General features: G+C 45.0%; 11 protein-coding genes and 2 long non-coding RNA genes across 17 annotated transcripts in view; 9 read left to right on the top strand and 4 right to left on the bottom strand.

The window, feature by feature from the left end:
- The window catches only part of cdyl (chromodomain protein, Y-like), a 3,844-nt gene extending 1,123 nt beyond the window's left edge, over positions 1-2,721 (top strand). Inside the window, exons 2-7 of the mRNA XM_014978105.2 lie at positions 1-409; positions 1,000-1,217; positions 1,306-1,478; positions 1,549-1,759; positions 1,896-2,039; positions 2,115-2,721. The exon at positions 1-409 is cut by the window's left edge and continues 165 nt beyond it. Coding sequence (XP_014833591.1) covers positions 1-409; positions 1,000-1,217; positions 1,306-1,478; positions 1,549-1,759; positions 1,896-2,039; positions 2,115-2,273 — 1,314 coding nt within the window. The 3' untranslated portion in view covers positions 2,274-2,721. The remainder of the gene's footprint in view (positions 410-999; positions 1,218-1,305; positions 1,479-1,548; positions 1,760-1,895; positions 2,040-2,114) is intronic.
- A 4,736-nt stretch (positions 2,722-7,457) lies between these two features.
- Positions 7,458-10,331, bottom strand: rpp40 (ribonuclease P/MRP 40 subunit). Its single transcript, XM_014978101.2, has 8 exons — positions 9,985-10,331; positions 9,042-9,186; positions 8,905-8,973; positions 8,738-8,830; positions 8,542-8,664; positions 8,304-8,469; positions 8,100-8,234; positions 7,458-8,026 (listed from the first exon to the last, which is right to left on the bottom strand). The coding sequence occupies exons 1-8, from the start codon at positions 10,099-10,101 to the stop codon at positions 7,828-7,830; spliced, it is 1,047 nt and encodes a 348-aa protein (XP_014833587.2). The 5' UTR covers positions 10,102-10,331; the 3' UTR covers positions 7,458-7,827.
- A 2-nt stretch (positions 10,332-10,333) lies between these two features.
- Positions 10,334-16,504, top strand: riok1 (RIO kinase 1 (yeast)). 2 transcript variants are annotated; one of them, XM_088014455.1, is made up of 18 exons: positions 10,385-10,523; positions 10,615-10,809; positions 13,149-13,314; positions 13,457-13,547; positions 14,074-14,143; positions 14,224-14,266; positions 14,344-14,436; positions 14,551-14,663; positions 14,746-14,826; positions 14,892-14,978; positions 15,056-15,193; positions 15,264-15,367; positions 15,447-15,553; positions 15,666-15,731; positions 15,804-15,917; positions 15,998-16,051; positions 16,122-16,226; positions 16,304-16,504. In XM_088014455.1, the coding sequence occupies exons 4-18, from the start codon at positions 13,484-13,486 to the stop codon at positions 16,412-16,414; spliced, it is 1,350 nt and encodes a 449-aa protein (XP_087870581.1). In that variant the 5' UTR covers positions 10,385-10,523; positions 10,615-10,809; positions 13,149-13,314; positions 13,457-13,483; the 3' UTR covers positions 16,415-16,504. The 2 variants fall into 2 exon arrangements, with proteins under 2 accessions (XP_014833590.1, XP_087870581.1); XM_014978104.2 differs by lacking the exon at positions 10,615-10,809 and having other exon boundaries at positions 10,334-10,523.
- LOC148154461 (uncharacterized) lies at positions 10,818-12,531 on the top strand. Its single transcript, XR_015765780.1, has 2 exons — positions 10,818-12,170; positions 12,438-12,531. It is a non-coding gene; the product is annotated as an uncharacterized LOC148154461 (long non-coding RNA).
- Positions 16,505-17,727: 1,223 nt separating the features above from the next.
- Positions 17,728-30,926, top strand: LOC106921414 (inositol monophosphatase 1-like). The gene is made up of 9 exons (XM_088014618.1): positions 17,728-17,822; positions 18,618-18,696; positions 18,880-19,013; positions 19,118-19,222; positions 27,864-27,909; positions 28,813-28,921; positions 28,987-29,095; positions 30,557-30,708; positions 30,781-30,926. The coding sequence occupies exons 2-9, from the start codon at positions 18,634-18,636 to the stop codon at positions 30,909-30,911; spliced, it is 849 nt and encodes a 282-aa protein (XP_087870744.1). The 5' UTR covers positions 17,728-17,822; positions 18,618-18,633; the 3' UTR covers positions 30,912-30,926.
- A 3,386-nt stretch (positions 30,927-34,312) lies between these two features.
- Positions 34,313-47,352, top strand: LOC106933350 (cadherin-7-like). Its single transcript, XM_088014871.1, has 11 exons — positions 34,313-34,708; positions 43,640-43,934; positions 44,185-44,304; positions 44,502-44,669; positions 44,745-44,932; positions 44,999-45,252; positions 45,330-45,466; positions 45,536-45,657; positions 45,724-45,841; positions 45,923-46,162; positions 46,234-47,352. Exons 1-11 carry the CDS (start codon positions 34,478-34,480, stop codon positions 46,671-46,673), a joined length of 2,313 nt encoding a protein of 770 aa, XP_087870997.1. The 5' UTR covers positions 34,313-34,477; the 3' UTR covers positions 46,674-47,352.
- LOC148154460 (uncharacterized) lies at positions 40,527-41,070 on the bottom strand. The gene is made up of 2 exons (XR_015765942.1): positions 40,872-41,070; positions 40,527-40,763 (listed from the first exon to the last, which is right to left on the bottom strand). It is a non-coding gene; the product is annotated as an uncharacterized LOC148154460 (long non-coding RNA).
- A 544-nt stretch (positions 47,353-47,896) lies between the features above and the next one.
- Positions 47,897-54,218, top strand: dnajc1 (DnaJ (Hsp40) homolog, subfamily C, member 1). Its single transcript, XM_015012558.2, has 12 exons — positions 47,897-48,194; positions 50,664-50,765; positions 50,883-50,929; positions 50,995-51,160; positions 51,293-51,390; positions 51,462-51,555; positions 51,684-51,756; positions 51,983-52,137; positions 52,627-52,746; positions 52,905-52,953; positions 53,125-53,504; positions 53,576-54,218. Exons 1-12 carry the CDS (start codon positions 48,051-48,053, stop codon positions 53,642-53,644), a joined length of 1,497 nt encoding a protein of 498 aa, XP_014868044.2. The 5' UTR covers positions 47,897-48,050; the 3' UTR covers positions 53,645-54,218.
- A 530-nt stretch (positions 54,219-54,748) lies between these two features.
- Positions 54,749-60,101, top strand: cunh7orf25 (chromosome unknown C7orf25 homolog). The gene is made up of 2 exons (XM_015012559.2): positions 54,749-54,907; positions 58,684-60,101. The coding sequence occupies exon 2, from the start codon at positions 58,700-58,702 to the stop codon at positions 59,969-59,971; it is 1,272 nt and encodes a 423-aa protein (XP_014868045.2). The 5' UTR covers positions 54,749-54,907; positions 58,684-58,699; the 3' UTR covers positions 59,972-60,101.
- A 6,308-nt stretch (positions 60,102-66,409) lies between these two features.
- Positions 66,410-79,191, top strand: LOC106933355 (E3 ubiquitin-protein ligase RNF31). The gene is made up of 20 exons (XM_088015062.1): positions 66,410-67,488; positions 67,569-67,659; positions 68,485-68,550; positions 68,628-68,794; positions 68,866-68,975; positions 69,298-69,359; positions 69,581-69,700; positions 69,813-69,985; positions 71,628-71,810; positions 71,893-72,075; positions 72,145-72,243; positions 75,159-75,248; positions 75,319-75,421; positions 76,771-76,889; positions 76,953-77,066; positions 77,139-77,205; positions 77,276-77,366; positions 77,437-77,608; positions 77,772-77,897; positions 79,056-79,191. Exons 1-20 carry the CDS (start codon positions 67,444-67,446, stop codon positions 79,089-79,091), a joined length of 2,217 nt encoding a protein of 738 aa, XP_087871188.1. The 5' UTR covers positions 66,410-67,443; the 3' UTR covers positions 79,092-79,191.
- Positions 78,897-80,844, bottom strand: mplkip (M-phase specific PLK1 interacting protein). Its single transcript, XM_015012557.2, has 2 exons — positions 80,485-80,844; positions 78,897-79,164 (listed from the first exon to the last, which is right to left on the bottom strand). The coding sequence occupies exons 1-2, from the start codon at positions 80,737-80,739 to the stop codon at positions 79,060-79,062; spliced, it is 360 nt and encodes a 119-aa protein (XP_014868043.2). The 5' UTR covers positions 80,740-80,844; the 3' UTR covers positions 78,897-79,059.
- A 22-nt stretch (positions 80,845-80,866) lies between these two features.
- Positions 80,867-136,945, top strand: amph (amphiphysin). 4 transcript variants are annotated; one of them, XM_088015063.1, is made up of 23 exons: positions 80,867-80,969; positions 83,351-83,555; positions 100,676-100,756; positions 102,728-102,782; positions 102,892-102,986; positions 104,665-104,760; positions 104,824-104,931; positions 105,305-105,390; positions 106,667-106,742; positions 106,811-106,893; positions 107,150-107,288; positions 112,449-112,568; positions 112,644-112,727; positions 116,476-116,502; positions 122,612-122,635; positions 124,174-124,410; positions 126,811-126,852; positions 127,205-127,471; positions 127,707-127,745; positions 135,326-135,376; positions 135,632-135,820; positions 135,904-136,005; positions 136,083-136,945. In XM_088015063.1, exons 4-23 carry the CDS (start codon positions 102,755-102,757, stop codon positions 136,185-136,187), a joined length of 1,998 nt encoding a protein of 665 aa, XP_087871189.1. In that variant the 5' UTR covers positions 80,867-80,969; positions 83,351-83,555; positions 100,676-100,756; positions 102,728-102,754; the 3' UTR covers positions 136,188-136,945. The 4 variants fall into 4 exon arrangements, with proteins under 4 accessions (XP_087871189.1, XP_087871191.1, XP_014868036.2 ...); XM_015012550.2 differs by lacking the exons at positions 80,867-80,969; positions 83,351-83,555 and adding an exon at positions 96,800-97,089; XM_088015064.1 differs by lacking the exons at positions 80,867-80,969; positions 83,351-83,555; positions 127,205-127,471 and adding an exon at positions 96,801-97,089.
- Positions 90,672-93,252, bottom strand: inhbab (inhibin subunit beta Ab). The gene is made up of 2 exons (XM_015012554.2): positions 92,776-93,252; positions 90,672-91,793 (listed from the first exon to the last, which is right to left on the bottom strand). The coding sequence occupies exons 1-2, from the start codon at positions 93,149-93,151 to the stop codon at positions 91,015-91,017; spliced, it is 1,155 nt and encodes a 384-aa protein (XP_014868040.2). The 5' UTR covers positions 93,152-93,252; the 3' UTR covers positions 90,672-91,014.
- Positions 136,946-138,475: the final 1,530 nt, after the last annotated feature.

Raw genomic sequence — 138,475 nt, 5'->3', positions numbered from 1 at the left:
GCCGCCCTGCTGCGCTCCACTCGTGGCCCCCCCTGCGGCGCCACCCAGCCCCGGCCCCCAACGGAGGCCCCACCCCCCAACTCCTTCGGCCCCACACGCCGCGGCGTGGACCTGGCCAAGAGCGGGATCAAGATCCTGGTTCCTCGGAGCCCCATGAACCCGCGGCCGGACTCAGAGGACTCGCCCAGTGAGGCGGCGCAGAGCCTGGAGGCAGGCGCTCAGGAGGCGCACCCTGTACCGCCTGAGGTCGCCCTGCTGGAGAAACCGGCCGCCATCCAGCTGGCGCCCGGTCAGGAGAGGGCCCGCATGGGGACCCGTCCCCGGAACCAGAACCCGCTGCCACTGCTACCGCCACCAACCCCTGTGACCCCCATGACCCCGGCGGCGGTCCACTCCCTCTGCAGCTCCGGTGAGTCTTACTAACACCAGCCAATCTGTAAACAGGTGAACAGGTAATCTCCCTCCCCTATCTTGCCTCTGATTCAGTTCAACACTTTGTTCGGTTTGCGGATGACGTCTAGATCTACCCGCCTAGAGATGCTAAATGATGAAATACAGAAATGATGGAGAATTTGAGCGTTCCTCATAGCAAAGCTCGGATTTCTAGTTTCTGTTAGGAGGAATAATCCGTGCCGTTGTGACATCACCACTGGATCCCTGCCAGTCGTTATGAAGCCTCGTTGAGTCGTTAACGAGGCGCCTTCCAGTGCTCCAGGAAGCTGCACTTCCTACAGGAAGCATGACCATATAAGGCTGCCTGGTTGCTATTGGATACGTTTTAAACGGGTCGGCCCCTTCTGGTTTTCTGGATCTTTGTGCCCAGAATAATGCGTTGCTATTAAATTTCCCTCAGACTTTGGAGCGCTGCTCCGTTTCCCTGCAGGAAGTTACCTGTCCAGGTGAGATCGTGTCACGTCGTTTCTTATTTTTATGCATTGGCTTTGATGTCCGAGATATAACACTTGGCGTCCAGGCCTGATGTCCTCTTTCTGTCTCCAGGGAACACGGCGCTGATGGAGGCCGTTACCGGGGCGACCGGAGCCGTGGGAAAGCGGCGCCTAGAGGAGCGCTCCACGTTCGACAAGAGGCTGAGGGTCAGCGTCCGCCAGACGGAGAGCGCCTACCGCTACCGCGACATCGTGGTGAAGAAACAAGATGGCTTCACCTACATCCTGCTGTCCACCAAGAGCTCCGAGAACAACGCGCTGAACCCGGAGGTGAGGCCACGCCCCATCGCTGCCATGTTCCCAGGCCACGCCCCCACCGCCGCCATGTTCTGCGTATTGACCCTCTGCTGTCCGACAGGTGATGAAGGAGATCCAGAGCGCCATGGCGACGGCTGCATCTGATGACAGCAAGCTGGTGTTGATTGGTGCTGTCGGCAGCGTCTTCTGCTGCGGCCTCGACTTCCTGTACTTCATCAGGCGACTGGCAGACGACAGGAAGAAGGAGAGCATCAAGATGGCTGAAACCATCAGGTATGGAGACGCAACGACTACAAGTCACCTCCTCCGTGTCCTCCATGTCACTTCCTCCGTGTCTCCTCAGGACCTTTGTCAACACCTTCATCCAGTTCAGGAAGCCCATCGTGGCAGCAGTGAACGGCCCGGCACTCGGACTCGGCGCCGCCCTCCTGCCTCTGTGCGACGTGGTGTGGGCCAATGAGAAGGCTTGGTTCCAGACGCCATACTCCACCTGCGGCCAGACGCCTGACGGCTGCAGCTCCTTCACCTTCCCTCGCATCATGGGCCCGGCCTCGGTGAGACGAGACTGGGGGCTGAGGACTGGGGATTGGGAACCGGACCTGGATCATGGTCCCGGCTTCAATTAGTCATGTTCAGTGAAGATGATTTCTCTCTGGTCCTCTGATCCGCCCCCTGACTCGTGTGTTGCAGGCTAACGAGTTGCTGCTGGGTGGCAGGAAGCTAACGGCCCAGGAGGCGTGTCTTAAGGGTCTGGTGTCGCAGGTGTTGTGGCCGGGAACATTCACGCAGGAAGTGATGCTGCGGGTCAAGGAGCTGGTGGCCGTTGACTCTCAGGTGAAGGATTTTCTCGCCGCGTTTTGCCGGCAGCTCAGTGGGTTCTGGTGGCTCAGTGTGTTCTGGTTCTGGCAGGTTCTGCAGGAGTCCAAAGCCCTGATGAGGAGCACCAGCCGCAGCGCACTGGAGCAAGCCAATGAACGCGAGTGCGAAGCCCTGAAGCGCGTCTGGGGATCCCTGCAGGGAACGGACTCCATCCTGCAGTTTTTGCAGAAGAGAACAGAACTCTGCTAGAACCAGAACCGGACCGGTTCTGCCTCTGTTTCAGGACCGAGATGTGGTGGTCCAGCCTTTGCCCGGTGGACCAGTCCTGGTGTCACCCATTGTATCTGAGGAAACCTGCTTGTCCTGGACCGACTCCTGGTTCCACCCGATTCTAGTTCCGTGTGGGCCGGATCTTGTTGTGTCTGGTCCTAAATTCATCTGGTTCTGGTTCTGTACGGGCTGGACCGGGTTCCCCTTTGGTTGCTGTTCTCACATCTGTCGGAGAGAATGAGATTTGACCAGAATTGAGATTCTAGACTAAACCAGGCCAGCAGTTCTGGTCCATAACGGCTGAGACTAAGTGCAGTGCCTCCCCCAGGTCTGGTCCAACTCCAGGGGACGCCAGGGAACACTCATAATGCATTCTGGGTAAATGGGACTGTTGGCGCTTGTGTCACATTAAAGTCACATGACTATCTTTGTGGTTCTGAAAATGTTCTGGTCAGGTTTGATGCTCAGAATCCTCCCATCAGAACCGGTCTAACACCAAACGCATAAGCGTTAGCAGAAGCTAAGGCTACTTGTGTAAAAGTTAGCAGAAGCTAACATTAAATGCACAAGTTAGCAGTAGCTAATGCTAACCATTCAGTCAACCGTTTCTCATCATGTTCTCCTTCCAGTTGACGATTGGTCTGAGACTAACAGCAAAGTTATCTGTTTCTGATTTTGCTTAGTTTTCCACTTCCTGTTTGCACAGGAAGTGGAAAACGTGACAAAGTTCATCCAAGTTATGAAAATGACAAACGTTTTACAGTAATAAATAATCCAAAGTGACAGCCTTCTCGAAAAATGGCCGTCATCCTGAAATACTAGTGGTTGATGGAAAATATGAAAAACATGCGACATGTAGTTGTAGTTAGCTAACCCTAGTTAGCTAACTAACTAGGGTTAGTTAGTTAGCTAACTAACTAGTTAGTTAGTTGGTTAAATAACTAACTAACTAACTAGTTAGTTAGTTAGTTAGTTAGTTAGTTAGTTAGCAACACAACGAGATTTGCGCAACACAACGCGAATCGTTGTGTTGCGTCAACACAACGATTATCACAATAACATGCTGCAATATAAAGGGTCTCCCACCCCCGGTCAGCCCACTGATCCAGTGGAGGAAGTGATGGACATCCAGGCTCCTCAGCCTCCAGGAGCTTCGAGAAGAACCTTGCTGAAGCAAACAGGAAGGGGCGGGACAGACCACCGTCAGTCTCATACCTTATTTGGAAATGGGACCATTGCACTCCGAAAGTGAAGGGGGCGCTATTTATTCGCCGCCTCCCGATTTTATTTTATTTTGAAATCTGTGCTATATCTTCACCTTTAGGAAGGAGTTTCACTCTCGGCTTGTATTTCAACTTCAATCTTTTATTTACTTAAGCGCAGCTCACAGTTTTTAACAAATTCTGTAGCTTTGTGTGTACTTCTAAATCTGCTTCTTAATTGCATCTTTTCGGGCCTGCTACTGCCTGTGGTGGCTGGAGGTGGTAACACAACTGACTTAACTACGTCACTACATGAGAATAGCACAAAGTCTTTATTTACTGTTAATCCGGCTTTACTGGCACTGTAAAAGATAAATTATAAAACACCGTATTTTTTAAGGATGTAGAGCTAATTAAATGACATAAACAAGACATTTATACATTATAAATAATATCTCAGTGATTCTTGAGAATAGGGACAAAATGGGTTTTAATTTTCCCCATTTTTTTATTTTTATTATTTCTCAACCTTATGTATGCAAATATGACAAATAATGTTTTGGAAATGTAAAGATGCTAAGGTCCAGGGTCCCAGTTGGAACATTTTTTAAAAATTACATTTTTAATGGACCTAAGCCCTTTGTCATCACCATCTGACAAAAATAAATATAAAATTATTTTTTAATTACCCTATTCGTGATATTTTACTTATTTTTACAGACAAATGCTTCTCAAGAAACAACAAAAAAATATTTAAAACAAAAAACAACAAAAAGTCCATCTGACGGAGTTGACCCAGAACTGAAGGTGGTGACAAACTGAGTAAAATGAAAAACTTGATACATGTGAAGTAATGCAATTTATGTAAAATACATTAAAATGAATTAATTGCACATTTAAGTGAGATTTGACAACAATTTCACTGAAAGAGTCAAAAAAACTGATGGAGTTGACAAAAAGCCAAACTACCTCAATTTATATGATGTTATTCTGAAGGAGGCCATATTGTAGCTCGTCAGGTCCATGAAATCTTTACAGTTTACTAGAATGAAGCTTTTATTTCACAAAATGTCATCAAAGTTTTATAAATTGTCAGTTATGGAGTTGAGACATCCTGGTTGTGACGAGCAACTTAGGAATAAAACAGAAGAAAAAACTAAAGAATAACTTAAGCCAGTGGTTTCCAAACATTTTCTGCGCCCCCCTATGGATTACAAATGGCTGTCTGGTTGAAACGACGCGTGTGAGGGGGAGAGGGCATCGACTTTTTTGGGGGCAAAATGAATGTACGTAGCTGAAAATAGACACCAACATCGGTAGCCTACAAGCTACTTGTTAAGCTTAAGGCTCTGTATTGATGTTAGCTAGTCATCCTTTAGCTAACATTACCTGCATCCAGCAGTTTGGAGGAAAAACTGTGAAAAGTTCTTTGCGTTTTGCTGGTTTGCTGCCGTGATTCTAACACAAACCTACGTAGCTCCGCCCAGCAGCAGCAGGTCTCCTTCACAGGTGGAAACCCAGCGCGAGCGTCGTAGCGCTCATGTTGCGTTTAAAGGCGGCTCGGAAAAACAGGTTACAACATGTTAACAACGGATTAAACAGTTTTAACTGCTGATAAAAGTGACAGAGGACACAGATATGGGAAGTGTGGAAGCCTCTACTGTATCAAACTGACAGGAATAACAGAGAGTTGGTCATTCTAAGGTAAAAACCCAGCGCATACAGTGTTCATGTTTCGTTTTGTTTTTTTCATCCAGACGGCTTCCCGCGCCCCCCCTGCAATGACACGGCGCCCCCCCTAGGGGGCGCGCCCCACAGTTTGGGAACCTCTGACTTAACCTAACCGGAGCTAACTAGCCTCTTAGCAAAGGAAGAGAAAGGAAGAGGTCATGGGGTCCTCAGAAGGACCCCATGACCCCCAGTGCCCCCCAATAATGCCTGATTTTTTTACATTCTTTTCATGTCTGACGGTGTTGACAAAAACTAGGGACAATTTTCAATAGAGTTGGAAAATATATAAAAATGATTTTTAATTCAATTTATTGATACTTTTATAATTATTTATATGAATACTTATACTTGTCATAATATATTATCTTAGTATTCCTTTAATTGTTTTAAACTATTATAATGTGTTGAGTTCTGCTCCTGGACGAGGGATTTTACAGGCATCATCCACCGACTACAATGTTTAAAAAAAATATTCAGCAAACACCAGGAAAATATACATTGTTGTGCTCACATGACTCAGGTTAGTTTAGTCAGATATTTGAAAAAAGTATATTTTGTGTATATTTTATTCAAATTTTGTGCTTTATCCATTTGACCTGTTTTGTCCCTATTCTCAAGAATCACTGATCTATATATGTCCATCAATTATAGGAGGAACAAAAGAAATAAGGACACATAAAAAACATGAACTATAATAAAAAATACCATTTGCAATGTATACATAAGAAATTTAATTGAGCAAAAGTCAATAACAAACTAATTAATTAGGTTACAAGCAGGGTTGTTATAAAGATACAAGCACAAATTCATATTTTTGTTTTTAATGGTGCCTTGTATTATTCCGGCATTACTGGCACTGAGACTTTTTGTTGGTAGAGTCATATATAGGAAAAAATAAGATGAAACTATTTAGTCTATCAACGTTGAAATTTTCCTTAGACTCTAAATCGATAAATCATATTCATGAATCACATTATCAACAATGTGTGAATAGAGCAAAACACTTAGCACGCTAAATGTTATTTAGTTTGGTTAAGAATAATTATTGCACCATCAATAAATGTCTAATAAATGTTCTTATTGCCAGAAGAACACAGTAACACCTTCATCAGCTCAGAGTTCAAACTGATGAATAATAATGATGGACGCTCCTTGCTGAAATATTCCTGCCATCTTCCATGTTCTTTCATGCAAACAGACAGAGATGTTTTTGGTTTCACCACCATTTACCTGCTGTTATACCTGCCATTCAAAGTATTCTTAAAGTTAGTCTGTTAGTCTGCAGCTCATGTGACCAAACCAGTCGAGGAGATGAAAAGTTAAAACTTGAGTTAAAATGTTGTTTTAACTTGATGAGTTAAAACTTAATTTAGAATATTAAGTTTTAACATTTTAACTCAACAACCTCTACCTAACTAGAAGTTATACACAACCTCAAGTTGGGTAACCCCAAGATCACTGGGTCTTCTTAAAAGGTAGAGTCTGAGAACAGTTCTTAAAGATGTAGTCAGTGTTTTCAGCAAAGTTGAGCTGACTGTCCAGGAATGACACAAGGAATTAAAAATTTGCCACAGTTTCAACAGGTTGGCCATCGAGTGAAACTGGAATCACTTTCAGTTCTTATCACATTTAATTAGCTCTACTTCCTTAAGAAAATGAAAAGGTATGCTCTTTTGTGAGGGACTTTATATTTTACTGTTCCAGTAATGCAAGAATTAATAATAAATAATAAAGACTATGTGGCGTTCTGATTTAGTCATTAGATTAGTTGTGCTACCACCCCCACGCCACTAGAGGCAGCAGCAGGCCCGAAAATATGCGACTATGGAGCAGATTTAGAAGTAAACTGAAATCTACAGAATTTTTAAAAACAGTGAGCTGCGCTGAAGTAAATGAGAGAGAGAGAAGTTCCTTTCGAAGGTGTACATATATCACAGACTTTAAAAGAAAATGAAAACAGGAGTCGGATAATATAGGAAATAGTGCCCCCTTCACTTCCGCGGTCACGCACGTGGTAGCTGCGCTGTGACGTGAAATGGGCATTAGCCAATGAAACGCAGCCCCTGTGGTGAGGTTCATGGTCCCCTTTCCACATGAGGTATGAGACTGACAGCGGTCCGTCCCGCCCCTTTCTGTGGACTTGGGAGCTTCAACAGAAGGGAACCGCCAGGACAGAGCCCCTGAGGACCAGGTTGGGAGACCCCTTTCCATGATGATAGACACAAAGCACCAGAACTTAGATACATTTTATTTAAAGAGCTGCAGATGACACAAACACTGATGTCCTAAGGGAACCCAACAGTTCAGAACACAAGTCCACTGTTCTTTTCCCAGTAAATTGTAGCCAACCTCAGATCCTGAACCAGTTGGTTCCAGTACAGATCAGAACCAACCCATCAGAATCTGGGAGGTTAGGGACCTGCCCCATCTGACGCCCTGGTAGACGTTGGAGGAGGCAGGGAAGTCCATCAGGGCAGGCAGGGAAGTCCATCAGGGCGGGCAGGGAAGTCCATCAGGGCGGGCAGGGAAGTCCATCAGGGCGGGCAGGGAAGTCCATCAGGGCGGGCAGGGAAGTCCATCAGGGCGGGCAGGGAAGTCCATCAGGGTGGGCAGGTCTTCTGTGCCCCAGTGGCCAGGTGTAGGCGGTATGTGTGGTCGGGGAACATCAGCAAGTTGTAGAGGTCGTGACCTCCGGTCAGGATGTTGCGCTCGCCGTCGCCCCAGGACACCGGACTGTCGGTGAAGCCATGAACTGTCACAGAAGCCCAGGAGTCCGTCTGGGCCTGCTGCAGGTAACACCTGGAGGACAGGTGAGTCACAGGGTGCTCAGGTGAGGTGAGGTGAGGTGAGTTGTGTGTGTCTGTGGGCTGACCTCAGCTCCTCCACTAGGTGCTGCAAGTCCTGTGGCAGCAACAGGCCACAGGCCGACATGCTCATTGCCTGGCTGACAGTCGCCTCTGGTTCCAGACAGGTGAGCGTAGACAGGAAGTCACTGGATGAATTCTCACTGTAAACACAGAAGAAGAGTGACTCCCGGTCATGACCCCTCAGAGCCTCAAATGGCAGCGAGCCTCACAGGCTGACAGCGGCGTCCACGGCGCCGATCCACTCCAGGAGGTCGTGGGGGTCACACGACCGCAGGGCAGGGCGGACCAGGCGGCTCAGGCCGCGCCGGCTGACCTCCGGTCTGCGTTCCAACCAATCGCAGCGAGATAGGAGGGGCCGCAGCGAGGCCCCGCCCCCTGCCAGACAGAGGGCGATCAGCCGAGATGGGACCCGAGGGGCCAGAGGTCGATGGCGATTGCGTCACTCACCCGGATGATGCGAGATCAGGAAGTCCATCTGCAGCTTCAGGTGTGACATCAGAGCTCGGCGGAGCCTCAGGTAGCCCCGCCCACCAGGGGCCATGCTGCCATCCCTCAGGTCCACCGTGACCTCTGCACAGGTACACACAGGTAAACAACCCGTTCTGGACTGAGAACGACCCAGAATCAGAACCATAACCGATACCATATCTGCTGCTGGTTCTGTTGGATCTGGAAGGTCGGCCCTCAAGGCCCAGCGTCTCGAAGGCGTCCTTATCCAGAGAAAACACCAGGTGACCTGAACACACACACACACACACCTGGCTCTGGACAGGTAACCAGGAAGTGATGTCACCTGAACTCACTGCTTACCGTTTGGCATCAGAGCGACACAGTTGTCCTCGTCGATTCGAGTTCTGAAGGACAGACCGTACACGCTGCCTAGAGACAGATATAGGTGATGTACGACAGGTGAGTGTGAGGTATGACAGGTGAGACAGGTGCGTTACCTTGGTACACGGCGCTCTGCAGGAAGTCTTTGTCCAGCAGCTCATATAATGGCAGCTGCTTGATCAGGTAGAAGCTGCTGAAGCTGTTCAGGATGGACTCCAGGTGAGAGGGGGCGGAGTCATACTCAGGTAGCAGCACGGATACCTGTACAGGTGAGAGCAGGTAGCAAAAGGTGTTCCTGCAGAACTGGATCTGTTCTGGTGACCAGGTCAGGATCTGGCCCCGTTTGTCCCACAAGTTAGCAGGTACCTGGTCGTCATGGTAACAGTGTGTTTGGTCACGGTACGACCTGGGTCAGAGGAAGCTAACCAGTGGTTCTGGTTCTGTTAGAGGTCCAGCACAACCAGAACTAGGCTGCAGCCTACAGCCGCTGGTCTCACTTGGGCAGGTAACGCTTCAGGACGACAGACGATCAGAACCAAAGTTCTGGTCCAATAAACCAGACCTGACTGGCTCAGAAAGGTTGTGATAGACCCAATTTAAGAACCTGGTTCTGCTGGGTTCTGACCCGGTCCAGCTGCTGCTGGTTCTGCCATGATGTTCCGTTTAGATCCCATATCTATCTGAGTCAATTAGATCTGGGTCACATCAGAGTCCGGTCCCGGTACGGTCTAGAACACCGGTCCCCGTCCCTCCTGCTCCTCAGCAGAGGAACCAGAAGGTTCTGTTGGGTTCGGATGATGATAATGTTTACATTTATTACTGGGAAGGCGTGAATACTTTTCCTAGCATCTGAGCTCGATCTGACCGCAGGTGGATCTGCAGACCCGGTTCGGTCCGGTGTTGAAACGGAAGTAACGGATCTTTATTTAACGTTCTGGACTCCGGGGGTTCTGATGAACTCATTGTTCGATTCGGGTTCTTGCGCTGTCTGATGTTGCTCTCAGATGGTTCCGACCCAAACAACCTCAGCACGTGTTTAGGCGCATGCGCATGTCTTACCTTGTAGTTGAAGCGCAGCTGCTCCATCTGGGAACTCACGCGGTTCTTTTCGTCCAGGAAACTGGACCGCTCACAGACCAGCAGGTTTCGCTGGGTTCGGCTCAGGTCCACGCACATCTTTATGAAACCGGATCCTCCTGGTTCGGATCAGCAGCTATAGAAGTTCCGTTTATTCAGTTGTTGTCAGTGAGTCAGCGCCCCCTGCCGGCCGGAGTGGAGACCTGCAAGTTGTTTCTGGTTCCAGAAGAACTCAGATCTGGATCGGAACCAGAACCACCTGCACTCTGACAAACACGAGAATCGGCCAGTTTCTTCCGAAACTTAGGATCTGATCCGCGTTTGGAAATACGTCACAACCGTGTTGCCGTAGTGACGCACGCTAACCCGGAAGTAAATGAGGCACGCGGTGGTGCGTGCTTCAAGAGTTGGTTCTGGTCAGGATCGGTGAGATCGAACCTGGTTTGAGTTTCTGTCCGCTGTGACGTCATGGAACAGGTCGCGAACGTCCCTGGTCAGTTTGATGACGCAGAGGAGGACAGGTGAGGCAGACAAACACTTAAACCAGTTCCGAAGAGCAGAACCGTTCGGTTCTCTCAGAAGGTTCCGGTTCTTTTCTTTCCCTTTGTTTAGGCCGTTGAGACGCCGTCAGATCAGAACCTCATTCCGGATCTGGCCGCATGATTTGCAGCAAACCAGAGCAAAATAAGAAAGAACATCCGGTGTGTTCGGTCTGGAGACGATTCCATGGTGTTAGAGGTTCTTGTGTCCAAACGGGTCGAATCACGGAGCAGAGGAGCTAACAACGAACAGAACCGAACCTGAGCTGTGAGTCATTGAACTCTTGGCAGTGAATCTCCGTTCACCAGTGTTGTTGTGGCAGCTGTTTGCGTTTCACCCTCAGCTGATCAGAGGCCTTGTTTACTCCGAGTGCCGCTTAATGAGGTTTGATTTTTCCACTGACAGTGATGGTTAAATACTGGGAACATAAATGGGAACATAAATATGCTGTTACGGGTCAACATGGAGGATAAATACAGCAGCAACGTTTTCTCGGGTGGGAGTGGGCCCATCGTGGGCCCTGATGACGTCAGGTCTGATGTTGCTAGGATACAGACACAACACCCAATGCATTTGTGGCAATATCTGGTGATTTTAATCATCATGCCAACTTTTCACCAGTTTGTCTGCTGCTTCACCTGGGAAAACAAGATTCTGAATTTGTTTTATGATAATGTCAAGGATGCAAACGTCTCCAAACCAAAACCTCCTCTGGGGAGATCAGACTGTGAACTGGTTCCTCTCTGTTCTGAATACACACCTCTGGTGAAGAGACGACCTGTTGGGAAATGGTGACAGGGAGCAGAAGAGGCCCTCCAGGCTGGTTTGAAGCAACTGATCGGATCGCTCTGTGCCAGCCTCATGGAGACGACATCAGAGCAGAGAGACGCTTCCTGAATGACAAACCCTGGATCAGCAGGGACCTGAAGGAACCAAAGAGCCTTTAGGGACGAGACGGGGCGTCGCTGAGGAGGAAACGAGCAGCTGCAGTCCAGATTAGAGACAGAAGAACAGCAAGAATCTGGAGGAGAAACTGCAGAGGAACCAAATCAGAGAATCAGGAAGGAAGAAGATCTCAGGCTGTGAGCAAAAGGAGGATGGAAGGAAGCCTGGAAGGAGCAAAAGAGCTGAAGACATTCAGACAGGTTCAGGATCATCATCATCATCATCCCTATCCCTCCTTCCTCTGACCCTCAGCTTCCTGTCAAACCTCTCATCTCCTAACTTCCTCCTCAGTTGTGGATCTTCTGCTTCCACTAGTTTGACTCTGACCAGATCAGGAGCTGCTGCTCCGTTTGCCTCCTGATCTGGTTCTGGACCTGAAGAGGCAGTTGGAGAGATGGAACCAGAACTAGAATCAGAACCAGAACCAGGTGTCGGTCCTGAAGACCTGAAGCTGCAGAGCGGTTCTGTGGGATTCTGCAGCATCTCTTCAGCTCGACACAACAGAAGGTTCTGTTGCTATGGACGACATCCTGCCTGGTTCTGGTACCAGAGAAAACTCACCATCAGTCATCAATGACCCATTTAACACGATTCAGCCTGATCTGCTCTGTGAGGAACAGCAGGAGACTCAGGTGGAGCCTCAACCCTCACCTGGATCCATGACACCTGATGACAGACCACAGGTAGAGACTGGAGGACCGAGCTGTGGCTCTGTTCTCTCTCCGTTCCTTTTCTCTCTCTACACTTCAGGACTCCAGAATAAGTCTGACTCCTGTCATCTACAGAAACACTCAGATTACAGAAACACTCAGATTACTCTGCAGCTGTTGGTTCATCAGAGACGACCAGAGGCTGAGTACAGAGAGCTGGTGGACCGCTTTGGGTCATGGAGGGAACAGTCAAATCATCTGAAATGTGAACAAAACTAAGGAGATGCTTGTTGGTTTCAGGAGGAACAGGGTCAAAGGTCAAACCCTATTTCCATCATTGGAGAAGAAGTGGAGGTGATGAGGAACATAAAAACCTGGATGTTCATCTGGACAAGAGGAAGGAACAGAGACGGAGGAAGAGAAGATCCTTCAGGGTTTGGATCTGCTGTCAGAACCACCGGAACCATCAGAACCACTAGAACCATCAGAACCATCAGAACCACCAGAACCATCAGAACCACCAGCATCTTCAATAACTGAAGAATCTAAATTAATGAGTTATAGCAGGGGTCCACAAAGTGGGTTCTGGAGGCATCCTGGAAGTTTTATTCTCTCCCTGCTGGTAGAAACAACCTCCTCAGCAGGTCAATGTTCCTCTGAGGCCTCCAACGATCCATCATTTGATCCAGGTGCATTAAACCAGGGAGAGACTAAAACATGCAGCATGCCGGGCCTCCAGGACCCACTTTGGACCCCCCTGATTTACAACATTTAATTTACATCAGAACCATTAGAATTGTCAGAACCAGTGACGGAAACAGATGGTAAACGTGGGCTGGACTGACAGAATTTTGGCTCACTGTTACTTAAAAATGTTTTCAGGTTTCTGACTCGTTTAACCAATCAGGGCTCTCCCTGTGCCTGTTCTGACCAATCAGGGCTCTCCCTTGTCTACCTGTCCTCCAGCTGCTCTCTGATTGGCTGTTTCTGTCTCTAATGTTGTTCATGTAGCAGCCAATCAGTGCATGTCATTAGTGACATCACGGCCCAGCTGACATCAGAGTGGCTGGAGGATGAAGATGAGGATGAAGATGGTGAGGATGAAGATGAGGAGTGGGAGTGGACTTCTCCAGCTGATTGGACCAAGAGAATCAACCAGACTGGCACCAGCTGTCAGGTCAGACTCTGCTTGCTGTTACCATAGTTACAGTTTTCTCTGTGTGGAGGGTTACCATGGTTACCAGCTTAGGTTTCCTTTGATCAGGAAGGTTCTAATGGGCCCGGTTTAAGGTTCTGAAGGCGTATGTGTTCCTCCTCAGGCCAACCGGCAGAACCCGTCCAGCAAGATGGCGTCATCATCAACTCCGACCGACAAGGTTCTGAGGAAATATGAGCAGAAAATCAACCTCGGTACCACTCAGCACCAAAGAACCCGCTTAGTTCCATTACACTGCATTCATCATCACAGTGAACCAGTTACCAGAACCGGATCAGTAGGAAGGTTCTGCTGGGTTCTAATGGGGAACCCAGACGTTCTCTCCTTCATGGGTCACGAGCACTGGCTGAGATATGCTAGCTGCTAGTGTAGCTGCTAGCTGCTAGTGGAGCTGCTAGCTGCTAGTGGAGCTGCTAGTGTATAGTGGAGCTGCTAGTGTATAGTGGAGATGCTAGTGGAGCTGCTAGCTGCTAGTGGAGCTGCTAGTGTATAGTGGAGCTGCTAGTGTATAGTGGAGCTGCTAGCTGCTAGTGGAGCTGCTAGCTGATAGTGGAGCTGCTAGCTGCTAGTGGAGCTGCTAGTGTATAGTGGAGATGCTAGTGGAGCTGCTAGCTGCTAGTGGAGCTGCTAGCTGCTAATGTAGTGTACAAGTGTCACCTGCCTGGTGGCTCCGCCCCCACAGGTGTCTCCTGTACCTGAGCTGCTGTGTTGTTCCTGCAGACCAGCTGAACTTGGAGGACAGTGTGACCAACAAGGTGACGGCCATGCAGAAGCAGAAGGAGGCCGGAACGTATGTCTGCCCTCACCTGCAGCTGCTCACCTGCTGGTCATGTGACTCCTCTCTAACCTTGTGATTGGTTCCCTTCACAGGTACAGAGTGAAGGACAAATCAGACCGAGCTACCGTAGAGCAGGTCAGGATTGTTGATGGGCTGAAGGGAAGTGACCCTGTACCAGCTGACAGGAAGTGACCTGTTGCGTTCCTCTGCAGGTGTTGGACCCTCGGACTCGGATGATTCTGTTCAAGATGCTGAGTCGGGGAATCATCAGCGAGATCAACGGCTGCATCAGCACCGGGAAGGAGGTCAGGTGACCTGGGTTCTGGAGCCGAGTGGCTCGGACCAGTTCGGGGCGGGTGAGCTGGGCGGGTTGGGGGATTGGTTGCCGTGGTAACCAGTGGGTTCCTGCGGTCCCTCAGGCCAACGTTTACCACGCCAGCACAGCGGCTGGAGAAAGCAGAGCCATCAAGATCTACAAGACGTCCATCCTGCAGTTCAAGGACCGGGACAAGTACGTTAGCGGAGAGTTCAGGTCAGTCCGCTTCCTGTGCCTTTCAAAATAAGAGCAGCCTCTCTGGATCTGAGGCCACGTTGGCTCCGGTTCTGTTCTGCAGGTTCCGCCACGGCTACTGTAAAGGAAACCCCAGGAAGATGGTCAGAACCTGGGCTGAGAAAGAGATGAGGAACCTGATCAGGTCAGAACCTCGGCCCGACATGCAGAACCCGGTAGAACCCATCAGAACCAGTTCTTGTGTTCCAGGTTGCAGGCGGCTGGCATTCCCAGTCCAGAACCGGTTCTGCTCCGGAGTCACGTTCTGCTAATGGGTTTCATCGGGAAAGACAACAGGTAAGAATCGGAGCCGGTTCCAACCCAGTGTGCGGCCAGCCGGATGCTGACGAAGGTTCTGGTTCTGTTTGGGTCAGGCCGGCTCCTCTGCTGAAGCACGCGGTTCTGAGCGGGTCCAAGGCCCGGCAGCTGTACCTGCAGGTGGTCCGGGACATGCAGCGGATGTTCCAGCGGGCCCGGCTTGTCCACGCCGACCTCAGCGAGTTTAACATGCTGTGAGTGGAACCGACCCGATCCATTCGGTTCCAGTCGGGCTCCTCTGACCCAGTTCTGATCCGGTTGCAGGTACCATGGCGGAGACGCTTACATCATCGATGTGTCGCAGGCGGTGGAGCACGACCATCCGCACGCCCTGGACTTTCTGCGCAAGGACTGCAGCAACGTCAACGGTGGGCCCGGTTCCAGTTCTGATCCGCAGGTCGGCCCGGTTCTGACCCTTAATGGTTCTGACCTGTCTGTGGTTCCCAGAGTTCTTTGCGCGGCGCGGTGTGGCGGCCATGACGGTGCGGGAGCTGTTTGACTTCATTACAGACCCGGCTGTCTCCAGCGGCAATATAGAGGCATACCTGGACAAGGTGAGAAGTATCCGGCGGTACCTCTGGACCCGTCTGGAACCAGAACCTGTTCTGGTTCCGGACGGGTCCGGGACGCCCCCTGACACCCGGCTGTCTGTGATTGGTGGAGCAGGCCATGGCGACTGCGGCCCAGCGGACAGCGGAGCAGCGATCGGACCGGGACCGGGTCGATGAGGAGGTAATGGCTCCGAGGCTCCGCCCTCCTCTCCGATTGGCTCCCTGAGTTCACTGAGGCTCCGCCCCCCCACAGGTGTTTAAGCAGGCCTACATCCCGCGCACGCTGACCCAGGTGAGAGGCTATGAGCGCCACGTGGAGCTGATGAAGTCCGAGGAGGCGGCAGCCATTAGCGGTCACCATGACGACGTAAGAGCAGCAGCGCCCCCTGTCTTCTTCTGTGGTTTTTAACTGAATCGATGATGATGAAGGCTCCCTGTTCTCCTCAGGTTCTGTACCAGACGCTGACGGGCCTGAAGAAGGACCTCTCTGGAGTTCAGACGGTTTGTACAGGTTCTGGGTCCGGTTCTGGTTCCGGTCCCGGTTCCTGCTAATGTTCTGATCCGCTGCTAGATTCCGGCGCTGCTGGAGGAGGACCAGCCTTCATCAGAGGAGGAAGAGGAGGGTGAGGAAGAGGAGGAAGAGGAGGACCAAGAGGGAAGTCCAATGGATAAGAAGGTGCTCAGTCTGTGGAATCGGAACCAGAACCACAACTGGAACCAGAACCTCGTGATATTAACTGCTTGTTGTTCCAGGAGAGGAAGAGGATGGTGAAGGAGGCCCAGAGGGAGAGGAGGAAGAGCAAAGTCCCCAAACACGTGAAGAAGAGGAAGGAGAAGGTGGCCAAGATGAAGAAGGGACGATGACCCGCCGAAGAACCGACCCGGTTCTGACTGGGAAGCAGAGGCTCTCGCTCTGTGGTTCTGTTCTGATTAAAGCTTTGATGTCAAACCAAACTTCTGTCAGAATTTCTTGACCCGATCCAAATGTGGATACACTGTGGCTCTGCTGAGAGGTCAAAGGTCAATTTGAGACATCACTGCAAGTGAAATGCGGCAGTGCTGCTAATGAAGCTAGTAATAAAGCTAAGCTAGTTAGCATAGCCTCTGATGACAGATAAATGGTAAGTTGTTTCTCTGCCATTTGCACATTTAGCAGCAAGTATACTAGGTTAATTGACAGCTCTAAGCCCCTCCCCTTGCCTCATTGTTTACATCTGAAGTAAATGCAGTCACCTTATGACTGATCACACAGTTTACTAAACATAATTTTAATCTGATTAACAGGCAATTTCCAACAAGTATGACATGTTTTCAAAAAAACTGGCATTCACTTCAAAAACACCTTCATTCCAATTACATAACATCATGTGACCATCTCATGTAAATACAGGTAAAATATTCAAGATCTAATATAGTTAAATAACCAGTATCATTACTTTAAACCAGGGGTCCCCAAACTTTTTCCTGCGAGGGCCACATAGCTGTTCCTTTCTCTGGTCGGGGGCCGGTCTCAGGTTTTTGGAGAAAGAAACCTTCGAAAATTCTTATCGGGGGCGGGGGGGGGGGGTGCACTGTTCTGTCTTTAAAACTGTCGATGGGGGGGGGGGGATGGGGGTGCGACGACACATTCGTGCTTTTAGATAGATTTTTACCCAGAATGCAAATGGAAAAAACCGTGAGTGAAACGGTGACTGGGACTGACTAGTATATTTTCCATTGAGGGAAAGTTAGTTTCACATCTGCTCAAGAGCCCCCCTGGTGGTTGAAGAAAAATCCACATATAAACCGGAAAATACAATATATGAAAAAAAAAAAAACACTGAATGCTCTCTGGTATGAGGAGGCGGGCCGGATCCGGCATTGTTCAGGGGGCCGGACCAAACGACGTGGCGGGCCGGATCCGGCCCGCGGGCCGTAGCTTGGGGACCCCTGCTTTAAAGTATTGATAATAAATCTAACCCATGGCGGCTCTGACACTGATTCTGCCCACTTAGTGGCATCTACCACTGAATCAGTGGTGGCTGTTTGACTAAGTGCATGTATTCTGTTTTTTCTTTTATTATTATTTTATTCATTTGTTCAAATTAAAATTATTTATACACTGTTAAAGCTGCTGCTTTTACGCCGTGGCAGGTGCCACAGTTTGAGCTCTATGGCCGCCTGCCGTTCCCCGGACCACCGCTCTCCACCAGAGGGCAGCATGGAGGCGGGACGCAGTGGAACAAAAGCAGAAGAAGAACCAGGAAGTACAATCAAAGCAGATCAATAGCAGGTGAGTTCGATTGTTTTCTCGGTACCGTTTGTTGCTCCCGGTTCTGGGTCTGATTCCGGTCAGAAAGCCGCTGTTTTTATTGAAGTAGAGCTTCAGTTTTTTTAGCATCTGAACTGAAACTGATGACCGGACTGAGGTTGAGCTTCATGGCTGCAGCTGATTGGTCCCGATCAACAAACACGGAGGCTCCAGAACAAACAACCGATTGACAACCTGCGTGTTTCACATGTTCCCTTTATAAATCTGCAAGCATTAAGTGAAAGCCGAGCATTAAAATCACACTGTTTAATGAACTTTCTGATCAGATCTGATCATTTTAAAAGCTTGAAGGAAAGGAGGAAATCTTAAGACATTGATAAATAATAAAAAAAAAGTAAGGCCAAATTATTTTTTATTTTCCAAGTGAAAACCGTATCTGATTGTCTGAAAAAGTTTTTAAAAAAATTTTCCTGCTGGACATGGGTCCAGAAATGTTCATATTTACTGCATGATTTAAAGAGAAGTTTAACCGTTCCTGAATGACAGAAGGATCATTTTTTATTAAAACCTCTATAAACTGTTGCTGATAGTCTGGAGTTGGAAGGAATCAGTATAACTTGGAAAACTGCTCTTTTTTTTCAACTGAGATGAAGAAGATTAATAATTCATCGTTTGTGTGGTTGACACCGACGGCTCTGAGTTTACCACCTGAAGCTCTTGGTTCCACTGATGTTAAATGTTTGTAAACATTTTAACCCTTTTTGAGGAGTAAGAGCAAGCAACCGGATCTGACCTTTAACCTCCACGACTCTGCAGGAGCTGCTCCCTCAGCATGGCTGACATCCTCCAAAATGTTATGGATCACGCAGTCGCTGTCGCACGGAAAGCTGGACAGGTGAGACATCCTTACAAAGATCCTCGCTGGTCTAGCGGGTCGGGTTGCAGTGAGGAAACCGATCCACTAGAACCCACTGAGGCTGAAGCTGAAACCCAGTTTTGGAATGATTTTTGCACCAAATGTTGTACTGATGTGTTAGATCATATATTGATCAGGTGAACTGGATCTTGTTTTGACCAGGTGGTGCGTGAGGCTCTGAGTGATGACAGGAAGGTGATGACGAAGAGCTCAGCCGTTGATTTAGTCACTCAAACTGACCAGAAGGTGGAGCATCTCATCATCCAATCAGTGAAAGAGAAATTCCCTCAGCACAGGTATGAAGCTCCGCCTCCCAGCATGTTGAATCAGCTCCATGGACCTTCTGGTGTCGGCACCTTTGCTTCATCTTTAGAAAACCTTTTGTGTCTTTCATTGGCAGGTTCATAGGGGAGGAGTCTGTAGCGGCAGGTGAGCCGAGCATCCTGACTGATGATCCCACCTGGATCATCGATCCCATCGACGGAACGACCAACTTCGTTCACGCGTGCGTTTATTTCATCCCACTCATCTGTCCAGGGACAGCAGTCTGATCAATGATGTGATAGTGAGGCGGTAAGGTCACCAGTAAAGGCTTACTGGTGACCAGTAAGTGCCCTGACTCCACGTGTTGAATCTGCCACTGTAAGGTAAAATGGCCGACATCGGTTTCCTCTAAATTCTGAACCATAGGGCCCGACCCACATTTGGACCTCCAGCGCCACCTAGAGGTCTTCAAGAACCCCCAGGTTTTTGCCTGTGTGCTGGTGTAGCACAGTTTACAGAATACGAGTTTCCACCACTTGGTGCAGTGATGTGCCAGTCAGTTGTTTAATTAGCTGTAATGAGCAGAAGAAGAAACCAGCCGCTAGGCTACAGCTAACGGTACTGCAGACCATAGACATAAATACATAGACGGCTCGTGGAGCGGGTCAGAGGTCATGGAGCGGGTCATAGGTCATGGGGCGGGTCATAGGTCATGGGGCGGGTCATAGGTCATGGGGCGGGTCATAGGTCGTGGAGCGGGTCGGCCCGTTGCTGCGATACGTCACAGCGTCCGCCATATTGAATGTGGAATATGTCCCAGTAAGCTAATACAGGTAAATGGACCGAACTTCACAAAGTGCCGTTCTACAAAGTATTTTAAGTTAATTCCTGTCATTGACACATTTTCTCACACATTAATATATTTGGTAATCAGAGAAATGACTAAAGAGAGTTTCTAACTTCTGATGTGATTATTTAATGTTTTGGGGCATTTCTGAATAAAGAGCTCAATGTTTTATTTGGTAGAAATGATTCTGATCATTTTTATATTAACATTGATGAACAGACATTTTTACAGTGTTTAAAGAACATATTTACATAATTCCATAGTTTAATCTACATTTAACGTTTCAAGGCAACAAATTATTTTCTTGTATTTATTTTTTATACATTATTGAGAAATGACTTGATTTATAAATCAGTCATTGTCAAACATTAAACTACATATTTTTCTTACTTTTTTCCAGAGAAAAATATTTATTACAGGACGTCAACTAGCAAAGAGTGAAAATAATTCTAACAGAGTAAATTATTTTTATTTCATTACATAAGCTGCATTAATACACTGATACTTCAGATTGAGATATTTACACAAAAAGTGAAAGTGACAGGCTGAAGCCAAGGATAAAAGAGAAATTATCCAAAAGTGAAACTACATATATGTTTCCTTGACATTCATAAAAAGCCATTTTCAGCATGTTGGGCTCTGACTCGTAGCATCTTTATAGCTAAATACCGACATGGAGAAGCTGAGCTGGAAACAGACTGAAGAGCAGCAGCTCCAGCTCTGATCCTGACTGATCTTTCCTCACTAAATCCTCTGGTTTCTAATGAACTTCTCCTCTAACAGCGGTTTCCCATCAGCTCTCATTAGAAAACAGTATGAAAACGTTAGCTGCTAAGCTAACAATCAGCGGCTACTTTGGGCCAATTTAGCTACATAGGAAATATTTCTCGGTTGTTTAGAAGTGAATTTCTGGCTGCAAAGTAATTCTGATCTTTCATCCTTACCTGGGGAAGGTAAAGCCAATGAATCCAGTTTGTTTCACAAAACAGTTGAAACACAGAACAGGACTGAAGGAGCTCCGATCCTCTGCTGCCACATAGAAAATGGCGGACGCCATAACGTACCACTCAGCGCTCCATGAGGGGTCTATGTATTGATGTCGATGCTGCAGACATATTTAGTGTCTGAATACTTCCGTCTCCGGCGCTCAGGGCTGAAGCTCCTCTTCCCGTTAACAACCAGTGAACCCAGTGGATCAGGATTCTCCTTTATGGTTTCAACAAAACCCGAAACACTCCGAGCTGCTGGAGGCTCTGCCAGCGAGCCTTCACCCACCGGACCCAGACTGGATCTGCTGCGTCCGGAGGAACAAGAATAAAAGCAGAGCGCTAGTTCGTCCAAAGATAAACGGCTATGATTGTTGTTTGTTTGCCAGCAGCTTCTGGTTCCGTCAGTTGAAGCAGTTTTCAATTTAATTAGCAGATTATAAAGCTGTATTTTCATTTGTACTTTAATTGTTTCAAAAAGGTTGAGAATCCCTGCTGTAAACGTTGGAGAGACAGCAGGCGCAAATCGTGACACCGCACCTACTAATGGCACTTCCGGTGGCAGGTGTGACACCTGTCACAAGTGCCACTGCTTTCGGGACTAGCTGCCAGTGCTGCCACTGCGTTCGGCTGACTTCGGCTGACCTCGGCACCTCGTACTGGCACTTCCGCTGCCACCTGTCACAAGTGCCACTGCTTTCGGGTCTAGCTGTCAGTGTTGCCACTGACTTCGGCACCTTCCAAGGGTTTCCACGACCTCATACTGGCACCTCCCACGCCTCACGAACCGCTCTCGCCTATTTTTGCTGACGAGATTTAGGGCGGCCATCTTATAGCGTTCGACCGCTCCACTCAGCGTTATATGTTTAACAGGCACAATGATGTATTCGAACATTTAATCTTTCATAACACGCTGTTTTGTTACTGGAAACCTTATACATGCAGCCATATTTATAAACAGTTGTATTTTTAAAGTATTTTTAATTGTATTATACATACTTCAGCATATTTAAATATGCTTAGTGGGGAAAACAATAGAATAGGAATAGAATATTCTTTGGTGACAGCTTCTGTGTCAGATTTAATATGAATGAATTTATAATTAATGAAAATAATGGTGGATCTGGCACAACGTATTGCATTTCCTCTTAAGTATTCTGTTCCCTTAAAAAAGCAAATATGCCCTGGTCTATTTTTTATACAGTCTCAAATTTCAGTTTCCAATAAACAGCCTCAGTGAAAACATGTTGACAGTTGCCATAAGGTGTCACTTGTGCCATGGGCTTCTGGGTAAGGTGTGTTCGTTGTTCTGCAATAGCCAGCCACGCCCTAACCTCACCACTGACTGACTATTGACCAGTTCTCTGTCTAACAGGTCCGGAAAATCCCTGAAACCTGGGTCTTACCCTTTCATAGGTTTACTAGAGAAATTCTATTTAAACTGGCGGCGGAGAAAACTCGTCTAGCTCTAACTACCTTCAGATCCAGAAGTTACGGCCCTTTTCAGTTGAGAAACAGTCGGCAGAGTAGCTCTCACTGCCGCATAGCTTCAACAACCACTCCTGTTAACGGTAGCTTTTCTCCTGAAAATAACGTGCACTTGTTATTGGCTAGATTGGATTTAGTGACTTAGATATAAGTCCCAGGGCCATTATTTATTACTCACCAAAGGAAAGTACGAAGCCATCAAATTTCTAGAATCATGCATGTAGATTTTACTTAAAACCAGGAGAACTCTCAATAATCGGTGACTTAATTAATTTCAATGTCCACAACTTCTATTATTATTTTTTATTATATATTTTTATTAAGCAAGCTTTAGCAGGGGTAAATGACAAGCAAATTTAGTAAAAGAAATTATAAAATAGTAACAAGTAATAATCTCAAATCATAAAATTAATCATACCCTATCTTCTTTCTAATCCCTAACCTGTGTCACTATTCTTACTGAGCGAGGCTTTGGGGGCAGGGCAACTCACACCCGTTGTTGGTCGATCTTGGCAGCCGAAACCTTTAGTCGTCCTTGGTCAGAGTCTCTGTCCTGGTGGGGCAAAGTCCTCTTTCGGAAAAGCAGCAAAGCCAATCTGTCCAATTTCTTTTAGACGAACAGAATCTTCATCACTTAGTGACCTTTGTCTTTTCCCCAAGTCTGCTGCTGTTGAATAGGGATCGTAGGGTGGAGGCAGAGGAGACGGTCGGATTCAGGGGCCAAGGCTGGGGCTGACGGATCTTGTCCTTCTTTGCGGCGAGAAGTCTCAACTTTTCCCTTGGTCCCAGGGTGTGGTCCTCTGCTGATCTTTTCGCCTGCGTCCTCTTGTTGACTCTCCTTCAGCGCCGCGGATTAAGAACAGTTTCCTCCCCAGCTCGCTGGCTTTTAAACCCTCTTGGCCCACAGTTGTGTATGGGAGAGGTCTTATGACTCATCCTTCCCAAATATCTCATCGGGAAGTACCGTCCTGCCCAAACCTCGTTCCACCCTGAATTTGGTAATACACAAACCTCCCTCTATTGCGTCTGACTGCTGCAACTCCTTTGCAACACTTCTCTCTTTTCTGTTGGCCATCTGGTAGTTATTACCTTTTTTGGCAATTTGTTCTGAGGCCCCCGCCCAGCCAGCTCAGTGCTTGTGACCTGATTCATTCTTTTATTTTCCTGTGCTCAACTCTGCAATCTTATAATGTACCATGAAACACAGTTAACTCAAAACATAATCAATTTGTTTTACCATTATCTGAAATCGTACATAACAACTAAGTTGTTACTGTTACCGCAGATCATGAATACAGATTATATATTTCAGTCATACATTGTGATTACAATACATCAATCATTTCAACTATTACACAACTTATGTATTTTGTATTTCATTTCTTTAATCATTCTTAAATCAATACAAGATTACTGTTACTCCCCAGGCCCTTACCCTGCTTTCTGCGTGTACCTAGAGAGATCTCACAAGTCCATGCCAGTTTTCTTGACAGGTGCCACTTGTGCCACCTTACCCTTAGATAAGGTGGCACAAGTAAGGTGGCCATGGGTGCCACAGGCTGCTAACCTCATTCTATCTGTTTCAGACAGAATGTAGCATATGAATAACTTTAGATCAAACAAATAGAAATAAAATATATCTTAATTACAACATAATTCTCATACATATTTAAATATACAGCCGGTGTTCAGACTTAAACAGAGAAAGACAACTCCTGCACTGTCAGATGGGACCTCTTCTGCAACAGCTGATAATAGCTACCATAGGTACCTACCACTACAACTGACACTCGGTTGCCATGGTATGTCAGTGCTGACAAGCTCCTGTCAGTTCCGGATTATAATTATTTTCATACAGGGACCTTAATATAATGCTATTGATTATTAAACCGGGTAAGTTCACTAATATTGACTTATTAGTTAATATTTGTGACAGTGGCAACATGAGATATTGACAATTCCAGAGTGACATTATGTTCAGCATGGTTCCATGACAGTTCACAGGATGTCATAAGTTATAGTGGCTGCCTGGTCTATTACCTAATAGACCAGGCAGCCACTATAACTTTCAGTGTTTTATTTAAGATAATGCAATTTTTAAAAAAAACATGTTATCATAATTTTCCAAAAATGCCTGTTAACCAGTTTTAAAGAGTTATTACTTATTATTTAATAAATTTAATCTGCTATTTTTCATTACTTGTCAAGTTTATTCCAGATTTGTGTGGCATACATGAAGGTTGCTTCTCTGTGTTTGTTTCTGGTTCTGTTCATTGTCTTCAAAGTTTCTTATTCAAAGATGAGAAAATGACTAAAATCTGAGCTACAAAATGCATTTCAACAGCATTTTCAAGGCAGCAGGACTTTCACTTTCAAGTTAAACCACCTTCAATTTTTTACACTAATATTGAATATTGATAAGTCAAAACACAAAGTATGTACATCTCAGAAACTTTGACAATGTGTGAATCTTAAGCAGCATTAAGAACAAGATTGTTACATATTTTTGGAAATAAAAATTACTTTGGGTTTTACTTAAGATGAAAAGGATTTTTCAAAGAAAATTGTGCTGCTTACATATTATTTTATTTGGCAGATATGTTTCAACATGTTTTCAAGTTTATGTCACAAAGTATATGCATAGTAATTGATTTGTCAATATTTATTAGCCATTGTATGTAAATACTTTAAACAGCAATTTGAAGTCTGCTGTAAAATTCATGTTTAGTCAACGTGTGAATTTACTACATCAGGATCAAATAACTTATTATTCATCCATGAGAAATTATGATCATTAAGTTTAAGTTTATTTTTCAAACTTTATTAATTTCTACAATATACGTTAATTAGCATAGCTTACAGAGTCTGATTATTATTACTATTATCCAGTTGCAACATTTGGCTTCCTGTTGCACCATGTCAGCCACTGTTCTGCGATATAAACATGGGCAAGGGTTGAATGTCATTTTGATTAAGTAAAAAGTCCTATTAACTATCAGTGATGTGTGATTAACCAGATGTGTCCTTGAACATAGTGACAGGTTCCACTGTAATAGTGACACTTTATAGTATATTCAATTGGCCATCTTGCTTGAATTAAACTCAGTCAAAAATATTCAAAGTGTTAAATGGATAAATAACCAATTACCATTGAAATTTTATTTATAAACACGCATTATAAGTAACACGTTTTCCAAAAACTGTCATTGCCATCCCCCAAAACATCGGCACCAGTTGTGACAGCTCTGAAACATCCTGGACACCAACAGCAGCTCTAGTGGAAGCCAGACTCAGCTGTTACAAAGGTGCTGAAACCAATGGCATCCCTGATACCTGCTGTGTATTTGATTAATTCAAAGACGGAAGGAGTCGGCTGGATTATTCAGATGAACTTTAGTGAATAAATAGGATGAACGAATCATACAAAACGTGTAGGAATTCAGCTAACATAAGTATTTCTGCGAAAAAAAAACTCTTATTAAATTCTGTCTTCTTCGTCTGTCTTTAAGTTCTTCTTCTACTAGTAATAAAGCATCATGGGATATGTAGTCCATTTGCCTAAGTCAGTGGCAACACTGACAGCTAGACCCGAAAACAGTGGCACTAATGGCAGGTGTCAGAGGAAGTGCCAGTACGAGGTGCCGAGGTCAGCCGAACGCAGTGGCAACTCTGGCAGCTAGACCCGAAAACAGTGGCACTTGTGACAGGTGTCACACCTGCCACCGGAAGTGCCATTAGTAGGTGCGGTGTCACGATTTGCGCTCGGCCCTGCTGAAACGTTGATTACGCAGCCGGTCCCAAGTGGGCGGGGCTTATCGCTCCAACGCCTCCTTTGATTGGCTGATAGATGATGAGCGCCATGGCTGAATTATGAATATATCTCATGTTTACATCACATGCCGTCATGATTTTTAGACTTATTGCTTCAGCTTAGGGTTTGGTCATGTCCTTCTTCCTGATTGGCTGCAGCCACTCATGTCCCTCTTCCTGATTGGCTGCAGCCACTCATGTCCCTCTTCCTGATTGGCTGCAGCCACTCATGTCCCACCCCCGGCTGTTGAGAACAGAGCCTCAACATGAGCCTCTAGATCAGGGGGCCCAAAGTGGGTCCTGGAGGCCCGGCATCCTGCATGTTTCAGTCCCTCCCTGGTTTAACACACCTGCATCAAATAACGGCTCATTAGAGGCCTGAGAGGAACACCGACCTGCTGAGGAGGTTGTTTCTACCAGCAGGGAGAGAATAGAACATGCAGGATGCCGGGCCTCCAGGACCCACTTTGGGCCTCCAGGACCCACTTTGGGCCTCCAGGACCCACTTTGGACACCCCTGCTCTACATCAGTGTTTCTCCACCCTGGTCCTCACCGCCCCCCTGCTCTCCATGTTTTAGATGTGCCTCTGATTCAAATGATTGCATGACCATCAAGTGCTGCAGAAGCCTAATCACCCAGAGATACAATTCAGGTGTAGCAGAAGGGAAACACCTAAAACATGCAGGACGGGGGGCCTGAGGACCGGGGTGGAGAAACACTGCTCTCTACTGCAGGGGTGGCAGCTCCAGGCCTGGAGGGCCTCCTGCAACTTTTAGATGTGTCTCTACTTCAACACACCCGAGTCAAATAACGAGGTCGTCAGCAGAACCTGATGCACTGAGGAGGAGATTCAGCTGCTGGATCCAGGTGTGTTGGACCAGGGAGTCTAAGAGCTGCAGGACTCGGACCTCCAGGACCAGGATCGCCCAGCCCTGGTCTAGATCTATGCTGTCTATATCTACGCTGGCCTCAGGATGACCTTTGGAGAGCAGGAGACCCGGGAACTCCAGGCCTGATTTTAGTCCCTCCCAGTGGAGGCACTGGGGGGCGCTATAGCACCCTCAGGAAATATTAGTTAGTTGTTTTTTTTCCCATCTAATTTAAAATTTTTAATTTGTAGTTGTGGCATTTAACTCAAAAGACCAAATTTTCAATAAAATTTTTTTCTTCTAATTAAAAAACTCTTCATGCAACAGGAGTTGAACTTTGCAGATGCGTTTTATTTCTTCCGGGAAGCAAACTGGAGGAACCTGCAGTGCAACTATGGATCATTTTTTGCAACCAAAAATCCCACGGAGGAATGAGAGAGGAAGATTTTTTAGAAGCAGATTCTGACCAACAAAGAAATATTCATCTGGATGAAGGAGATCAGCTGTCCTTCCACTAACAGTGTTGGCACCAGACGGCTAGCAGATCTTAGCAGAAGTCCTGCAGACGCCTCCTGACTCTGTAACCCCTTCAGCATTATTGGGTTGGAAATTGGATGTGAATTTATTTTAACGGTTTATTTACTAAACTCTATACAGTAAATGTTTATTAATGCTTTAACTGAACGGCAGAACATCAGATTATTCACTCTGCTTTATTGGTCACTGCTGATGTCAGAGGTCAATGCATCCCTGTGTGTGTGTGTGTGTGTGTGTGTTGATCCTTCATTGCCCCCTCAGTAAAATGTGTAGCTCCCTGTTACCGCCTGCAGGAGCCGCTGCTGTCTCTCCACGCCTGAATCACATCTCGTGTTTGTCTGCAGGTTTCCTTTCATCGCCATCTCCATCGGCTTCACCATCAACAAAAGGGTAAGATTTGGTCACATGACTCTGTCCGTCCATCAGTCTGGTGGAGCCCCCTGGTGGCACAAACGGACAAAATATTTTCAAATTGAGCAAAGAATCTGATAACTAATCAGATAACTAGTAAAAGCTCAGCCAAGCTGTATCTAGAGACAGACAGGGCTAAGGACCAAGAGACGGGGTCAACTGGAGAAGCACAACCATTAGTTGATGGCAGCATTGTGTCGGCATCACAGCTAACAGACCCAGTGTATCTTCTATGTAGAGAAAAATAACAGAGAAAATTAATGCAAAGATGCAGATTGAAGAAAAGTAGGAGGAGGTGTGAAAAAGTGGACAGTTTGTCCTCCAGCAACCTGCAAATACTTCAGGAAAAGCTGATGGAGCTGATGAAGGTCCTGATAGAGAAAAGTTCCTGCCAAAAGATTCATGGATTCGATTCTAATGCTGCAAATATTCTAGAGATGAAGGAAGGAAACCCTAGAAACTAATATGGGATTTAAATAACATCCTGGTTAAAATAACTCAGAGCTTCTTTACTTCATCACTGGAGGATCATTTGACCCACATCTGTGATCCACTGATCAGGTTCTGTTCAGAGGTTCTGGTCCGGAAAGAACAACTTCAGTCGGGTCAGAATTTGAAGCAGGAAGTTTGGAGCCTTCCAGCTTTAATGATTCAGGTTGAAGCCTCAGTTCTGGAGAAACATCAGTGAGCGGCGGATCTACAGGAGCCTGGAGGGGAACCGAATGTCCAAACCGCGTCGCTGCTTACGTTTTCCTGTTCTGCAATTATTTTTCACAACTTTCTATTATTATTATAATGATGATAAAATTCTTATAGCTAAACTGCTTTAAGAGAAACCGAATGAATTGTCCTAATGAGGCAGTCTGCTGATGTCATCCTCAGGTGGAGGTGGGCGTGGTCTACAGCTGCCTGGAGGACAAGATGTTCACAGCCCGGCGGGGCAGGGGGGCGTTCTGCAATGGGGAGCCGCTGCAGGTTTCTGATCAGACGGGTCAGTCACCAATAATCACCAATAATCTCCTGAGAGCAGCATCAGACCCAACCTGTCGATTCCAGATGTTCATCGCTCCATCATCGCCACCGAGTTCGGATCCAACAGAGACCCAGAAGTCGTGGACAAGATCTTCAGCAGCCTGAGGAACATCCTGAGCCTCCCAGTGCACGGGTACTGTAGTACCTGAAGTACCTGAAGTACCTGAAGTACCTGTAGTACCTGAAGTACCTGAAGTACCTGTAGTACCTGTAGTACCTGAAGTACCTGTAGTACCTGAAGTACCTGTAGTACCTGAAGTACCTGTAGTACCTGAAGTACCTGTAGTACCTGTAGTACCTGAAGTACCTGAAGTACCTGAAGTACCTGTAGTACCTGAAGTACCTGTAGTACCTGTAGTACCTGTAGTACCTGAAGTACCTGTAGTACCTGTAGTACCTGTAGTACCTGAAGTACCTGTAGTACCTGAAGTACCTGTAGTACCTGTAGTACCTGAAGTACCTGTAGTACCTGAAGTACCTGTAGTACCTGTAGTACCTGAAGTACCTGTAGTACCTGAAGTACCTGTAGTACCTGAAGTACCTGAAGTACCTGTAGTACCTGTAGTACCTGAAGTACCTGTAGTACCTGAAGTACCTGAAGTACCTGAAGTACCTGTAGTACCTGAAGTACCTGTAGTACCTGTAGTACCTGAAGTACCTGTAGTACCTGAAGTACCTGAAGTACCTGTAGTACCTGAAGTACCTGTAGTACCTGAAGTACCTGTAGTACCTGTAGTACCTGAAGTACCTGTAGTACCTGAAGTACCTGTAGTACCTGTAGTACCTGTAGTACCTGTAGTACCTGAAGTACCTGAAGTACCTGAAGTACCTGTAGTACCTGAAGTACCTGTAGTACCTGAAGTACCTGAAGTACCTGTAGTACCTGTAGTACCTGAAGTACCTGTAGTACCTGAAGTACCTGAAGTACCTGTAGTACCTGTAGTACCTGAAGTACCTGAAGTACCTGTAGTACCTGTAGTACCTGAAGTACCTGTAGTACCTGTAGTACCTGTAGTACCTGAAGTACCTGTAGTACCTGTAGTACCTGAAGTACCTGAAGTACCTGTAGTACCTGAAGTACCTGTAGTACCTGTAGTACCTGAAGTACCTGAAGTACCTGAAGTACCTGTAGTACCTGTAGTACCTGTAGTACCTGTAGTACCTGTAGTACCTGAAGTACCTGTAGTACCTGAAGTACCTGAAGTACCTGTAGTACCTGAAGTACCTGAAGTACCTGAAGTACCTGTAGTACCTGTAGTACCTGAAGTACCTGAAGTACCTGAAGTACCTGTAGTACCTGTAGTACCTGTAGTACCTGAAGTACCTGTAGTACCTGTAGTACCTGTAGTACCTGAAGTACCTGTAGTACCTGTAGTACCTGAAGTACCTGAAGTACCTGTAGTACCTGTAGTACCTGTAGTACCTGAAGTACCTGTAGTACCTGTAGTACCTGAAGTACCTGTAGTACCTGAAGTACCTGTAGTACCTGTAGTACACATGGACTTGTCTTCATGCTGCTGGTACAACTGTGTGTTGTTTGTTGCCCCCTTCTTGCCCTTTGTTGCCCCCCGTTGCTGACCCTGCGTGTCTCCAGGGTGCGTGGCGCCGGCACCGCGGCCGTCAACCTGAGCCTGGTTGCGTCCGGCTGCGTGGAGGCCTACTATGAGATGGGGATGCACGTCTGGGACGTTGCTGCCGGATCCTTGCTGGTTCTGGAGGCTGGAGGAGTTGTGATGGATGTGGACGGTGAGGACGCCGCGGCACGCCATGTGCCCGCCACTGCCACCGCCGCCGCCTCACATGTCTGTATCTGTCCAGGTGGAGACGCGGACCTGATGTCCAGGAGGATCTTGGCGGCCAACAACCGCAGCGTGGCGCTTCAGCTGGTGGAGCATATCGCCCCCTACAGGCCGGACAGAGATGACATGCCGCCTGCTGCCTCTGATTAAACGGTCCAGCCAGAACACAGAGTCCGAGTCTTTATTCTGCCCAGCAGGTTCTCCCAGGTTCTACTCAACAGAACCACCTCTGACCCGTTCATCAGCTGCTTCCCACCTCCCAGCAACAGAACCGACAGACAATCGACTTGTGCGTACGCATAAGGGCTGAAACGATTCCTGGAGTGATTCGAGTCCCTCGAAGCTTCGTTAATTTATGTTTTATCATTTAGCGCGCCGTGTTCCGGCCGGAACATTATTTGCGTTGCGCGTCACTCTCACTTCCGCCTCTGAGTTGTTGATGAAAGCTAAGTGTTAGCTGCATAATGTCCAATCTTCCAGTTCGGCCCGCGGGGATTTTATTAATTAATGATAATTTCGGGTTTTCATCGTTTTCGGGAACCAACAAACATCCTTAAATGACCGGAGCGATCCGGGAGTCCGGCAGCCTTTCTGCTCCGGAGCTGCTGGTTCAGAGCTGAGGAGGATTTCTACAGGTAGAGACTGAACACGGCGGGCGGCTTTACTAAAATTACCGGAACATAAACTTCATATCATCCTGGTCGCAACAAATGGGTGGCGAAGCGCATCGTGACGTTACTGACCTGTAGATGTTTCTGTGTGGATGAATGCAGGAGTCAAATCCAACATGAACACAAACGATATAAATGTCTGGGCGACGTGAGAGTTCATCTATAAACTGACTGAAGATGAATCATAAACAGAAAGCTGGAGTTTAGACATTTCTTTATAATAGCCTGCCTCTTTATTATTAAATTGAATGTAATTTCAGATCTTCGTGTAATTTTTCTTCAGGTTAACTTAGAGAGTGAACTTTTATTGTTACAGGTTAATTTTCTAAACTACAGATAAACTTAAGGAAGCTCAAATGTGAAAAATTGGACCGATATTGATATTTGATAGTAACACTGGTGTTACGCCAGATTTATCAATATTTTATCTTTTTTTTTATCCAATTACCCGATTAATTGTAGGAATAATCGATAGATTACTCGATTACTAAAATATTTGTTTACAACAGCCCTAATATGCATACTTTGTGCCCCAGACCTCAAGCAGGTTGCAGCACATGCAGAGCTGCAGCGGAGCAGGAAGAGGTGGCGCCCCGCTGCGCGTCTAATGTAGCGGTGAAGCACACCTGAGTCCAGCCAGCGGCTCTGAGCCTCTCAGGGGAACCGACCCGGTTTGGAGCAGCCAGGTTCTGCTCCAAACCGGGTCGGAGACAGGCGCGGAGCTATTGGGGGGGCTGCTGCCCCCCAAACTGGGCCGGATGGGGGACCAGGCCTGGAGGTGCCAGGGAGGGAGGAGTGGTTTCAAGTCATTGAAATATGTGATTATAGACAGAGAAAGTGCGCCCTCACCTGTTGAGAATGGTGTATTTAATGTTAAATACACCCCCACCCCGAACAGTTTTAGTTTCACTCCACGTAAGGGGCCCGGTGATTCCTTAGGGGCCCGGTGATTGGTTAGGGGCCTGGTGATTGGGCCCGCCCCCCGGCCCGATGCTGACTTGTTCCGCTCGTGGTCGGAGACCAAGGTGCTGCTGGATTTATTTTCTTTTGAAATCTGTGATGCATCTTCATCTTTAGGAAGGAGTTTCACTCTCAGCATGCATTTGAACTTCTCTTTTGTTCTTCAGGTCAGCTCACAGTTTTGAACAGTTTTTACTTCTAAATCTGCTCCTTAGTCTCATCTATTCGGGTCTACTACGCCTCTGGTGGCGTGGGGTGGTAACACAACTAACATGACTACATCACTAAATAAGAATAGCACAACGTCCATCCATCCATTTTCTAACATCCTGGTCCCTAGTGGGGTCAGGAGGTGCTGCTGCCCCTCCAGCCAACATTCTGGGTGAGAGGTAGGTCACCTGGACAGGTCAACACAGAGACAGACAGGACACACAACCATGCACACACACACACACTCACACCTAGGGCCAATTTAGAGAGACCAATTAACCTGACAATCATGTTTCTGGCCAGTGGGTTGAAGCTGGAGTACCAGAGAGAACCCACCATGTACAGGGAGAACATGCAGACTCCATGCAGAAAGACCCGGGGCCGGGAATCGAACCCAGAACCTTCTTGCTGCAAGGCATCAGCTCTGCCAACTGCACCACTGTGCAGCCCTAGCACAAAGTGTTTATTATTTATTATGAATGTTTCATTTTCATAAGGAGGTGGAGTTAAACAAAACTTGAAAGTAAAGTGGTTCCAGTTTCTCCCGATGGCCGACCTGTTGAAACTTGGGCTAATTTTAAATCGTTTGGGTCGTTCCTGGACAGGCAGCTCAGCGCTGCTGAAAACACCGACTACATTTCTAAGAACTGTTTTCAGTGTCTCTATCTTAAGACCCAGTGACCCAACTAGAGCTTGTGTTCAAGACAGTGTTGAGTTTTAACTTTTCATCTCCTCGACTGGTTTGGTCACATGAGCTGCAGACTAACAGACTAACTTTAAGAATACTTTGAATGGCAGGTATAACAGCAGGTAAATGGTGGTGAAACCAAAAACATCTCTGTCTGTTTGCATGAAAGAACATGGAAGATGGCAGGAATATTTCAGCAAGGAGCGTCCATCATTATTATTCATCAGTTTGAACTCTGAGCTGATGAAGGTGTTACTGTGGTCAGTGTGTGTGTGTGTGTGTGTGTGTATTCAGTGTGTGTGTGTGTGTGTGTATGTGTTCAGTGTGTGTGTGTATTCAGAGTGTGTGTGTGTGTGTGTGTATGTGTTCAGTGTGTGTGTGTGTGTGTATGTGTTCAGTGTGTGTGTGTGTGGGTGTGTATTCAGTGTGTGTGTGTGTGTGTGTTCAGTGTGTGTGTGTATTCAGTGTGTGTGTGTGTGTGTGTGTGTGTGTGTGTGTGTGTGTTCAGTGTGTGTGTGTGTTCAGTGTATGTGTGTATTCAGTGTGTGTGTGTGTGTTCAGTGTATGTGTGTATTCAGTGTGTGTGTGTGTGTGTTCAGTGTATGTGTGTATTCAGTGTGTGTGTGTGTGTGTGTGTGTTCAGTGTGTGTGTGTTCAGTGTGTGTGTGTGTGTGTATGTGTTCAGTGTGTGTGGGTGTGTGTGTGTGTGTGTTCAGTGTGTGTGTGTATTCAGTGTGTGTGTGTGTGTTCAGTGTATGTGTGTATTCAGTGTGTGTGTGTGTGTGTGTGTGTGTGTGTGTTCAGTGTGTGTGGGGGTGTGTGTGTGTGTGTGTGTGTTCAGTGTGTGTGTGTATTCAGTGTGTGTGTGTGTGTTCAGTGTATGTGTGTATTCAGTGTGTGTGTGTGTGTGTGTGTGTGTGTGTGTGTGTTAACTGGAGCAGATTAACGGATGAGCTGCAGATTTTCCCTGTAATTCCAGCTGTGAACCTCAGATCTGCACAGACACTCGTTAACGGGTCGGTTCTGGTCGGAGCAGAATCAGAACTGACTGTGCTGAAGCGGATCCAGGATCAGTGGAATGTTCTGGTTATCTGTTTCCTATCTGAAATATTCGTGAGGTTCTGACCCACCTCTCTGGGTCAGAACCGGGTCATTCCTGCTGGATCTGCGTCCTGGACTACAGAAGGATGAAGAGGCTCCGCCTCCTCGCCATCTTCGTCCTGGCCCTGTGGGCAGAGCCAAGATACTTCATGATGCTGACCTCTGAGGTTCTCCGAGAGACAGCCGGACCCAGTGGACCGGGTGGAACCGGCGGGCCGGTTCTGTTCTACCTCAAGAGGACGAGGCGGAGCTGGGTCTGGAACCAGTTCTTTGTCCTGGAGGAGGATGCCGGACATGAGCCTCAGTATGTGGGGAAGGTAAGACCAGAACCTCCTGAACCGGTTCTGAACAGGTCCGGAAATTGGTTCTGCCATGTTCTATATTTCGAGTCTGGATTCATGTTTGGTTTGGAGCTTGAGGTTCTGTCAGGTTCTGTTTTCAGTTCAGCAGAACTTGATGGACAGAGTGAAACCATAATGGTGGCTCAGTGGTGCCACCCAGAGGCATGCTGGGAAACTCACTGATGGAAAGTATTAATTCAGATGGACGGCCAGTGGACAGAAACAGTGTATAACTATCATCAGTATGCATCCATCCATCCCTCCCTCTTACCTGGGGTCGGGTCATGGGGTCAACAGCCCAAGAAAGGAGGTGCAGACTTCCGTCTCCCCAGCCTCCAGGTCCAGGGGAATCCCAAGGCGTTCCCAGCAGAGGAACATCTTCCTTCAGGGGTGTCCTGGGTCTCCCTCTGGGCCTCCTTCTAGTGGGACCAGAACCAGGGAGGCGTCCATCCTGACCAGATGCCCGAGCCTCAACTGGCTCCTCCTGACATGAAGGAGCAGTGGCTCTACTCTGAGTCCCTCCTGGATATCTGATCTTCTCACCCCATCTCTAAGTGAGAGCCCAGCCACCCTGCGGAGAAAACTCATTTTGGCCACTTGTATCCGCGACCTTGTTGCGGGTAGGAATGTAGATCAACCGGTAAATCGAGAGCCAGGCCAATCTGCCTGTCCATTATCCCCCCATTTATGAACAGGATCCCGAGATACATAAATTCCTCCACTTGGGGCAGGACGACCTCCCTGACCCGGAGAAGGCTCTCTACCCTTTTCCGGCTCAAGACCAGGGCCTTGCATTTGGAGGCACTGATCCTCATCCCGGCCGCTTCGCACTCGGCTGCGAACCGCTCCAGCGAGAGCTGCAGATCACGATCTGATGAAGCCAACAGGACCACATCGTCTGCAAAAACCAGAGATGCGATCCTAAGGCCACCAAAACGGATCCCCTCAACACCTCGGCTGCGCCTAGAAATTCTGGGCATGAGAGTAATGAACAGAATCGGTGACAAAGGGCAGCCTTGGCGGAGTCCAACCCTCACCAGAAATGAGCCCGACTTACTGCTGGTGTTCTGTGTGAAAATCTGTTTCCCCTGTGTTGGGAGTGCACCGCACCGGAGCCAGAGAGGTGAATCTAGGGCTGATACGATTCCTGGAGCGATTCGAGTCCCTCGATTACTAAAATTGCTCCAGGAAAATTTACCTTCCTTGAAGCTTTGTTAATTTATGTTTAATCATTTAGCGCGCCGTGTTCCGGCCGGGACATTATTTGCGTTGCGCGGAGCTCCGACTTCCGCCTCTGAGTTGTTGATGAAAGCTAAGTGTTAGCGGCATAATGTCCAATCTTCCAGTTCGGCCCGCGGGGATTTTACTGATTGGTGGTAATTTCGGGTTTTCATCGTTTTTGGGGAACCAACAAACATCCTTAAAATGAGCGGAGCGATCCGGGAGTCCGGCAGCCTTTCTGCTCCGGAGCTGCTGGTTCAGAGCTGAGGAGGATTTCTACAGGCAGAGGCTGAACACGGCGGGCGGCTGATGCTGACCGTGGAAGAGCAGCTTTAGGACGAACCGACATTAAATTTACATCATCCCGGTCTGAACGAACTTTTAACTCTAATTAACTTTTTTGTTACTTAATATCTTTTATTATTATTCTTTGCCACTTTCTACATTCAAGGGCGTAGATCCCATCTCATTATTGGGGGGAACCATAAACAGGAACATTTCTTAAGACCAATTTTGGGGGGGTCGGCAAAGTTACAGTGAAATGTAACATAAAATGTGGTTTAAAGAGTTTTTAAACCACATTCAAGCTGCAGGACCAAAAATGGCTAGTAATGCACATCAAACGTGTTTTTCTCAGCAAGCAACCTATTGAGAAATAAAACTAACATTTAAATGTTGCTTCTATACGAGTTTTGTTCATTCTAAATAAAAAGGCTTTATTGAGTAACTGCTCTTAATAAAATTTATCATAAACATTGATTTATTGAAATAAATACATAATACAAGTTATGAGCTATTTAAATTATAACTTGCTAAGTTGCTTTATTTTTAAGCCTTTTTTAGTTTTACCATGTCCTGGGTGACTGAGAACAAACGGGTAGATAGAAATGAATATCTGGGGGGTATTGTACCTTAAACGTAACATTTAAAGCACCAGGGCTTATATAGAAAAATATTCAGATTTTATTTAGTGGTTTTAAAAGCTCTACATTGAAGACAGTGAGAAATAAAGGCATAGGTTTCTGCTTTTTCTATCCGTTTTCAACTCCCACTCTGAGCTGGTCCACTTGCTCAGCCGCTCCTCTGGTTTCAAACTCTTCTAATTAACTAAAAGTTAGACTTAAATATGAATGAGATGTTTGCTACCTTTGACAAAAAAGCTTAGTTTATGAAAGCAGTGTAGCAGTTTAGCTAATGAGGTAGCTCATCACGATTCAGCCAAAGTAAGAAGATAAACTGCAGTCTGATTTTTATTGTTAATGTTTTTCTTCTTATTGAGTAGTGAAAGGAAATAAAAGGTGTTGCATGTCTTAAGTATTTACTTACTGGAAGGGTTTTTATTTGTGCTGCAGAGCCACAGCTAACAGCTAGCTCCTCTCTTCAGCGGTTCTAACGGAGCCTGCGCCGTTCAGCGCTGCTGTTGCTCCTCCTACACTTTGGACTGAACCATTGTTCTAATAATGGTGGGGGGGACCTGAAAATTAATTTACTTTTTTTTCTGAGATAAATGGCAGATTTAGTTCGTTCTTTGTGTCTTTTGCCTTTTCATATTGAGATTATTTAAATGCAAACGTTTCTTCAATTAGTTTTTTGTGGGGGACAATGGGCTCTTTGCACCTAAGGCGTTGACGTCACATCTCCAGGAGCTAATGCGGCTCACTTTTTTCCGCTTTCAGTTACCATGACTGGTAGAAAAGACCAAGTAGTATTTCAGATGCAAAAAAACAATACTATTAACATTGTTGTCTTCCTAATATAATGGGCTTTTAAGTTTTCGTTAATTTCCAAGCGATCCTGAATTAAGAAGATGGCTTGTAAATATCTGTCGCTACCAGTTAACGCCGCACAGCAAAGTTTGCAGCCTTCACTCCGGATCAGCCTAAAACTACCGGGGATACGGATGGTAAATAAAGGAGCCTCCCTGAGTTATTTCCATGGAATCACTTCTATATTCAGCCTGAAAGAGTTTATGGGAACCAGAGAGCAGACCAGAGCCAGACAGCAACTGATCCGCCTGTACATCCTGCTGTAAACACCGTCCTATCTGAGCTCTTCACAAGAAACATGCTAAGGTAATAAAACGAAATAACACGGAGACATGAAGCAACACGGTCATATTTTTCTAAAAGCAGCAACTTTGAACCTGAACAGCTGAACCAGATCTCTGACACCAGAGCTGCGCTCCTGTTAAGCTATGAGGCTTGTTGAGCTCCGTCAGGCTTCGGAAGCTAAAAGCCCGAACCGGAACCTCCCCGTTAGTCTGTGACACTAACGACAATAAACACACATAATATACTTGAAAATAAGATAAATACATTGTCCGTTAGAATGTTTAGATACTTAAATAGCACATTTTACAAGAACAATGTCCGAGAATATTGCCTACTAGCATAAGCTAAGGTTAATGTTAGCCACAAATTTTAAGTAAAACTCACCTTCGTGTCAGTGAATGTATAACGAGGCGAACATCTTAAAACCTTTCTCCAGCTGACTTGTTGGGGCTTCGGATCGATGTACAAACCTTGGCCAAGCACTGCAGCACCTGATGTAAATGATATTTGTATTGGATCGGAAACAATCGAGCCGCTTTACCCCGAACGCGGAAGCTGAGGTGCAAAGAGTCCATTCTAGACTTTTACAAGATTGGGGGGTCCCCCCCGACCTCCCAGGCTTTATGTCTATGTCTACATTAATGCTTCATAGCACATCAGGTTACCAGAACACAGAAGGATGATCCATTACAACACACTTTACTGGTGAAACAAATTACATTGTGCTTTCAAGATATTACCATTTTGGTAACACTTTATTTGATGGGCATAATAAGACTGACATGACACTGTCATAAACATAAAACCTTTCATCCAATTTTTAAAGCAACTTCTCATTAAAATTGTCATTATTTACTGAATGACACTGTTGGTATGTTCCTAACAAGACTTGTGTCATGTTTGACAGTATCATGTCAGTCTACTGCACCACGTCAAATAAAGTCTTAGCTACATTTTTTCAAGAGTCAATATAACAGAATTATACAAATTGTCAATACATTCAAAATTTACAGCCAACAAGCTTATGAAAATAAGCACAATAAAACAATAGGTACATTGTAGAGCAGTGTTTCTCAACCTTTTTTGGGCCAGCGCCCCCTTAGCCTTTATCCAGGTCCATCACAGGCCCCACCAAAGAAGATGTAGGATTCTTGCACTGAATATTATTAATATTACTATCACTGTTGTTGATGTTTTGATTTTTATGGTTGTTTCTGTATTTATCGTCAAAAATAATTTCCCAGAGAACAAAAAAGCCATGGGAATAGAAATTATTTTCACAGCTGTCTACAAAAAATGCAATGAACATTCAAGTTAAAATCTGTAGGCCAACAGCAGCCAATCAGAGGAAAAATATTCTTGTTCTTTTCCATTTTCTAGTTGTTAAATATTCCAGAAAATGATAAAAGATGAACAACATGCCAGTTTAAACTTTGATCTATTTGCAAACCGACTGCAGCATTAAAACATGGATAGAACTGGAACTACATTAATCACAGCTCTTCTTCTCTTCAGTGTTTCTGGTGCTGCAGCTCTGTGCTGCCTTCAGGAGAATGGGACATCAGAGCATCATCCATAAAACTTCACCCACATGGCATTTAGTGTGCAAACCAGAGCTTTCAGTGGAAAAACTAAAGTTCCTTTTAATGCCATAGAAATATGAGACAGAAACATGGATTATATCTTTATATAGACCTGTCTATTGATTATAGATTAATAGCTCGATGATCCGTTCTGTCACGGTTCTCCTGTTTCTGAGTTTTACACAGCGCGCATCGTCTTTTTATTTCTTTACCCCCTGAGGTGCAGGGCGGTCGGGAAGCGTATCGATGGGGAAAGGCAGACTGACATAAACCTTTTAAAACAACGGAAACAATTTCTGATTCTGATTATTGAAATTTAAAAGTGCTGTGTTGTTCCATCAGCCCCGTTTCATACCGGACCTTACAGCTCCAGTGTTAAAATGAACGCTCTCTATCGTGGTGTCACCATGGAGGGATTTCTTTATTTAAATGGTTCATTTTTCAGAGGGGCACACAGTGAGGGTATCGTGATTTTAGGTCATTACATGTTTATAAGAGTGATTTTCTGTTGTCCTTCCATGGAAGCAGGCAGCTTTCAAATGAAAATAAAACACTTTTTAATATAAGTTGCTGCTTTGACATGATCACAGAACTGACAAAACATGTGTACAAAAATACCAAACAAAGTGAATCACAGCAACGTCATCAGCCGATGAGACGCTGAACTGATGCGGTGAAGCTACTAGTAGCAAGAGAGGAGCTACAAGCTACAAACACTGAAGAGAAGAAGAAGAAGAAGAAGAAGAAGAGCTGCCATCGATACAGGGGCGCAACTACATCTTATTCAGGTGGATGTGAAAACATAAATCGGTGACACCCCCCCACCTCCGAAGGAAGGTACGTAAAAGTGAAGGAGCGTAGAAAACATACACTCGCTCTAATCCCCCCACGGTACCACCCACGTTGAGAACCACTAGTATAAAGGAAATGTGAAAACTGTTTCACCAAGGTCAGAGTATTGTTTTAATTCAATGTCACAGTATTCCAATATTACAAACTGACATTTCTCCTTCCTAAGAACAGTGAGGATCAACGACAGGAAAAACGGCAAATAAGAAAAAAATACTTACAATTACAAGACGTTGTGGACTCGCCATGTATGTGACATCAGAACTGATGATGATGATTGGGACCGGATGCCTGGGGGGTAAAAACATTTCTAGGTGTCTTCATTGCCTGTTTATGTTAGAAGTAGAAAAAAATAGTCAGCAAAGTCATAGAATCAGTTGATGTTGGCATCAACTATGAAGCTGTTTTAAGTGTGGACTAAAGGAGACAAACTACCTTAAAATCTTTCCATCCATGATCTGAACAGGCTGATCCCTGCAGGGTGGTGAGGGGGGCTGGTGGTGCCCATCTCCAGCAGCCATCAGATGAGAGGCAGGGTTCACCATGGACAGGTCACCAGTCCATCACAGGGCCCTGAAAGCCAACAACAAATAAAATGTATGACAGAGAAATGTTAGATTAACAAGGAGAGAAAAAAAAATTCCAGTTACCTTCAAATCAAATCATGTTTATTAAGCACTTGGTGTTGGTAACAGCAGATTTTGTTGTTGAAAATGTAGCTAGCTGGCAGGCAGTTCATTTTTTCATTTGAAATGAAAAATGAGAAAACAAAAATAGACTTGTTTTTTCATTTATTAAACGAAAATCGGAAATGTAATTTGTGACTCGTTATCCTATTTCCCATTTAGTTCACAAAACGAACATGGAAAAAACAGGTAACCAGCGTTCAATTTCGATTTTCATGATTTCATTTTTGACAAGCGGTCTGACCCAGAAGTTCTCTCCCTGCTCACTTTGTTTGTCCAAATCTGGATGTAATTAATTTGATCATGACACCTTCACACAGAAAGCCTTATGCTATATGAAGCTAATGGCTGCTAAATGCAGCTTCCAATTCAGTAAATAGCTAAAGGGCTAGTACGCCCAATTTTTACCAACCTTTAATCTGCTCTGATTTAAAAAGACTCTTAAATCGCGACTAGAACATTCTGCCCGTCATTCAAACCCTTTAGTTTTTCCTTTCTGAATAGCATTAGCATACCGATTATAATCCGGTATGTCATGAACAAGCATGCAAAAAAGGTTATCCAAAATATAAAAATGTATCTATTTCTATTTCTACCAGGTAGGAAATGTTTGAAATAATGTGCCAAATATATTATTGAAAGCTTAACTAAATAAATGTTTGCCTACGGAAGAGGATTTGGGAAAGAAAACCGGTCATCATTCTAACTTTAATCTAAAAAAATATCTTGCACATCAGTTGGTGTTAGAGAAATGTTATAGGCCCTTCATCCTCTTCTGTGGTTTAGCACACAGTATTTTTTAAATATTTTTAAGTATGACTGTCCAATTAGAAATGAAAACCTTTGTCCTCTTCATGAGACTATTTACTTATAACTTATTGGTCTCAACTGACTAAACATTATGAACAACTTTTGAGTTGATTCTTTCCATTATTTCTTATCTTTGGATTTCTAAGCAAGAAACATTAAAATAATTTAATATTTAATTTGTATCAATCTATATGTAGCCAGAGCTTTAAACTCAAATCTTACAAAATAAACAGACAAAATGTTTTCATAAAAATTTATGGTAACAGTTTATTTTAAGGGGTGTGCATAAGACTGACTTGACACTGTCATAAACATGACATAACACCTGTCATGAACATAAAGAAGTCTTTATGAATGTTTATGACAATTGTCATGAAGTGTCATTCGGTAAATTATGACACTTTTAATGCAAAGTTGCTCTAAAAGTTGCATTAAAAGTCCATTAAAATGCCAACTTAGGATTAACTTATCATAATTTACAAAATCATGCAAAGTTGGCACTTTTAATGGACTTTCAATGCAACTTTTAGAGCAACTTTGCATTGGACGGGCGATGTTCCCCTATAATCAATACTGATGAATGACTGATATTAACGATACAGGGAAGAAGCTTTCAGTTATCTAGCTTCTAGCAGAGTCGTTAGCTAGCAGCTAGCTAATAGCACAACAACAGCAGCCTGATGTCTGTATGATAAAAATACTGAATGATAGATCAGAACAGTTTCTCCTCACCTGGCTGTCTCCTCCCCTCAGTAGTTCTTCAGAGAAAGGCAGACAGAGGCCTGTCAGTGTCTGTTGTATCTCATTACCTCTCTGCTTAAACCGCTGAAGCAGAAACGAGACTTCAACGTTTTCCGTCATCTGACAAGCAGCAGGTCTACTCCACTTTATTCACCAAAACGTTTTAATTCACCAAAAACTGATCTGTAATCTGAACGTTCACTACGTTCAGCTCCAGTTAGCCGCCTTATCTCACTGCGGAGAGGCAACTGGGTCACGGGCAAAAGGTCAAAGGTAACAAGGTGACCGGAGGGCTTATTATGTTGTACAAAAAATAAAATAAAAATAATAATAATAATTTTAGTACATGTTATGTGTCAGAAGAGGGCTTAGGAAATAATAATACCAAAAAAAAAATTATTAAAAAAAAAATTGACCGAAAGGGCACTTGGGGGCAAGGAGCAAAAGGGGCAGGTGCTCAATACCCCCCAGTCCCCCCCTCTCTCTCTGTCTGCACGTGCCTGTTGACATGATTATATGAGTTGTTTTACCGATAAATCGATCATAAGCCCCGTGAACATGAAAGGATCCTCTCTGGCTGCAGTGCACCCTCTCGACACAGGGGGCAGAATTTCCCATAAGATCGGTGTTCCAGTCAGAACTCTGGCAAAGCGGACCAGACTCTGGTACCGGTTATACAGGGAACCGAAAGACACAAAGATACCTCATACTCCCGAAGCGCCCCCCGCAGGGCTCCCCGAGGGACACGGTCCAAGTCCACAAAGCGCATGTTGACCAGTTGGGCAAACTCCCAGAATCCTCCAGGAGCCTGGATTAAAATATGTCATTAATAATCAGTAATAATAAATTCTTACTATTATAAATAATGCTATTATTATTAATAATAATGACAATAATATTGATCATTATTATCGTTGACAAGACATGCAGTGGCAGAACTGGGCCAACTGGTCTCTTCCCCTGCAGCTCCACTCTGACCTGGACAGAGGAGACGGTCAGGTGACGTACCACCTCAGTGGCGACGGAGCGATGTCCATCTTCACCATTGACGAACTTACCGGAAACATTCACGCCACCCGCAGGCTGGACCGGGAACAGCAGGCGTCCTATGTCCTGCGGGCCCAGGTCCGGGACCGGATCAGCCAACTGCTGCTGGAGCCCGAGTCCCAGTTCACCATCCGAGTCCAGGACATCAATGACAACGCTCCCAGGTTCCTGGACGGCCCCTACGCCGCCAGGGTTCCTGAGCGGGCCCCGGCAGGTGGGTCCGGACCGGTCCTGCTGGTTGCTCTGGTTACAGTTAGTGAGACAGTCTGCAGAACCAGAACCTAAACTGGACCTGACCTGAATTCAACCTGAACCTGAAGCTTAGCAGTCCGTCAGAGGCAGACAACCTCAGAAAGAGACATGCTTTTATTGTGAAAGGTTCTGTGACTACAGTGCAAGCTGTATGTATTGAGGCCGCAGTGCTCTGAGCGGCCTCTGGGTGTCAGTGCTGTGTCTGTGTGCAGGAACATCTGTGGTGACGGTGAAGGCGACCGACGCCGACGACCCAACCTACGGAACCGCGGCCCAGATCGTCTACAGCCTCCTGCAGGGCGGGCCTTACTTCACTGTAGACCCAAACACAGGTAGGGCCTGGTTCTGACCCAGAATCTGGCTCTGATTGGTCCAGATGTTGCTACCAGAACCCTTTGGTACCAGCCAGCTGGTTCTGTTGAGGAACAGAAGGGAGGCAGATCCTGTAGTTATCACGGTTCACTCATCTTTACAAGTCTCTGTCTTCCTGGTGGTTCTGCCTGTTGACCTTTGACCCCCGGTCCTCCAGGTGTGGTGCGGACCGCGCTCCCGGACTTGGACCGGGAGACTCGGGACCGGTACCAGCTGGTGGTCCAGGCCCGGGACTTGTTGGGTCGGAGGGGGGCTCTGTCCGGAACCACGGCGGTTACCGTGACGCTGACGGACGTCAACGACAACCCACCGCGCTTCCCCCGCAGTGAGTCTGACCTTTGACCTCTGTGACCTCTGACATGTGGACAGGCTCATTAAGACGCCCCCTCTGGTCCCACAGGGAACTACCGGTTCAGCATTCCGGAGTCGGTATCGGCACCAGCCGTGGTGGCCCGGATAAAAGCCGTGGACCCGGACTTGGGTCAGAACGCCGAAGTGGAGTACCGGGTTCTGGATGGAGATGGACCGGGAACCTTCCGGGTTCTGACGGATCCAAACACACAGGAGGGTTTGCTGATGCTGCTCAAGGTACTGGTTCTGGACCCTGGTTCTAGTTCTGACCCGGTCCTGGCTCTGACCTGGTTTGTCCCCCAGGGCCTGGACTTTGAGGTCCAGTCCAGCTACTTGCTGCGGGTCGAGGCGTCCAACCGACAGACGGACGCCCGCTTCCTGCTGGCCGGTCCGTTCAACGACGAGGTTCTGGTCCAGGTGCAGGTGGAGGACGAGGACGAGTCCCCTGTCTTCTCCGAGTCCATCCATCACCTGTCTGTGTCGGAGGACGCTCCGGTCGGAACCAGTGTGGGCGCCGTGTCGGCCCACGACCCGGACCGGTCCAACAGTTCCATTAGGTACCGGTGGAGTGGACAGCTTCAGGACCCGCTCCATCCCTCTGTCCACCTGTCCCTCTGTGTCCTTCTGTCTCCAGGTACTCCATAGACAGGAAGTCGGACATCGGGGGATTCTTTGACATCGACAGCAGTTCCGGTACCATCAGAACCAGCAGGTTACTGGACCGTGAAGTCAGAGTTCAGCACAACATCACGATCATCGCCATGGAGACATGTAGGTCACATGGTGCGCAGTGTGGAGCCCTGATTGGCTGCCGACTGATAGGTGTGATTGTGTTTGCAGCGGACCCGTCTCAGGCCGGCTCGGTTCTGGTTCTGGTCTCTGTGACGGACGTTAACGACAATCCGCCGAGTTTCGGTGCCGAGTCCCGGACGTTGATCTGCGAGGACGTCCGGCCTGGCCAGGTGAGCTTCACCCGGGTGAAGCCGAGGAGTCGGCTGACCTCTTGACCTCTGCGTCTCCTCCTGCAGGTCGTCAGGATTCTGAGCGCCATGGATCTGGACGACCCCGAGGACGGACATCACTTCCTGTTCTCACTGCCTGCAGGAAGTGATGCAAACCTCAGCTTCAGCCTGACTGACAACGGTGGTATGGGCCTGGGACTCTGGGCCGGAACCGGGCCGGGACTCTGGGCCGGAACCGGCTGCTGACTCGTTTCTCTGCTCGCAGACAACACCGCCTCAGTTCTGGCGCTGCAGCCCGGCCTGCGGCTGCGGGACCGACCCGTCCACCTGGTTGCCGTGGTGATCGCGGACAGCGGCCGTCCGTCCCTCAGTAGCACCAACACGCTGACCGTCTCCGTCTGTCGATGTGATCGCTATGGAAACCAGCGCCGCTGCAGCCGGGACGAGCCGCACCATGTTGCTGTGGCAACCGCCGCGGTCCTGACCGGGCTGCTCACATTCCTGGGTACGCAAAGTGAAGCGGTCCGGTCGGATCGAAACCAGACCGGACCGCTTCACTGTCTCCTTCCTCCTCAGGAGTTGCCATGGTAACGGCTGCAGTCAGGTCCAGGCGACAGGAGGAGGTGGAGGATGAAGAGCGTGACGCCCAGGAGAACTTCGCCTGTTACGATGACGAAGGTGGCGGTGAGGAAGACACCAAGGCCTTCAACATGGCCGCCCTCAGACACCTGGACCGGCCCGACCCGACTGGCGGTTCTGCTGACCTGGAGGCCCGGAAGCCCCAGCTGCTGAAGGCAAACCTGGACCACACGGCGCCCCCTGCTGACTTTCTGCCGATGTCCTGGAATGGTCGCGGCTCGGCGGCGTGCTCGATCTGCTCCATCAGCTCCATCAGCTCGCCGGGCCCAGCAGAACCCGACCAGAACTTCTCCTTCCTCATGACGTGGGCCTCGAGGTTCTGGAAGCTGGCCGACCTCTACGAACCCAGAAGGGTGGAGCCTGAAGAAGACAGCTGATTGGATGGAAGGCGAACTCAGAACCTCACTAGACCCATCAGGCAGAACCAACCTGACTGGAACCACCAGTACCTGACCATGATGTTACCATGATGTCACCGTGATGTCACCGTGACGGCTCCATTGTTGCCATGATGTCGCCATGACGACTCCTTTTTCCCAGCAGTCTGTGCTAAGTTAATTGGAGATGTGTGATGTCACGTTGTGTCCTGCTGTTCTTTAAATTGTTTACGGCTTTGCTAGTTAGCAAGGCTATAAATGTTCAGAACTGTTTCACTCTGTCCCCATTCAAATAAACAAAAAGTCCAGTTTCTCCAAGTCCTTCAGGTTCTCCAAGTCCTTGTGTTCGGATCCAGCTTGTCAGCCATGAGTGCTACCGAGTGTTTGAGGTGGTTGTATTTAACCTCCTGATGTTCTGGATCCAGCGATCCACCAAACCCTCCAACGTCCTCCGCTTGGCTTCCTGGCTAAGGCTGTTAGCCGCTTACTGGATCAGAACCGGATCAGAACCAGATCAGAGTGTTCTGTGGTGGCGTTAAGGACATCCCATGTAAACAGGCCTCAGTTCTCGACTCGGATGTCGCAGGTTCCTGTCTGAGCCTGATGACCTTTGCCCCCCTGGCCGGCCTCTCCCCAATAATAGACACTAGAGCCAACAAAGGCTTTTTAAAAAGGAACTGGATCAGAACCAGAACTGGATCAGAACTCACAAAGTGTGACTGATTTGGAGTCTGTTTTGTTTCGATCTTTAGCTTTTTTTCTAGATCATATTTTATATTATGGATAAAAAATGCAACTTGATGATTTAATGGAGTAAAAGTAAGTACACCCTGTAATTGGTTCTGGTGTTTCAGATTCATGTTGCTGGTCAAACTGGGTCCAGAACCCAGTGTCTGGGTCCACACTGACCAGATCCTGGCTGCTAACCCGCCTCACTCAGGTTCTGTTGGGTCGTCCTGTGATTCTGCTTACACTTGGATGCTGAGGTCTAATCCGGTCCGGTCCGGTCAGCCTTATTGGGTTTTCAGTGGCTCGACCCGTCAGTGGAACCATCAGAAGCTGATGTTCTGACCCGTTTTGACCCAGGATGGTGGTTCTGTTCCAAGACTAGAGCCGAACTCCTCCTGTTGTGGTTCTGAAACCAGAGGTCCGGGAGGTTCCGAATCCGTCGCAGCGGCTCCTCCAAGCCTGCAGGGGGCGGTACCGACCCAGTAACTCGATCAGCTCAGGAAGAAAAGCAGCAGAACCTTCGAGGACGTGTCGGAGTTTCCGGTTCTGTCTGAGCTGTTCCCCACACCGGTCCGTTACCTGGTCCTGGTTCCGATTCTGGTCCTGGTTCCGGGTCCGGTTCTCCTCCAGCGGCGTTTGGTCCCGGAGATGCGGGTGTGTGCGGGTCTGAGCGGGCCTCTGGTCCTGAGCATGGTTCTGGTTCTGGTTCGGGGCTGGGAAGCGGACCTGGAGCTCCTGGACCTTGTAGAGGAGGTTCCGCAGAATTTCTACGAATTCCTGCACCTGGACAAGGTGAGTTCGTCTCCATGGAAACCCGGGACCGGCACCACGTCACGGTACGCTCCGGGTTTTGCTGCCAGCTGTTTGGGAGAGCCGAACCCACACAGAACCCGTCCGGGGTCCTGGAGGTTCCGGAGGTTTTCCCTGGTCCTCCAGGCAGGAAGCCCAGGTTCGGGACTCGGTTCAGGAGAACAGATTCGGGTCCAGATGTTCTGGTCCGGTTCCAACAGCCGCGGAAGCCTAAAAACCCAGAAGTTCCGGAACATTTATTATTATTATTATTATTATTATTATTATTATTGTTATTATTATTATTAAGCTGGCTAATAGCTAAGAAAGCAGATATAATTTATTTCTATCGCTCATTTCCAACAAACATCACTAGTAGATTAATGATAAACTAGAAATCAAATTTAGTAAAAAATAAGACAAGTATAAATTGGCAGAGATTCCAAAAGCTAATAGTGTGAATAAAAACCAAACATTGAGTTTTAGCTGCAGCAGTTTTCCTCCATCTCTAGTTGAAGGTCAGAGAGAACAGATGAGTTCCAGTCTGACCCAAATCAGTCAATCTAATATTATCTGTACAGCTCATGTCAGCAGCAGGCTTTTCAAAGAGCTTTACATCATAAACACAGAAACAAAGTCATGCAGCAGAGAATCAACAATAAAACGAGACATTAAGTCGATAAATTGATCACGTTTCAAATAAAACTAACCAGGAGTCTGGATTTAAAGGAAGTCAGAGTTTCAGCTGTTTTACAGTTTTTTGGAAGTTTGTTCCAGATTTGTGGTGCATAGAAGCTGAATGCTGCATCTCGTTTGGCTCTGGTTCTGGATGCAGAGCAGAACCAGAACCTGAGGGTCTGGCAGGTTGATACAGCAGCAGATCTTTAATGGTTGTGGTGCTAAACCGTCCAGTGATTTATAAACTAACAGGATTTTACAGTCTGTTCTCTGAGCTACAGCTGTAGGACTGTAGATCTGGTGTTATGTCTCCGTCTTCCTGGTTCTAGTCAGAACAGCAGCAGCAGCTTCTGGATCAGCTGCAGCTGGAGGATCGATTTGGTGGTCAGACCTGTGAAGACGCTGCTGCAGGAAACAATGCGACTGAAGATAAACGCCTGGATGAGTTTCTCTGATCTGAGACATCAGTCCTCTGATCCTGGAGATTCTTCAGGTGGTAGAAGGCCGACTTTGTGACTGTCTTTATGTGGCTCTGAAGGTTCAGGTCAGAGGTCATCACTGCTCCCAGGTTTTGGGTTGATTGCTGGTTTTAGTTGTAATAACTGAAGCTGAGGATTGACTCTAGATCTGTAACTCTAGATCTATGACTCTAGATCTGTTGTTCTGAATTACAGCGCTGATGGCGCTGTACTCTGCAGCAGTACAGCGCCACCAGCTGGTCAGACATTGAAAAACAACTTTAATCTGTTCAGTCAGTGCAGGTAGGGGAAGATGAATTATAAAGAAACTCACAAAAATAATTGGTTGACTTTTTTGGTCAAATGTAAAAAATAAACCGTAACAAAGCTTCTGTCAAATGCTTCAGAAAGTTCAGTTAGTGATTCTAAAATTAATGTAAAATAAATAATAAATGGGGACAGAATTAATATTTGTTCAAATCAAGAAACAAAAATCCTCTTCTCCTGAAATATTAAAATTATTCACCCATTTCTGTCAGTTGTTTTTATCTGTTGTATTATTCCAAATTAAATAATTTTAAATTAAATGAAGCAGCAGCTGTGGATGTGAGGAGAGCTAAGTTTGAAAAACAGACTGGAGTCCAGCCGTTCAGAGAACCGTTCAAAAGAATCGAGTCACTACTGAACAGCTCATCTCTACCAAAAGGTCTGACTTGGGTAATCTACGTAGAAATATGTTTTTAGACGTTTTCAGCTTTGGTTCCGTCTTCCAACAAGGCGGTGAGTTTCTATCTTATTAGCTTTGTTAGCTGGCCGGAGAGCATCACAGAAGAAAACAATGGACCTAACATGTTAGCAACATTTCAACGTTAATAACTTTATTTTAGGTGTTAAGATGCAGTTGGTCAGCGCGGGGTGCAGTCAGTAGCACGCTACGTATCTTAATAATGTTCTAAAACAATAAAAGCTCAGCAACCCACTGAGAGAAACGGCAAAATATTCCTGCAGACATGAGTTCTTCCAAAGCTGGCGTCGTTTTCTTTCCACTGGTGTCTTTATGGTGAATGCTGTCATCGCGGAAGCATCTTTAACTGTCTTAGTTTCTTGACATCTAAATTAATCTCAAACTCTGATCATGGCTGGAATAAGTGTGGAAATATGGGCCAGTTATATCTCATATATTAAAACAAAAACCTTCATTTTGAATTTCTGGAGGCTTTTGTTTTGCCTCTGGCCACAGCGACTAGAGAAACCCTGATGGAGCACAACGTCAGCCAGAGCATAGAGCTACACCCAATAGATCAGGCCTCATTGTTCTTCACCTGTCCCCCTGCAGGACGCGGCGGCAGCAGACATAAAGAAGGCGTACCGTCGCCTGTCTCTGACTCTCCATCCTGACAAGAACAAAGATGAAAATGCTGAGACGCAGTTCAGACAGGTGAGACGCAGTTCAGACAGGTGAGACGCAGTTCAGACAGGTGAGACGCAGTTCAGACAGGTGGGTGGACCCGACCTCCAGAACCAGAACCTCATGGTCTTCCTTATCCGTCCTCAGCTGGTGGCCATCTATGAAGTTTTGAAGGACGAGGACAGACGGCGAAGGTGAGGCAGCCGAGGGATGCCCGTCCTCCCTGGAGGTCAGCGGGTCACCAGGTGTGTCTCTGCAGGTACGACGACATCCTGGAGAACGGCCTCCCCGACTGGCGGCAGCCCGTCTTCTACTACCGGCGCGTGAGGAAGATGAGCAACGCCGAACTGGGCTTCCTGCTCTTCCTCATCCTCACTGTGGGACACTACGCCGTCATCTGGTCCATCTACCTGGAAAAGCAGCTGGTGAGACAACCAATCAAAGCAGAGCAGCGCTCAGACAGCCAATCAGAGCAGAGCAGCGCTCAGACAGCCAATCAGAGCAGAGCAGCGCTCAGACAGCCAATCAGAGCAGAGCATGTCATGTGACATTTCCAGGATGAGCTGCTCAGTCGGAAAAAAAAGGAGAAGAAGAAGAAGCTGAGCTCCAGACCCCCCGAGGAGCTCAGGTGTATCGGTCAGGACCGCTCCGACAGGTACAGCTGTGACATCACCTGCGCCATAGTTTCCGTACTTCCCCTCTGATGTTGCTGCATTGTTGCTGCAGGAGCCATGAGCGACCGCAATGGCAGGACATCCTCCCTCTGAAGCTCAGCATCTGGCTCTACCTGGCTCTCAAGAACCTGCCACAGACTGTACAGGTAGGGGACTGGACCGGACCGGACCAGAACCTAGCTTGAGTCCAGGTCTTAGGATCATCATGGTCTTCATCAGACTTTCACTCTGGTTCTGGTCCAGGTTGTGGTCTCAGACCCGGTTTCTGTTCCAGGAGGTGAAGCAGTACTACGAGGACTACCGGCAGACGAAGCAGGAAGCTGAAGCTCAACAGGAAGCTGCTCCGAGTAAACACCTTTCTGTCCTTTCTGTCCTTTTCTGTCCTGTCACAAGGTGAAACCACTGAGATCCACATCTGACTTTCAAGAGGCAGAAATCTGCAGCACAGCAGCAGCTACCTGGTTGCACAAAGGAAAACACAATTGAAAATAACCACAAGATTAAAACAAATTGCAAGAGTCTAAAACCCATCCAGAACCTGATCCAGAACCCATTCTGCCTCTGTTCTGCCAGGAGAGAAACGGCCAAAGGTGAAGAAACCCAAAGTGGAGTTTCCAGTTTTTGTTCCTCCAGAGACACAGCAGAACTACGACCAGACGACGTCCATCGAGGACATTGAGGACCAGATGGACGACTGGCTACAGGACGCCAAGGCTCCCAAGAAAAAGGTGAGACGCGATTGATGAGACACTGAACACTACAGAGACAGTTGTCCTCAGCCTGTCCCTCCGTCTTTCTGAGGACCTATTCATTCCTCGAACTGCTGTTAAAAAAAATGGTGACTAGGAATTACTCCAGCATTTTGGTGCCCACATCTATAGAGCCGCCCCCTGTATCGAGCCCCCCCCGTATCGAGCCGCCCCCGTATCGTGCCGCCCCCGTATCGTGCCGCCCCCGTATCGTGCCGCCCCCATATCGAGCCGCCGCCCTGTATCGAGCCGCCGCCCTGTATCGAGCCCCCTCCCCCCCCGTATCGAGCCGCCCCCCCTTATCGAGCCGCCCCCCTGTATCGAGCCGCCCCCGTATCGTGCCGCCCCCGTATCGTGCCGCCCCCGTATCGAGCCGCCCCCGTATCGTGCCGCCCCCGTATCGTGCCGCCCCCGTATCGTGCCGCCCCCTGTGCCTGGCATACAGTGCATATCCTCTTTACTCTCCAGGAGTCCGGGTGGACAGAGGACGACCTGAGCCTCCTCAGCAGGTTGATGGTGAAATTCCCTGGAGGAACTCCGGGCCGATGGGAGAAGATTGCCCAGGAACTCGGACGATCTGTTCCCGCTGTGAGTCTGAAGCTGTTTCCAGAAGAAATCACTGGTCTCAGGGTCCAGGGAAACCCGGTCTCGGTTCCCCTGGACCGGTATGGGTTCTGGTCCAAGTCCATTTGTGGTGGATTCGATTCTGCATGTGTTGCTGACCTGAATCGTTTTTCCTACTGCAGGTGACGACCAAAGTCAAACAGATGAAAGACAATGTGAATCAAACCTCAGGTACCTCGGTTCTGTTCTTCAGCTCCTGGAATTTGGGTTTATTTTGGGTTCTGCTGTGACACTAAGGTCCAACTGAGACAGTTTCAGGTTCCCTCAATTTGAGGTTCTGTCCTTCACATCTGGTTCCACCCAGCAGAACTCTGATGGAACTTCTGTTCTCTCATGTTCCAGCTCTCGTCAAACTCTCAGATTTAAAGTCTCCTCCATTTCCTGTGAGGTCATTTCCTGTGGATGACATCATCACTCAGAGAGTGGGCGGGGTCAGTGAAGAGGAGGAAGAGGAGGACGAGGAAGCTGCTCCGGTGCTCCGAAGGAGGAACAAGAAGAGTTCCTGTGCGGATGGTTGGGAGGGGAAGGTCCGCGGCCGGCGGCAGAAGGACTTTGACCCAGCGGCAGCGGTGGAGGAACAGGAGGAGGCGGAGCTTCAGGAGAACATGGCCGTCTGGACGCAGAACCAGCAGAAGCTTCTAGAACTGGCCCTGCAGCAGTTCCCCCGCGGAACCGCAGAACGCTGGGACCGGATCGCCAAGGTGGTCCCCGGAAAGACCAAGGTGAGGCAACCCGGTTCTGGTTCCCTCTGTGGTCTGGTTTTGACCCGGTTCCGTCTGCGTTCTGGTTCCAGGAGGACTGCGTGACCCGGTGTAAGATGCTGGCTGAACTGGTGAAGAAGAGGAAGCAGCTGAAGAGCTGATGAGCTCTGACTCCGCCCCTTCCTGCTGCTGCTGCCAGATGATTGGCCTAATGGTTCTGGCTCACCTGCCCAGGTGTGCCAGCACCAGAAGGTCAGCTGACCTCATGTGCCTTACATGTTCAGCATGTTGCCAATCAATAATCAATACTCAGTATTTATTGTTCCCTTCAGTTTTTATTGTTTGTTTCCAAATAAACATTCAGTCATCGGCTTGCTGTCTGGATGTTCTAAACCCGGTTCTGTTCTGAACTTTAGGTCGTCAGAGAGGAGGGAAACATGTCAGTGCGGGATCAGGAATCTGTTACTGTTTGAAATGTGTTCATTAATTAAAAATAAACTTTACTATAAAAATGTAACCGGATATAAAACCACAGACAAGTAAAAGGACCGAACTTCACAAAGTGCCGTTCTACAAAGTATTTTAAGTTAATTCCTGTCATTGACACATTTTCTCACACATTAATATATTTGGTAATCAGAGAAATGACTAAAGAGAGTTTCTAACTTCTGATGTGATTATTTAATGTTTTGGGGCATTTCTGAATAAAGAGCTCAATGTTTTATTTGGTAGAAATGATTCTGATCATTTTTATATTAACATTGATGAACAGACATTTTTACAGTGTTTAAAGAACATATTTACATAATTCCATAGTTTAATCTACATTTAACGTTTCAAGACAACAAATTATTTTCTTGTATTTATTTTTTATACATTATTGAGAAATGAGTTGATTTATAAATCAGTCATTGTCAAACATTAAAATACATATTTTTCTTACTTTTTTCCAGAGAAAAATATTTATTACAGGACGTCAACTAGCAAAGAGTGAAAATAATTCTAACAGAGTAAATTATTTTTATTTCATTACATAAGCTGCATTAATACACTAAATATTGAGATATTTACACAAAAAGTGAAAGAATAAAACATTTATTTATTATACTGGGAACACTGGTCACAGGCTTCAGTCTGCTGGTCTCACTGGGAGAACTCAATGACTTCTGAGACGTCCTGGTTCACAGGCTGAAGCCAAGGATAAAAGAGAAATTATCCACAAGTTTGCTTTTATTTTGAAAATCCTACCGGTAGTGACGCAGTGTTTCCTGCCAGCTGAGTCGTGCAGTGTCATTAACATTAGCATCTAGCACCGGCGGTTCGGAAGGAACTTTTGACGTTATCAACTCTATCTGTTCGGCTTTAACTGACGAGCCAGAAACGGAACCGGCAGCGAACTTCCAACCCGCTGAGTCCAGAACCAGGTGAGTCCGCCAGCTTTACTTGGAGGGCTCAGTCGGGTCAGATCCCGGACAGTACCGGACAGGTTAATCTTGTGGTTTTTCAGTGGGTTCTGTTCATATCTTGGTCGGTTCTACAAGGAAGATGGGTTCTGTTCTGTTGGTTTTGGGCTCCAGCTCGTGAAAACCTGAGGTTCTCTTCAGACCAATAACCCCGGAACATCCAAGTTCAGTTCAGATTCGGCTCTTAGAACCTGGTCTGGGCTCCTTTTGCCTGAATCACTGCAGCTTGACGTTCTGCTGAGGTTCTGGAGGTTCAGGTTGATTTGGTTCTGGTGTCGCTACTGATAATACGGCACAGGTCCTGGCCGGCCCGTTTTTGCAAGTGTTACCATGGTGACTAGAACAGGTTTTGGTACAGGTGTTGCATCAAAATCTGCTAATTACGTGGTTAAATATTGTTACAAATACACTCAGATGGAGGTGAAGAGGTGGCAGAACTCTGAAAAATAGTTTTACACGCTGACATAATCTACAGGCCTGTACAGTAAGGTCACGGATTATTATGGCCATCAAAATCTGTGACCAGTGTCAATTTGACTATTTGAGAGTTAAATATGGTTATAAGTGTGATATGACTGTAATGAAGAGGTTGCAGAAACATTAAAAATAGTGTTAAAAACTACCAGCACACTTAGAATCATTTTTTAATCGTTTAACGATTTATTAAACGGTCACATTTGGTTTACATATTTTAATGACAGCACATAGGCATGGTCAGTCAGTTTACACAGTCAAATACGAAGTAATAAATTATATCTTCTCTGTCGATGCAATGGTAATAAAGGAGCCATGAAGTTTACAATCCCAGCTGTATCAGTATTTATGCAGTTTATGTGCTGATCTTCAAGACGTACCTGCGCTCTATCGCCCTCTGAGGTCACAGAAAACGATGGGTCACAGATTTTGATGCAACATTTGTCCGGAGCCAGACATGACAACAGTTCTGGTTGTCCTGGAAGGCATGTGGTCCACGCTGATGACTGGAGCGGAACCTCTCTGCAGCTTCTCGACCAGTGTTCTGACTATCAGTGCTACCTCGTCAGATTTTCCTACTGTAGCACGGATAGACAGTTAAGTCTATCTGTCCGTGCTACCCGTCTAAAACTGCCACCGTCATGTTTACAAACAGAAAACTACAGCAGGTTGTGTTAATATTAAATATATTGGATAGCATTATTGGAGTGACGAGACTGAAGTGGAAGGTTAGGAGTTATGCTTAGCTTAGCATTGGAACAATTTATATACAGGATGAAACCACAAGAAGATCACTTCCTTCATCTGAATGTCCTGCCCGTTTAAAATGAAAAGTTATAGATGTATGCACTAGAGGTGTGCCGATCGATCGGTCACCGATCATAATCGGGCCGATTTTCGTGAAAAAGTGCATGATCGGTGATCGGCGATCATTGTCTCTTTTACCGATACCGATCATCACCTGCATCTCATTTCCAGCCTGCCTGTGCAGCTGGTCTCTTCTTTCCTTCACTCTGCGCAAACGCGCAGCAACAAATCCGAAGCGATGTGGAACTATAACCACTGAGTGAATGGGGAAGTTTGCTGCGTGTTGCAGCGGAAAATTGAAGCAGGTCAAAACGCATCAACACAACGAAGCTAATACGACATAAAAACATTGAGATACTTGATGGAGTTTGGCTACATCGAGGCTCACTGCAGTAAAAAAGACATACGGAGGATCAGACAGCAGGTAAAGCAGCGCACAGCTACAAACACTCACCCGGATTAGCATGACGGTCAGAAAGCTAAACAAATAACCTGGAAAATTATTTAAGTCTTCGAGCTGCGATGTCAGACGCTGGTTCTGCTCTCCTGTTGAACCGCTGCTACGCTACAGGTAGTAATATTTGACAGACGGAGCTTCGCTTCTGCTCCACCTGGTAGTGACTCTCACACCGAACCTGCTTAAAGCTGCAGCATCTAACTTAAAAAATAAATTTTACATACGTATTAAAACTTTCCCTGTCCTAACAGGAGACGGATAATCTTTGAAAAAATAATCGATCTCCTCCCTGATCTGCATAATTACTCCGCTCAGTCAGAAACAGCCAATCAGAGCTAGCAGTAATCAGCTAGCCGCCATGCTAACAGGAAGTTTTCATTCAGTAAATCTGGATTGTTTATTGTAATGGATCCTGTTTTGGCCTTTGAATGTTAAGTTTTATACTTGAACTTCTTGGCAATGTTGAGAGGTTTTATTTTGGCTCTTTGCATTATTTAGCCTCTTCAGAGCCTTCATATGTTATCAGTCTGTTAAAGATAGTATTATCAATAGCAGTACAATTCGCACAATGTCTGTTTTGTTTTCTTCTTGGAAAAAGTTATTAAAAACAAGTTTTTGTCTAAATTAAGGTGAATTCAGGGTTCCTTTTTCCACATAATGTAACCGGTACTGTTTATGATTAAAATAATAATTATGTGATCAGTATCAGTGATCGGCCCTCATGGGTGATCAGTATCGGTGATCGGTATCGGGAGGAAAAAACCTGATCGGCACACCTCTAGTATGCACTAATCCTTTATTAGAATATCCTACCCTGTTAAAAGTATTTTAAATACAGAGGCGTTTGTAAGAATAAAACAGTATCAGACAGGGGAAACTGGTTTTTATTGGAATTAAGTTAAAGACAAATACAAATCACTGCAACTCTTTCTTTGGGCATTAATCGGTTGTATGACAGACTTTATCAGATGCCGCCACAATGTGTCCACCGAACTGCGCAGGTCACTGTGTTCCTGAAATGATGGGATATTAATATTACACAGTTTCAGTCCCACATAGTATCGCCACCAACATCTATTTCGTAAAGTTTAATAATAAAAAAGAGTGTAATTAAACTAAAATATAGGGACAGAAAGGCCCACAAAACAACATATTTGTCCTGATTAACTGCCAAACAATAACGTGTTTAACGACATTGCAGGCGGCAAACTGAAGCCATTTATAAATATATTTACAAGCTGCTGTCACGTAAACTAAAAGCATGACGTAATACAGCAGCTTAATGAAAGGCAGGAATAAAATAAATTAAATAAAGCTTATCGTAATCTGCATTGAAATAAAACATATGAAACGAAACTTTCACAGGTAGGACGTATTTATAAGAAATCTGCTGAGTCAGCAGTATGGGTGAATGAGTGTTTATTTTTTATTCAATGTCACATGCTGTTTTTGTTTTGTTTTTTAATTATGTAAAGCACCTTGAAATGCCTTGCTGCTGAAATAGGCTATTCAAATAAAATTTGATTGATTGATTTGTGAATAAGTGTCTAAGCTTTGGGTTCCTCTAGACTTGCTAAGGAGCTATAGAAAGCCATTTACCATAATGTGGTTCTGAGCAGTCCGGTACCAAGAGGTTCTGTGGATCAGTACCACCCTCATGATGTTTCCAGTCAGTAGCAGGTTCTGGACCGCCATCCAACCCAAATATTTCTCTGGTTCTGCTTCTGACCCATGGTTCTGGAAACCCAGTCCAACTTTGAAGGTTATGTTTTATTTCTGATTTCTGATATTTCATTATAATAAATTTTACCTGGAAATAAGTTCTGGTTTTGACTCGGAAGGTCCAACAGAATATTTCTAGAGAAGTGAAGGGTCCTGATAAGAACAGGCGATTCAACCGTTCATCAACCACCTCCGGGTCATCTGTGAACAGAACCCAGAAGATCGGGTCAGTGGTTCGGTTGCTTTGAGTTGATCCAAGGTCTGGTTCTGTCCCCAGGTGTGATGCAGCAGACATGTCCCTTCAGGCCACGCTGCGGGACCGGATCAGCTCGGCCCAGGCGCTGCTGCAGCGGGCGGAGCATCTCTGTCCGGGGGTTGAAGGTCACCAGAAGCTGTGTGGCAAGCTGCGGGCCGAGCTGCGCTTCCTGCGGCGGGTGGAGGCCGGAGAGCTGCAGGTGAAGCAGTCTCACCTGCATAGCACTAACCTCACCCACCTTACCGCCATCGTGGACTCAGCGCAGAACTTGGAGGACGTTGTGGCATTGTTGCACGTCTTCAGCTACCGGGACGCCGCTGGCCGCCGCCGCACACTTGTGGTAGACGTGGTGGCCGACGTGGGACTCACCTGGGTGAAGGCGGTGGGCCGCAAGGCGGAGGCGCTGCACAACATCTGGCAGGGACGGGGCCAGTATGGAGACAAGAGCGTGGTGCGGCAGGCGGAGGACTTCCTGTTGGCCAGCCGCCAGCTGCCCGTCAACTACCGCCACCCCCGCATCGTCTTCGCCTTCTACAACGGCGTGTCCAGCCCCATGGCCGACCGGCTGCGGCACCTGGGCGTGGCAGTGAGGGGTGACATTGTGGCGGTGAGAGGGGAAGAAGTGGAGGAAGAGGAGAAGGATGAAGAAGAAGAGGAGGAGAGGGATGAGGAGGAAGTGGAGGAAGAGGAAGAGGAGGCCAACCCAGATGACCCAGAGGGAGAGCTGGCGTCTTCCCTGACCCAGGTGCAGCGTGGCACGGTGCTGGCTCGCCTGGCATTCCCGCTGCCGCCGCTGCCAGAGGAGTGTGGGCGGGTTAACCTGGACATCACCACGCTCATCGCCTACGTGTCGGCGCTCAGCCACGGTCGCTGCCACTTCAGCTTCCGGGAGCCGGTTCTGACGGAGCAGGCTGCCCAGGAGCGCCGGTGGCCGGTTCTGCCCAGCCTCGATGCCTTCATGGCAGGCAAGCAGCTGTTCGCCTGCCACGCCGCCGTGACCGACTTCCGCGCCATCCTGGACACGCTGGGCGGGCCGGGCGAGAAGGAGCGCGCTCAGACTCTGCTGGCCCGCCTGCACCTGGTGGACGACCAGCCGTCGGAGCGCAGCCGCCGCCTCACGCCCAGCGCCAAGGTCAACCGCCGTTCTCTTGCCATCTTTGGCACCGGAGATTTCCTGAGAGCTGTCACCATGACAGCTAACAGCCGCTTCGTCAGGGCGGCCGCCAATCAGGGTGTCCGCTACAGCGTGTTCATCCACCAACCCAGAGCGCTGACTGAAGGCAAGGAGTGGAGGGCCACGCCCATCTGAGGAGCCCACGCCCACTTTCACCGGGGCTGATGGGGAATGTAGTTTCTAAACTGTTTGGAATGTGATTGGTCAGCTGGGATCTGCATGTTTCTGTTCAAATTAGAACAATAAAGATTTAGTTCACTTGTCACACGAAGTCACCTGGATTCAGTCCTTTCAGAATAAAAGTCCCTTTTAGAATCATGTATTGGAGTGAAAACAGGTTCTTGTTCTGTTTGTTTTCATCTCCATCCTGTAAACATGCCTTCAGGTGTGTCATTGGAGCGATGTGCAGGTCCCACCTGCTGTAGCTCACCATCATGAATGACCCTGGGTCCTCCCCACTTGATAAAATGCTACGCAACTACAGGACAGTTAGCTTTATTCAGGTGTTTTCTTCTTGGAACCGATTTATTGCTCTCCAGATCTGAGACCAGCTTTCAATAAAAAAAAGTTTAAATCATTATTTTGAAAGCTGTTGTCACTGCTTAGGGTTATATTCTCTTGAGATCTAGCGCCCTCACCAAGATGGCGCTGATCAGCAGCAGCCAGGAAGTAACTTCTGGCTTCTTGCAGTCTCTGTGTGGCCATAGACATAATATAAGGATAGACCCTCATGGACCGCTCTCGCCTATTGTCGCTGACGAGATTTAGGGCGGCCATCTTGGAGCGGTCCACCACTCCACTCAGCGTTATGTGTTTAGCAGCACAATGACGAATCAGTGCATTTAATCGATCATAACACGCTTTTTGTTAAAGAAGTACTTACAACATCCATACAAAGTCTGACGAACTTTACTTTTCTTTGAGCAGATGTTACAGATGACTCTTTAATCTTGCACAGCATTCCACATGAAAAGTAACGTAACGGTCAAAAAACTAGAGCTCAGTTGAATCACATTCAACTTCCTTTCTTAAACTAAGTGACAGCACTTTTCACATAATTTCAATTACGTCCATTAGGTGGCGCTTTTCTACAAAAATCATCATGAAATGGAATCTTATTAACAAAATATCTAATTAAGCAAACAGCATACACAATAATAAACAATGTTACAAACTGACATTTTTGGCTCTTCTATCTATATGTATACTATGTGACTACAACATCAGGAAAAAGGAGCACGAGAAACTGGAGAAATACCAGGGCCTCAGAGAGGAACTGGAGAAGGCCTGGAAGGTGAAGACCACAGTGGTGCCTGTGGTCATCGGGGCCCTCGGGGCAGTCACCCCCAAACTGGAGCAGTGGCTCAAACAGATCCCAGGAACAACATCAGACATCTCAGTCCAGAAATGTGCAGTTCTAGGCACAGCCAAGATACTGGAGGAGAACCTGAAGCTCCCAGGCCTCTGGTAGAGGGAGAGAGAGAGGGAGAGAGAGAGAGGGAGAGAGAGACCACCCGCGGAGGGTGAGAAAGCAATTATATATATATATATATATATATATATATATATATATATATATATATATATATATATAGCTGACTGTATAGCTCAGTGGGTAAGACACCAGTCTACCACCTGGGAGACCGGGGTTCGAATCCAGGTTGGGGCAAGTTACAACAGTGCAATTGAGCTATGCAGTGTGGGTCCCTAGGCAAGACCCTTGGAGCTATATAGCCTACCTCATACAATGAGAGACACTGATAAGCATGACATGCCGGCTCAGACGTCGCCCGGCCAAACAAGGTCTGCGTCAGGTGCTGGGGAACCAGAGCACCTTGATGAAAAATGGGCAACTGGAACAAGACGGAAATGGGCGAGAGACGAAAACATGGATCTGTTGGAATGCTACTACTCAAGTAACCCTAGTCAGAGGGGTTACATGCAAAGACTGAGGGTGGAATGGTTACTTCGACACCCACAGTCTACAATGACTGCCAAACAACTAGTAGCTCAGTGCTCCAACATCCGCAAACGGCAACTGCTATCACAACTTGAGATTGACGAGGTACAACACAAATGCTACGGCATAAGGGAGGAGCCCAAAGGTAAGGTCAGGGGGGAGTTAACTACTCCCCACCCCGAGACTGGGTATGCAGCCCCAGTAATGAACGAACTATCAAAGCTGAACGAGACAGCAACTGACCTGAGAGAGAGAATCGTGGCCCGAATGAACACCAGGCAACCCCGACGCCAATTACAACGGCTGAGTGAAGTACCATCAGAAAGTCTCATTGAAGATGTGAATGCAGCATTGAGAACAATCCCTACCAACACTGCCAAACAAAGGCTCCAAGCCTTGGCCAGCCGCCTAAAGAGATACACAAGAGAGAATGAAGCCAGGAGGATCAACCGGCTCTTCTCCACCCAACCAGCTAAAGTGTACTCTCAATGGCAGGGTACTAACAACAGAGCAGACCCACCAAGGCTGGAGACTGAACAATACTGGAAAGGCATATGGGAAAGGGAGGCGTCCCACAACAGCAAGGCACAGTGGCTAACCTCTCTACGAGAGGACCACAGCAACCTCCCTGAACAAGCCCCGGTAACCATCACTGTGGCAGATGTCCAAGAAAGAGTCTCGGGTATGAAAAACTGGACAGCACCAGGGCCTGACATGATCCATGCCTACTGGCTAAAGAAACTCACTGCCCTCCATGAGCGACTGGCAGCTCAACTGAACCAGCTGCTACAGAATGGGATTCACCCTGAATGGTTAACTGAAGGGCGCACAATCCTGATCCAGAAGGATCCCTCAAAGGGTTCAGTCCCATCCAACTATCGGCCAATAACCTGTCTCTCTACAACATGGAAGCTCATGTCAGGCATCATAGCGGCTAAGATAAGCGGACACATGGATAAATACATGAGCACGGCACAGAAGGGCATCGCCATAAATAGTAGAGGAGCCAAACACCAACTCCTTGTAGACCACACAGTCGCCCGAGACTGCAAAACCCGACACACCAACCTGTGCACCGCTTGGATTGATTACAAGAAAGCCTATGACTCAATGCCACACACCTGGATCATTGAATGCTTAGAGATGTACAACATCAATAGGACTCTAAGAGCCTTCATTGCAAACTCGATGGGGCTGTGGAAAACCACCCTTGAAGCCAACTGCAAACCGCTTGCACAAGTGTCCATCAAATGTGGCATATACCAAGGAGATGCTCTGTCCCCACTGCTGTTCTGCATAGGCCTGAACCCCCTCAGCCAAATCATCAACAAGACTGGCTACGGATACCGACTTAAGAATGGGGCCACAATCAGTCACCTCCTCTACATGGATGACATCAAGCTGTACGCCAAGAGCGAGCGAGACATCGACTCACTGATCCACACCACCAGGATCTACAGCACTGACATTGGGATGTCATTCGGACTAGAGAAGTGTGGCCAGATGGTTACAAAGAGAGGGAAGGTCGTCCGCACAGAAGGGGTCTCACTCCCAGAGGGAACGATATCGTTACAAGATAGATGTTACAAGTACCTGGGAATACCACAAGCAAATGGCAACCTCGATGAGGTCACAAGGAAAGGAGCCACAGCCAAATACCTCCAACGAATAAGGCAAGTCCTGAGAAGCCAGCTCAATGGCAAGAACAAGATCCGTGCAATAAACAGCTATGCCTTACCAGTAATCAGATACCCTGCCGGAATAATTAGCTGGCCAATGGAAGAGATGAAGGCCACGGATGTTAAGACTCGGAAGCTACTAACCATGCATGGAGGGTTCCACCCCAAATCCAGCACCCTGAGACTGTACACGAGCCGTAAGGAAGGAGGCAGAGGACTAGTGAGTGTGAGAGCCACTGTCCAGGATGAAACATCTAAGATCCATAAATACATCAAGGACAAAGCCTCAACGGACGATGTGCTCAGCGAATGTCTCAGGCAATGGGGAACAGAGGACGAGGTGCTGGAGGAACCATCATGGGAAGACAAGCCCCTACATGGGATGTACCACCGACAAATAACTGAAGTGGCTGATATCAGGAAATCCTACCAATGGCTGGAGAAAGCTGGACTCAAGGACAGCACGGAGGCCCTCATCCTGGCCGCCCAGGAACAGGCCCTAAACACCAGAGCAATAGAAGCTCAGATCTACCACACCAGACAAGACCCAAGGTGTAGGTTGTGCAAGGAGGCCTCTGAGACAGTCCAGCACATAACAGCAGGGTGCAAGATGCTGGCAGGGAAAGCGTACATGGAACGACATAACCAAGTGGCGGGCATAGTGTACAGGAACATCTGTGCAGAATATGGACTGGAAGCCCCGAGGTCAAAATGGGGGACACCCCCAAAGGTGGTGGAGAATGACCGAGCTAAGATCCTGTGGGACTTCCAGATCCAGACAGACAAGATGGTAATGTCGAACCAACCGGACATTGTGGTGGTGGATAAAGAGCAGAGGAAAGCCGTTGTGGTGGATGTAGCAATACCAAGTGACCACAACATCAGGAAAAAGGAGCATGAGAAACTGGAGAAATACCAGGGCCTCAGAGAGGAACTGGAGAAGGCCTGGAAGGTGAAGACCACAGTGGTGCCTGTGGTCATCGGGGCCCTCGGGGCAGTCACCCCCAAACTGGAGCAGTGGCTCAAACAGATCCCAGGAACAACATCAGACATCTCAGTCCAGAAATGTGCAGTTCTAGGCACAGCCAAGATACTGCGCAGAACCCTCAAGCTCCCAGGCCTCTGGTAGAGGACCCGAGCTCAGAGGATGAAAGAGACCACCCACGGAGGGTGAGAGGGGAATTTTATTTTTATATATATATATATATATATATATATATATATATATATATATATATATAATTCAGTATTAATCATTATTTATTTGTGCCATTATTAATCTTTATTTATTAGGGTTTGTATAGTTATATAAAATATGTATTGATATTACTAAATAATGTATTAAATAAATTATGAACGGCTGTGTGCTTTGTAATATGCTCTTCATACATCGATATCAGAATATTCCATTCCTATTCTATTGTTATAGCCACTAAGCATATTTAAATATGATGAACTATGTATTAAAAACATACTTAAAAAATACAATTGTTTATAAATGTAGCTTTGATAGATGTTTGAATATGGTTTACAGTAACAAAAAGCGTGTTATGATCGATTAAATCCGCTGATACGTCATGGGCTCTTTGCACCTCAGCTTCCGCGTTCGGGGTAAAGCGGCTCGATTGTTTCCGATCCAATACAAATATCATTTACATTAGGTGCTTTCAGGGCTTGGCCAAGGTCTGTACATCGATCCGAAGCCCCAACAAGTAAGCTGGAGAAAGGTATTAAGATGTTCGCCTCGTTATACATTCACTGACACGAAGGTGAGTTTTACTTAAACTTTGTGGCTAACATTAACGTTAGCTTATGCTAGTAGGCAATATTCTCGGACATTGTTCTTGTAAAATGTGCTATTTAAGTATCTAAACATTCTAACGGACAATGTTTTTATCTTATTTTCAAGTATATTATGTGTTTATTGTCGTTAGTGTCAGAGGGGAGGTTCCGGTTCGGGCTTTTTACTAACGAAGCCTGACGAAGCACAACAAGCCTCATAGCTTAACAGTAGCGCAGCTCTGGTGTCAGAGATCTGGTTCAGCTGTTCAGGTTCAAAGTTGCTGCTTTTAGAAAAATATGACCGTGTTGCTTCATGTCTCCATGTTATTTCGTTTTATTACCTTTGCATGTTTCTTGTGAAGAGCTCAGATAGGACGGTGTTTACAGCAGGATGTACAGGCGGATCAGTTGCTCGGCTGTCTGGCTCTGGTCTGCTCTCTCGTTCCCATAAACTCTTTCAGGCTGAATATAGAAGTGATTCCATGGAAATAACTCAGGGAGGCTCCTTTATTTACCATCCGTGTCCCCGGTAGTTTTAGGCTGATCCGGAGTGAAGTGAAGGCTGCAAACTTTGCTGTGCGGCGTTAGCTGGTAGCGACAGATATTTACAAGCCATCTTCTTAATTCAGGATCGCTTGGAAATTAATGAAAACTTAAAAGCCCATTATATTAGGAAGACAACAATGTTAATAGTATTGTTTTTTTTGCATCTGAAATACGACTTAGTCTTTTCTACCAGTCATGGTAACTCAAAGCGGAAAAAAGTGAACCGCATTAGCTCCTGGAGATGTGACGTCAACGCCTTAGGTGCAAAGAGCCCATTGTGCTGCTAAACACATAACGCTGAGTGGAGTGGTGGACCGCTCCAAGATGGCCGCCCTAAATCTCGTCAGCGACAATAGGCGAGAGCGGTCCATGAGGGTCTATCCTTATATTATGTCTATGGGATGGACGACCGCTCCAAGATGGCCGCCGTATTTCCTGCGCCGGAGCGGGGTCTACTCTTATATTATAGCTGTGTCCGAATTCAGGGTCTGCATCCTTCGAAGGACGGATTTGTAGGCCGATTACGTCATAGCGTGGCGACAAGGCCTGTCCGAATTCAAAGACTCCTTCAAATGCATCCTTCTTTTCCCCAGATTTGAAGGATGGGTCCGGTGTATCCTTCACGGCCCACGATATCCCATAATTCATTGCGGGTTCCAACTGGGCGTTCAGGCAGAGCGTCAATGGCGGTGAATAGCGACAAATTATTGAACTTTATTACACTTTAAATGACACAACGTGATTTGGTGCAACGTTTTTAGGCGAGAATGTAAGTGTGTAAATCTCAAATATCTGCTCGGTTCATCAATACATCATCTAATTACAATATTGCTCCGACATTTTCGGACCTGTCTGCTCCCGCTGCGTTAACAGCCAGCTCAGCTGTCAGCCGGCCGGGCGCTCCAGGTTCGGTACACCGAGAGAAAACGCCTAACTCCTGGCATATTGTTATAAAAACTCCCGCTAGCTTTCCCCAATGAGTGGGAGTTAAACACCGATATTATTCAGACAGGTCTGGTTGAAAATGTTTGGTTTATAAAGTATTTCAAAGCAGAGGCACATCGGTTTGATTGATTAATTAAAGTTAAGCCTTCAAACATGAATAGGTTTATTTAACCGTAATGTCCTATCTGCGATGTGGAGAGTATTTTAATGAATAATTTGTATTCCTTGTAGAAAAGTGCAGTACACATTTGAACATTTTAGAATCAAAGTAAGAGATTTCCTTTTTACTATGGAACATCCTTTACTATAAAAAAGTGAAGAATAATATAGAAATCAGTAATACATGACTGAAAAACAAACTTCGGCTCCGTTGTTTTTTCTCCTCTCTGCTTCGCGCTGTCACCGTTGCTTGGCAACATGAGTTACGCTGAGGTGGGGGCGGGGACAGTTGGTGAAGGCTACACCTGTCCGAATCCACAGGTATTTTTATTCCGGTCTCAGTTTATTCCCGGCCTTCGAAGGACCCGTCCTACTTAGACCGGTCCTTCGAAGGATGCAGACCCTGAATTCGGACACAGCCTATGTCTGAGTGTGGCGGTCTTGAAGCGGAAGTGACGTGTCCAGTTTGGCCACTGTTAGCTTGTTAGGCTGTAGTTCTGAATGTAAAATGGTTCTGGGCTCGGTTCTGCTGTAACATGCCTCTGGTTGGACCGGAAGCGGAGCAACAGACTCTGACGGAGGTGAGAGCAAACTTTATTGAACAAACCGAACCGATTCCAAGTTCAGGCTTATTGCTAACAGAACCTCCTCCTCCTGCCAGTGTCGGTACCGGTACCCCACAGAGACTCTGAAGGACCTGCAGTCGGTCCGGGCTCGGTTCCGAGACCTGCGGCTGTTTGTGGACTTTTACTGTGAGTAAAAGAAGTTAATTCAATTTAATGAGGGCAGCAGTTAATCACAGCGTACAGCAGGGGGCGCAGCAGAGCAGACTCGCTGAGCTTAATTCACAAGCTTTCAGACTATATCCGAGATTCTAAACCGTTTCTGTCCGGTTCCGGATCAGAACCTCATTACTGTAGAGGGGTTGAGCCTGAAGGAAACCGGCTCCGGTGCGGGTTGAGAGGTTCTTGATCCCGTTGGGCCAGACCTTCCAGTGAATAAGGCTGGATTGTCTGTCCTGAACCTTTAAACCAAAAAGTATTCACAAAATGCCTTTCCAGTTTGACCTTCACATTTCTTTGGAGCGGTTCTGGAGTGGACCGGCTGGAGCCTAGACCAGAACCTGGTACACTCAGAGCTCCAGATTAAGGTGATGGTGCAGCGGACCCCATCAGGGTGTGATTACTTTCAGGGAGATTTTCCAAGGATCAGATGTTTCTCTGGCTTATCTGCCAGGAACCTCTTCTAACTAAAAGGTGCGGCAGAAAAGCTTTTTCTGCCCGTCAGGTGTTAGGACTCATGTAACCATGGCAATCTCTGTGCAATGTTCTGATGTCTCTCCATGAGTTCATGACCTTTAGCAGGCTGGCCAGTTTCCATGACGACCAGGCTCCAAGTCAACCCGTTTCCAAGACCCTATCTCGGTTCTGACCCGACACGAGGAGAACTGCTGCTCTCTGGTTCTGTGATTCTGACCCACACAGTTTCTGGCCCAGCTGTGGTCCGTTGGGTGGATCAGCATGGTGTGGCCTGGTTCCGACGGTTTGGATCAGAACCGATGTTCTTGTGTTTCGCAGGTTTTCCAAACAAGGAGACGAGGAGGCTACTGCACCTGTCGGGAACGCTCCCTGTCTTCTACCAAGGTCAGGCTGTCGGCCATCTTGGCTCTGCGGGTTCCGGTCCGGACCTATTGTTCATCCCGGTTCTGGTGTCTCCACAGGAAGTGCCTACAACATCCCGGTGTGTGTCTGGCTGCACCAGACCCACCCGCTGTCACGCCCGCGCTGTGTCGTCTGTCCCTCCGTCGCCATGGTGATCAACCCATCCTGTCCTCACGTAGATTCCTCCGGTACCGTCAGTGTGGACGGGCTGCGGAACTGGACTCCTGTAAGCCTACTGTCTGACCTCTGACCCCTGACCCGCGAGGCTAAGCGCTCAGTGACGTCACTTCCTCCCAGGGTGTGTCCAACCTGACGCTGCTGCTGTCAGAGATGAGGCTGGCCTTCCAGAAGGACACGCCCCTTTACGCCAGGAGTGTGGCTCAAGCTCCGCCCCCTGCAGGAGTCAGGTGAGTTCCTTACAGGTCGGGGTGTAGGTAGAACCTAGCTGGTTCTGACCGGGTTTTATTAAGTGGTGTAAAGGTATCAGAACCAGGACCAGGTTCTGATAGTGGTTCTGACAAGCCCGTGCCCTTTAGATGTGGTTCTTGAGGTTCTGGTGGTTCTGTTGGAGGTTCTGATGGTTCTGGTTTAGGTTCTGGTCACCTTAATGTGCTTATTAAGGATTCTGGGTCAGAGGTCATATAGGGTCCTGGTTGGGGACAGTCATGGTGATGCGTCTCCATGGTGACGGTACCGGTTTTGATCTGGCTTTGTCTCCTCTTCCTGTAGCTCCTCCCCTTCCTCCCAGCAGCCCCAGAACCCCGCCCACGGCCCCGCCCATCTGGCTGAAGGTAAGCCACTCCATCTTAGAAGGAGGGTGTTGCCTAGCAACGGCAGGAGGTCTACCCCATAGGTGGCGCCACCCCCAGTGTGAAAACATAGAACAGCATGGCTGTGATTGCCTTCAGAGATCTTTTGAGTTACCATGGTGACGTAATTGGCCAATACCACAGTATCTCATGTGAGAGCTGATTGAGCGTTTCTAGACTAAGCCCCTCCCCTTCTGTTGCAGCCAGCCAATGGGAACAGGACAGCGTCAGGACATCGTACACCGAGGAGCTGAAAGGGATCGACTTCGGGGCTCCGCCCTCCTCTGGCGGCGCCAACCCTTTCCTGAGCTCCTCGCCTCCAGGTGAGATGGGAGTTATAAACCCCGCCCCGCAAAGATACGCCATCCCTTTTACGTAGCGTTGGTTCTGTTCAGGATGGGCTGCAGCTGAGCAGGTTCTGAACTCGTATCTCAGGTTCTGATTTGGACCCATCTGGTGCAGACCCGGCCCGCCCCGCAGCTGCGCCTCCCACTGAGCCCCTCAGCAGAATGATGGGAGCTTTGAGGCTGGATGGAGGCAGGTGGTCAGAACAGAACCAACGTGGTTCTGGAGATCAGAGTCCAGCAGCCGAAGCCGACCTGAGGAAGGTGAGGACGGGTTTTACCTCAGCAGTGTTTCCCTGGGGACTCGGCTTGGGGCGGGGGCCATTTTGGGGTATGCAGCTTGATCGGCCCTGCTTTGTTTAACAGGACCTGTGTGTGAAACCACAAGGCTGAGTCAGCCTGCTGCTGACAACTTTGCTACTTTTGTACTAAATTTAGTACAGAGACAAATCAGTAATGGTTAAAATCAGTCAGGCTTTTAAATATCTGTGATCGGCCAGAAAACTGAAATCAGTGCACCGCTACTTTAATGACAGCAATCAGTCTGTAGAGCAACAGAGTAATGACCATCAGTGCAAACAGAGTCTACACCGTGTTCCAAGTTATTATGCAGATTGGATTCAAGTGTCATAAAGATTTCATTTTTTGTTGTGCTATTAAATTCAGAGATGGTTTTGTGTCTCAGGGCTCTTTGAATCACTATAATTAATTTCAGAGATGTGCCGGTGTCCATTATGACGATTCTATTGGGCAGCCTAGAGCCCCACCTTTTGATTGACGCCTCATTCGACCAACAACGTTATGAAATGACTTTTTCGGGGCCAATAATATCCAGAGAGCGACTTGAGCTCATTCTGACATGCCTGTATTCTTTCTAGAACATTTCTCACTGGTCAACTGGGAAACTAAATCTAAAGCCACTGATGTGTAGCCAACACCTGTCCTGTCATAAGGATATAAGGCGTTTTGGGGTTTGTTTTGACATGAGTCCACCAGCTTCATGCGTCCTCATGCATGACTGGGTTTACAGGACTTTTTCTCACCAACGGAGAGACACGTTGGCAGAACGTGTCAAAACTGGATGAATTTCTTCAGCAGAACTTCACAACTCACGGGAGTGGATGACTATGGCCGTAGGAGCTGACAAGTTTTGGATCTGAGAATACCGGAAACATTTGGTTGTCCGCTGCTACAGGTAGAGCAGGTGGGCAAAGCGTACCGAAGAGCAAAAATGGGGGGCCGAGGGAATGGTGGCGCGGGGGTAGTTATCAAAAAGCAGTAGAAGTAGAAAACAGTTGCAGCCACCTGGCAGTTCCTCAGCCCTGCTTATGTTGTTTTCTTGCCTCTAAAGGATCATGTGTGAGTATTATAAGTTGGATTAATCACATATGAGAATAGTTATCGCAGTCACCTTCATTTGTAGAGAAATTACGTATTTTTCTGTTAGTAGTAAACTTGGCCTGTTGCTAAGCCAACTAAGACCACTAGTCTGTGTATAAATGGTGTAAGCAGTGATTTTGACCTTTTACTGCAACATCGATACTTGTATGTATTCCTTGTTTATCCTGTTACAGTTTCACAGAAAATTGATGTCAGTAAATTATTCAAGATGTCATCCCTGAGTCTGTGGAGCTTCTGCATTCGCTCTGTTTAGCTGTTGGATAGCGGCGAGGTCTATTCAAGAACACTGGAGCTGGTACAAAAATAAAATGCCTCCATAAAATAAACACATAAAATAAAAACTACATTCCAAGTCTGTATACTACATCGCCCTTCAATAATCATTAGATGTTGATGGAGAAGTCGGGCATATCCGACTACCTGATGAAATAGTTACACAATGTTTCCCTTACGACAATCTTAGAACGTTGGACGTTCAGCTCATCTCAGCTGATGTGTCCCCCAGGTATCGGCTCACCTGTCTCCAGATCGGGCCGCCGTCTTCATGGCTCTGATCACCATGACTGGGCGGAGCTTCAGCATTGATGATGTCATAGAGGCGGTTCAGCATAATCCAGATCTCCCTTCAGCGCTGAAGTTCCTGACGCACATCTGTCCGATCTGTCGTGATCAGGTGTCTTTCAGCAAGGTGACTGTCTCATCCAGCCAATCACAGGACAGACAGCGCTCTACTTCCTGTTAGCTCTTCATCTCTGCTTGTTTTCATGCAGATCATCACCATGACCCACTGCTCCTGCTTCTTGTGTCAGAGCTGCTTCACTTCCTGTTTCTCCGTCGCCATCAAGGAACGCGCCGTCCACCAGCTCACCTGTCCGCAGTGCGGCCAACCAGAGATCAGGGGCCAGGGGGCGCTAGAGGAGTCCATGGACTACTTTAACCTGCTGGACACACAGGTGAGTCTGTCAGGTGAGTCAGTCAGGTGAGTGAGAGCTGCTGGGAGTCCTGACGTGTTGTGCTTCCAGATCCGTCACTTCCTGCCTCCTGACATCCATGAACTCTTCCAGAGGAAACTCCGGGACCGAGCCCTGCAGGAAATGCCCCGGTTCTGCTGGTGCGCTCACGTAAGAACCTCACTGGGCCCGGTTCTGGTGAGACCATTAGGGTCAGAACCTTGGCAGGTTGTTTATTGTTTCAGCGTTGCTTTGGGGCGCTCCATGAATCGGGCCGGTTCTGGGTCCAGTTCTGGTCCAATCCAGGATCCATCAGCATGTTTGTTTTTACATTTCGTCCCTTCTGACTGCCAGACGCTTCAAACGCTAAATGATCATTGCAGGTTGAGTCAGAGTTAGAGATGCACCGACCCAATACTAATATCTGATACTGACAAAAGTTTAGATCTGAATTTGGTGAAAATGTGCCCCGTCCCTACGGGACGATCTATTCAGACTAATTCTATGCTTCGTGCTCTGAGCAAATGTACACATTACCACAATAAAAGCCAATTTGTGCAGCAAGCACCAGTTCAGAGAGAATGTTTAGCTGGAAACGTTGCTCCTCCTGAGAGATCCGGCCTTCAGCCACACCAACTCAACATGCTGGTATTTGTTGCTCAGAATCTGTCTTGACTAAAGTAGCTTCAGATCTGCTTGTTGAGACATCTGGTCTTATTTAGTGGCTTTTGTTACTTTGCACTTTTTGTTTATAAAAATGGGGGTTTTGCCCATCTTCTCAATATAAATATAATGATATGCAGACTCCATAATCTGTACTCTTTTGGTTGAATGTAGTTTTTATTTCCACTTTGGTTTTATGTTGTGTTCAGTTTTAGTTAACAGAGACTGAGAGTCCATTTTAGGTTGTTTTGTTTATTTTGTTTGCCAGTTCCGTGTTCTTTTGAAAATAAAGTGTATTTATCTTTGGTAGGATGTTCTTGTATTATTAAGTCATTAAAATTACATCGGTTCGATATCGGCCAATGCTAAATTGAAATTGAGAAAAGTGGATCATGTATCCAGTTATTCACAACAAAGTCACCTTTGACCTGCCAGTGACCTATGTGACTTTATAGTCACATGACACCCGGCATTCAATCCCTTTTGTTCTCACGCGCAGGTGTGCTTGAGTACAGGTGTGGTTATGCAAAGCTAGTAGCTTTTCTGTTTAACGCAGTTTTCTTCTTGTGCTTGCAGCCTTGTTTTTGGTGAGTCTTGTCTTCCAGGGGCAGCAAAAGCTACTTTCAGTTTCCACCAGATAAGTGCTTGTTTCTCCGATGACTGCTAAGTTTTGTTTTTCTTTTTTCTACAGCAGTAGTTTATTGTTCACTTTGATTTGTCACTTGCTTATTTGTGGCTTTTTTGACTCGCCTATGGCATTTTCTGCTCTCGCTCGAGTCCTTTAATTTGCCTGTATGGAGATTGTACTTGTGGTGGTGATATGATGCTGTATAATTTATGATGCTCCACCTAACTGGCTTCACTCCAGCCTGATGACAAGCGTGACTCGTAGCCCTCGTGTGCATCTCGCTGTCGGACAATGCGTGCCCCATCTGTAGCGTCGTGCTAGCTCAGGCTAAATCAGCTGACTGCGCTGGAGCAGCCTACTGACTGGGCGGGATCTGCACAGCAAGACCTGTTGCCATCGGGACGGATGGCGTGCCCAATGCAGCCTGGAGGCACCTTTGGTTTCGGCAAAGAGAGCCAGGTGCACCGATTCGGGTAGGTTGTCCACAAAGGTGGATCACCTGACTACTGAACTGGCCCAAATGAAGGCCATCTTCTGGTGTTTTCAGGACAATGCTGGTAGCTGCGTAGCACTTCCTTCTGAGTAGGATGGAGCATCAGTCCACGGTAACAATGCCATTTCAGTGGCAACCTTGAGTACCCAATTCCTCGATTACCTTCTGGAGCTGAGCTCCAGGGTCTCTGGTTTCTCCCTCAGAGGAGTATATATGGGAACTGCATGCCTGGTGGCCATGCAGGAGGCATCCAGGTTTGGCTTGGGGCAAATGCCAGTTGTGGAACCAGAGACTGCCAAAATCCTGTCCCCAATCAGGGGTCCAGACATCGTACTGCTTTCGTGTGGCACCGTCTGGCTGTGCCCTCCCAGGCATTCAAGAGGCAAATTGGCTGGCAGGTAATATTTAATGTCAGCAGTCAGTTATTTTACACCAGGACAAGTCGGTAGCTGGACTATCCACACCCGGACTTGTGGGCGCTGTACATTCTGTCCCACGGGTACCTTCTTCAATTCAGAAGCCAGCCTCTTGTCCCTAGCTGGGTGAGGAGGATGACTGTCATCTGCATCTTATACGGTTATCCCTCTTGGAGTTACCAGAGGTGCTGGTGCCCATCTCCAGTGGTCAATGGGCGAGAGGTGGGGTCACCCTGGGCAGGTCACCAGTCCATTGCAGGCCCAGATCCACTTTCCCAAAGTATATTGAGAAAGTTGTATGTATGATGGCTAATGCATGGGTGCCATATATGCGCTCACTAATACTTGCACCTTGCAAAGCCGACCTCTGCCTGCAGGAGTAAGATGTCACTGTACAAGGGGCCTGCCATGACTGCTTCTGGACACCATGCACAGAGCAGTCTCCTGGAAGTCACCAAGCACCTTTGCTCGATTTTACCGGGTGAATGTGGCTTTGCCTCATCCCCTTCAAGGCATCTTGGAGCAGCATCCTTCTACATCCCACAGAGGTAGGCAGTGTAGTGGTTGTTCTTTTAGATTTTGTTGACATAAGTCATCCAGTGCTTAAAAATCCACCCTCTGGTGGTCAGTACAACCAAATTTATGACTGTAACTATGGTTCTATCAATCCAGGATGACCAACAGAGTACTCTGTCTATTGGACTTCTTGCGGCACGTGAGAGTTTTGAGGGATTGAGCGCCAGGTATCATGTGACTAGAGTCACATGGGTTACTGGCAAGTCAGGTGACTTGAGCATGCACAAGAATGATCATTCAGTGCATGAAGCTCCACCTCTGGCGATCATCCGGGATTCATAGAACTACAGAGCTATAACTTTCATTTCAGTGTTCCTTTGGGATGCTCCATGAATCGGAGCGGTTGAGGATGGACTGTCCAAGCTGTAGGAAGAGCACCTGTTCCCAGTGCAGGTCACCTGTAAGACACACACACCTGCAGTCTGAGCGGAACTCCAACCAGAATCTGACCCGGTCTGTCTGCTCTGCAGTGGTCTCCTCACCATCAGGGACTTTCCTGTGCAGAGTTCAAGGCGTGGCAACAGCAGACCCAGCAGGACTGGGACAGCTCCATGTGGGTCTACAAAACCATCGGTAAAAACACGCCTTTAAGTAATCGAGGTCCGAGTTCATACCAAGGTTTGATCTGGACCTGGTTCTAGCGTCTGACTTGGGCTTGGATCCGTCAGGGTGGCTTCATCCAGTTGGTTCAATCTGCATTTGGACTGAAAGGAAACAAAGTTAATTGTCACAGTGCAGAGTTTCCCCCAGAAAACTAGCTGAGCCCGGTGGCCGAGGCAGTCCGCCATGTTTTTGAATTAAAAGATGCTCGTTAACAGGAATGTTTCTGGAATACATCGTTCACAACGCTTAAATCCACAGCTACAGTCTTAAAACACAAACCATAAAAATACAATTAAAATAAATAAACAAGGAGATTTAATTTATGAAGCACTAGTAGGGACCAAACTTTATGTTTCCTGAGTTTTTAATAAGCACAGAGAATATTTGTTTTGGTTGCCCAGGCTTTAAGGAACAAGTTTTTTCTGATCTCCATAGAGCAACTCTACCTGACCAGAGGTAGGGATGACATTTGATGTGGTGCTGAAAAAAACAAAAAGAAAGAAACAAAGCAAAACAACGTGGAGCGTGACTATGAGGCGAGCGCAACAGCTCAGGCTGAACCATGAGGAACACAACAGAGCCATGTGCTGGGCAGCAGGTTGAGAGGTAAACGCCACTCATAATTCTTTGTTCACAAAGATATAATTCTCTCTGCATGGCATGCTCAACGCACATCTCTGAAAGCGCATCTGTAGATTACATTTGCAGTTTCACAAATGTAATCTATATAATTGCCAATAAGGTGAAGCTTTTCTCCAACGACACTTTCCAAATCGTCCAGTCTGAGTGAAAGGTGAGACGTGATCCATGCCGAGGTAAACTGCAGCCGCAGCAGCGCATCAACTGTGAACCTTTCAGGAATGATTCTGCTCTGCCGGTGAGATGCTGAGCACCGCAGAGACGCATGCCCTACGGAGATTATTTTAAATAATTCTAAAAAATAATAACAAGCAACGCTTAGACTGGCAGGGGGGCAAGTAAAACCTGGCAACCCACCACAATAACGGCAGATGATCCCTGAATGGAGAATACGAGGAGAAACAAACTGACCATTATGCAGCCTGAAGTAGCATAACGATAGATAGCACAGGATAACCTAAACCAGTAGACGAGCGTCTGCCTCGGTAAACTGGGATCTGGTTTAGGAGCCGATTAACTAAAGAATCTGCCTCCTGTTCTACTGCTAGAACCTCTAGGAACCAGCAGGGAACCTGCAGTCTGGTACCTAAGGGCTCTGGTATGAACATCTGAACCGATCGTGTGTCTGGGGCTGGTAGCTAACCGCCTTTCTTCCTCCAGTAAAGTCTGTTTGTCCTCAGAGTGTCCTAGTTGTCAGTTCGTCTTCAGCCTGTCCAGAGGAGGGTGTCTTCACTTCACCTGCTCTCAGTGTCGCCATCAGTTCTGTGGCGGCTGCAGTCAGCGCTTTGCTCTGGGCCCGGTGAGTCCATGTTCTGCCAGATTCTACCGAGTTCTAGTCTCCTCATGACGTCTCTCTCCTCAGGCTTGCAGCTTCTCCGCTCAGTGTGCGTCCAGAGGTTTACATGCGCACCACCCCAGGGACTGCCTGTACCACCTGAGAGACTGGAGCGTGGCCCGGCTGCACCGGCTGCTGCAGGTTAGCTGGACCCGGGTCTGGGCCTCGACCAGACCCGGGTGAACTCGCTGGTGATGCTCTCCTCCCTCTCAGCACTATAGAGTGACTCCTTCCTGGTTGGAACCGTCCAGTGGCAGCTTGGCTCAGTGCGGTCAGACAGGTGAGGTCATTTCCTGTTCCGGGGAACCCGGCGCTTCGCGGTCTGTCTGACCGGTGTGTTTGTGTGGTAGTGGCGTGTTTCGTGCTGGAACTGCGAGATGACAGCGGTATGACGAAGGAGGAGCCTTGTGGACGGCCGGCGCCGTACGGAGGATACTGCCAGTAAGGTCCAGTCGGAGGCTGTGCGTCCTCCGCCTGCGTACCTGTTCAGGTGAGCTGCTGTCTGTCCCAGCAGGGCTCACTACAAGGAGCGTCTGGTGGAGCAGATCAACCGCTGCGGCGCCGACCCGGCTGTCCTCTTCAGTCCTGCAGAGGTGATCGCAGAGCTGCGGCGATGGAGCGTTGTTGTGCCAACCAGAATGCCTGAAGAGCCAGAGCCGCTGTACGCCCATCGCCTCCGCCTGGTCAGTGACATCATCATGACTGGCTTTTACCTGGAACCGGGGCAGCCTGCCGGTCCGGTAAACGTTTAGCTGCTGAATCGTCCGCAGGAACCACATCTGGTCGGTTAGGGTTAGACAGAGACACTTTCAGCCAGTCACAACCCTCGGTTCGGTCTCTCTACAGGTGCTGACCAATTGCCTTCCTCTCATGAAGCAGCGAAGCACTCCATCAGTGACATCAGCAGAAGCTCCGCCCACTCCACCTGTCCACAGCCCAACCAAACAGATGATGGCTGATAACTTGAAACAGGTGAAAGGGAACCAATGAGAGAAGCTTCCAGTCACAACTACCTGAGCTAATTGATGTTAGCATGGGTGTTAACAAGGTTAACGAGCTTCCATCCACTCATCAGCTTTCGGTTTATTTAAATTATTCTTTTTCTAGGATTGATTAAACAACAAACTGAAATGGTTTGAAACAAGATCTCTTGAAAATGAGATCTACATCTCAGCGGGGTTTACCTGGTTAAGTAAAGGGAAAAAAAACTCTGATCCTCACAGCTCAAAATTCATAGTTCTTTTAAAAAGGTGAAGCTTAACGAGCATCAGTGATTAACGAGGTCAAGGTTCGGGTTCCACTTGATCAGTTTTCTGCACTTTAATAAATTTGTCATCTTCTCACTGTGTAGTTTCTGTCTCTATGGCAACGGTGTGTTTCCAAACCCAGTAGAACCCGTCTGATATTGAACCCGACTGCTCTTCATCAGAATGTCCTGGTTCTGGTTCTGGTGGGGTTAACTCTGTCTGGTAGAGCCATGGAGGTTCTGGGAAACGATGAAGACATTGGTGATGAAGATTCTTAATGTTGCTCCATTTAATTCCCAGAAAGGTTCTGGAGAACCGTTGTTTGTGTCGGAAGGTGTAATAAGACCAGGCTGGAAGAACCGGATCAGAACCGCTCATCGGGGTTTAAAGCTGCAGTATGTAACTTTTACTTATCAGTTTAAACCGTCACCATGGTATCAATCTGTTAAAAAACTCCATCTACCGTCTGAAGAAACATCCAATCAGAGCCAGGAGGAGGGGCTTAGTGCTGTCAATCAACTTCATGTATTTGCTGCTCAATGTGCTAACGACCCACCCTTCCATGTCGCCATTGTGACCGACCCAGTACGGAAATTATGGGTCCATACTGGGTATTCTCTGACTTTGTGAAACTAAACCGGGTCAGAACCAGAACTGTTCTAGAACAGCTTTAAATGTGAAGAATGTCTTGATTCACCATGAAAATAAAACTCCAGGATTCAGGTTAAGTTTTTAGCTTTTATTAAAATATAAAAAGAAAAAATTTATCAGTAAAAACAAAAGTAACCAGAAGGTTAAAAATGATTGGACAGAAGTCAAACTTCGAGCAACACAGAGGTTGCTCGTCTGGGTTCTGATTGGTTCTGTGCTCTGATTGGCTCAGCTGCTCAGGTGGTCCTGGCAGCAGCTTCAGGTGTGACAGGCTGCAGCGTCCTCCAGGGATCCTGCAGCATGGAGGGACTGAAATACCTCTCCACCGGAACGTCTCTGGGCTGGAAGACAACAAGCCGAGTCACAATGTGGATTAAAGGAACTGCTTCACACTGGGGCAAACCGGATCAGAACCGCTCAGGTAACCTTCTGCTCACCTGGTTCCACTTATAGCATTGCTCTGACACTCAGCAGCAGGTTTAAACCTGAAATGAACGACGGTCAGTCTAAAAAGAACGTTCTGAACCAGCTGAAGTGGAACCTTGGTTCTGTTCAGAGTCATCTGCTCCAAACAATCAGAACCACAATAGAACTACGAAAACTGGAGAATTTTACAATTATTTACAGAACTCTTGAAAATACTGATCAAACAGGGTTGGTCAGCGTCGCTCCTTCACCCTAACCCTTCTCTGGGGGGGGGGGGCGCCGATTTATGTTTTTGCATCCACCAGAATGTGTAGGTGCGCCACTGAATGCGCATGAGCACATCGATGTACGTCACATACTGCTGACTCAGCAGATTTCTTATAAATACGTCCTACCTGTGAAAGTTTGTAAATATATTTATAAATGGCTTCAGTTTGCCGCCTGCAATGTCGTTAAACACGTTATTGTTTGGCAGTTAATCAGGACAAATATGTTGTTTTGTGGGCCTTTCTGTCCCTATATTTTAGTTTAATTACACTCTTGTTTATTACTAAACTTAACTAAATAGATGTTGGTGGCGATACTATGTGGGACTGAAACTGTGTAATATTAATATCCCATCATTTCAGGAACACAGTGACCTGCGCAGTTCGGTGGACACATTGTGGCGGCATCTGATAAAGTCTGTCATACAACCGATTAATGCCCAAAGAAAGAGTTGCAGTGATTTGTATTTGTCTTTAACTTAATTCCAATAAAAACCAGTTTCCCCTGTCTGATACTGTTTTATTCTTACAAACGCCTCTGTATTTAAAATACTTTAGGATATTCTAATAAAGGATTAGTGCATACATCTATAACTTTTCATTTTAAACGGGTAGGACATTCAGATGAAGGAAGTGATCTTGTGGTTTCGTCCTGTAAATAAATTGTTCCAATGCTAAGCTAAGCATAACTCCTAAGCTTCCACTTCAGTCCCGTCACTCAAATAATGCTATCCAATATATTTAACATTAATATATTTAACATTAACACAACCTGCTGTAGTTTTTCTGTTTGTAAACATGACGGTGGCAGTTTTAGACGGGTAGCACGGACAGATAGACTTAACTGTCTATCCGTGCTACAGTAGGAAAATCTGACGAGGTAGCACTGATGGAACACCTGAACCAAACAAGCCCCGCCCACTCCCTTTTGTCTGAAACAAATTTCTTGTTTAGAAACATCAGAACCACCTGCATGTTCGGAGCTCCTGAAGGACTGAAGGATTGGGGCCGCCGGAACCCGAACCCCCGGCTCTCGCCGCTGAAATGCGCCGGTGACCCGTCCGTAGTTCCTCTGCTGAACCCGGGGGAGAACCGGGGAGAGAAGCCTGCCCCTCTTCGCTGAGGAGAACCTCCGAACGGAGACCGAACTCCGGGGAAAGTCCAGTCTGAAGCCGACCGAGGGGCACCGGGGCTCCGCTGAGATCCAACCGGAGCACGGCGCATCTCAGCGTAGAGCAGAACCAGCAGGAACCTGGCTAAAACCGAACAGAATGTGGACCGGAACCGGAAACACACGGCTCCGTTGAAACTTGCAGCATGCAGCGCTAACTGGCGATGGAGCATTAACCTGCAGGGAGCAGCACTGCCAGTCTGAGCGCACAGAGACCGTCGACTGCGGCCGCCATGTTGGACAGGGAAAAGGCGCAGGCTTTTGTTGGGATCACACGCTTCAGGTCAGGAACTAAAATATTTAGACCCTTCAAACCTGGCCTTGATTATTCTACACTTAGAGCAGAATAATTTTAACCCTGTTTGTGTTAAAAAGAAACATTCGGGCTTTTAGGTAGATTTTTACCCAGAATGCAAATGGAAATAACCGTGAGTGAAACGGTGACTGGGACTGACGAGTATATATTCTATTGAGGGAAAGTTAGTTTCACATCTGCTCAAGAGGGAGCAGGTTTCAGGTGCAGGTTTCACTGAATGCTCTCTGGTATGAGGAGGCGGGCCGGATCCGGCATTGTTCAGGGGGCCGGACTAAATGACGTGGCGGGCCGGATCCGGCCCGCGGGCCGTAGTTTGGGGACCCCTGACCTAGTCCATACAATAAGATTTAAGTCTTTGTATTTTATTTAATGTTATGTATTGTATCATGTCATATCTTCAGTTAAATTTAAAATATTAAAATATATTTGATATACAGTCAATAAAAAATGTGAACATGAACCATAAAGTGAAAATTTAAGTGAATGTGTTTGAATGAGGATGCTTGGGGACTGATTTTTTTTTCCCCCACAGATTTTTATTTAAAAAAAAGAGAAAGTTTTACATTTTGAAATTTAGCCTGTTACGTTTTTTTGACAAAACTTCTGCTGTAGAAAAAAAATGAAGTAAACAATACATTCACAGGAAACCCTTGTTTTTCTTAGGGGTTGCGTTCCGACAATAACCCGCGATAAGCGAAATCCGTGAAGTAGTTACCTTTAGGTTTTACAGTTACTACAGAGCATAATTAGAGACTCACAGCTGGATCTACGGCAGAGCGACGGACCTGAGCCTCCGGTCGGGTTCTGCTGCCTCTGGCCAGTTTTTTTTCCAGCTGGCATTCAAAGTTTCAGTTTCCATCTCCTGAATGGCCAATCTGTATTAAATACCGTAACGTTATTGGCACTCAGGTAGAGAAGAACCGCGGAGACTGTTTTTACCAATCATACGGTCAATCAGGACGCAGAACACTGTGAGAAAAAAAAACTGCGCAAAAAAATCTGCGAAGCAGCGAAACCGTGAAAGGTGAACCGCGTTATAGCGAAGGATCACTGTATATGAAATAATTTCTAAAAAGCAACAGTAATTTGTGTATTGGCTGCATATCTGAGTCCATCTGGGACTCGATTCTCATGCCTGGCCTCATGATGGCTCAGCATTGAGGAGGTGGATTTATTTAAATAAGACAGTTTAGTCAAACATGTGCAACACTTAACCTGCAGAACATGATATGAAAGTAAAATAAGAGTTTCAGCTGAATTTGGATTCAGATCAAGTAGAAACTGACAAGAACCGGATGAACCAACGAAATGAAAACAAATTTATTTTCCAATATGAGATCAAAATGTTCCCACACTGAGGAAACCTTTCCTCTGAAGCTGCTCCATAGGTGATGCTGTAAAAGATCAAGAATCCGTTTGGCAGATGTTTCTGACAGATCCACAGATCGGCTTCCTTAGAAACACAGTTTGGTGTTTAATGTCATTTCGGTCAGGCGACTTGCTGAAACCGACACGTTTTGGTCTGTGGGCTGGACGCATGCGCCGACGCGTCGGTGTAGCCGGACCATCACTAGTGACTTATAAAAATGACCTTTACATTAAATACCACATGGTCTCTAATCTAGTTTGCTTGCTCTGTCTTCAGCACTGTAGCCCCAGATATTTATGAATTACCCCAATGTCGATACAGAATGTAAAATTCAGCTGAATGAAAATCATTCAAAGGCAGAAAGCTTTTTTTTTTTTTGTAAGTCAACTTCATCTTGTTGGTTTCATATTTCTCCAATGGCTCTGCCTTCTGTTAAACCATAAAACCATATTTGGCACGGACGGTTTTAACTTGAGCATCTTTAGGAGTTGGTGGGGTGTTGCTGGATGTCCGAAGTCAACCAGAAGTTCAACACTGGGCCGCTTGGCGGCACCTCTGGTTTGTTATTCTGAGCTTGGCAGCGCCCCCTGCTGTATGGGTATAGACATTGCCCACAAGACAAAACGTTTTGCGCAAAACCTCAGCGTGGTGTCGCTTGTAAAACATTGGTGACAAGCGGCAGCAGTTTCACGTGGTTCCAGTTGCTAACTTTTCCGTGTTAAGGTTATCAGTTTTATATTAATAAAAAAAGTTCTGTATGCAGATGTTAATACAGGCGTTTGAATTAGTTTTGCTCCAAATGTTTTGGACTCAATGGAGCAAAAATATTAGAGCAGGACTTTTATATTTTGATACTTGCAGAACAGAATCTGTGAGCCGTACCAAAGAACCTGTGAAGTGTAGGCAAACTTTAGTGTCTGAAAAAAATTACAAATACAAAACTACTGTAAGATTTTTCTCTTCAATGTCAATTTCCCAGGTACGAACCACAAATATACCTTTGTTTTCCTCTGGTTCCAACATAAACGAGCCAATCTACAGAAGGAGACCCTGCCATCAGCATCCGACTAAAGGAGCGTCCTGCAGATCCAGAGACTGGTGGCTCCTGGCAGTCAGTACCAGCGTGAGTCATCTGCCACCGAGGCGTGGGCGTCTGAACTACCAGAGTCACAGACGAAGCCAAAGTAAGTGAGAAATTAAGATGTTGGTGTGAACGCCTGCTCAGATCTGAAGAACGAGTGGGTCCAGGCTCCGATGGACGACATGTCCTCAGAAACCAGATGATGTGTTCAGGAAGCAAAGGGTTCCACCTCAAACACCTTCTGCTCCTCTGGAAGTTAATGATGGCGACATGAAGCTTCATGAAGCGCTGAGGTTTTCTGTCCAACTGACTCATGAGTCGATGCACCGTGTGCTTAATTTGCTCCACTGCGCCATCAAGTGGACAATATATGTAAAATAGGCAACATGAAAACTACATGAAGTCTTACAATAAATAAACCAGTAAATGATGTTTGATTCTGAAACATAAATTCTGATCATAGTTTTAATCTGTTAGCAAGAAACAACGGCTGGTAAAAAGACGATGGCAGAGAGTTGTGATTGGCTCGTTACTCTGATCTAACTCACTGGGGACAAAAGGACATTATTTATGATTTAAACATAAAAACTTTAACAGGTTCCTCTGAAGCCAGAAACGGATCAGCAGGTTTATTGTGTTAAAACATTTTGTCACAACTTCCCAATATTCCAGTGGATATTTTCTGTCTCATGTTTGTCTTAAAATGACTCGGCTGAACTTTGGCGACCGGTTAGCATCGTTTCCTTTCTGCAGAGCTCAAAATGCCTCGGCACATTTTTTTATGAACATCATTAAAGTTCATTGGACACTTTTAAAACAGGATCCACTGTGTTGGTTTTTTGGCATTGCAGGCGATGATTTATTATTACTGTGTGAAACTATTTATTGGGTCCATTGGAAAAAAGAGGCTCCAATGAACTGCAAAGGCAACAAAATCCTAAAACTACAAACTGAGGGTGAAACAGCGACGCTTCGCTGGCGCTTGTTTCAATCTGCAAACAAACCGACGAACCGGATCCTGAATCAGTCACGTGGTTCGGCCCGAATACGAGGCTTCAGACGTCACAACCTGCTGCATCAACACAAGCCTCGATACGCTTCATAAAAATCCTCCTGATTGGTCGACACGCTCCGAGGCCTCGGCACTGAAAACACGTCACTGATTAAATCTGTTAACGAACCTGGCTTCATCTCAGTAACGAGTCTGAGTTCCTGGATATCACTTCAGGTTAGATCTCATTAATGGGTCCAGTTTACCTAATTAATCAATCAGCAATCAGAGCTACCTGGCTAACAAACATCAACATGGAGTAGCTTAACTTGACCGAGTCTCTTTATCCCATGAACAGGGCAACTTTATTTGGTTTAAGATGATAAATGACTAACTTTACCTGTGCACTGAGATTTCCCAGTAACAAGTTTAATTTCACTTTAGCACAAGTATTGGCAACACTATCTGGCTTGAGTAATTATTAATTATTTTTAATAATAAAGGTAGATGATTACCTTATAGAAGAGGACCTGACCCTCCCTGAGCGCTTGGTGTTTCTTCTGCTCCTTTCCTCCGTTTCCATCATTTGGAAAGTCACATTCATCACTTCGTTCCTCTGCTGCTGACCAAGGGACACGGCGTCCGGTCGGTTGACTGATGCCTTTTTGGACCACAGGACCTTAGTTTGCTCATTCATCCAAATGAAGGGCTGTGGCTTTACTGATGAACAGGGAGGTTTAATGGGAGTAAAGCCCGAGTTTCACTGTAGGAGCTGTAGCACACACACACCAAAAGACGGTGTGAGCTACAAAACACACTCTTACACTGTAACGCATCAACTAAAAATGACATTCATTACTAAAAATATCAACTCTAATTCAAAACTATGCCCTAGTGTACATACAATGAAACAAATTTACAATTTCAACCAAACAATATTAGAAATTTTTTTATTTACAAAATAAACACACTTTGTGCCTCCATCAAGGGGGCGCTAACAACAAGATACATTTTTACATTGTTCCAACTAGTCTTCCATTTTTCCTGTTGGTAAGCTGCTGCTCTATAATATAAACAAAGGAAGCTGTCTTATCAAAATAAAAGCAGCAAATAAAACCAGAAGTCAGAGAGGGGTTATAATTTAAGAGGTGAAGGATATTTAAAAAACAACATATTAGAACAACCAGGAAGAGCTTTTACCTGTGTGGAGTAGATTTATGGAATGGATCGAATGATGAGTTAAAAAAAAGTACAAATGTAAACCAATTTAAAAAACTGATTAAAACAGAGCTTATTTCAAAATATGCTATACAAGATGACTGTTTAATAGTCTATTATGCAATTGATGATGTAATAATTGTACATAGTTAAACATATAAAATGGAAACGAGTTGCCTCTTTTTGATCTGAAAGTTAATTGATTATAAATTGATAAGTATGAAAGGGGCAGGACATTCTAAGATATTATATCTTCTACCTGCTCCTTTTCGAACAGAAAATATAAAATTTGCATTTCACATGAGCAAAATAATTTACATTTACATTTTATTTCTTAAGTTTGTTTCATTCTATTTTTTTTGTTTTTCTTTTTGTCTTGATTCTCTTTTCTGTCTGTTCGAAAGAAAGAAATAAAACCATGTATTGTACAAAAATAAAACAACGTAAATGCAATAAGTGCCAAAAAGGGAATACAACAAATAGGGAGCTTCATTTGGAGGTAATTACAACTTTATTTTAGTAAAACCAACTAGTCACCTAGTTAGCAGGAGTCATTGGTCAAACAACGTTCAGTCTCTGTTTGGTGAATTCCTGCCTGATGCAGTGAGTGAATCCAACCAAACTCTGCTCTCGTGCACTAACGAACACGACCAGCTTCTGTCCCAACCCTTCACCTTATAAACCAACCAATAAACGCAATGACAGGATCTTCAAATCCAGGCCTGGGGGGCCGGAGTCCTGCAGCTTCAGATGTTCCTGGTTCAACACGCCGCGATCCAAAGGCAGAGTCTCCTCCTCAGTCCAGATGGTAATCTGATAATCTGCTCTTTAACAAGGCTTCACCTTATTTATGGGTCGAACTTTACCTGGACGTCAAGTCTGCTCTGTTAACGGGTCTGACTTTTAATCTCGTTTTTGGGTTTAATTGCTTACCAATTCTGTCACTGGACCAGTTGGGGGTGGTTGGAGTGGTGATGCCCCGTAAGGAACTCCAGTCTTGTGAGTCGCTCCAGTCAGGCTGGACTGGGGAAGCTGCGGCTACTATCCAGCAGCTCGTGAATGATTGAATGTTGTATGAAGAGCTTTGGAGTCCTCTGGATTTGATCAAGCATTACTCCACTAAAGGCCATGTAATATGACGAGCTCAGGGCTGAGGCAGCGACCCTGGGTTACAGACAGCAGAGATACTGTCAACCTGGTGTCTTGTCCAGTTACGGATGGCGCTGCTATTGCCAGATCTGCCAGTCTTCCATTGCGCTTCACAGGCCTGATGGTGTTCAAGGTGAAGCTGTTTCCAGGTTTAGGAGTTGGGACTGAAGAAGTCAAGATTCCTGTTTGAAAATGACATTTTTGCCTATACAGAAGAAATAATTGATGTATCAGAGAGCGACAGGAAACCTTTTCCCCTGAAAGACTCGGAGGATGTGTTCCGCCGGCAGGTGAGGCCTGGTGCGATCTAAACATGCAGGTCTGATTTAGCAGCTCTCTGTGGGGGTGAATGTCTGTGAATAGCAGCAGCAGTTTGTGTTGGAGGTGGCGTCGAGGTTAGCAGGCCTTCTCTCGGCTAACAACGCTGACGTATCCTGCAGCCACCCACACACAAAAAATAGATCCTTGAATTTGACTCACATGACGGTTGTCCACCTCATCACGTTTCTCTGGATGTCTGCAAGTTCACACATCTCTGCCAGCTCAGATGTTTCCCACAGAGAAAACTGGACATTAAAATCAAATTCAAAGCAATGATCAGTGTTTGACCTCATCCAGCAGAGGGTGCTGTGACTCTCAGGAACTGACTTGTTGGATAACCAACAAACTCAGGATCTGAGCAGACCTGCTAAAACTTGCAGGTGGTGCTGTAAGAGATGGATCAGCCCATATTTAAACTTCCTCTAATAAACTGCAAAAATCATCATGTGCAAAACACACACCAAGATGTTCTCATACAGCAACGGTCTCCTCCAGTTCACGTCCAATTCTGATCCAGAACCAGAGATACTCGGTGGATCTGGTCCGCCCCAGGCTGGACCTCGGTCTACTCCACCAATCCGACATCAGAGGCCATTTCCACGCTGATCCAGTAGAGGGCGCTCACATAATATCTGTTTTTGAACCACAAAGTGACCCACCTGAACCCAGCTGTAGCTCCAGGTCACACCTGGACTCGCGGCCCCAAACATCTGCTGCGGGCCCCAGGAGGAGATCAGATGTTGGCACAGAAGATTTTCTGGTTGGAAACATCGGTGCCATAACCCGACCACGGATTTAATGGTCTTCAGGACCAGAATCTCTGATAGGTTAGCCTTCTGCTGATAGCCTTCTGCTGGCTCGACGAGAAGGCCAGCAGAAATCATGGAGCTGCTCCAGTCTGGTTTGTTCTGGGAACAGTTTCCAGAGGCTCATCTGGTCCAGTAGAGACACGATGGGAACCCAGGCTGGTGGTCACCTGCCTTTTCTCACCTTTTCTCTGATGTTCCCAACATTTGGAAGGTCACATTCATCACATCGTTCCTCTGCTGCTGACCAAGGGACACGGCGTCCGGTCGGTTGACTGATGCCTTTTTGGGCCACAGGACCTTAGCTCGGTCATTCTTGGGAGGTGGTTGCCACTCTGACCTTTTTGTCTCCAGGTCAAACTCCACACAGATGTTTCTGGTCACTGCACCAGCCACTGGGTTACAGGATTCCAGGTGTTCCTGCTAGTGTCCTCCACCCTGTTGTGAGATGTGGGATTGATTCTGGGTTCTCTTTGCACGGCCGGTCCCTGGGATGTTGCCTGGTCTGGTCAGTCTGGGTCTCTTTTCTCCAGCTGTTGGTTGTATTTGTTCACATCAGCCACTTCAGCTACCGGTGGTACATCCCACTCAGCGGTTTCTCCTCCCTCGATGGCTCCAGGTCCTTCTCTTCCAGTTCCAATGTGTGAAACATTCACTCATGGTTCATGTATTGTTAAAATGGTAAATGCTTCTCTGATGTCTGGATGGTTTCCTACCACTCTAAAACATGCTGTGGTTCATCCGGGTCGATATTAGCACCTGCTCTTTTTGCCTTGTATCTGCTACCTCTGGGTTGTATCTTTAAAAAGCACAAAGTTTCTTTTCATTGTTTTGCAGATGATATTCAAATTTGTCTACCTGTAACTACAAATGACAGCCGGTCTGCTGTGCCGATGTTACAGGATCATCGTCTTCAGGACGTTCAGACATTTTCTGACCCTGAATGAGGAAAAGCTGAGACTGTGTTTGGTCGCTGCTGTCCTCTCTTGGACGTGGCCCCCTGGTTGGTCCCCCGTCCTCCTTCTGTCGTCCATTTGTGAAAAATCTGGGTGTGATTGTTGATCCTGTGTTAAATTTGATTAGCATGTTAGCGCTGCTATCAAAGCCGGTTTCTTTCAGCTGAGGACCTTTGCTAAGGTAAAGTCTGATTTTGCCGTTTAGATGATTGTAACTGTTTGTTCTGAGGCTTTTAGCAGAGCAAACGAAATGCTGCAGCTCGTCTGCTGAGCAAAACTAGGAGGCGTGAATCTGTGACCCCAGCTCCCCTTCACTGGCTCCCTGCTGCCTTCGGATCACATTTAAGGTTTCATTGATGGTTTTTAAGAGTTTTTGGGTCGTTCGTACTGAAGTGAGCTCTAGCAGCCCTACAGCCACCCGGAGCCCTGAGGTCGGCTGCAGCTTTTCCCGTCCGTCCCAAAGCAGACGGAGCCTCTCTGTGGATCGCCCAGACTCTGGATCCGTTTCCTTCTGTCTGTTAAACTGACCTGCTGACTGAGAAAGCTTACGTCCAGACTGAAACTCATCTTTTCTCTCAGCCCTTCAACAACAGTTAGAGAAAAGGTAAAGGATGGAAGATGATTGTTGCAGCTAAATAAAAAAAGGTATCTCTGCCAATTTTATATTTGTCTAATCAGTTTTACTAAACTTAATTTCATTTCTCTTTTTCCATTTATCTTCCTGTGATGTTTTCAACAAACTTGATTCAGTTTGTTGAGTCAAGTTTCTGGGTGTTTCGACTGTAGATTCTGGATTTGTTAATTTTTGGGGGTTTTCTCCTGAAGAGTTGCAAGTTTAAATTATTTGCCAAAAAGAAAGTACACCCTCTGTCAGTCTGAGCAACCTCCATCGGTCTTCACCTGGTCATAAAATAATTTCAATCCAATATGAAGTGAAAACAAACTGTAGTGCTTTATTTTCACCAAGCAAAGATATGAACCACTTTCTTTTTACTACCCAGTGGAGTCCAGAGTCGGTCCTGGAGGCCGGCGTCAAATGATGGCTGTTTATATTTTGATTGGCCCAGTTAGACCAGTTAAGTTAACCCAGTTAACCCAGTGTGGAGGCGCCTGGTTCTGCTGGGCAAACATTGCGTGAGCTTCCGGCCTCCCAGTCAACAAACTGGGGCTGTTTGTCTGATTGATCCAACATCTGATCTGAGGTCAGAGGTCAGAGGATGACGCCATCGCTGCTCGTTTACTCGGGGCTTGGCTGCAGTTTTTGTTTGAACAACGAGCCAGGTAGTCTGCAGCCAGGTGGCGCTCTCACCTGGATGATCATGTGACAGGAAGTCAGCTGACTTGAGTTCCTGTTGTAAGATAATGAAGATCCGACAGCCAGCCAGTGAGAACAGAACCGGCAGCCATGTTTGTAGTTTTACTGCATGGTTCCCCCCCTGCTGGGCTCTCACTGAGTTTGGACCGGATAGAACCATCAGAAGCAGTTCAGGGCTCCAGCAGCCAATCAGAGAGCAGAGAAGGACCTGGCAGGAAGTAGACCAAGAGGAGTGGGTCGGGTTCTGGTAGAACCAGCTTGGGACGGATCAGCTGCAGAATCTGACACTTGAACTGGTTCAAACACTTTCCGCTGTCACATTTTATGTCAACTGTTGACTTTTGAGATTCTCTGATTCTGGTTCTGATTCAGAAGACGATCTAGGTCAGCAGAACCTTCAGAACCTTTTTTTTCCAGGGACAGCGTCCGTCTGAAAAGACTTAATGAAGAAACCAAGACAACATGTTGGATCACAGTTTAATGACAAAACGATGCAAATAAATTAGAGCAGACCCAGAAACAGTTCAGGTGTTTTTCAGATTTTTCTCATCTTGATTTTTTTAAAAACAAGACAAACTTTGATTGTTGGCTTGTTTTTGGTCTAAATGTGAGATCGTCCAGAAGGTTTCTGGGTCAAGTCTCCCTGCGCCTCACGCAGCTGTTAGAATATTCTACGATGATTGGCCTCCATCCTCGGAACTTCCGGTTCCTCTGGATCAGAACAATCGGCCGGTCCAGGGCAAATGTTCTGGCTCGCTCCAATGTGGAGCAGCAGCAAGAACCTGAGTGCTGATGGGAAGGATGCTCTAGGAGCAGCCGCACTCCTCCACGATCATGTTGTGGATGTCCTTCTTGACGATCTTCTGCTCCTCGTTGTAGTAGAGCATGGACATGGCGCGCAGCCGCGTCGGCACGCAGCACGACTTGCTGTTCTGGAACGGCGCGTAGCCGCGCAGACGGTAGTGGCTGATGACCGCTGAGTGAAAGGACAGTGCCGAGCCGCTCGTGTGGGCGGGGCACTCCCCCTCGCAGTAGTTGGCATGGTAACCCGATGGAGCTATAATCCAGTCACTCCAGCCGATGTCTTTGAAGTTGACGTAGAATTGCCGTTTGCAGCAACCGTGGGTCTTTCCGTTGCACTCTAGACCTCGCCTGACCCTGCGCTGAGGCTCCTCCTCCTCGGCCCGCAGCATCACCATGAGGAACGGCTGGTGTGACTGATCCTGGCCCGTCGCCTTCGCTCTGTCGCCGGATGTGAGGATGGGTGCCGCCCCAACTTCGGCGCAGCGCGGGCAGGAGACCCGCAAGCCGAGCGAGCTGCCGCCGCCATCCAGCAGCGCCTGAACGCCGCGCGTCACGGCGAGCGTGTGCCAGCCGCTGCGCCGACTGTCCACCATCTTCTCTGAAACAAACTCATCCTTGTAGGAGCCACCATTGCGGCGAGTCCACAGCAGCTGCAGCATCACTTTACTTCGGACCCGATTGACCTTTGACATTTTCAAGAATATCCAAACATTGGCCTGCTCCACCGTGGCAGCGCCGCCCTCCTTCGACACGTCAAAGGTCACGGTGTTCGGAGAGTCTCCTGCAGCAGAAAACAGCCGACATGTTAGTTCTGCTGAAACCATGCCTCCCCCCAACCCCGTATGTAAATGAAACAACAAGGCGAAGGTCTCCAATAATAACTGAATGAATGGATGTTTGCCTCTAAATATACTCCATATAAACAGTCTAAAAAAGACTGGGGACGCCGTCCACCCTGTCCTCTCTGTCCTCTTTGTCTCCTGCTGCAGAATAATTACCGAGGCCCAGATTTCTCTGAATAAAGGGATTATTTACGGGCTGAGACCACTCGGTATGCCCCCCACCCCGGCCTCGTTACTGCCCGTTAATTTGGGCCACCCTCTGAAGAACCTCAGAATGCAGATTTCTCAGCAGGGTAACTATTTATAGAACCTGGTTATTCTGCTTCACCTTCTCCTCTGCAAACAGAACCGGTCACTCGTTCTGCCAGGTACTGTTTGGTTCTGATTTGAGATGCTAGGAAAAACCGAGTTTGGCTGAAGAGACTGACCCGGTTCTGTGAACGTCTCCTCAGCCAACCATGGTGTATCTGCTGAGGTTTAAACCCGACTGGACTGGAGTTCTGGTAAATCGGATCTGAACCATGTGGACTCTGACAGAACCAGACCACAAGGTTCTCATTCCTGTCTGGATCCATTCACTCTGAACTGATTCCTGCAGGCATCAGATCTCCACATGGAGGAAAGTTCTTCTATCTGACTGAAATCTGTAAACAAACTTTGACCTTGTGGGATTTTTGTGAATGAAGCGATAAGGGAGGACAGAGAGGACGTGACGTCTCCCATGCAGCCAGCCTGGATCCGATCCAGCGCCGCAGGACCTGCCATGTCCTCACAGTCCCACAGGGACAGGAGTTCACATGTTTGGAGCCACACTTCATGCAACCTGCAGTTACCCAGGACTGATCCAGCGCAGGACCTTTGGCCCTGAGGTGGACCCGAGCCAAACCGTCTGACAGAACCCAAACTAAACTCCGGACTCACCTGGCTCTCCAAAGATGATCAGCTCTGATGGAGGTTCAGGAGCGAGTGAGGTTCCGGGACCTGAACTTTCCTCCGGTATCTCCACAGCGCCATCTTCAGTAACCCGCCCAACATGCAGCTTCTTGATGGCGTTGAGTAGCGCCGCACGAGGAACCGGGTGGGTCAGGTTGGGCCGGGCGCTCAGGTGCAGCATGGTCAGAATGTGACGCTTCACGGCCTCCACCATGTCGCCCTGAGCGTCGGGCGAAGACGAGTTCTTCCTCAGCTGAGCCAGAGAGCAAGAGGGGCAGGTGGAGGACGGCGCAACCTCCAGGGGCGAGGCGCCGATCAGAAGAAAGACGGGAACGGCGAAGAGCAGCGCAGCCGAAGAAGACATCCTGAACGGTTCTGATGCAGAGGACTAATCTGTCCAGTCAGACCAGAGGCTGTTGGTCCGGTCTGAGGGAAGAGTTGGCAGCAGGACCGACCGATCCAGACGGGATCTGGTTCTGACAGAAGTTAAGAACCCAAAGCCAGGGTTGGGTGAAGATGCAGATGAAGCAGTTAAGAGGCTGGAGCTGGGTCCGGAGGTTCTGGTCTGTCAGTCCGTCATGTTGGAGATTCTGGTGCTGGTTCCGGTCCTCTCTGGTTCTGAATCTGAGCAAACACTGAGCCGGGTCACTCTGCTCTCCCTCTCTGCTCTCTGACAGTAATTATACCTCCAGCAGATAAACTCCTCCCTCCGTCCACAGAGGTATTTCCCTCTGAGTCACTCACAACTCGGCAGGATCTCAGAATATCTCCGGACTGTTTGTGGTGTTTCCTCCTGATCCAACGTCACGACAGAAGAGGAGGAGGAAGGAGGGAAGAGGAGGAAGGCAGCATCCCTGATTCACTCATACCACACACACACACACACACACACACACCGATGAATCAGAGCATCGTCTTCGTCAGCTCACGTGGAGGAGAAACTCCGTCGGTGTGAACTAGATCTTCGGGCTGGAGATGACTTGTTATAATCGGAGAGGGGCAGATGGAGTGAGTCCACGTCGAATCAGATCTTCTGACATCAGCAGGCCCTCTGCTGCCGACAGCTGGTGCCACGGCATCACCTGAAGCCTGATTCACCTGTTCCTGTTGGCTCTGGCAGGACAGAGGAATCACCCAACATCTGGAACGCCTGTCAGCAGCTTTCCATCAAAGACCTGGAAGCAAAATGGGAGAAGAAAGTTCCTCCAACAGACCAGACGAGGTGCATGCAAACATCTGAGCTGAAAGTCCCTGATAGGTAAATTGAAGACCTTCTACTGTAACTTTTTTATTTAACCAGGATAAAATCCAATCAAGACTCGAGGGGTCCTGGCCAGGAGGCAACAAATAAAACACAAAAAAGGTAAAAGAAAATGGCAAGCTATGAAAATCAGGTTTACATCACTGAGCCTGAAGAACTTTGTTTGGAGATGGTCAGTTGGATTCAAAGTTTTCTGAATGCCAGGAGGAGGGAGCAGAGTGAACAAAAACCTTTTACCTAATTTAGTCGGAGCAAAAAGAGATGGAAAGAAGCAGCAAGTTGAGAGCGAGTCAACATTTCTCAGTGCAATTCCAGTTCAGCTAGACCAGCAGAAACATCCTGGTAAATAAAAGATAACCAAGGGGTTCACAGCCAGTCCAGGTCATTGAAACGCGGCGCTGTGTTGACATGTTGCAGCTTGTAATGAACCAGAGAGCAGATGCAGACTGTCCACACACCACCGGGTCTTAATGAAAACTAATATCTTCCACATCAATGAAATGAATAACATCCTACACACCGGCTCGGTTTCATCGTGGCGTTGCACTGCGCCGCGGTTAGAGGCGACAGATCCCAACGGGTCCCAAGTTCGACTCCCGTTCCTTTCCTTCTCTTTGCCCCCATCCTGTCAGATTGCTGTCAAATAAAGGCCATTGGTGCAAGAAAAGGTTTGCATCCACAAGAACCTGCAGCAATTCAACCCTGAGTGTCGTTTCAAACATGCCAACCCATAGGGGGCAGTGTAGCACTACACTAAAACCTATCAGCCAATCAAACTGCTTCAAAACAACCCTGACTTCCTGTTTGGATGTGGATATACTGGTGCATTATTTTCCCCAAATCCCCTGAACAATTTGAAGTTTTCCATCTTCTCCGTTTTGGCCAGAGGTTTTATAAATTATTGTTTAACATTCAACTGATTTTTAGGGTGAATTAAAGATCAAATGTCCTCGTTTTCCTAAAAATGTGAACTAAAAGGTAAAATCTACCTACAGGTAAAATCATCTACAAAACATCTCAAGACACTCAAACTGCTTTAGCGGAAAAAGGAAAAGAGAACGTGCATTTAGCTTTTAACTAGATTTTTTTTTTTCATAAAAATTGTTAAAAATTGAGGGAGTCGTTGCCCAGATATCGAGCCATCTCCATCTCACTTCCTCTGAGACCACTGAGAAAATCTTTTCTGATTCTGGATCTGAAATTCTGGTCAGCTTAGTTTAATCTGTATTAGTGGCATCCAGAAGCAGCGCCCTGACGCTCCAAACCGATTCTGCTTTACTGGATTCCCTCTTCATACCAGATGCTGAGACAACAATAAGTTATTTACTGATCCTCCAATAAAAAAGATCCTGCAGCAGTTGTTCAGCTGCACTGGACGCGCTCCAAAATCAACATGTTGCTTTAATTAAGCTTTTACTGCGTTTAGTAAACAGTGTAACATTTGTAGCTTTTGACAGCTGGGATGTGTGACTGATTGGAGCGGAGACATTCGTCTTGCTCTCTCCTTCCTGAACACGGAAACCTCCTCTAGTTACACCATCAGTAGATGAACTTTGTCTCTTTTTTCATCCGATCTGATCCGGGATATTTACAGATCTAAGCCAATAATGCATCTTTTAAAAAGTAATTTGATGAAGCATTTGAAGACTAAGCAATCTGTAAGCCATACTCTGAAAAACAGTCAGAGGGACCGAAGGCTTGAAAAGCAGCAGAGCCACCCTGTTTAAAATAAAATGTTTGTTTTCAGAAGTTACTGTGTGATGTATGAGTACAAATCGGTGAACTAAAGAACTCTGTCAAACTGGGTCTGGATGAATCTGGCATCAGGGAAGCTGACGAGTTTTAAACTGAATAAGAAGCAGTGGAGACTTTCTGTAGGACCGGATCAAACGACTGAGTCGTCTGCATAAAAATGAACATTTCCATCCATCATTCTGTCCCAGTTGATTTATATAAATGGTTAATAGAAGAGGGCCTAATATCTGTTAGGAACAGCTGCAGGAAACATCTTTAATTTATTTATGCCCTGTTTCTGAGATCATCAGCGAACCAAGCCCGCAGCATGACTATCAGAAGTTCCTGGTCTGTGCAGCTTGTAATGAACCAGTACAGTGATGTCATCACTGAGCGTCTCACCTGGCGGCCCACACCTGTCCTGGTCTGAGTCAAACCGAGTCTCTGTGACCCGTTTTACTGTTTGTGCTGCAGCTGCTGCCTCCAACGCTCCTGATCAAAGAGTAGGAAGTTCTTAGTTTCTGACATGGAGTTCTCCTGGATCAGCACTGCTTTTCATACTGAGCCTGGTTCTGGTTCTGGTTCTGGTGGAGGTGGCGGTCTGGCCATAATGTGAATCAAATCAGCAGATATTGGATGTGTTCAGTTTGAGGGTAACCCTGACCCCTGACCTTTGGAGCAGGATCCCCTTGACTGCAAATATTTTTTGAATATAAAATAATTTAGTTTTTCTGCTTCACTTTTCGAAATCGGTGACGAAATGATTTTCCTGCCGCGGCTCTCTGCTGCCCCCTGCTGTTTACATGAGGTCATTGACCTGACTGAAGTCAGAGCTGCAGCTGTTTCAGAACCAGAACCAGAACCAGCTGTGATTATTTTATTACGCAGAAACTTCCGGGATCTTTCCGAGCTCTGCAGCTTCTCCTTCCGGTTTCTGGAGCTCAGCAGGGAGCTTCATGCGTCAGGAAGACAGATTCTCATGTCTCCACTTCATTATTAATGCACGTGAGGGTGAAACTGCGCATGTCCGCTTTCTGTACGGACATGACGTCCCGCTGCTCCGGCCTCACCTGCGGCTTCTGGACCAGCATCTCCTCTGAGTGACCGCAGCGTGGGGAGCAACAGCCAATCAGCTTCTAGATAGCTTCTTAAACACGCCCCCTGCACGCACGCGCGCAGACACGCACGCCCCCCCACCTTCCTGCCTCCTCTGTAATCCTCCGTCCTCTCCAGGCATCATGGCGGAAATTAAAACGGGAATCTTTGCGAAGAACGTTCAGAAACGGCTGAACCGGGCCCAGGAGAAGGTAGGAGCCGCCTGGTTCTGGTGGGGGTTCGGGTGGGTTCGGGTGGGCGCAGGGTCGGGTCCTAGAGGAGGATGCAGGCCGCTGCTGATCTGTCACAATAAATCTCACATTTTATTTTCTGATTTTGTTTGATATCGTTTAATTTTCTAAAAGGCATGACGTCACCACGAAGCTCTTTAAAAGAAACGGATTAAAAATGTTTTTATTGAGGGGAAAAAAGCAAATTAGAGCCGCTGACGGAGAGCCTTCTGATTGGCTGATTAAAGCTGTTTGTACGTGACGCTTCAGCTGCGTGGAAAACGTGTTTTCACGTGAGGAATTAGATGACGTAAGCACGGAACGTGACGTGTTTTTTATGTCAAAAGCTTCAGAGCATCAGAGCCTGCCTCGTTCTGATTGGCTCACCTGCAGCTCACCTGTGTGCAGGTACGATCCAGTAATGGCTCGGTTCTGGTTCTGAATGTCTCAACATGAACCTACGTCATTCATTATGGAAATATAATTTATAAGAATTTAGGGTCCCCTTAATATTTCAGTCAGGTATTCATATGTTTCAATAATTTCAGAAATTTATTGTCATCGATATTAAAACAATTTATTAGCAGCTCTTTGGGGGTAAACATCTAACATTTTAGTTTTAAATGGGGTTCTTAACCTTTCCATTGATTTTTTTTTTTTTTTTTTTTTCAAATTTGCACAGAATGAAATCCTGGATTAAAAATGACAACCAGTTGATCTTCAGGTTCTGTTAAGACACTTTCAGACAGTATCTCTAATTTCTTTGACCTATGACCTTTCCATGGGTAGTGTGACCTGTTCCTCTAAATAAAGTTCATGTTCATTTGGTTGATAGTTTTAAACTATTTGGGACAGCAGAGCTGTAGGCTGAATAAATTCATCTTGATAAACTTTCCATTTTTGATAAGTAAATTCGTCCTAAAATAGAACGGTCTCGTTGGAGAACATAAAGAAGATTTATGTTCTTTAATCTTGTTTTCAATATTTAAGGTCGATTCTTGGTTTTTGGTTCTAGCAGTTCCCAAGTATTTAATTTCAGATTTAATTGCAATACTAGGTATCTTTTATGAAAGTGTCATGAATGGCTTTAAGCTCACATTTTTTAAAATTTAGCATAAGACCTGAAGCCTCTGAAAAAAGTTTAATTTTATCAATAACAACTGGAACCTGCTTGTTTTAAGGAAACGGTGATGTCATCAAAAGTGATGACATCACTAACTGGCTAATGAATAATTCTGTACCGAAAACGGCTAATTTCTCAATGTCTGCACATTTGTTTTAGATAGATGGCTAACATCTCTGCAACTAAATTAAAAAGATGTGTAAGTGGGAGACCCAGAGGAAAGAGGAATTCCAACATTAATGTTAAACTGAGCCGTGGAGCCCAGCGGGCCTGGGGGCCCGGCGTCCTGCAGGTTCTAGTTCCGTCCCTGCTGGTGGGAACTTCCTCCTCAACAATGGCTAACAGCTTTGCTGTTAGCCATTGTTGTTGTCGCTACTTGCCTGTCGCTACGCTTCCTACCCAGAGCTCTTCACAGTGCTGCCGCTCTCTCCACCATTCTACCAGAAGTCCCCAGTGGTCTCCGTGATGTGGCGTATACTTCCGCCATGTTTGAGTTTCTGTTACTCTTCATTTGTTTATGTTGTGACTAGGGCTGAAACGATTCCTCGAATGATTCGAGTACCTCGATTACTAAAATTCCTCGAGGAAAATTGACCTGCCTCGAAGCTTCACTAATTTATGTTTTATTAGTTAGCGCACCGTGTTCCGGCCGGGACTTCATTTGCGTTGCGCGGAGCTCTCACTTCCGCCTGAGTTGTTGACAAAAGCTAAGTCTCAGCGGCATAAAGTCCAATCTTCAAGATTGGCCCGTGGGGATTTTATTGATTGATGATAATGCCCGACTTTTTATCGTTTTTGGGGAACCAATAAGCATCCTTAAAATGACTGGGGGAATGCCTGGAGTACGGCAGCATTTTCCTCCGGGGCTGCTGGTTGAAAGCGAACGGCGGGAAGAGCGCTGAGGTGAGCGGATAGCCTGAACAGGGCGGGCGGCTGAGTAGCTGATGCTTACCGTGTAAATGTAGCTTTACCGACGAACCGCACAATAAATTTCATATCCCGGCCTGAAGAAACGGGTGGCGGAGCGCATCGTACATGGCTGGTAGATGAGTTTCTGAGTGTGACCAGTGAAGGTGTCGTAAATATCCCGTATTGCTTCCCCCGTGTTCGTCCCCCGGTCTAACGGTTCGTCAGTCCGCTGGTCTATTTCCTCCCCTCCACCCCATGTTCGTTCATTCGCCCTCTCCTCCCACTCCAGGCGGCATTTCCCGTATTTTCAAACCCAAAGCGTGACAGGTTAGGTGGCAAGGTGAGTTTAATTAATCTATTAAACTCACTGAAGATGAATACATAAACTAAAAGCTGGATTGTAGACATTTTTATAAGCATATTTATGAGCCTGCCTCTTTGTTATTAAATTCAATATAATTTCAGATTTTTCTATAACTTTTCTTCTGGTTAACTTAGAAAGTGAGCTATTATTGTTACAGGTTAGTTTTCTAAACTACAAAAAAGCAACTGTTAGGGATGCTCAAATATGAAAAATTGGACTGATATTGATATCTGATAGTAACACCGGTATTATGCCAGATTTACCAATATTTCATTTTATAATTTTTTTTAAATCCGATTACTCGATTAATCGTAAGAATAATCGATAGATTACTCGATTACTAAAATATTCGTTTACAACAGCCCTAGTTGTGACTCCACCTTGATGGGACGGTTTGTCCTGTTTTCACTCGTCTTTCTCTTGTAGTTTGTCTGTTTTAGTCTGGAGTTGCCAGTGGCTTTGTTGGTCCCTACTGGGTCGGTCCTTACCCAGTCAGTCTGGGGCTGCTTGGCCGGCTCACCAGCTCCACCTTTCTGTTTAAACTTCTGGGGTTTTTGCTCGGACACTTGAAGGCAAAGGCTCTCAACTTTTCAGAGAAAGAAACAAAACAGTTGAACAAACGAAAGTTTTAAGAAAATACAATGCTTGAATTTGTGTCCTCCCTAAAATTGTAGTGACCTTTTAGGCTGTTGCTCTCACCTCAAGTCAATTCTTAAAGGACATGTGGTTAGATTCCCCGAGTCCTCAGCCACTGGTAGAGTAACTGGTGCATTACTTGACCAGTGGAGCATCCAGTGGTGAGGCAAAGTCTCCTATACTGCCAGAAATAAAGCCGAACCCTGACTGATCAGTTCTGGATCAGAACGGAACAGCTTCCTTAGGAGGAGCCGCTTTGCATCCCTGAATGAATAGGTTTTCTGGCTCTAACTGATGATATTGAATAAATGTTTTATGTGCATTTACTGCATAATGTCCAAGCCTGCGTGGGTCACCTGAATCCTCGTCTGGTCCAGTTGACTACTGGGGAACTATGTGTCTAGTGTTGGTGGAGGAAGGAAGCCATGGTCGTACTAAGCGAATATCCACGTGTTTTCAGATGTTCCAGACCTAAAATTTTTTAAATAGCTTCAGCCATAAGAAAACAGTTAAACTTTCTTTCATTTTTTTCTCAGGTTTTGCAGAAACTGGGAAAAGCAGATGAGACCAAAGATGAGCAGTTTGAGCAAGTGGTGATAAACTTCAAGAGACAAGAGGTGAGAGACGTTTCTTCTTCTAATGTCTTTCCAAACTCTTCATCTTCTCCATGAATTACCAGGTCTACCAGAGAGACTGTATGGAGAGCCATTTCATCCAAAATTAAATAAATAAATGGGTGAAATAAATAAAGAGTAAAATAAATCAGTAAGTGAAGAAAATGAGTGAAATAAATAAAAAATTAGTTAAATAATTTAGCTTTTTCATTAACCCAATTTTTCATTTAGTTTTTATATTATCAATTTCTCAGTTTCCCTCTTTCATTTATCTATTTTTTATTTACCCATTTTTTATTGATCTATTTTTCATTTAACCATTTTTAATTTAGCTTTTTCATTAACCCAATTTTTCATTTATTTTTCATATCAATTTCTCAATTTCTCTTTTTCATTTATCTGTTTTTTATTTAGCCCTTTATCTATTTACCAATTTTTCATTAATCTATTTTTCATTTAACCACTTTCAAATGTCCCTTTTTTCATTAACCCAATTTTCATTTATTTATTTTTCAGATCATCAATTTCTCGATTCCCCTTTTTATTTATCTATTTTTCATTTGTCCATTTTTCATTTATCCCTTTATCTATTTACCCATTTTTCATTAATCTATATTTTAATCAGAGGACGTGCTGGTCTCAACATCCTGGCGGCGTTCAGTTTATCACCTAGTGCTGAGATCAACTCAAAATCTTCCGCTATTGTAATTGAGCACCTATTGATTAAATATGACTGTAGTTGGAAAACAAACATCAGCGTTAGCTTACCGTGCAACGTCTGGGCAACCGGAGGATCCTGGACGGACAGCAGCGGTGCATGTCTGAAAGATGGCCTCCGATGCAGATCTCCAAGACTTGGCACTCTCACTCTCTCAGCTCGATGCTCCATAGAGCTGCCTCTGGATATTGTACTTCACTTACGATGCACAGTAAAGTCTGCTCCTTATAGTTGGGTCACAGCTGGCAGCTATGAAGGCATCCCGAACCTCCAATCGTAAGCCAACTTCAGCGGCCGCTTCGTCCAAACTATAAAACCCCCGACGGTGAAGCTCTGAGTCCATCAGAGCCGCCAGCTGAAACACGTTCTGTCTGAGCGGCCACACCAAAAATAAAGTCAGGAGTAATAACACTATTTTCTAATGTAGTTAATGAGCTTCAGCTTATTGATAACCCGTTAGTAGGTCGCCATCTTTCTTGAAGCAAAGTAGGTGTGACACTAACCAACCAATTGGGGAAGGTGTAGCCTGATGACGTGCCTCTCCTCATTTGCATTTATTCTTTTTCTAAGTTTTGCGGGGAAAATAGAATGTGATTCAATAAGAAAATAAGGAAATACTAAATGAATAAGGGAAATTGGAAAATAGGAAAATTAAAAAAAATTTCAAACAAATGTTAAATGAAAAATAGATAAATGAAAAATGGGTAAATAAAAAAGGGATATATGAGAAATTGAATGAAACTGAGAAATAGAAAATCGGGTTAATGGAAAAAGGAAATTGAAAAATGGTTAAATTAAAATATAGATTAATGAAAAATGGGTAATTGGAAAAGGATAACTGAAAAATGGACAAATGAAAAATAGATAAAATGAAAAATAGATAAATGAAAAAGGGGAATAGAGAAATTGATAATCTGAAAAATAAATTAAAAATTGGGTTAATGAAAAAGCTAAATTAAAAAATGGTTAAATGAAAAATATATTAATAAAAAATGGGTAAATGAAAAAGATAAATGAAAAAGGGAAATTGAAAAATTGATGATGTAAATAAATGAAAATGAATAAATGGGTTAATGAAAAAGCTAAATTATTTAACTAATTTTTTATTTATTTCACTCATTTGCTGGACCGATGCTCCAGAAAACTGCCCCAGATTCACTGATGGCTCATCTGAACTGTTTCAGTTTTCTACCCTCCAAGTCTAATCAGTGTAATGATAATCATTCTTTAATCTGACTCAATTTACTTCCTGTTAGTCTGAAGGTGCTCGGCTGCAGAGGGAGATGAAGTCCTACATGTCTGCCATCAAAGGTAGCCCATCACTTCTCTTTCTGTCCTCACTGTAGATCAAAGATTACATTTCAACATCATCTGCTGTGTTTGAAGGATCTCAGGGTTTCTGAAACAGTTTTTCTTGTAGGGATGCAGCAGGCGTCCATCAACCTGACGCAGTCTCTGCATGAAGTCTACGAACCTGACTGGCACGGCAAAGATGACATCGTGACCATTGGGAAGGTTGGTCAGATGGATGAATGTTTTTTATCTTTACCAGCCTCTTCACTCCGGTTCTCATCTGCAGACCGATTAAGCGGTCGATCATGACATTTAAACCCGAGTCTATCACTGCTAAGTTTATCATTCATCTGTTTTATGATTCACCATCGAGTTAACTGATTACTGATTGAGCAAAAACATAACTGCAACAAGTTAGTTTATCTTTCCAGTAAATGCAGTGACTTGTCCTTTACTAGGACCTGAAGCTAAGCTGAGCATTTTTAAAACTGGCTGACTGTTTCACCGCTTTGAAAAGCTTTTCTCATCCCGACTACATCTTTATCCATCCCCATCGCCCTCTTCCATATATGCCCCGTGCGTTGCATTGCTGCGTTCAGTGACGTGCGGTGAGGTTTGTAGTTGGTGAGGCTCTGACTTATCATAATCATATTTACAAATATAGACCCCCTGCATGTTATTGTTTATAAGTAAATTTCGCGCATGCGGACAACGCTGGAGGGTAAAGAGACGATTCTTCTTCTACGTCAGGTATAGCCGCGCTGCCACGTAGAATAACTCCGTTAACTCAATCAAACTTGGACATGTAGATATTATTAATTTAGTGCTGTTCTCCACAGCAAAGGGAAAAATCGTTAAAGAACAACTCAAAACCACGTCTCTCTCGCTCTATATATCTACGCACAGACTCGTTATGTTTATTTTGCAATTATTAATAAGTGACTGCTGTGGTAAGAGAGGAAAACTATAAATATATCGCTGCACTTTACTGTATGGCTAGCTCCATGGCTAGCTCACTGTGTCTTACTCTGCAGTTGTGCAGTCACAATATCTGGGATCATGAGCGCCCCCTGCCATGAGGCCAGAGAACTGCCTGCCTCACCTCGAGTCTGTTCTCTGCCGTTTCTGATCGCTCCTCCGCACACTAAACACGATACACACACAGTTGGTGACAAAAAAAACACTGTGCATTATATACATGGGCGAAATTATGGAAAATCAGTCCATATATTAAATGTTTTTTAGCCATTTTATTGGTGACATACAGGCAGGAGGAGCATGCTGCAGAATGGCAACCGGTGCAGTTAGAGAGGTTGATCAGTCCAGGTGAGGCTCAGCTTCCTGCTGCCTCACCGGCTTCGCTTCTGAGCATTTGAATGGGAAAATGTGAAAATCCAGCGATTTTGAAGAAAAAATAATCAGAATTGGTTAAAATAAATGAAAAATAAGAACTTTATAATACAAACCACATGGTGAAAATAGCAATATAAATGATTTTATCATTATATATTATTTTTCCATGGCGGCGTTGCTGCGTTGCGTTGCTGCGTTGCGTTGCTACGTTGCGTTGCTGCGTTGCTGCGTTGCGTTGCGTTGCTGCGTTGCGTTGCTGCGTTGCGTTGCTGCGTTGCGTTGCTGCGTTGCATATCCGGCCGTGTGTCTCTGGTGAATCCAGTTGCCGCTGCAGATGAAATACCTCAACCTCAAACCCAGGAGATTATCGGCACTGATGTTTCTCCATGTTGACCTGAACTTTGTTCATGTGTTGATGTGAGGTCCAGACGGCTCTGCACAATGCGGGGTTAAAGGTCATTCGGGGTTCACACCAGTTCCTCTTTTCAGAGGTTACCTGGCAGAAGCCAGTTGAACTCGTTGAAACCAACTGATTTGTGTGCTGCAGGATTGTGACGCCCTGTGGGAAGATTTCCACAACAAACTGGTGGACTCAACTCTGCTAAACCTGGACGGATACCTGCAGCAGTTCCCCGACCTGAAGGTAAGAGCTGCTGCTCAGGATTGAAGGAGAAGTCGAGAGGAAAGTGATGGCTGATTCTTTCAGATGCGTGTTGCCAAAAGAAGTCGGAAACTCATCGATTACGACAGCGCTCGGCATCAGCTGGAGTCTTTGCAGGTGGCTGGGATGAAGAACGACAGGAAGGTTATGAAGGTGAGTGTGAGCTGAAGGCGGAGGATGGGTTGGAGAATCATCCGTTCTCCATGCTAAGTTCGTGATGTATGAGGTTGAAAAAGAGTCAGTGAGCTGAATTCATGATTTCCATTTATTAATACCAAAATACTCCTGGTCCATTATGACCTGTTACCTTTAAGAGCCAACAGTCAAAATGGCCGCCCAGAACAGTTTCCCATTCCCTTTGTCTCTGTGAGCTACGCCCCAAAGAGGGCGTTACCTAGTGTGTCAGTATCTTTAGCTTTACCTTAGCTTTAGCTTAGCAACTAGCTAACAGAGATGGAAGGAAAACACAGAATTATTTATTCTCAACAAGATGAAGGTGCTTAACTGTGTTTGCTGAACTTTGCAGGCAGAAGATGAGCTTAAAAAGGCTCAGAAAGTTTTCGATGAGCTGAACGTCGGCCTTCAGGATGAGCTGCCGACTCTCTGGGATCGGTAAGTCAGGCAGTCGCCCGCCTGCTCGTCGGAGCGCTGCATGATGGTTGGCTCAGCGCTGAGGCCGTTCTGCTCGCCTCTAAACTCGGTTTGATGATCTGCATCTGATGATCCTCCAAGTCTGTGAAGGTCTTCTTACCATCACCCTAATCTTTAAAGCTCTCCACTGTTTCTGGAGTCCAGAACTTTGATGCTACTTCCTGTCAGAAGAAGCATGCCGGTCAAAGTAAAGCATTCATTTAACCCTTTATGACCTAAATAATAATAATAATAATAATAGTTATTATTATTTTAATTGTACACAGTTCTTTCAATGTTCTGTGAGTAAATATATATTTGCCTGTTCATCCATAATTGGAACTTTCAATATCTAGCAAGTTATTTTCACAATTTACCATCTATTAGGATTGATTGATTTCACTCCCTCCTACAGCGAGGGAGAAATTACCCTAATAACCTGATATTGACTGTAAACGCAACGTCTCTGTTCAAAAACTGTTGGAATTTTTCAGACAGCGCAAAATGTGGCCAAAGCATGTAAACAACCGGAGAACAACTTAACAACTCTTTAGTGCGGCAGGCTGGTGGATGCTGGGTAATGATCAGCCTGTGAACGTGGTTAGCGCGCTGCTGCGCATGTTCACCTGCCAGGTGTGAATAAAACCCAGAAGGCTGAGGAGACGAAGCGATCGCCAACCAGCCAGGATTTGAACCCAGAACCTTGTTGCTGCAGCAAAATGATGCAGCTTGGTGAAAGCTGAATGTTCCCTTCACACGGATTTTAAAAAGGTCTGAAACTGATGAAAATTAGTCTTATGGTTATGAATGCATGCAGGGCTTCATTAGGAACATTTATTTTCTAATGTCAGGTTCTCACACAGTAACACGATGTTCCTGGAAGCTGAATTAAGATCTCAAAGTGAAGCTTTATTCTGTGGTTGGTTCTGGTCCAGAGCAACGTACTGTCAGGATTTCATTCACGTTCAGCTATTTCTCCATCCAACCAACCGAAATAATCTACTGCTGGCAGGAACGAACCCGATTAACCTGCAGCAGCCACAGCTGAACAAAATGCACCCACAGGAGTTTTAACTTTTTTTAATTAAATATTTTGCCAGTTTTTGCTGCAGGAACATTTCCTCTGATGATTTATGTTGTGATCTCAGGAACCTGACCTGGGTTTCTGCAGCGTCTCTGGATGATGAATAAAGTCAAACAGCGCCCTCTTCAGTCTGACTGGCTCGGTTTATGTTAACTGTTCATTTTCTTTCTCCAGCCGAGTCGGTTTCTACATCAGCACCTTCAAGTGTGTCACCAGTCTGGAGGCCAGGTTTCACCGAGAAATCTCACTGGTGAGTTGATCTGTTCCTCGGAAGCGTCCAGCAGATGTTCAGAGCTCAGGTGGTTCTTCTGCTTCCAGGTGTGCAGGGAGCTGTATGAAGTCATGACCAAGCTAGGAGAGCAACACTCTGATAAGATCTTCACCATCCAAGGAGCTCCAAGGTGAGTTCATTCAGCTGATTGTTTGCAGCTTTACTTTTTAGAAACATGTTCAAACCTCAGAGGCTGGAATCAGATCAAATGTTGATGTGAAAACAGAAACGCCACGTCTTTACATGACTGGACTGGAAATGTCTTCAAGGCCTCTGTTTAATTCAGAGCTGCAGCCGTTCAATCCCTTTGATTATCGCCCCCATTTCAGACCTGATTAATGGATCCTCAGCAGACTGATTAATCCCCCTTTTCTTCTTTTCCTCAGTGATTCTGGACCGCTGCGCCTCGCCAGAACCCCATCACCACCGGAAGACGAGACTCCCCCAGAGAGCCCAGATGCCAGCTCCAATCACATGCTCCGCCCAGTTTCACCTGGTCCACCCCGGCCGAAATCCCCAATTCAGGTAATAGGAGTCCAGGTGAGTGCAGCCGGATCCAATCAGACACAAAGAAAAGTCCGTAGTGAAAGTAGCACTAAGATAAAGTGAAGCGACAGGCATGGAATAACTTTTAAGAGGATGTCCAGCCTCTTCTGTTACTTTCAAACAAAAATAATATTCAAAATACGGCAAAAAATGAAAAAAAATATTGGGACAACCTGATCTTTGGATTCACTTTTGGGATGTGGATCCATGGTGGTTACCATGGTGATATGGGGGATAACCATGGTGATACCTCCAGGTCTTTATGGAGCGTCTGGGATAAACGCCACACTCAAACATGCATGTTGTTGTTGTGCAACACCCCTATAACCCTTCCCCCTTTTCTTCTCTCTATTTCCCCTTCTGAGAGGAGGGAGATGTGCTACCAGCTCTCCATCTAACGGGTGAATTGAGTTTCCTAAATCTGCCGGGATTTACCCTATCCAGAACTGAAGTAAACTCTGTTTAAGCTGGGTGCGAGAAAGACTAGCCTGGTTTCTGACGACCTCCAACCAGATGTCCCACCTTCTTCCCCCTGTGAATTAGCCAGACTGAGCAGCCTGCAGTCAACTGGTTCCACAGAGCACACCTGTTACCGGTCGCTCCTTCTCTTTGTTGCACTTGTTACTGAACCAGGTTGGTTTTAGTGACTTGGGCCAAGGAGTCCCAAGGATGTTTTTTACATATAGTTTTGGGCTAAAAGCAACCCATCAAACATTTTCCACTTTTTCCTCCCAGAATCAAACTTCATAGCTATTTTATGACCTTCAAAGAACTTTAAGGTGACTCATTAATTGAATGTCCACAAAATCTTTTACATTTTCTTAATGCTAATTATTTTATTAGTAAGGCAGTTTTGCAAGGGTCAGTACAGCTTAAATCAGTGGCAGAAATAATCAAATAAGTAAAATCAATAATCTAGCCTATCTTTCCCTAATGCTGACACTGTGAACTAAAAAAGGGAACCTTTGAGAGAGACGGATGGAGTTTGGCATCTTGAACCCCAGAACTGGTCTGATGAAGGTGTTGCAACAGCAGGAGGCTCCCAGTGCTGGTCGATGAAGGCAGGGATCTCTGCAGGTCTGATGACCTTTCGTCTCTGCTTCGATGGTGAAGTCACACAGGACTTGGGTGCTGGCAGGAAGAGCACTGACTTAGAGCCGCAGGTCTCGGGTCTTAGGGTGACTTCCTCTTGTGTGTAGCGGTCCTCAGCTTCTTGTCTTGCGGCTCTGAAGCTCCCTTCTCCTTGTCGCACGAACTTTCTGGTCTGTTGAGATGTAGACGAGCTGAGGGAAGGGACCAGTTCTTCCTCTTGGCCTTTGGTCTTTTGCTTTGGTCTATGGGGTCCCGAACCCAGCTGGTGAGAGAAATGCAATTTGAAGCCACATGTTGCGGGGCTAACGGGTTGGTCCCCATGTGCAGAACAGTCTTCAGCTCTGTGGCCCCGGCTCTTCTTCAGCTGCAGAGTTCTTTGTCCATCTGGATCTTGACTCAAAGCTGCCTGAAGGATCCAACCAAAGGTTCCTCTTTTGGACCCACCTCATAAAGGGTTTATCCACCTTTTGGTGTGTTTGCATTGGCTAGCTTTGTTGCTGTGCCTCTCATTGGCCGACTGCCTGAACAGATGATCTCATATCCATCACCATCTTGGAGACATTATGACCTGATGTCTGTTCTAATGACCCCGAGTTGCTCAACAGTCCACCGACGTCTGTTGCCTACCCAACATTTTCTTAGGAAAGTCAAAGTTCAACAATAAGGCCTTGGTCACCTCCGCTCTCCCATCAGTTCCTCTTTTCCCCTGACCTTTCACCTACCATCTACCCCAACACAACATCAGTGATCTTTAATTACAGTTACACATTTTACACCATTTCCAGTTCAATGTCAAATTACATGTATAACCTTTTAGTTTCTGATTTAGCATTCATTTATAATATTATAACCATAACTTCTTAGTTACTCTTATTATAATCTTAGATTATTAGAACAAACAGGTCATGATGCTGGGCTGCTGATCATCCCTCCGTCTGGACACAGGATCAATAGAACCAGTTTAAAAGCTAAAATGAATGGTTATATGCCAGACATGGAAAACTGGGATGCTCTCCATGCCATGATCAGGATTTAGGACTCATGGCATCTCAAGGAGGAAATACAACTTTATTTTGTAGCAATTCAAGAGCTACCAGCTTTTATCACTTCACAAAAGAATTAATCAGCACAAAAGCTCCAAAACACACAAAGAAGCCCTAACCCTATATATATATGTGTGTGTGTTTTTGTCATAGTACCCCCAAGAATTTAAAACTACTTTCACCCCTGATGAGGATGAAATGAGAAAATCTTCTTCCAACAGTTTGTAACACACAGAGTTCAAATTTATAAAGAAATAATCAAACATTTCCTGACACCCTGTCATTCACTTTGAGGCCTCTTAGCTCAGATCATCCTGACTTCTCTCCAGGCTTGTATTGATTATTGATGAAGCGGGCGAGTCGATGCCACTGTTACTGATACTGGCCAGTAGAGTCTGATTGACGAAATTTATTATTGATTATTGGTTCTGAACTTTGACTGTTTTTTTCCTCGCTGCTGACTTTTATCTGTTACTTGGTGAGTTATGTGACCTTCTTGTTGTCTGTGTAACTGGCGTGTTTCAGTCGTGTTCATGTCCGTAGACGTGAATGTTCTGTCGGAACATCTGTAGAACATCAGACCTGGTTCTGGTTCTGACCGGGTCATGATACAAACATGATGACATGTTCTCCAACATCTCAGAGGAAACTAAAACTGCATGATGATCAGTTTTTATTTCATCACACCAGTCAGTGGTATATTAACTAAAAACTAAATAAGCGAATGTAATTATTGCTAAAGCAGTTGATCATAACCACGAGACATGAAGGATGCTGGACTTTTACAGAATCCCGATCTGTCAAATAAAGCAGCAAACCTTTTCAGCTTCATCACTTGTGGAGCTTCAGGATCGACCTTCAATGGTACCTAGGCAAGGTCGATCCCAGGGAGAACCCAGGGAGAACCCAGGTCGATTCCAGGTCGATCCCAGGGAGAACCCAGGGAGAACCCAGGTCGATTCCAGGTCGATCCCAGGGAGAACCCAGGGAGAACCCAGGTCGATTCCAGGTCGATCCCAGGGAGAACCCAGGGAGAACCCAGGTCGATTCCAGGTCGATTCCAGGTCGATCCCAGGGAGAACCCAGGGAGAACCCAGGTCGATTCCAGGTCGATCCCAGGGAGAACCCAGGTCGATTCCAGGTCGATCCCAGGGAGAACCCAGGTCGATTCCAGGTCGATCCCAGGTTGATTCCAGGGAGAACCCAGGTTGAGGTCGATCCCAGGGAGAACCCAGGTCGATCCCAGGTTTATCCCAGGTTGATCCCAGGTCGATTCCAGGTCGATCCCAGGTTGATTCCAGGGAGAACCCAGGTTGAGGTCGATCCCAGGGAGAACCCAGGTCGATCCCAGGTTTATCCCAGGTTTATCCCAGGTTGATTCCAGGTTGATCCCAGGTCGATTCCAGGTCGATCCCAGGGAGAACCCAGGGAGAACCCAGGTCGATTCCAGGTCGATCCCAGGGAGAACCCAGGTCGATCCCAGGGAGAACCCAGGTCGATTCCAGGTCGATCCCAGGGAGAACCCAGGTCGATTCCAGGTCGATCCCAGGTTGATTCCAGGGAGAACCCAGGTTGAGGTCGATCCCAGGGAGAACCCAGGTCGATCCCAGGTTTATCCCAGGTTGATCCCAGGTTGATTCCAGGTTGATCCCAGGTTGATTCCAGGGAGAACCCAGGTTGAGGTCGATCCCAGGGAGAACCCAGGTCGATCCCAGGGAGAACCCAGGTCGATTCCAGGTCGATCCCAGGGAGAACCCAGGTTGATCCCAGGTTGATCCCAGGTCGATCCCAGGGAGAATCCAGGTTGATCCCAGGTCGATCCCAGGGAGAACCCAGGTTGATCCTCCCAGGTTGATCCCAGGTTGATTCCAGGTTGATCCCAGGTTGATTCCAGGTAGAAGCAACACCAGGAGCCTCAGGTGTTGGATCAGTGTTGTTGATCCAAACTAAAACTGGACATGCAGCTTTTAGTTTCCGTTAATGTGTGAACTAATCCACCTGTTGGTCAGCGGGAGCTAACATCATGGGAACGCCTCTGCAGATCCGACTCCAGTGCGGTTCACCACCGTCTGGAGGGAAGGACATTATGAGCGAGGAGCTGAGCTCAGATTCGCGGCTCAGGAAGAAACATTTTAGGTAAAAGCTGCAGGTCCTCAACAAGTCCAACATCAGGACTCAGAATCAGACAAAGTTCATAAACAGATCTTTCTTCCTGATCACAGCTCCCTCCTGCCGCCTCACTTAGCCACGCCCCCCTCCATATCTATGCTGTGCTTTCACACAGGGATTAGTTACACTTTCATTTTATTAAATACTCAGTAGGGAACCTACAGTCTGTTCTCTGTTAGGAACATCTGGACCAATTAGATCAATCCTGAAGTAACAAATGTATGGATTGGTCTTTCGGTGTGTCAGGATGTTTTGAATTTTTGGCAATAGAAACTTGATTCATATGGGATTTAAAGACTTAAACTGGTCAAAAATAACCCAGAGGTTCTTTACTTCCTTATTGGACAATAATGTATTGCCATCCAGATTAAGTGATTGACTAAACAAAAGACCAGGATCTGTTCCTGTAATCTTCGATGTGCTTGGTGAAGATGAATGAGGGTTTTCAGCCTTCAATTTGACCTTTTCCCAACCAAACATAATAATTAATTATAAATGATTGTCTTCTTTTAATATGTGGAGTCAGTAAAGTAGACATTCTCAATTTTGTTGTTTTCAGCATCTTGATTTTCTTCAAGGTTCCTCTTCTTTTCTCACACTGAACAGAAAAAGTTCTGATGTACTTTACTAACCAAAACCCTTTACTGGACTTTTCAGACTCAAGCATTAGAAACTATGAAAGTAACTTTAACTTTAGCTTGATTAATGGAGAGGTTCACACATAACAGTTGATGGTAGAACTGGTTGTTGGTGGAATGGTGCCGTTCCAGCGTTAACTCTTTCTGTCTGATTGAGTCTCAGCTCACCTGTAACGGTCCTACTTCTCCTTTGGCAGCTTAAAAAGGGTCCACCGGTTCCTCCACCTCCTAAAGTCACACCCACTAAAGAAGTGGCAGAAGAGCAAATCATTGACTTGTTCGGAGGAGAATTTCTACCTGCTCCTTCACCTTCTCAGGTAGGACGGCAAATAAAATCCAATTTCCATGAGTTTTTCTGCCCTTTAACCTTCTGCATCTGCTGCTGTCCACAGCCAAATGAACGACCAGGAGAGTCTCTTCTTGACCTGGACTTTGATGCTTTCCAGCCGGATGAAAGTGTTTCACCGATTCCTCAGGTCCGCTCAATTTTGGAAACCGATTTTAACACCTGTGAGAGAACAACAGGTTTTAGAATAAGTAGGGCTGGACGATGGGGCTGAAAATGTAAAATGATATAAAAGCGTCTTATATCAGTTGATATCAATAATTTTTGGAAAGTTTTTCTGTTTTAAATATCTGAAGTGCTGCCAAACTAGTGATGTGACTTTTCTTGTTTTATCCAGTTTTTCTTTCATGTCGTTGTTTATTTTTAAGCAGTTATGAAAGTGGCAAAACCTTAAAGTGCTGCTGCACAAGTTACCCAACAGGTTGTTGCTAGGCAACCAGAGAGCAAATGAGTTAAGGCCCCCACATACTTGAAGCCGACGTACAAACATAAATTTTTATGACTGCGGACTCGGTGTTGCACTGCAACCTTTTCAGTGTTCACATCTTCATGCGACACAGACCTGACCAAGTTGAGTCAGTGCGCCGAGTCCGAGCGTGACGTCCACCCTCTGACCCCAGCTGACAGGCGCCCACCTAGCTCATCAGACATGCTGGTGTCCACTAGGATTGTGGGAAATAAAGGAATGTGACATCAGAGAGTTTTAGGCAATCAGTATGGTGGAGCATAAGGCGTCAACCATCCGTGAAAAGCACATGAGAAGTCTGCGTGTCTCACAGAGTGCACACGGAACGCCCGAGTATGTGGGGGGCTTTTGGTGTTTCCTACCACCCTGGCTTAGGTTGAGCAGCTAAAGCCTTTCCCCCTTTCCTCTGCCTACATCCCCCAGAATGCTGTGCATCTCTGGATCTGAGTCCAGTGAAATTATTTAACATTCTCTCAGATGTATTGTCTGTATTGGTCATGTGTCTTTTGCAATATATATTGTTGTTGATTTATTGGGGCCTGCCATGCAATGCATGGAGGCAGTGACTGACTTGCTTCAGTCACTGCCTCCATGCATTGCATGGCAGGCACCTACTGTTCTTCACCTAATAGAATGTCTCTTTATTATTATTATTATTATAATAAATATAATTTATTATTCTTCCGTTACCGTTAATGCGGCTCGTACCGCTGCGAGAAACCCCACAAAAGTGGTATCAAAACGTGCGGCTTGATCCCGGCATTGGAGCTATTATTTTTATTGGGATTCTGTGTAAAAATGACGACATAAATTGAGAAAAACGAAAAAACTTGAGTCTGAGGAACTCGCAGCATCACTAAGATTTCTCTCTGAAACACACACACAGCACAGTGGAGGTCTGACTCCAAAACTCTGTTTAACTCCCCCTCACAGGCACAAATAGCGGCCTATTGATCTCAAAGTTGGTCATGACATAGATACACATGCCTGCTCCTGTAAAATGTTTTCAAAATTTTCCTAGGGCTTATGGTTTTTTGTCAGGGTCCTGGAGACCGACGCTGGGTGTCTCACAAGTATAGAAACCTGACTATCTGACAGAGAGAGCCAGCCCAGGTGCAGATCATTAATTACCATAGCAACGGGCCCTAGACAGAGGCAGTGAGTATTCCCACAGCGCTGAATCAGATCTCACAATGCATTGTGGGAAGAATACATATTTCCTGTGACTATTCATGTTTTCCTTACATAAAATTATTACTTGTCTGAATTTTTGAGTGTAAATTAAAATCCTTAGTATGAAAATTGAAATTGTTTTTAGAAATTAACTACTTTATTCATGTTTTTTATTTTGGACCATGAGTGAGAACACCATGTGCGAAACTTATAGTCGTCGGTCTCTGAATTTCACTGCCTTGGGGTTTATACCTTGCTTTTCAATGGTGACTAATATCATCATAATATATCTGATAATATTTATAGTTACTCTGTGTTAGTTGTGGGTTAAGTATCTCACACCTGCATCTGTTTCTCACGGCAAATGCTTTGTTTAAAGTGATGGGCACACTTTGGCAGGCCCCTCAAAATTTCTGCAGGAATTTTCTAGTTGTCAATCTAAGATTCCATCTAAGAAAATTGAATCAGATTTCGCTGTGCAGCAGCTGGGCTCCACATGTGATGGAGATTTCATTTACTAGGAGCCAATGTGCCAGGAACCACCAGATGGCATCTGTGAGGATTTCAGGAGTAGAGCTGGTGCTATCTGACGGTCACTGGACCACCCAACAGCCACGCAGCGATGGGACTCTCATTGTGGGTTAGATCAGTGTTTTTCAACCTCTTTTGAGCCATGGTACATTGTTTTAATTGAAAAAATCAGAGGCACACCACCAACCAAAAATGTAAACAAAGATACTCTGCAGCCGCCTATATTATATATATAGTCATTCTTATGAAAGTGTCTTGAATAGGAATCAACACAAAAAATTACTTTTATCATATTTTACATTTCTTATTTCAAATTGCACTTAACATGTCCACTTCAGAAATACACCTGAACAGGGTCACACTGTTTCTAATTCTCTTGTTTTAATGTAAAATGCTCTGTACCTACTGCCATCTAGTGGTAATAAAATGACATGATTACGCCACTAATTACTACCACAGCAAAGACACTCAAAGATGGCATCATTTGCAGATAATTAATTCGTTTTCAAAATATCTTTTAAGACCAATTACCTTATTTTCCAGACTATGAGCACACCATACTATAAACCGTACCTTTAATTTTTTTTTAACCCTCCCCTCCCCCTGGAAACTTACTATATCAGCCGCACTGGGCTACAGGCCGCTGGTATCTCTGCCGCTCTCGGTTTCCCATAAAGACCCATCCCATAAAGACCCATCCCATAAAGACCCATCCCATAAAGACCCAGCAGAGGACTGCGTCCTAATACCTGCTGGATATATTAAGGACGCAGTTCTCCGTCTCCAAATCCGGTTTTGTTCACGCCGAGTTTATGTGCAGCGGCTTTATTTCCCTCCTGTACTGCCAGATCGATACTCCTCAACTTAGAAGCTGCATCGTATGAGTTTGAAAACATTTCTCCGTCCTGCCTGCTGCTAGCATGTGTTTGTTCTAAATGAAAATTAGCTCGTTCTTCTTTGATTTCCAATTTTGACTTCCAATGACTCACCCCCTGCTAAAGAGCCCCTGGTGGTTGAAGAAAAATCCACAGAAAAGCCGCATGTTCAAAGTGTAGGAAAGAAGTAGCAGCTTACAGTCCGGAAAATACGGGAGGTGAAATTGGATAATTTCCACGGCACACCTGACGATCACTCATGGTACACTAGTGTGCTGCGGCACAGCGGTTGAAAAACACTGGGTTAGAACTAGACCAGTGGGTTGGCTCATGGAGTTACCCAGTGTGTGGAGGTCCGGGTGTTTTAGTGGGTCAGTGTGGTGCCTGAGGGCCACTATATGCTCAGAGTGCCACCTAGAAAATGGGTGGGATTGTCATATCACCAACAAAGTCCTGCTGAAGCTGCCGAAACCTGAGCACTCTTGAAGGTCCAGGTTCTGCGCGTCCTGGGGGGCCTGCTGACCCTGAGGGGCTTGTGGGTCCTGGGTTAGGGCTGGGACCAGGTCTTTGGGGCTGATGCAAGGACACCGATCCTGGGTTTGAACACCAGCTGATACTTGCAGTGCAACAGGCTCGCTATGCCATTTTGTCCTCTGGTGGCAGTTCTAGATGCCAACTGGTTGTAAATTAATATCTAATTATCCACAGGCTGTAAGGTGACTCTGAGAGTCTTCAGGGTCAAGTATTATTATTATTATTATTATTATTTTCACTGAGTGTACTTTACTCTGTTTGAATATGAGCTGCATTAACATGCTCTGTCTTGGTTTTAGACGGCTGTACCGTGGGACATGTGGTCGGTGAGTTCAATCTCCAAAACTCTTTACTTGGAAACAAACACGTTTTCTTTTCAGCTTTTTTCCTGAAAAGCCTGCAGGTTACTCTCAGACACGCTGCTTGAATGCACTCTTTCCTGATCATTCTCAGGGCTAATTGAGCTGATTTAACGTAGTATGTTTTTTGCACATCCTGAGACTAGAGCACAGAAAATGGAAGAGCGTTAATTTGATTAAAATGCAACTGTTTATTGCCACTACAAACCAGACGGCACTAACAGCAGGTTATGGAGAATTGCACAGAAAAAGCAGATGGGTTCAAGCAGAGTGATTGTCTACAGGCAGACTTCCTGCTTAAGAGGGGCTCTGGTTCAGTTTGACACTGCCTGGTTTGGTCCAAAGCTGGACGGTCTAATCACAAACAGACTGGAAAGATCTGGGTAAAAACAGCAACAAGCTGTAGAGGACAGAACAACTTTAAATTATAAGTAGAAAAGCAATGCAGATGTCTTAAGTTATGCACAGGCAAATTACAGGAGCAAAACAGACCAAGACTAAAAGAGTCAGTAAGGTTTCAAAAGCTTTTCATCACTGGCATATGAGGGCAACACACACACGGATATTAAAATCCCCCCAAAAAGTGTGTTCATATTTGGTATAATTTCATCCTAAAATGACATTAAAAATAATTTAAAACATATTGATTGTACTTTGGCTGCTGACAAGGATCCTGGTGCGTGTTAGAGTTAATTTATGTAGTGCCAGTTCACAACACTTTGTATCGAAATACTTTACAAAAAAATCAATTCAATCATCCAGACAGAGTTCAAGTTAGTGGCATTAATTCTGATCGATCCCAGTTATCAACTAATGAATCAAGTTCAATTCATTATCCGAAATGGTTAAAATGTTTCCAAGGTAACGCAACAGAGTATCGAGTTGTTGACCCACAGCATCACTCCTGACCAACAGTGTGCAACAGTGGAGAGAAGAAACTCACCTTTAAAAGGATCCATCATTAGTTGTGACAATCGTCTTTATTTGAGAAATATTATCTTAGATGTAAAAACAATACAGTAATAGTAAGGTAAGGTAATTTTATTTATATAGCACGTTTTCAACCAAATGACGTGGCGGGCCGAATCCGGCCCGCAGTTTGGGGACCCCTGAACTAAAGGAAAGAAAACTAATCTAATGTTGTTCTAAAGTATACAAACTAGGTGCTCCTGTTCAGGGTTGCTAAGTATCTAATTCCATTTCTAAATAGTGAAACTCTACAGTTTCTGATAAAATGAGCTTAAGAGTGGCTGATTTAAATCCTTTTCTGGGTTAAAAGTAATATAAACTAAGCAGTGACTGATCCTGTTAAGTATTTCTGGATTCCAAGTTTGTAGTTATTCTAATTCTAATTCTGATTCCATTTCTGGCCTGTATAATATTGATCTAAATAGTGCGTACTCCACAATTTCTGATATTACTAATAAACTAAAATAACCCTTTCTGGGTTAAATAGGGAGTACTCCACCTAAAACAAAAAAGAGGACAGGACACATTAGGGCAAATGGCAACATTCAGACAAAACAATGGGCAAAACAAAGACACGAGTGAAGGCGGTGACGTCAAAGGGCCATGAAGAAACGTTACTCAGCCCCTGGCAAAGTCCGATAAAGGTGTTGTTTATCCAGGAATGTCCTTGGGAGCGTTCAGCTTCGCAACTCCAGGGATACAGGAGGGATGAGGAGGGAAGGAGTGTTCACATATCTTCAAGGAGATTAGAGATATGCAGCCCTTCCAAGGCCACACGGGGAAAGGCAATTCAGAAACAGAATGTCTTAGGTCGGGAAGATTATAAATGTCAATCTTCTTGTTAAATTAGGGTTAGGTTATTAGGTATTTGCAGCAAACAAGATGGTGTATCGGTCAGGTTACTTGAAGGAGGACATGAGACCAAAACTTGCTGTAGATGTGAGCTGGTTTATTTGCCTTTATACTCAGTGTTGCCAGCAGTCTGCAATAACAATAAATTGCCATTAGGCTAATGTATTACAGCAAAACAGGTTCAACTTATACAAACTCAGTGAAAACCCACACAGACTTTTGGCCGAATTTAACATAAGAAGCACTTTGGCGCCATCATGTGGCCAGATAAAATCCCTACACAATGGCGGCAGCTGGCAGCGCATGCCCTTAATTACTCTATCTGCCGCGACATCTCAATGAAAAGCAATAACAGATACAGCCGAAATGCATATATAACTGAATCTAGAATAAACAAATAGAAAGCTAAATGCGATAACTTACTTTCTGTCATCAACTTAACACTCAGAGCATCATTTCTCAGGACTGCACCGGAATTGCGGTCTCACATGCGGAAAATGAAATGAACTGACCCGGAAGTCAGTTCATCTATGTACATACATAGATATAATAGATGCATATTATATCTATGTATGTACATACATACTGTTAAGGAAGAAATTTTCTAAATTAGTTAACTTTGGAAAAAAGTTTGGCTCTCTCTTCCTCTGGATCCCAGGTCCTCTCGGCGGGCCACGTGTAGCCACAAGGAAAACAACAATGCGTGTTGACGTCACAGAATCACAGAATTTAATCCAATACAAAACAGCGTATGAATTAACAACAAAACTGCAGAACAACAGAGATATACATTCATTACCTGAGACAAAAAGATAAAGAAAGAAAAGGCAAAGACGCGTCTTTGGAGAGAGCTGGTGCAAAAAAGGCAAAATAGTGGCAGCTATCTGAATTATTACTCCTGGGCACGAACTCTTATAATGAAGGTGTGTCTTTCCTTTTTAATATATTCAATTAAAGCGTACCTCTGCTTGACCAACTGGAAGCTACCTTGGACACTCAGAAAAACTTAGAACTTCCCCTAATTTACGGCAAAGATCAAAGGCCATTTGCTCTTTTGTTCAACAAAAACAGCGGAGAGCTTGTCCTGGCCTTCTGGGTTCTACGGTCATCTAGGTAAAGAAAAACATAAGATAAGATTTCACAGATAGCTGTGGAATCTGGAGTCTCTCCCGTTATCTCTCCCTACATAGATTCTCAGGAACAAACTTAAATTCAGTAATTTGGTTCAAGGAAAGGTTATCTTCACAAACTCAGTTTTGCTCTTCTGCACTCAGCAGCCCAAAAGATTGAGTCCTGCCTTAAACCAAAAATAACACATAAAATCAACAGAACAAAATGAGGTACAATTCCTTTTTTCTAACCTATAAAACATAATATTCAATCCTAAGTATACAAGTTAACACAATCATTTTCCAAAACCCCATTTATCATAAATCCTGAGCAATTTTCTAATACTAAACAAAACATTATCCTTCAAACAATTTCCATTTGATTCTGATATTGTCACAGATAGTAAAATTTTCAAATACATTCATCATTTACTAGATCAGTAGTTCTAAAATTAGATAATACAATTTTCGTTAAAAACATGCTATTAGTACTTAGAAAAATGTCTTAGAAATTAAATGTTAGTGTTTTTAACATTCTATGTTGTATTCAGTTTTACACCATCCCAGATGTTGGTTCTGGAAGACTTTTGATCTTCTGTGAACCAAACAGACTTCTCTCCTCCAGGCTCAAGTGATACTGCCCTCCAGGAGATACTAATTTTATGACCTCCTGTCCTCTGATAACGCAACAGGAGCCTAAGTGAGAGTTCCCCTTTGATCTGCATTTTCCTTCCTGTACTTTGAATACTTACCCATCAATAGTTTAGTTTTAAATCCTTAACACAAACCTGTTCAAAATTAAGAAATTTGTTCAAAATAAGAATGTTCAATACACCTTTTACACATGCCGTAAGATTAACTGTATTAAACACTAAAAATAATCATTTTTCCTCAACAATACATATAATGTATGTATGTACATTATATCTATGTACATACATAGACGTAATATAAGGATAGACCCTCATGGACCGCTCTCGCCTATTGTCGCTGACGAGATTTAGGGCGGCCATCTTGGAGCGGTATTCCACTCAGCGTTATGTGTTTAGCAGCACAATGACGTATCAGCGGATTTAATCGATCATAACACACTTTTTGTTTCTGGAAACCATATTCAAACATCTATCAAAGCTACATTTATAAACAATTGTATTTTTAATACATAGTTCAGGATATTTAAATATCCTTAGTGGCTATAACAATAGAATAGGAATGGAATATTCTGATATCGATGAATGAAGAGCATATTACAAAGCACACAGCCGTTCATAATTTATTTAATACATTATTTAGTAATATTAATACATATTTTATATAACTATACAAACACTAATAATGATTAATACTGAATAATATATATCGGATACATGTTTATATGTATGCATATATATGTTTTTAAGCCGACGAGTTCCAGCTTCAGAGATTCAGCAGCTGAGATTGAGTCCAAAATCCGATGAGATTCATCCGTGCTGCAGTGAATCCGTCTCTCTTTATAGATTTCTCTCTCTTCTTCCTCACATCGTGTCTTTAAGAAATTTTCAAAACAAAAGCTGAAGATTTAGGATGTATCTTACTTTGACAGAGTGAAAGAATATAAATAATAGTCTTTACCACCTGTGTAAACTTTGCTGGTGAATGTTATAACACATAATATAAGTTTTATAATATGTGTTATATTGTTTCATTTCTAATATAGGCCCTTGTGTCAGATAATCTAAGTCAATGTTGGAGAATAATTATTTTTTTAGATGTACAGAATCTCAGTTAGCCTTCATAGCGGGACTGAACCCGTATTACACCTGCGATCTCGTTCAGATGCTAATGATGTAAAAATGTAGCTTTGCCATAGTTCTATGGTTATGGACATGGTTCTTGTACAGGAACTTACTCTAACACTAGCCCTTGTCCTGAACCATGTCTCATTAAAGTGTCTAATTCGAGATTTTGAGTTGAAATCTATGGAGCCCTGGAGGGGACATGGGGATTTTTTTTTTTGTTTTGCGTTCCCTTCAATATGCTTACTGCAATATTTGCTGGTCTATTTTGTATACAGTCACGAATGTCAATTTAACATTTCACATATATACATATGTAAAGAGCCTAAATGGTGATAGAGGGCCCCACTGGGTTAATTCAGGGAATCTCATCTGTCCGTGTGTCAATCATCTCCAGGCCACTTCTTTGTTCTGTCATGATTATCGATTTATTCAATTTTGATTATCATGCTTCAAACTTTGCAAGGACTGCGACACAGACTGACCAGGAGAAACTATGCACAAGTGCTGCTTCCTCATACACACAAAGCCAGTCACCTTCCCATTCATACCTGGTGACGTCACATCGACACACCCACCACCCAGGTGTCAAAGCCACGTGCTCCTGTCATATCAATAATTACTTATTTCATTCATATGGCTCTTACAGAGCCTCAGTGAAAACGTGTTTATTGTTATTGACTCTTTGGTGCAAAAAAAAGTTGATTATTGTCTGGATGTTTATGTCTGTTAAGGTTGAGATGAAACCACATGGAAACGGCCCTTCAAACCATTCAGATACAACAGAGACACAATCAGACTGTCAGATGATTTATTACCCCACGATAATAACTCAAACAGTCCAAATAGTTTGGATGTATTTTATTTCTTTCCTTCTTACGGAAAGTTTCTGTTTATATCATAGGTTTGTGGTGCCTTTCTATACTAAAGAAAAAGATATAAAACTTCAGATATTTCACAAATATCTGAAATATATTTGTGAAATATATATATAAACCTTACATAACCTTGTATTAAGGAAAAGTACGGCGGCCCGTAAGAAAGGCTTACAGTATTCAGTTATGCCGCATGAACTGATCAGTACATTAAATTCCCCACATCCCTGGAGCCTCCGTAGAAATCTTCTCCATGTCCTCAGTAGTTTGTAAAATAAAGAATTCAGCCAGTTGGAGAATATTGTGGTTGTTTAAATGAGGAACACAGCAGATTTCCAAGTCTGTTGGTAAAATGAAGCTATTTCCATCTGATGTTGGTGATTATAAAGTAATTCCATCTCTTCTTAAATTATGGCAGCTTTTCTACATCATAATGATTGAACAGGCTAGAGGAATTTGTGTATTAATATGAGCCACTTTCTGTTCTCTCTTTTAGGGAAATGCCCAACCTACTGAGCCTGTAAGTATTAATCTCAGCAGACTGATACTCTTCACTTCTTTATCTGTTGTCTTGGGCATCTGTGATTTCAAAGTACAGTCATATGAAAAATTTGGGCACCTCTGATAATCTTAATTATTTTCATATTCTAATCTTTGGGTGTTTGGATCAGCTATATTAGTTTGATATATCAAATAATAGATAGACACAGTTAGTTAGGGGTCACATGGATTCCACTAAATTTCAGCAGATTACTGAGTATAATGTTCAATGATTAGTCACAATTCAAAGTTACGCTGGGGGTGGGTATTCTAACCAAACACTCATCCAAATCTATTCAGACATTCATGCAGAGGAACAAATAGTCTGTTCTGCAGAGGTCATCCCAGACCTGAATATCATTACATCTGTGAGATGATTTGAAGTGGGTTGTCCATGCTGGGCAACCATCAAGCCTATCTGAACTAGAGATGTTTTGTGAGAAGGAATGGTCCTGGATGGAGTGTTTGGATCCTTCATCCAGGAACCAAACACTCATTAGAAGCTGTGTAAGCGTCTAGAGGCTGTTATTTCTGTAAAAGGAGCATCTACTAAATGTTAATGTGATTTTACTTTTGGGGTTTCCAAATATCTTCCAATTTTTTTTTCATGCATGTTGCACATTTTCTCTTAATTGAATTATCCTCATTTCACTACTGAAATATAAGCTTGGCATCTTCAAATCAGGACACTTTAAGAGGGAATAATGTTAATATTGTCTGTATCTTTGGGAGTTTGTCTTATAACCTCATGGGGGCTGGGCACCTTTTATGGTATATGGCACAAAAGAAACACACCTTAACTTTAATGAGATTCCCACTACCGACTTTGGCCACACCACCCCAAAGCATGATGGAACCTCCACCAAATTCTATGGTGGGCAGCAATTTTTTTTTTATCTTGGAATGATGTGTTGTTTTTGCAGCCAAGTATAACATCCTTTGTTGTGACCTTGGACTTGTGCTACAGATCTATCAAAGGTTTGTATCAGTCTAGCATCACACCAAACTGCACCAACAGTAATAAATGGAGGTGCCATTAAATAAATTGATTGGATGCACTTGTCTATGAAGTTCAAGGTTTAATCATGTCACCAAACCCATTTTATGTCGTAATAAATCAGTGTTAAGTAGTATTCAAATCAATTAAATTACAAAGGTTCCCAAAAAAAATGGCAGGACTCCGGCTCTCAAGGAATGCAGTTTGAGTCTCCTGGTTTAGATGTTCAGATGCTCACACTTTATCAGCAACTATTTTCTGAAAGATTTTAGATCTGAAAGGAAGATTTAAGACAGATTTGATATAGGTCTGTAAATCATCTTGATGGAGAGAAGGTTTTTGAAGTAAATGTTTAATTGAGCCAGTTTAGTCATGTTTGTCTTAACTCCTTAATCACATGTAGTAATCTTAACATAGGTTACCACTGACATCAGGTGTCAATGATTCCATAAATCTTTTCACTGTTTCTCTATAGAGCAAGGGTCAGTCATTAACCCAAATTCTTTGTGTTGCTCCAACAGGCTGCTGATGCTGGATTTGTTGCTGACTGGTCTGCAGACTTTGGTTCGATGTCAGCAAATGGAGATGTTGCTTCAGCTACAGTCCCGGTTGCTTCAGGAACTCTGGCTGACATGCCAGAGGGGGAGCAGGTCGGTTTTCAGGGTGGAACTGAGTGCTGGCCCCAGGCGGAAAGCTCACTACCAGGTGGAGACACAACTGCTGTCCAGGACAGTAAGCCAAGAGACGAGAGAGATGAGGTTAGCAGCTGGGAAACCCTGACTCACTCCGACCTTCATCCATCTACAGTTAGTAATGCTAAAGATGAGACTGACCAGGTAGAAATATCCAGTGAAGACGTGGTACTGGAAAATCGTAGAAAATCTACTCCAGGACTTCTCTTCACCAATGAGTTTGGTGAAGAGATTGAGGATGGCACAGGCGACAGAAGCGATAAGAGGTCGAGGTCTCTGGATGGGTCTGGGTCCGAGTATGAGACAGCTGAAGAATGGGCTGATGGTGGCCAGGGTGGAGGCTGGATGAGTGCAGATGATGACCTATCTAACGAATATCAACTCCCTGGGAACATTGTGGAGAACCAGGAAGGTGAAACAGATAGAAATGAATTGGGAAAACAAAGCCATCCAACATCACTTTGTAGAAATATATCTGAAAGAGTAGGATGGGAACATGAAGAGCTGCTTGCCAAAACAGTTGATTCTGACCCTGCTGAGCTGGATTTATTTCTGTTTGGCGAATCGCAGGGTGGAGTTGGGTTTGAATCGGATCCGTTAGCAGAGTCGCAGGGTGGAGTTGGGTTTGAATCGGATCCGTTCGCAGAGTCGCAGGGTGGAGTTGGGTTTGAATCGGATCCGTTCGCAGAGTCGCAGGGTGGAGTTGGGTTTGAATCGGATCCGTTCGCAGAGTCGCAGGGTGGAGTTGGGTTTGAATCGGATCCGTTCGCAGAGTCGCAGGGTGGAGTTGGGTTTGAATCGGATCCGTTCGCAGAGTCGCAGGGTGGAGTTGGGTTTGAATCGGATCCGTTCGCAGAGTCGCAGGGTGGAGTTGGGTTTGAATCGGATCCGTTCGCAGAGTCGCAGGGTGGAGTTGGGTTTGAATCGGATCCTTTGGCAGAGTCGCAGGGTGGAGTTGGGTTTGAATCGGATCCTTTGGCAGAGTCGCAGGGTGGAGTTGGGTTTGAATCGGATCCGTTCGCAGAGTCGCAGGGTGGAGTTGGGTTTGAATCGGATCCGTTCGCAGAGTCGCAGGGTGGAGTTGGGTTTGAATCGGATCCGTTCGCAGAGTCGCAGGGTGGAGTTGGGTTTGAATCGGATCCGTTCGCAGAGTCGCAGGGTGGAGTTGGGTTTGAATCGGATCCTTTGGCAGAGTCGCAGGGTGGAGTTGGGTTTGAATCGGATCCTTTGGCAGAGTCGCAGGGTGGAGTTGGGTTTGAATCGGATCCGTTCGCAGAGTCGCAGGGTGGAGTTGGGTTTGGATCCGAAACATTTCCTAAAACCCAGCTTAAAGACAATGAGGGTGTTGCTGGGTTCGACCGATTTGCTGGAACTTTAGGGAGCTGCAGTGTTGTGGTTGGTGAAATTGCTGAATGTGGGCAGAATTCAGACCATTTTGCTAACAGCTGTCCAACAGCTGCCTCAGGAACTGAAGATCCATTTTCCAACACCTTGGTTCATAGTGACAGACATGGCTTCAACTCTACTGTCACTTACCCAAACTACATGTGTGGAACTGCAGCAGAGGGAAAGAAAGAAGTTACCAAACCCAGATATCACAAAGAGCAAGAAAATTCAGATATGTCCGAAGATGAGGCTGCAAACCGGAGATTGGGAAAGTTGTACCAAGAGCTAGATACAGGAAAGGAAGAGGTACTTTACCTTCCTTCTTCCTCCTCCAGTATGGTAGACTAGTGTACAGTAGTAAATAGGTCAATACAAGTCCACTCCTTTCTTTTACCCTTTCACAGACTAAGGAACTGAATCAAATATTTGTAGAACCAGGATCCCAGCCTGAGCTCCTTCTCATCCTATTTCCTGTCTCTAAAAGTCTTCTGTTGGTACCGTCATTCCCATTTTACATTCAAACCATCTTTTAACCTCAGCTAGCTTCATACCCCACAAACTGTCATTGAGTATCTCTGAAGTTTAATTTAGGAGACTGTTGATTTAATAGACCTTTATAGGTCACTAAATCAATGGTGAAGTGATGAACAAAGGAGAGGTTTCAGATATTTATCATTTCTGCTTGTTGAACTCTGTGTTCAATGTATATTATATCTAGACTTTCATTACTTCAGTGTTAATTACTCTGTACAGTTTTAAATATTTTTTTCCAAATGTTTTTTATCTTACTCCACATTAATAGTAACATGATTTTTTATGATCACACAATGTTTTATCTTCAGGACAACAGACATCAGATAGTGAGCTTTGTACTTGACAGAAGTAACTTTTAAAGAGGACTGTCACCCAACCAGCATGTAGATCAAAATATCCTAGTAGATAAAAGATCAGCTTCTTCCTCCTTTCCTGGTGTTTGTTAGTCTGTCCTCATTTCACTCTTTAGTCTTTATCCCTGATTTATGTTAAGAATTACTGCTTATAATTAACTTATTTTCTGTTTTTGTTTCATGCAACCTTCAGGATGCTGCAGCTCCATCATTTTTTACAGATTTTGATAACATGGTGAGTTTCTCAACATTAATGTGTTTATTTGTAAAATAATGTTTATTTTTGTTTCTGAAACAAACAGCTTTTCTTCCTTAAATATAAAAAAGTTTTTGTTATGAGGCTTCAGTTGGTAGAGATTAGCTTGTTTCATCATTTAACCTTTGTAGGTTAAAATTAGAAGAGACTGTTTTAGTGGATGTGTAAGTTTTACTTAAGATAGTAGATTTAATTCTGGAGAAGTCTTTAAATCATGTCAACTTAGAAAAAGTTACTTCTTCGGATTGTTGGGCTGATTTCTGTGGAACCTCAGGTAGCAGAGTGAGTGACTAAACTCACTTTGAGCTCAAAAAGTGTTTCTCTGCTGAAGAATGAGAGTGAATCAACAGAAGAAGTTCCTGCAGCATCACTGATACAAACAGCCAATGAATTCAAAGAGGGTACAGCACCCCCTGCTGGAGAACAGTGTGCGAGTCCATCTCTTCCTGCTGATGAAGACTTTGAACAGCAGCATCCGGAATCAAACGTGGAGGAAGCTCCAGCTCCTCCTGCTGGTAAAGCCAAAGAACATGAGGCTCCTACTGATGGTGAAGAGGACGACAAACCTTCAGAGAATCAGCAGGAGGAAGAGCCAGCTGTGAGTAGAAATGCTCCAAAACCGATTAATACCATCATCATCATCATCATCATCATCATCATCAATCTGATCATCATCATCATCATTTTAAAGTCTCCCTAAATGGCCAGGTTAATGTGAAGGTTCCTTCTTGATCAGCAACATCAGCGTTGATATTCTTCACCAGAACATTTAGATCTTCCAACATGGCTCCTTCTCTTGTTAGCCTTTTCATTTGTTGTGTTTCTCTCCAAAGGCTAAAGCTGGAAGTCCGGAGAAGCCAGAGCCTGCTGAGGTTTGTTAAATCAATTACTTTTTATATGTCTTGTTAAATTTTCACTAATTAGTCTTCAACATTTCCTGTTCAATTTAATTCTGTTTATTTATTCACAACAAATGTCTTCTCGAGGCCTTTTACAAAGCAAAGATTGTTTCAATTCAACCACACTTGCATTACATTTGACCACATTTATCAAACAGTGCAGAATGCTCAATTAATTATTCAAAGTAGATTAAAAAAAAATCTCTCTTACTAAACCCAGCAGATTGCATTGAGTTGTTGACTTGCAGTATGACTCCTACTGACCAGCAGGGGGCAACAATCGCTTGCATTGTGATGTTAATATTACAGCAATCCCTCATACTAGGCATGTCATAAACATGAATACGTAGATGCCTCAAGGAGTGGGTCGGCCCGTTGGTGCCAAACGTCACAGCGTCCGCCATATTGAATGGGGCGCATCTGCCAGTAAGCTAATACAAGTAAATGGACCAAACTTAATAAAGCACCGTGCTACAAAGTATTTTAAGTTAATGCCTGTCATTGTCACATTCTCTCTCTCACACACATACACACTAACATATTTGGGAATCTAAGAAAGCATTAAAGAACATTTTTAACTTTTTGATGTGATTGTTTTTTAGTTTTCTGAATAAAGAGCACAATGTTGGCATTTGATACAACTGATTCTGAGAAGTGGTTTTTAGATTCCTGGATAGCAAAATATGAGCGAATCAACATTGAAATATGGTGAGGCAGAAATATTGAATTCATATTGAAGCCTGACATTGAAACGATATTGAAAGCTGTCAGTGACTCACTTGTTGAATCAACGTTTCAAACATAACTGACGATATCAATGTTGATTCAACCATCTGAATGTGGATCTAAATGCACATTTGGGTTTACTTTTTATTGAATCAAAGTTAAGGAATCAATATTGATTTATGTCCATTTGAAAGGTCTACATCATAACACACTATAAGATGATTTATTTTTCCTTTTCAATTAATATGGTTTTATGTGAGATTGGTTATTTGCTGGGGATGTTGCATGGATGAGTGGGGGCGCTGTGCCTTCCAGAGGATATATTTCTTTCTTCTTTGAGGTTTTTTTTTTTCTTTCTTCGTTGGGGCTCCTTCTTATGAGGGGCGGAGACGTTAGGCTGTTCGGTTAGACGGTTGAATAAAAGTCTGCAAAGCTACGCTATTCCCTCTCAGTGTCTGCTCCTTCTCTACCCACGACCTCTTATTTTATGGTGACACGGATTTAGATATCACTACGCAGTGTTACAATACCATTAAAAGTTTCTTCACTGGTGTTAAACACTCAGAATTGTTGGCAGATGATGGGAATATGTCATTCAAAATTATGTTACATTAACATATTTCCAAAAATGTGTGTACACAAACTTAAAAAATGACAACATGGCATTAACAATTAGGGCTGTTGTAAACGAATATTTTAGTAATCGAGGTACTCGAATCATTCGAGGAATCGTTTCAGCCCTATTAACAATACATTTTATTTAGGAAAATAGGCATAAATCTGTAAACATATTTGACTCATTTTTAACTGTCAGAACAACAGTCTATTTTCCATGAAGAACAGCGTCCATGAGGTTCAGCTTTGTACTGGATGTACAAGTACAGGAAACTTGTAGTGTTTTCCTGTATGAACCAGGGGAACAGAACAAGTTGGGGTAACTCAGGTTTGACTCTGGTTGGCATCACTTTGGTTCCTTCATGCCTTCTTCCTGTTCTGGTGCATAATGAAGCTGCTTCTTGACAGTTTTGCTGTATTCCTTGTCAGTCGGCTTTTGGTCAAACTGCTGAGCAGCAGCTGAAAAACTAAAAGATAAGAGGAAGGAAGGAAGACGATAAAAAACATTTGAAAAGTTTTGCAACACAGTGTGAAAAGGGGGAGGTGGACCACTGACTGCTGGTCGTGACTGTAGATGTTTTTGTCTCAACACATTATGCACAAACAGTAATATTTACAGATAAGTAAGAAAATGTACAGAAAGGAATTATAACCCACTGTTCTCAACATATAAAGCTGAATTTAAAACGTGATAAACCTGATCGATAGTGAAATGCTCTGATCCAGAGCTGAAGGAGGAGAAGGGGTGCGACAAACTATACATTGATCAGATGTTGATTAGATGTTGGCATTTCAATAATTAGGGTTCGACCACAAAACAACAGTCAGTGAATCTTTTCAACATTGGTTAATTGGGTAGAATTGGACGATTGATGGTTGATCCACCGTCAGTCATTGACTTTAACCAAATGTCAACCTTTTTGGCCATTTTTCAGCATTGAATTACCTTCTCTCACTATCTGGGTTGGTGTTGATGAAAACACACACACACACACACACACACACACACACACACACACACACACATTCATAAACATGTTTACGTTTTTTTTCTTCATGTCTTGAAAATGCAAAGGCACTTTAAATTATGCAATTGTGTAGTTTCCTTTTATTTTTTAGATATTGTAAATGCAAATTTTTACTTTTCAGGAAAAAAATATTCATTACAGTATATGTCATAGACGATGTGTGATAAAGATTTCAATCAAGTTTATTTGTATTGCACATTTCAGCAACAAGGCAGTTGAAAGTGCTTTACATCACTAAAACATATAAAAATACAAAGTTGTAGAACAGACTAAATTATTTTTATTTTATTATGTAAAATGTCCCTAATATTTCAGATGGAAATATTTCACGTAAAAATACACAAAGTGAAAGGAAAAAAGTGTGTTTTTATTTATGTTATACTGGGAACACAGTGCCCAGGCAGGGTTCAGTCTGCTGGTCAAACTGGGAGCAGTCCAGTGAATTCTTAGTTGTATTGGTGGACACAGGCTAAAGCCAAGGATAAAAGACAAATTCTCCAACAGTTGTAAGAGAATAAAATCATTAACTTCTGACTCGTATTCTCTCGTCCTCCTGGATTCAATGATGCCGTGCATGGAAGCAAAAGCCACACAGAGATAACAATCAACACTCCACGCCATACATTTTCAGAGTTTATTCCAACATTTAAAAGTATAAAATCACATCGACAACACAGACACTTCAAACACACTAAAACAGACATTAATTTACCTGAGACAAATAGAATAGGGAAAAATCCCAAAACAGGAAAAAAGACAAAGACAAACGCTAACCCCCTAAGTGCAATCATAAGATTTATTAGACAAACAAACTAATGAAGGTGACATAACTCATAATAAAATTACAAACCAGCAACCGATTCAACCTTACTCCACAAACACCAAGACAAACTTATGGGGAAGCATTTCACCGACGCACCGTTCCCCACAGACAGCATCAGGGGTAACCCCGGAGCGATCTGAAGTTAATGTTCTGGGTCCTATACTTTTAAAGGAGGGCGTGTTTCTCTTCTCTGCTGTATTCAAATTCGGGGAGTGTCCTTAGCTAGTTAATTTAAATCTAATTCACTATGTTCCAGTAAAAACCTGTTTTTGTTTTTTTTAGATCAAAGAAGCGTTATTTTCTTATGAGTGGAGACAGATGTTTTTTATTAACCTACCTGGGAGGAAACTGGTTCAGCGACAAGACCAGATTTTTTTAAACCAGCTGTTGAATCTTATGAAGGTGGTCAAAAGGTTAAAGTCACACAGAGCCACGACCCCCTGTGAATGCCTGCTCAGTCCACAGAGAGACTAGCTGTGTTTAAAGAACTAGAAGCTAAGTTATTTAATTCAACTTAAGTGTAATATGTTTCAATAGAAATATCCTACTTAAGAGATTATGTTGATTGAACCATGAATATAATTTGGAACCAGATTTTCTTACTTAAAACACTATTAATTCTGTCAAATATTTTGAACAAATAATCAAGTGTAATAGAAAATTCACCTCTGATTCCTTCACATTCTGAAGAAATGTATTTTCAGGACTTTGGGTCTCTGACTCATAGCATCTTTATAGTTAAACGAGATTGTGAAGCTGAACTGCGAAACATCACCCTCGATAAAAGCAGCTCCAGCTCAGATCCTCACTGACCTGTCCTGAAAATCCTCCACTCTTTAACACACTTCCCTTCTAACGGCAGTTTCTCATTAGAAAACCTACACAGTGTGACAAAAGTTAGCTAAGGAAATTCCAATCAGCGGTTCCTTCAGGCCAATTTAGTTACATAAATATTTCTTTAAGCTTGTAATGTGAAACGGTTGAAACAAGTCCAGCAACATGTGAATTATGGAGCTCCGATCGCTGCATTGCACATGTGTCAAACTCAAGTGGCCCACCATGTCATTTTATGTGGCCCCCCCAGCATTTTATAGGCGCATGATTGACTTAAAATAGGTTTTGAGCACGAATTAACTACAAACTACATTTCCCATAATGCATTCCGATTGTTACCAGCTAACATTACGGCTTCTCGCCACTAGAGAGCAGCAGAGTCACCTCAAGCTGCTTATTGATTTTTCCAGCGAATAAAACTGAGACATAGACAAGCTAACATCAAAACGTCCAAGAAAAGAAAAATCGATTTACAAGTAAGACTGAATGTAGATGTGTGAGTTGGTGTCAGGGCGGCAGGTGGCGCTAGACTTTTTTGTTTTCCGTTATCTTGACCAACAACATAAAAAAATCGGTCCTGTACTATTTTTATCCATGAAATTACAATCATATTAACATCGCTATTTAGTCGCATTTTATGCGGTTTAGTGAATATTCACCGTGAATCCTGATCCCATCACAAATTAAGCAGATAAATGCATCTACATTTACTCATAGTGACAAAAACCACTGACTGAGGCCCCAATAACTTTTAATAAATTGAATTAAGCGAATTTACTTAAATTAGCATCACTTCACCCGCTGGGGTCTGAACAACTTCCTCCTGGTTCCCATCTGCAGAAAAATCTGCGCTAATTCATCAGTCAGTTGGATCTGTCTGATCCAAACAGATCAACTGGACTCTGAGTGTTTTACCCTGTGCGGTCCGGTGTGCGCTTCTACCAGGATTTTTTTTTTTTTTGCGTGGTTTCGCTTCTCCGAAACGGACAGATGATGTTACGTCTGCAGCTCCTCCAGAGCGGCTCTCCTGGGTAACTTCCACCCAGAAGGCTCCATTTGTTAAATCTTCTGGATCAGTTACTTCCAGCGGTTTCTAATTCTTCACAGTCCGCAGTGGTTGATCAGCAGACTGCGCAGGTTACAGTCTAATTAACTTTTGCATCGTCATTTATTTCCTCCAGATAAACTGCCGGCTCCTCAAATGGATTAACACAACGTTGCATTCTCTTTAGTTTTCTCTGGTCTGTAGTGGAGACTTGAATTTAACGCGCCATTTCAACCAAAGGTTTTGAATGGGCTTCCTAACCAGACGCTCCAAAGCGTTATTTAACAATATGAGGTGTTCAATTTATTTTTAACATTGTATTTTCATACATTTATGCTAGGGCTGCCCAAGTCTAGTTTTCCAGAGCTCCCATCTGCAGCTTTGGATGCGTTCCTTCTCTAACACACCTCGACCATTGACTCATTATAAGCCTCTACAGAACTGAATGAGGGAAGTCAACCTTTTGTCTGGGGTGTTTTAGCAGGGATGCATCTAAAAGTTGCAGTCTAGAGGACTGGACCTGGGAACTCCTGATTTGTACCGTCAATGTGGCCCGTTGAGGGAGGCCAATATGCTGAAGTGGCCCTCGGTGAAATTGAGTTTGACACCCCTGCTCTATTGCCACATTTTTAATGACAGTGACATAACGGTAGGGCTCAGTGCTCAATGAGGCATTTACATATTCATATCTATGGCGCATGCATGTAGCAACAGTGGACAGAAAAACTCCCCGCTAACAGGAAGAAACCTCCAGCAGAACAAGAACCAGCAGTGAACAAAAACTGGCAGCCTGTTTTAGAGATTAATGCTCCTATAAATTGTATTTTTTTCAGTAAAGATGAACAAAAAAATCAGTTTGTGGTCCATTGGTGTAAATGAACTTCATTTGGGTTTGACCTAGTAAGGATTAGCTCTTTAAAGGTCTTAATTTATTTAGAAAATATTCAGAGTTGATGGGCAAAAACCATGAAGAATGACATCTTTACTGCCTAGATATGTTCTGACATTAAGGGTCTTTTCACACCGGATAGTCCAGTAGACTCGGTTCGATTGGGGACTAAAGTTGCAACATTTCTTACATTTTCAGAACTGTAGTTCGCATTCACACTGCACTGTGTCAAACGACTAAAACTAACTGAAAAGATGTTCCTCCCGTCGCCTCTGGTGGCGCTGCACCAGGAACTACTGAAGAAATCGACACCAAACCTCTGAAGAAGAGCAGCGCAACTTCCTTCTTCCCAAAAAGTAAACAAAAACGGAGCAGTGTCAGATTTTAGCGGTTGTAGGATTTCTTCATTGATATACATTACTGGTTTGGACGTCGCCTGTTAGCTGCTAACGCTAGCGACACTCCTGCAGGCCCCATTAATCCTTGGTGAGTCTGTCCACTAAACCAGGCTGTTCCACTGCAGGATGAGCAGGAATCCGTCACAAAATGATCGCAGCGCCTTTATTTCTTACCCGATTTCTATAAACATGGCTTAAACTAAAGCTGAGGACATTCCTGATTTTGTTTTTAATGTAAAATATAAACTCTTACTTGATAATAAATCTATAAACAGTTTGGGTTCCTGTCAAGATGCAAGAGAGGACTAAACAAATTGCTCCTTTATATATATGTGAATAATTTAATATTACATATTTGCTGCTGTTAAAATTAGTTTGTCAAAATGTAACAAACCATTACTCATATACTTTTTATATACGAGCATGAAATATGTCATCCTATATGATGATTATGTTCAAACAAACGAGGCGATTAGTTTGGTTGCAGAGCGCCACAGCAAAGGGAAAATAAGCTGATAAACAGGAAAACAACTTTAAACCATTTATATTCTGCTTGTTCTCCTCTGTCGGCACACAGACCCGTTGTCATGGCAACCGACACATCTCACAGAGCAGAGAGTAATATATTACCCAGAATGCCCTGCACTGTAGTTCGCTTCCTGCTTTTAGAGCAGTCTCCAGTCCAGTTGCATTCTCACTGCCTTTCAAACTTTTAAGAGTTCACTTCAGAAGGACAGAGACCGAGGTTTTCAGAGTTCGCTTTTTTAGTCCATTTTGGAATTCAAATTTGCAATGACACTCCCCAAATGAATTGGGCTTTCTAGACAAACGAATTAGTCTGATTAAAGTGGACTAAACAGGACTGGTGAGAAGACACCTGCAGATGTTGCAACCCGTTCTTTAACTACAAACATGTTAGATGGAGAGAGATGCCCAATATTTTAAAATTTGATTAAAATCAAGGTTCACAGTTATAGTAAATCAGTAACAATGCTGATTATTTGTCAGTAATTTAGTGAGAATTAGTGAAATTTCCAGCAGTTTTATTAGATTTACTCATTTTAAAATCAATTTTATCCTTTATTTCACTGAAATCAATCTGTCAGTAATTTTGAAGTTGAGAATCTGTCCTGCTCGTTTGTTAATGAGACAAATAGAATCTGATTGCAATATTTTAACTGAAGTGTCTGAACAGGTTCCTCTGGCTGATGAGACCAAATCATCTGGAGGTGAGACCGCTCCATCGGTAAGCCCAACTGGACACGGCTCAGGACCAAATCAATAGAAGGAACATAATTATTAACATAATAATTCACTATTTAGAAACATCACCTGTCACGCAAACATTTTCTTGTTTAATCTTAATATTTCTGTAGCTATTAATATAACCAGGATAAATCCAGCTAATGAGTTTAAAAAGACTTGAATTTTCATGGTTGATACTGTTCCTATTTTGTCCTTGGATAAATAAACCTGAAACTGAACTCTGACTTCTGTACAGGAGAAGATGCCCATCCCCTCTGTAGTGATTGAACCTGCCTCCAGTAACGAAGGTGACGATGACCGAGATGCTGACATCATCTCACCTACAGCTGTCGGCGACGACGGGGCGGCGCCACAAAGCCGCGGCCTCAAACACATGAGTCCATCAGGCGGAGGCTCAGGATTTCCTGATGACTTTCTGTACAAGGCACGTCTTGTAAAACAAAGCTGCTACAGTTTTTACCTGTTTGGGATTTAAGTCATTACTTAGATATTGCTTTCATGCTTCAGGTGGAGACCATGCATGATTTTGAGGCTGCAAATTCAGATGAGCTTGAACTGAAAAGAGGAGATGTGGTTTTGGTGGTGCCTACTGCTTCAGTGGAAGATCAAGTAAGAGCAACTAGAGCTGCAAGAAAACAAGCAGTAAGAAATATTTAAACATTCATCTGATTATATTTGTGTTACAGGAAGCAGGCTGGCTCACAGGCGTAAAAGAAAGTGACTGGTCAAACCTTGGTGTTGGTGCACAAAGAGGACTTTTCCCTGAAAACTTTACCCAGCGTTTGAATTAACTTTATGTAAGAGATAAAGAGGAATCTATCAAATATTTATGCAATCTGCCAAGACAGCATGTAGCTGAGGCTGTTCAGTTTCAGGAAACTAACCTGCAGCCCTGTTGTGTTGACAGCTGCTAGAACATGACAACAGCATGAAGTCACCCTGTTGTACCTTCTCTCTGAATTACATGTTTCCTTGTATTAAAACTAGAAATATTTAATGGAGAATTTTTGCTGAAACACAACATAAAGCATAAATTATGTCAAACATTTTTAACTGTAAAACTAATGAGGTGATGTGTAGCTGTGTGTTGTAATTAACTTGAAAAATCTGATAAACTTTGTGCAGTGATCTGTTTCAGTGCTTTTATGTGTAATACGAAAATAATGAATCCTGTATCTTGATTTTAATGGTCATTGTTTCTGTGGTTCTTTAATCACTATTTCATTGTTTAATACATGTTGATGGATGTTTGATTCTTGTTTCTGGAATCCTGATATGAATTATCTGAGGATTTATGGAAATCACTTCAAGCATGATTGAAATTAGAGAATTTTCCTTAATGAAAATCTAAGTCAACCTGTTTGTTGAAATGGACAGAAGAAAATAAATAATATATAAAATTTAATATTGTTATGATTGACAATGTGACTTCAAGACTCAAGTAGATAAAGTGTCTCCTGTTAGCAAATTACTGGCTACGTGTAGACATTTAGGTCATGTAGAAATCTAACCTGTGTAAAAAACAAATAAAGCATCATTTATAAATCAAGACTGTGTTGCATATCTCTCTCCTAGATTGCAGAATCAGACAGACATGCCACTGCAACAAGTGATAAATCAGGTGAACATTTGTTAGTTAAAACTAATTTCAGCTGAAGCTTCATGATTTGCGAGTTTGAGACCTACAGACATCGTAAGTCCATAATGCCCTCTTTAAGAGAAGAATACATTAAAAAACACTTGATTTTTTTAGGCCTTTCTTTTCCTAATTTACGATCTAAAATGTTCATCTAGAGTCCTACTATATCAGTTTTCAGGTTTTTCAGCTTAAGTTTAAGATCCTAACCCAACATCCTACTACTGAATTTGTGCAGATGGTTAATTAAGGAAAATGTGAGTCAGTTGGTTCCTCTCCACACATTTTAGCTACCATCCGAAATGGAATGCAACTTTTACATGTATTCCTGCTCTAAAGTCAAAAGGCTGACTTCCTTCTCAGCTCTGCAGAGGTCAGTGTTGAGAAAAATGATTATTTTTAGTGTTTAATACAGATTAATCTTTTTGAACAAATTTTTAAACTTTGAACAGGTTTCTGTTAGTGATTTAAATTAAACTATGGCTGGGTAAGTATTCAAAAATACCAAGGAAAATGGGGTGATCTGCAGAGCTTCTCCTTGGACCCCTGTGGTCGTAACACATAGGACAGGAGGCCATGGATTAACATATGCAGGAAAGTAGAGGCCAGGATCATTTAAATTACCTTGGGAAACAGGAACTTGCCGAGTTCACGGGAGATCAGAATCCTTCTGTGAACATCTGGGTTATGTGAAGATTTGAACCACTAACATTTAATTTACAAGATATTTATTTTAGTTATTGATGGTATGCTCTGACTGAAAATTGTATTATTTAGTTTTAGAATTAATTTAGACGATGATAAATGGATTTGAAAACTGTATTATTTCTGACTGTTAGAATTAAATGAAAATGTTTTGTTTAGTATTAGAAAATTACTCAGGATTTATGCTAAATGGGGTTTTGGAAAATGATTGTGTTAACTTGTATACTTAGGATTGAATATTATGTTTCATAGGTTAGAAAAAGGAATTGTACCTCATTTTGTTCTGTTGATTTTATGTGTTATTTTTGGTTTAAGGCAGGACTCAATCTTTTGGGATGCTGAGTGCGGAAGAGCAAAACTGAGTTTGTTAACATAAACTTTCCTTAAACTAATTACAGAATTTAAGTTTGTTCCTGAGAATCTATGTAGGGAGAGATAGCGGGAGAGACTCCGGGTTTCACACATATCTGTGAAATCCTTTTCTCTGTATATCTTTTATTTAGATGGTTTTAAAACCGCAGGAGTTCAGGATGAGGCTCTCCTCTTCGTTTGTTAGACAAAAGAGCAAATGGCCTTTGTTCACAGCAGTAAATTAGGGGAAGTTCTAAGTTTTTCTGAGTGTCCACGGTAGTTTCCAGTTGGTCAAGCGGAGGTACGCCTTAATTGAATATATTAAAAAGAAAGACACACCTACATTATAAAAGTTCGTGCCTAAGAGTAATGAGCCAGATAGCTGCC

Source organism: Poecilia mexicana, unplaced genomic scaffold (genome assembly GCF_051168715.1).
Source record: "Poecilia mexicana isolate PSO_F unplaced genomic scaffold, ASM5116871v1 scaffold_17, whole genome shotgun sequence".
Lineage (NCBI taxonomy): Eukaryota > Metazoa > Chordata > Actinopteri > Cyprinodontiformes > Poeciliidae > Poecilia > Poecilia mexicana.
This window is presented reverse-complemented; position numbering and strand designations above follow the sequence as displayed.

What these genes read in the sequence shown, in the direction of transcription:
- mplkip (XM_015012557.2), bottom strand. Translation starts at nt 80,739, where the DNA reads ATGCGCCGTGCTCCGGTTGGATCTCAGCGGAGCCCCGGTGCCCCTCGG. An exon ending in CAGGAGCTCCGAACATGCAG is followed by an intron (nt 79,165 to 80,484) that starts GTGGTTCTGATG and finishes GTTGTCTTCCAG; the next exon opens with CCCAGAGACGTTCCGGTGGA.
- amph (XM_015012550.2), top strand. Translation starts at nt 97,021, where the DNA reads ATGGCGGAAATTAAAACGGGAATCTTTGCGAAGAACGTTCAGAAACGG. An exon ending in CTGATGACTTTCTGTACAAG is followed by an intron (nt 135,821 to 135,903) that starts GCACGTCTTGTA and finishes TTCATGCTTCAG; the next exon opens with GTGGAGACCATGCATGATTT. An exon ending in CTGCTTCAGTGGAAGATCAA is followed by an intron (nt 136,006 to 136,082) that starts GTAAGAGCAACT and finishes TTTGTGTTACAG; the next exon opens with GAAGCAGGCTGGCTCACAGG.
- LOC106933355 (XM_088015062.1), top strand. Translation starts at nt 67,444, where the DNA reads ATGCCTCTGGTTGGACCGGAAGCGGAGCAACAGACTCTGACGGAG. An exon ending in GCTCCCTGTCTTCTACCAAG is followed by an intron (nt 68,551 to 68,627) that starts GTCAGGCTGTCG and finishes GTGTCTCCACAG; the next exon opens with GAAGTGCCTACAACATCCCG. An exon ending in GGTTCTGCTGGTGCGCTCAC is followed by an intron (nt 72,244 to 75,158) that starts GTAAGAACCTCA and finishes CTTTCATTTCAG; the next exon opens with TGTTCCTTTGGGATGCTCCA.
- LOC106921414 (XM_088014618.1), top strand. Translation starts at nt 18,634, where the DNA reads ATGGCTGACATCCTCCAAAATGTTATGGATCACGCAGTCGCTGTCGCA. An exon ending in GCAGGTTTCTGATCAGACGG is followed by an intron (nt 28,922 to 28,986) that starts GTCAGTCACCAA and finishes TGTCGATTCCAG; the next exon opens with ATGTTCATCGCTCCATCATC. An exon ending in CTGAGCCTCCCAGTGCACGG is followed by an intron (nt 29,096 to 30,556) that starts GTACTGTAGTAC and finishes GCGTGTCTCCAG; the next exon opens with GGTGCGTGGCGCCGGCACCG.
- cunh7orf25 (XM_015012559.2), top strand. Translation starts at nt 58,700, where the DNA reads ATGTCCCTTCAGGCCACGCTGCGGGACCGGATCAGCTCGGCCCAGGCG.
- inhbab (XM_015012554.2), bottom strand. Translation starts at nt 93,151, where the DNA reads ATGTCTTCTTCGGCTGCGCTGCTCTTCGCCGTTCCCGTCTTTCTTCTG. An exon ending in GATCATCTTTGGAGAGCCAG is followed by an intron (nt 91,794 to 92,775) that starts GTGAGTCCGGAG and finishes TTTCTGCTGCAG; the next exon opens with GAGACTCTCCGAACACCGTG.
- dnajc1 (XM_015012558.2), top strand. Translation starts at nt 48,051, where the DNA reads ATGCGGGTGTGTGCGGGTCTGAGCGGGCCTCTGGTCCTGAGCATGGTT. An exon ending in CTGAGACGCAGTTCAGACAG is followed by an intron (nt 50,766 to 50,882) that starts GTGAGACGCAGT and finishes ATCCGTCCTCAG; the next exon opens with CTGGTGGCCATCTATGAAGT. An exon ending in TGGTCCCCGGAAAGACCAAG is followed by an intron (nt 53,505 to 53,575) that starts GTGAGGCAACCC and finishes TTCTGGTTCCAG; the next exon opens with GAGGACTGCGTGACCCGGTG.
- LOC106933350 (XM_088014871.1), top strand. Translation starts at nt 34,478, where the DNA reads ATGAAGAGGCTCCGCCTCCTCGCCATCTTCGTCCTGGCCCTGTGGGCA. An exon ending in CCCACCGCGCTTCCCCCGCA is followed by an intron (nt 44,670 to 44,744) that starts GTGAGTCTGACC and finishes CTGGTCCCACAG; the next exon opens with GGAACTACCGGTTCAGCATT. An exon ending in CGGTCCAACAGTTCCATTAG is followed by an intron (nt 45,253 to 45,329) that starts GTACCGGTGGAG and finishes TTCTGTCTCCAG; the next exon opens with GTACTCCATAGACAGGAAGT.
- rpp40 (XM_014978101.2), bottom strand. Translation starts at nt 10,101, where the DNA reads ATGTGCGTGGACCTGAGCCGAACCCAGCGAAACCTGCTGGTCTGTGAG. An exon ending in AGCTGCGCTTCAACTACAAG is followed by an intron (nt 9,187 to 9,984) that starts GTAAGACATGCG and finishes TCACCTGTACAG; the next exon opens with GTATCCGTGCTGCTACCTGA. An exon ending in TGTCGCTCTGATGCCAAACG is followed by an intron (nt 8,831 to 8,904) that starts GTAAGCAGTGAG and finishes GTGTGTGTTCAG; the next exon opens with GTCACCTGGTGTTTTCTCTG.
- riok1 (XM_014978104.2), top strand. Translation starts at nt 10,471, where the DNA reads ATGGAACAGGTCGCGAACGTCCCTGGTCAGTTTGATGACGCAGAGGAG. An exon ending in CTCAGCGAGTTTAACATGCT is followed by an intron (nt 15,194 to 15,263) that starts GTGAGTGGAACC and finishes ATCCGGTTGCAG; the next exon opens with GTACCATGGCGGAGACGCTT. An exon ending in GGGACCGGGTCGATGAGGAG is followed by an intron (nt 15,732 to 15,803) that starts GTAATGGCTCCG and finishes GCCCCCCCACAG; the next exon opens with GTGTTTAAGCAGGCCTACAT.